We start from the raw sequence: 144,179 nt of genomic DNA, 5'->3' as shown, positions 1-144,179 counted from the left end.
TTGACGAGAATGACTCACAATGCGAAGAAATAGCTACAAACGTCTTTTAGTAACTGGAACCTGGAATGTATGAAGAATGAATCCAGGAAAATCAGAATCATAAAAAAACCCCCGAAATGGCATCATCTTAGGCATTGGTGAGTTGAAATGGATTGGTGTTGGGCCTTTTGAATAAAAAATAAAATACCATATGGTGAATTAAATCCCTTGAGGTAGTTTATTGTGCCAACCTGACTGATAAACACATGTGGGGTTAATTGAGGGGCGGAGGGATAAATGGTTCAGTTAGTTTCGCCTTTCAAGTTCTTGGGTCTCTTGTTTCTGATGGTTGACCAGGGTGCAGCTGCCTTAGCAGTTCCTTGTTTCAGCTGAAACGGCTTGCTTCCTGCAAGACATCCCTGAGGAGAAGCCACATGGATCTACCCCGATGCAGCCCTGGGTGCTGGAGCAGCCGTGTGGAGACCCCTGCCAGCGCTGAGATGCTTACACGTTCACTGACTTGGCTTTTCTCCTGCAGTCAGCATCGTTGCGTCTGTTTTGTGAGATGGAGGAGGACTTTGTGGATTGGTGTCGGACATATGGGTTAATGTTGGACTTGTGGGTTTGGGCAGCACTGGTTTGGGATGTTTTCTTGATGTGCACTTGACCTTTATATAAAAGGTTATATATAAAACTCTCTTATACATGTTTCTGTGGATTTGTTTCTCTAAAGTACCCAGACTAACACGCCCCTGGTGAATGCCCTCTGATCATGGACCAGGGCTATGAATAACCTTGCTAAAATGCAGAATGTATTTTGAATGTAGATTGCTGCAGATGAAGTTAGGTTAACATTTAGCGTCCTATCATTTGATCATCCTTATATTGGCCAATTTAATTAATTCTAGTTTTTAGCATTTTCTGCTCTTTTCTTTCTTCTTTTTTTGAAAAGTCATTTTATTGGGGACTCATAAAGCTCTTATCACAATCCATACATACATTAATTGTGTAAAGGACATTTGTAGATTCGTTGCCCTCATCATTCTCAAAACATTTACTCTTCACTCAAGCCCTTGGTATCAACTCCTCATTTTTCCCCTCCCCTCCCCGCTTCCCCCTCCTTCATGAACCCTTGATAATTTATAAATGATTCTCATTTTGTCATGTCTTACACTGTCCAATGTCTTCCTTCACCCACTTTTCTGTTGTCCATCCCCGAGGGAGGAGGTTTTATGTAGATCCTTGTAATCTGTTCCCCTTTCTATCCCACCCACACTCCCTCTAACCTCCCAGTATCGCCACTCTCACCACGGGTCCTGAAGGGGTCATCTGTCCTGGATTCCCTGTGTTTCCAGTTCCTATCTGTACCAGTGTATATCCTCTGGTCTAGCTGGATTTGTAAGGTAGAATTTGGGTCATGATAATGGGGGATGGAGTGGAGGAAGCATTTAGGAACTAGAGGAGAATTGTGTGTTTCATTGTTGCTACACTGCATGCTGACTGGCTCGTTTTCTGGCTCGTCTTCTGCTCTCTTTTCTAGTGAGGAATTTATCTGTTTTACTCTGTTATTCTTGTTAGTTTTGTCTTTGTTTGTTTGCTGGTGTTTAAATGTTTTTCTGTGTATGAAATCCAAGATAAGTAAATCTATACACAGTAACTGGATCAGTGCTTCCTTGGGGGGATGGCAGGGGAGGTTGGGGAAAAATGGGGAGCTAATAACACTGAGTACAAGAATGAGTAAAATGTTTTAAAATTGATTATGGTAGTGATTGTACAATTTCTCTTGATAGTATTGAAATATATTATATGTGAATTATCTGCCGATAAGACTTGGAGAAAAAAAGAAAATCATATGGTTTCTATGCTGGGAATTACAGATTCAAGAATGGTGGCGCATTGACCATAAAGAAGGACATTTCAAGGTCTGTCTTTACATATTAGCTACCTGTGATAGGATGCTGTTTACCTTCACACAAGGGACTCTAGTCAATACATCTAGAATTCAAAATTATGCACCAACCACTAAACTAGTGATGCAAAAACGGAAGAATCTACTGAGGTCTTTAGTATCAAATTGATCAAATGTGCAATCAAGATGTATCAGTAATTATTGGAATATGAATGAAATGTTGAAAACAAAGAGGAAGGTAGAGAAGTAAGAAAAATGGCCTTGGTGATAGAAACAAAACTAGAGATTTAATGATAAAATTTTGCAAAAACAGCTTCATTGCAGGTACCTTTTTTCAAAAATAAAAAAAAAGACATCTTGGCCTTCTCCAGAAAGAATACAGAGAAATCACATGGACTACATTGGTGGGAAGAGACAATGGAGAAGTTCGGCATCAGCAGCTGAAACCTGGTCAGGGGCTCAATCGCTCACATGTAAGCTTAGGGTGAAGCTGAAGAAAATGAAAACAAGCCCCCAAGAACCAAAATATGACTTTGGGTGTGTCCCACCATCGCAAGAACAGACATGACACACTGAATACCAATGACAGAAGACACGATGAGCTGCGGGAGAGCATCAAGACCATCTGCGTCTGGGCAAACTAGGGAAACAAATCACAAGATGGAGAGTAGGTGTTTGTTTGACCTCTCCCTCATGGTCGTTTTTCTTCTTCGTCTAGCCAGAGGTCAGATAAAGCCACATTGTTTGCTCAGTTGTTTTCTGGGAAATATCTGGGAAGTATGAAAATAGAAAGCTTGTAAGCCAACTTGCTTTCAGCCATTAAAATTTGATCTTTAGATGGGTTCAGGTCACACTTGCAAAGAAAGCTTTGGAAATATATGCCCCACCCAGTGCTTTGGAGTACTCAGGAACTGGTGGTCTTTGTCAGAAGCTGGGGGAAAAAATCTGGAACCATGAAGAAAACTCCTCTCTGGGACTGAATGTTAAAGGGAGCCTGTGGGGAGGCTGAGATGCTTGCTAAGTGACCACCTGGATCTACTTGTTGAGTGGAATTGGGAAAAATGCAGCAATAAAGAGACTCGTTGAATCTGGCCACTGACACCTGTGGACTTGGTTCACAGGGACTAGAGGAGAAAATGAGAGAAGGTTGTTTGGTCTGAAGTTCATGACCTAGCACAAGGGTGCTAGGCATGTTGAGAATTTGTAAGGAGTCTCTGATCTAAAGGCAAGGCAGTCAATGGGCATCCTGGTGAGGCTAAGTGAGGCAGACCACATTGAGTTGACCAGAATTCGACCGAAGGAAGAGAAGATTTTTGAGCCTGTGAACTGGTATATCTTGCTGCTGACTTTATGGATGGCCTGTCCTGATTTGACTTTGCTTATAGATTTGGACATCACAAGATTCCAACTGGAATGAAGATTCTTCACATCAAAGAATATGATTTTCTCTTCAGAGCACTGGGTTGAAGTAAGTGGGCAGAACAGAAATTGGATACCCAAAATGGTGGGGAGGGGATATAATGGCATGAAGTGGTTGGCTTATCAACTTTCCATAGGTGCTGGAATACAGTTATAGGATTATAGGATTGAGGTGTAGGTGTTACTTATCTGCAAATTGTTAGGCAGAGGATGTTGTTATTTTGTCACTTATAGAACATTATGTTTAAATGAGGATGGCACACATTGAATTGCATGCATTTTAGTTTTATCCTATTAGGTACAGATATGATTTTATTATTGTTTGTTTGAAAATTATAAATGGCTTAAGAGTTATGTGAAAATGTCAAATTGACAAGTGGTGGTCTGTGGTAGTTACATAATCTGGTGTCAATTTGAGACTTAAGAGTGAAGGTGGAGTTTACCCTGTCAATCAGGTTGCAGCTTAATGACTTCATTTAGAGGCGTTATGGAGATAAATAGCTTGCTGGAGGTGGGACACACACTCATTCCCTGCAAGACATTACTGAGGTCGAGCTTGATGGAGCTATGCTGATGCAACCAGACCTCTGGGAACTTGAGAAGCCACATTGAGACCCCTGCTTCTACTGCCACTGGATCCACAAGACTTTCCACCCCCTGGGCTGTGATCTTCCTGCATTTGGCATTATTGCATGGATGCATGTGTCACAAGCGGAATTTATGGAGTAGTATTGAACATATAGGCTATTATTGGACTTATGGACTTGATCTGGACTGAGTTGGGATGTTTTCTTAATATACAGTTACTCTTGTATCTAAAGCTCTTTCTTATACACATATGAATGTCTATGAATTTGTTTCTCTAGTCTACCCAGACTAATGCACCTGTCTCTGGAAAAGAACTTGGTAGAGAAGCAGTGAAAAAGAGGAAGGCAGTGAAATGAGAGAGGCTCTTGACAAGATGAATTGACACCTTGGGGTAACGATGGCGTCAAACATAAGAACAATTGTGAGGATGGTGCAGGACTGGAAAGTGTTTTGTTCTGTTATACACAGGCTCACTATGAATTGGAATGGACTCAATGGCACCTAACCACTTACAGCAATTTCTAGGAGTCTGTCTTCTCAGCTACCGAGATGTTGTTGACACTGTGGTCTCATATAACTGTGCACCAAGTAGGGCAGTGGACTCTAGGGTAATAGCTTTCATTTGTGTGCCATTCTGCCACTGTGCTGAAAGGTTATTTAAGGGATAGGCTCAGTCCTAAGTGGGTTTATTTTTTTTAAGATTTATTGAGATAAAATTCACATATCATACACTTTCATAGTTAAGCTGCTTTTAAAAAGAGTTGAATATATACCATCACAATCAGTTCTACTCCCTGTCTCTTCCTGCGTTCCTTATTTGCTTCCCAATTTCCCTACCCCACCCCCACCCCCATCCCTGATAACCCATTGCATCAGTTGTCTCTATGCATCCACTCCTTCTGTGCTTCATACTGGGATACCTAGTAGAAACAATAAAAAACAAAAACAAAATGAAACAGGAAGAAAAAGTAGTAATAATGTTACAATAAATATAAAAATAAAAACAGAGAGTAAGAAAGAGAAGACCACCAGCAATATTAAAAACCAAACAGTAAAACAGATTCTGTCTTGGAATAAGTGAGAAATATTTAAGCCTAGAGCAAATTCAGATTGAGTCAAGAGGGAGGTCAACTGACCAAGTATCATATTATACTGTAGTCCAATCCACCATAATCAAGTTGCCAATAATCTCTGTCTGATAGCCACGTTGTTCGCTTCCCTCACCTGTGGACAGAGCCTATCTACCAGAGGCTGAATCTGACTGGAGACTCTGCAGATGGATTTGGGGCTGCCACTGTCCTCCGCAGTCTTCCACAAATGAGGTGTTCACAATTTAAGCTTTGATACTTTTCCCTCCATCATATATGGACTTTGTTATTGTCATCGTCGATCACACAGTGGATATGCTTCTTCCATGGGGTATTAGTTGAGGCCTCACTTAGATGGCTGCTCACTTGAATTCAAGCCTCGAACACCCCAGACACTATTCCAAGTCCTAGGTTTAGAAAGTGTATCGAGACGATTTCTCCATTGGTCTAGTTTGTCTAGTCCTTTGTTGTTTTTAAAAATTTGAGATCTGATCCACATTTTCAGTCATTCTTTTGTAGCGTGTGCCAAGAGGGTTCACATTGCCTGGTCACCATTGCCAGATTACAGAAACCAAATGAATGTGAAAGATTCTAAGTTTTATTTTCACATGCATGGGAAAGAAGAATGGGAGCGGGGTGGGGGGAATCTTCCTGCAAATGCTGGTCTCCCGGCTCTTTCTTCTCACATGACATCTATACATGGGCTGAGTGAAACAGTATCCAGACAGACACGCATCTTGGAATGACAGGTGCAAGCTGGGAAAACGAAGTGTTGGTTTAAAAAAGATCTTAGGTTACAGAACTTCCATTACTTAGGGATGTAAATTTCAAGGAGACAGGCCGGGTATACAGGTCCTGGCCTGAGGGAAGGGAGGGAGGAAACCTGGACATTCTCACAGGATAGTCTGTGAGACAAGATACAGGGGTCTAGCTCAGGGGCACAGCTATGGAGGATTTCTAGCTTTCAATCTATACGAAGAATACAATTCTCCAAACTACATTATATTTCCATCATAAAATAATAGTCGATTAACTCTTCAGGTCACTCCCTATCATCTCTTACTCTTCATCTTAATTTCTCATATCTCTGAGATCTGTTTAGGATGGAAATATTTGCAATGGATGATCAGACGGAACTCAGTAGGAACTGAATTTATGTGAGAACTTTGTGAGAGATCTTGCACCTCACGGTCATAATCTTTAAAGTACTGAACACCTGAGTTTGAATACATCTTCCCTCAGATTATTGATTACACTATTATTAATCCTCTGACCACACCAGGTGATATACTTTTTCCTTGTGGCCTTAGCTGACACTTCATTTAGATGGCTGCTTGTCTTTGCATAATCCTTTAAGATCCCAGACACTATTCTTTCTGGGAACCAGGCACCATCTGAGCTCTTTGTCTCACTTTGTCATGCATTTACATCTTCAGCGATCAAGGCACCGGGGTTGAATATTGAGCAGGGCCACATTCATAAAAACAAATTGTTCTTAGATCAGGGCTTAGACCAAGTGTAAGTTCAAGATCTATTCACATGTCTAAGGCATACATATATTTATGGTCTGCTTTTCAGACAGCACTCATCAGTGTGAGAAATAGTATAAGGTCATTTTGAATTTTTAAGAACATTATTAACTTAGCCAATGGTATACCATCCAAATGTATGTGAAACTTTTTAGACAAAAACACAAGTTCACCTGTATAGATTTGGAAAAAAATGGCAAAAAAATGTTCAAGAAAAAAAAACCCAAACAAAGCAAAACAAAGGGCTAAACCACTTGCGTGCAGAACTAAGACATGTCACAGACAGCAAAGAACACAAAAATGGCAAGTGTCCGGTAGTCTCAAGTTGTCATTCATTGGGGAATATCAAAGCAATCGAGATCTGAACCAAAGTCTGAAGACTCCAAGTCTACAGCCTCGGGATAGTAGACCTCTGCTTCTTCTCATACTCCAGCGCTTCAGTTGGAAGTCCAAAGAAGTATTCCCATTTCTTTTTGTGAGGTGGGTTTAAGGCAAAATCCAGTTTACACAGTGAGGTTCTCAAAATGAGTCTCCTTGATGAGACCTGGCGGGGAGGGGGAGAAGGGAGCTGTATCCCCTACCACCCCTCAAAAAAACCAACAAGTTCCAAAATCCAGACAGTATACTGCATAAGGCCTAGATCACTAATAGGCAGGACACAAACTGAGTCATAAATGCACAGTTCGTAACATTATGCTAACAGAGTCTCTCACTGGGAGCTTATACAAACCAAGTGAAGCCTTTCTCTAAGGGCAGCTCTCTTCTGGAGTTCGGTTACTATCAAAAGAGCTGGAGTCGGCCCTTTCCTTTCTGGTCACGGATTTCTACACGTGCACTGTCCTAGATGAACACTGGCTCCAACTGAAGTGAGGGCCTCTGAAAAACTGGTTCCAGGAAGCAAAAATATGGGAGTGCAAAATGGGCCATAAGCACTAGACAAGTGGTTCTCAATGTGGGGGTCATGACCCCTTGGGGGGTGGGGGTGTCAAACAACTCTTTCACAGGGGTCGCCTAAGAATTTCTGATGGTCTTAGGAACCAAGACACCGCTCCTCTATCTGTCCCCAGGCGGATCTGCTCACATGCAGCTACACCCACATACGAGTACCCAGCATGATGACATCATCACGCCAACTCCATCACATACACCCTCTACAAATACAGGTGTGTGTGACAGGGTTGGTGCCATTATGTATTTATGCGGAACAGTTACACATGTATAGAGAGCAGCTGCTGTGTAGAGAGCAGCTATTCTGTTAAAAGCAGCTACTGTGTTGAAAGCAGCAGTATTAGAGGTAAAACAACACTTCGTGAATTATAATTACATATTGTTTTTGATTAATCACTATGCTTTAATTATGTTCAATTTGTAACAATGAAAACACATCCTGCATATCAGATATTTACATAGCGATTCATAACAGTAGCAAAATTACAGTTATAAAGTAGCAATGAAAATAATTTTATGGTTGGGGGGGTCACCACAACATGAGGAGCTGTATTAAAGGGTCGCGGCATCAGGAAGGTTGAGAACCACTGCACTAGACAGACACCTTATAACATTGCTTGAGAGACTACATTAAATGACTACATACCTGCCGTAAGCTCTAATGGGTAGTCTGATTTCACTTTCTGGACTCTATTTCTTCAAACAACCTACAACTGTCAACAGGGTACAATGCTCTCAGCCAAACACTCTCCTGGGTTCCCTGGGCTATCATAGGAACTCAAAATGACTTTCAAGCACCAATTTTGGGGGTATATTTTTATAATTCAAAGAAAAACTTAAAACATCATAGAGCAAATGTTCACATATGGATTATGTTAACTTCTAAGGATGCCAGAGACCAAATAGAGATACTAACAGTATAGGTGAAATGTTTGGAAAGAGAACAATAAGTTCCAACAGATGTGTGTTTATATTCAAACAACAGTGATACCAGCTACCAGCTATAAAGCTTCAGGTTCTGTATGAATAAGTAACAGCAGGGAACTTTACTGCTACTCTATTCACAACCCATAGCTCTAAGTTTACCAGCTTCTCTAACCATTATTTTAGGAATTTATTAAATCTGCCAATATAAGCTTTCAATCTGAAAGTCATTTTAAACTTACAAGTGAAACAATCAGAGAGAAGTGAGAAAAATTGTTACTTAGTATGGTAGTTGCATAATTTCATGTCAACTTGAAGATATATATAAAGGTGTAGGGGTAGAATCCAACATGTCAATCAGGTGACAGCCTGATGGTGCCTCCTTGTGGGCCTGGCTCTCTCATAAGGAGGGTCCTGGGAACCACGCTTTCTCTCTCTGCCGTCACCTTCCTGATGGCTGACCCTGAATGCTGCCAGAGCCCTGCTGTATGACCACTGCCATTGGATCTATGCACTTTTGCATCCACCAGCTTGTAAGATTTCTTCATTCTGCACCATTGCTTGTGACTGTGTGAGTCTGAAGAGGGATTTATAAATGAGTATCAGACTTATTGATGGACTTGAGTTGAACTGGGCTGGATGTTTTCTTGATATAGAATTACTTCTTGATATAGAGTGCTCTCTTATACATATATGAGTGTCTCTGGATTTGTTCCTCTAGTCAGCATGACCTAGCACACTTACAGACAGAGGATACCTTAAAATGCCCACGGTATTTCCACATGTAGAACTTAAAGAAACATTCAGTTTGGTTAGTAGCTATCTATTCTTGGCCATTTTTGGATCAGCTATAATTCACAATCTCATCACCTTCCAGAATCCCAGAAATCCTGATTTTGACTTGTGGGCTCCAGCTCAGAATATTATCCCTTTAAAAATTTTGTATTGGGGGCTCATCCAACTCTTATCACAATCCATCCACCCAACATTGTACCAAGTACATTTGTACATTTGTTGCCATCATCATTCTCAAAACATTTTCTTTCTACTTGAGCCCTTGGTATCAGCTCCTCATTTTTCTCCTCCTTCCCCACCCCCACTCCCTCATGAACCCTTGACAGTTTATAAATTATTATTATTTTGTCATGTCTTACACTGTCCTATGTCTCCCAGCACCCTCTTTTCTGCTGTCCGCTCCCAGGGAGTAGCCCTTTTAATTAGTCCAGTATAGTCTATTTTTCACTAGGAATCTTGGTTAAATACCTCAGTGGCTCCATAAATCAGAAGTTCATCTGTCATTGAAAGAGCCTGACATGGTCATGGTTATGTATAAAAATATACATAAGTGCATATACTCTTTAAAAGACATAAGTGAGGAACCCACAAACGAATTCAAACCAAAATCAATTAATAAAAGGAAACATCTCAAAATACCACATTCAAAAGTTTTAGATATAACCAAATTTCATTTACCAAACTTTTCTGTCATTATCTCTCAGTTGTATGATTGAGACATTGTTGGAGTGATCTAATTGCATTCTTTTCTCACATTACTTCCACTGGCCAAACACCCCTACTAGGATTAATTGCATAACTATTAGAACATAAACTCACTCATGCAATAATTTTGTGGTGATTCACAGTCTTTCATTATGTTAAGAATATATTTTTCATTTATTTCAAGAATAATCTAACTTAATACCACAGAGATTTTACATCTTTTTCTTGCCTCTTTTTTTAAAAATTTTTATATCCATGCAGCATTTACTTTCATTCAGTTTCTTCAGCTTATTTCATATCTTCAGATCAGCTTTTGCGATCTTTCACATCCTGGCAACAAGCACACATTCTGTTTTAAGGTAAGGCTACTTTATTTTTCTTTCTAACAAACAAACAAACAAACAAACAAACAATAAAATACAAGAACTTATTAATCATTCTGTCTTCTCTTCAGACCCTTAGTCCAGGCTATGTTAAGCTCCCTCAGTGGGTTTATCACTTTTAATATTACACTTTACTAACTGAAAGTTATACACACATTTCAATGCAAGGAAGACAAGCTAACCTGAAAGGCACCAAGTTAAAAGGCAGATCCCAATCAAGCCTATAGGCAAGCAGAAACTCCAAAGGAAACAAGCCAACAATCAAAACCAAATCTCATTATAAGGCATGCATAAGGTACACTTACTATTAGCACCCTGACAAAACAGCATGTCAAGTATTCACAATACTTTAACAGTCTTCGTGTACATTTTAATGAGCTCATGGGTGGAATAGTTTCAAGCTGTCCTCCAGGCCAATCTATAGAAATATTGGAGCATCAGCTCTTTCTGAGACCAGGTGGTTTGGTAAATCCAAGTCACCCTCCAAACTTGAACTCAGATCATTCAAATAATGAATTAGATTTCAAAACTAGTAATATAATTTGTTTCTTTGTGGACTGAAACTTAATTTATTATTAATATTAATAATTACATTTTCAGTCAGAGAGGTAAAATTTAAATCATATTTAACAATGAGTTCCTGTATATTTCTTATAATAACTCATTAGAGTTAGGAAAAGTGAACATACTACGTAGCAGATACAGATAGATAGTTCTATATATTTATTAACTGTATAATGTTAATTACATCAAATATTTATTAACCTAATTATAATAATAGAAAATCATTTAAAAGAGTTTAAGCTTTTAAATTTCTCTTTTTTATCTTTTTCCTTTCTATCCAGATTCAGCTTCCTTAGATTCCCCCAAATTTCTACATTTTGTCTTAAAATAAACTTGTTTATTAAGCTAACCCTAATTCACAGAGAGACTTTTTTTAAATTAGGGGCTCATACAACTCTTATCACAGTCCATACATACATCAATTGTATAAAGCACATGTGTACATTCATTGCCTTCATCATTCTCAAAATATTTGCTCTCCACTTAAGCCCCTGGCATCAGCTCCTCATTTTTCCCCTCCCTCCCCCTCCCCCACCCTCTTGAACACTTGATAATTTATAAATTATTATTTTGTCATATCTTGCCCAGTCTAATGTCTCCCTTCACCCACTTTTCTGTTGTCTATCCCCCAGGGAGGAGGCACATGCAGATCCCTGTAATCAGTTCCCCCTTTCCAACTCACTCTCCCTCTACCCTCCTAGTATGGCCACCCTCACCACTGGTCCTGAAGGGATCATCTGCCCTAGATTCCCTGTGTTTCCAGTTCCTATCTGTACCAGTGTACATCCTCTGGTCTAGCTAGACTTGAAAGGTAGAATTGGGATCATATAGTGGTGGTGGTGGTGAGGAAGCATTAGGAACTAGAGGAAAGTTGTGCTTTTCATCATTGCTACATCGCACCCTAATTGGCTCATCTCCTCCCTGAGACCCTTCTGTAAGGGGGTATCCAGTGGCCTACAAATGGGCTTTGGGTCTCTAACCCACACTCCCCCCCCCCCCTCATTCACTATGGATCCTTGCCCAGTTTTGGTATCAGAGTTATGCTAGCTTCATAGAAGGAGTTCGGGAGTTTGCCATCTTTTTCTATGTTCTAGAAGAGTTTGTGTTGGATTGGTGTTATTTCTTCCCTAAATGCTTGGTAGAATTCTCCAGTGAAGCCAGCTGATCCAGGGGATTTTTTGTTGGTAATTCCTTGATAACCTTGTCTATTTTTTCTATTGCTATGGGTCTGTTGAGATTCTTGATGTCCATCGAGGATAGTCTAGGGAGGGATTGTTTTTCCAAGAATTTGTCCATGTCTTCCAAATTTTTTAATTCATTGGAGTGCAATCCTTCATAGTACTGTGTAATTATCCTTTTGATTTCCTTAGGGTCTGTTGTAATGTCCCCTCTTTCATCCCTTATTCTTGCTATTGATATTTGTTCCCTCCTTTCTTTGGTTAGGTTTGCTAGCGGTCTGTCAATTCTGTTTATCCTTTCAAAGCTGACTCTGCTATAGTTGTAAATTTTGTGCCAGCACATCAATCATGAGTCTCTCTTCCTTTCTCAGGTGTGCATGTATTTCTTTGAAACTTCCTCTGATAACTGCCTTTGCTGTGTCTTATAAGTTTTGGTACGTCGTGCACTCATTCTCATTAGTTTCTAGGAATTTCCTAATTTAATCACAGAGAAACTTCTATGATAGAAGAGAAACCCATTTCCATGGTGTCTAAGATTATAAAATTCACCCTCCCTCTCCCTGCCCCCTTATTTCTTTTTCTAAACTGAGAAAGTGAAATGAGCCTGCCCAGTCTTAAAGTGAAGCTTAGACTGACCACCGGTGCTTTAAACAAAGGACCTCCCTTGAGAAACAAGCAAGCTAGGTTCTCTGTAACTAAACTTTCAACTGCAGGAGAAAAATCTGTCTAAAACAGTTATGCCACAGGTGCTTGGTACAGGGCTAGTCAGTCAGGTGAAAGAAACCTGCCCCCAAACAGATGGCTATCCCACAGATAAAACATCTCTCTTGCACGGCACAACCATTAAAGAATTGATAGCCCGAGGGCCATCAGACTCTAGGTGAAAGATACCTCTACCATATCAGTAGATACTAACTTAAGTCAGCACTCATGTTGACAGAAATAAATGAGCTCTTTTAGACAGATTGTCATGGCACAGGGGTGATGTCCCAGCTTCAGCTCGATGGGGGCCACAGGCACAGATGAGCTCTCTTAACTATATTGCCAATGGCACAGATGAAATCTCACAGCTTCAGCCCTCTATTTGCAACAGATTTGGGGCCTTTAGAGATACAGAAACACACTTACTGGGTACAGGAAGTGCACTTACTTAGAAGGGTACAAACCAGAAGCTGAGAAGAGTCCTGGGTGAAGGCTACTGGGAGTCACAACAGCAGCTGGAGCAGCTGGAAGTGTGCTGAAGGATCGAGAGCTCCTTGAAGATGGTAGAAGCCTTCTGAGGCCCTGTCCCAGGCTCTTTAGTCAAGGCAATTTGCAGGGGGCTCCAAGCCAGTCGACTGGGGTTTCTCAGCTTACCAGAAGGCTCCCACAAATGTCCTGGTTACCATTATACTGTGCGGTGGGCACCAAGAGGACCTGCATTACCTTATCACCATTGCCAGATTACAGAAAGCAGGTGAATTCAAAAGATTCTGCGTTTTAATTTCACATGTATGGGAAAGGTGGACGTGTTATCCTTCCTCCCAAAGCCAGTCTTCTCGTCTCGTTGTCCTCACGGGATGTGTACACACAGGCTGAGTGAAACGGTTTTCAGACAGACAGACAAGTTGGTTTAACAAAGATCTTATGTTACAAAAATTCCATTACTTTGGGACTCTAAATCTAGAGGACACAGTCTGATGTGCATGTCCTGACCCTTGGTGAGAGAGCCTGGACACTATCACAGGATACTCTATGAGACATGATAGGGGTCTACTCAAGGTCACAGCTATGGAGAATTTCTAGCTAAGTTACATCTAAACAAAGAATGCAATTCTCCCAACTACATTATATTTTCAGCATAAAATAATAGGTCACTCACTTTAGGTCACTCACTCCTTATCAGTTCTATCTGGGACATGTATTTTGATGCTGGTCAGAAGGGTTAGGGGAGATAACTGGTCATATCCTAGTTCTGGTTTCATATAAACTTGTTTATTCTCTGATCTTCTGGTTTCTACTTTTTGTTGTTTTTCCTAGTAAGTAGAGACACTAGTACAGTTGACCCTTGAACATTGGGGACTGGGAGCACCACCATCTTGAGCCGATGAAAATCTGTGTGTAGATTATAACAATGAGTTTGAAGAGCGTGTGCCTCCTGATACACAGATTCTTTTCTCGCAGTTGCTACTGCAGTGAGCTCAAGTGTTGGAGATTTGTTCAAAACACTGTTAATGAATTGCTCACATGGAGATGATCAGTGGCACAGACGGTTTCTAAGGGGGTTCTACGTTCCAGGCAACTTGTGTTAGTCTGGGTAGACTAGAGAAACAAAGCCATAGACAGCCATATGTATAAGAGAGAGCTTTATATCAAAGAGCAATTATACAGTAAGAAAACATTTCAGCTCAATCTAGATCAAGTCCATAAATAAGTCCGATATTACCTCGTGTGCCAAAACTAGTCCATAAATTTCTCTTTATACTCATGCAGCAATACAATGACACCGAATGCAAGAACATAACAGGCTAGTGGGTGGAAAGTTTTGTGGATCCAGTGGGGTGGAAGCATCTTAGTGCTGGCTTGGGTTTCTGTGTGGCTCCTGTAGTTCCAGGGCTCTGGCTACATCAGTGTAGCTCCATGTGGCTTGTCAGCAGGAAGACAAAGAAGAGAGTGTTTCTCACCTCCAGGGAGGAGTTCCCAGAATCCTCAGAAGAAGGCCATGCCCACACAGAGGCTTCTTTGGCTATGGCCTGATTGGCAGACTAGACTCCACCCCTTTGCAAGTTGACAGGAGGTTATGTAACTACCGCCATAGTCAACACTTGAGCTCACTGAAGTAGCAACAGGAAACAGAACCTGACGATGAGTGGGCCTTCCCAGTTCAAATCCACGTTGTTCAAGGGCAACTGTGGTTGGCCTTCTGGATGGCACCTCTCGTGCTTTCATGAACCCTGGCACTGCTCACTTTACTAAGATGCATGTCATAATTCTTGTCAACTGTGTTATGTCACGGGAGCCCTGCTGATGTAGTGAGTTCCAAATTGGGTTGCTAACCACAAGGTCAGAAGTTCCAACCAACCAGCTGCTTTATGGGAGCAAGGTGAGGCTTTCTATTCCTTTAAAGATGTACAGTCTCAGTCACCCATCGGGGCAGTTCTACTCTGTCCTATAGGGCTTCTATGAGTCATGGTTGACTCAATGGCAGTGAGTTGGTGTTTTTCTTTTTTATGTTAATTCAATTGACTGAATTATCTCATGAGATTATAGTCTTAAACTTCAAACTTAGTATAGTAATTTAAAAACGGTCTGATTATGTCTGAATAATATCAACATGCTTGCAGTCACACGTTTGTTTCTGCACATACCTTTGGTGGTTCAGGTAAGCAGTAGAGGGGTGATCGTAAGGTCTTTGATTCAAACCCACCAGCCTTTCAGTGAGAGAAAGTTGAAGCTATATGCTCTCATATAGATTTACGGTCTCAAAAAACCCTCCTAGGTTTGCTATGAGTCAGAATGGACTTGATGGCTGTGGGTGGAATAGATAATTCTAAGGAGCCCTGGTGGTGCTGTGGGTTAAACATGGGGCTACCAATGAAGAGGTTGGCACTTCAAACCCACAAGCTGCTCTAAGGAAGGAAGATGAGGCTGTCTTCTCCCAGAGAGCTTTACCGTCTCAGAAACCATATAGGGTTGCTACATGTCAGATTTTACATGGTGGCAGGAGGATGACAGATGCATTGATGGGCATAAGCCACTCTGCCTCTCCCTATCTATATATGTTCTCAGATGATTGTTGTTACTTTAGTTGTGCTGTGCTCACTACATCCTCAATTGGTGCCACTTACCAACAAAAATGCCTAGTTTCAATAAAACAACCATGAAGTATCACCTTGCATCAACAATGACAGCCCAATTAAAGAGAAACCGAACACATCAAATGCTGGAGAGGCTGGGGAATGATTAGAACTCCAATACACTGCTGGAGCATCTGTACGTTTGTACAGCCATTGTGGAAAGTGATATGGTGCTACCTCAAACTACTGGGAATAGACATTTCACACAATCGAGCAATATCTCTTCTGGGTACATAAATAAGATGTAGGAGTCATAATATGAACACACATATGTATTCCCATGTTAATTGTAGCACTAGTCACAATAGCTAGAAGTTAGAAACAACCTAAATGTCTTATCAGTAGAAGAATGCATAAAGACACCTTGGCATGTAGATACAATCAAACACTATGTATTGTTAAATAATGATGAGACCATAGAGTACTTCAGGCCATGGATGGACCTTTATGCTAAGTGAAGTTAGTCCACCACAAAAGGACAAATATTGTATCAGATCACTACTACAAGGATAAAAACAAGATAAAGACATGTTAGTCTGGGTACATTAGAGAAACAAATCCACAGAAACTCATGTATAAGAGAGTTTTATATAAAGGCTAAGTGCACATCAAGAAAACATCCCAACCCAGTGATGCCCCAGCCCACAAGCCCAACATTAACCCATATGTCCGACACCTATCCACAAAGTCCTCCTCCAACTCACAAGACAGACGCAACGATGCTGACTACAGGAGGAAAGTCGACTGAGTGAATGTTTAAGCATCTCAGCGCTGGCATGGGTTTCCACACGGGTGCTCCAGCACCCAGGGTTGCATTGGGGTAGGTCCATGTGGCTTCTTCTCAGGGATGTCTTGCAGGAAGTGAGCCTTTTAAGCTGAAGCAGGGAACTGGCTAAGGCAGCTGCACCCTGGTGCGACCATCACAAAGCAAGAGACCCAAGAACTCGAAAGGCAAGGCTCACTGAGCCATTTATCCCTCCACCCTTCAATTAACCCCACCTGTGTTTATCAGCCAGGTTGGCACAATAAACTAACTACCTCACATACCAATGGACCAGACTTTGGCGGTTCCCAAGGGAGATTGGACAAGGGTGGCCAGATGGAGTAACAGATTAGAAGGTTGTCAGGTGACTTGGGTGAAAGAGAGGATGAAGAAGACGGAGGAGAGAAACTAGGTGAAGGGGAGCGGGGTAGAATATGAGAGTGGGTGGAGGTTGCTGAGTGGTTTCAACAGCTGAATGCAGAGTTGATGATTTGAAATGTAAACCCTCACCTAATCAACAATTAAATAGTCATTTTATAAAAAGGACTATAAAGAAAACTAGTTTCTACCGTATAAAGCACACTTTCCTTACTCCCTTATGACATGCACCTATCTATTTGGTCTCTCTTAATGTTTCTATTCTTGTCTTATCAAAACAGAATTTTACTGTACTGCTACGAGGGTGCCAGTTTACACTGCATTGACCTATGGCACAGCAAACTTGCAGACAAGTTCTCTCAGTAATACCTTGGTCTCAGTGTTGGTAGGAAGCCTTAAGAGAAAAAACTGTGCTACGAGGAAAACATGATTTTGAGTTCAAGGCTAATATCAATTTTAAAAATAAAACTGAAGCAGGAATTTCCCCAAATCTATGAAGCATTCCAACAAGTTTATCAGAATGCTGACTCACATATAACCGTTTGTTGGATAGACAGCATTTTCAGACAAGTTGGGAAAACCTCAAAGATGAACAAAGGGAGGCAAGGCCATCAACCAATCCAGAGCAAAGAATGAAAAGGACCGTAGCTGAAGCCCAGGTACTTGTGGAAGAAGACAGCACAATTGCCCTTGGTTTGGTCGCTGCTGAAAGTGGGATCTCAGATTTTCAATTTTCAACAAACTTCTTGATCTCAGGAAGTTTTAGGCTCTCTGGATGCCAAACAGGTTACATAAAGACCGGTAAGCTCGCCGAGCTGATCTTTGCATCCGTCTTTTAAGCAAGTTCAAAGCTAATGAAGATGATTTTATGGAGTGAATCAGAACTGGGACAAGTCTTGGATTTACCAAGATGCAGAGAGCAAAGCCCAATCGAAACAATGGCTTCCAAGGAGATCTGCAGGGCCAGTTAAATGCAAGACAGGAAAGTCAGCACAGAAGTGTCTGGTAATTGTCTTTCTGGGATTCCAAGGCAGTTATATCGATAGATTTTTCTCAAAAGACACAGGACACAACAGAAAGCTTATTAGAAAGAAGTTTTAAGGAAATAGAAACTGAATTGGTGTAAAAAAGAGCAGAGCTGAGGAAGTCGTCCCTCCCCCATCCCCCAGCATTCATTCTTTGAGAGTAGCAAAGGCTGATCTTTGAGATTTCCATTGGGAAACTTTACAATGTCCGCCCTACAGATCAGATCTTACACCGTCAGATGTGGCTCTGTTCCCCCAAACTCCGAAAACATTGATCAGAAACACCGCGTGGGTCCCTCAACGGTGCCCCCACGGCCATTTTGAAGCTGGGTAAACTGAAGAGTGCAGAATTCTTTGGGGGAAGGTGTGGAGCAGTGCTTCTCAAACTTCCTAATTCCGAGACCTTTTCATACAGTTCCTCATGTTGTGGTGACCCCCCAACCATAACATTATTTTCGTTGCTACTTCATAACTGTAATTTTGCTACTGTTATGAATCATAATGTAAATATCTGATATGCAGGATGTAGTTTCATTGTTACAAATTGAACATAAAGCATAATGATTAATCACAAAAACAATATGTAAATATTGAAATATTTATTTCTAATTACAAATAAATGAAATTTTGTCTTGAAGCATGGTGTAGCATGGGTAACAATCTTCATGCTGGGTGCTTATATGTGGGCATATCTGCATGTGGGCAGACCCGCCTGGAGACAGAGGAGCGGTATCTTGGTTCCTAAGACCATCGGAAATATGTGTTTTCCAGGTGACCCCTATGAAAGCATCCTTCGAACTCCAAAGGGGTCGTGACCGACAGGTTGAGAACCACTGATTTAGAGAGAAGGAAAAAATGCCTTCGGAAGTGTATAGACCTCAACGGAAGGTATATTGACAAATAGCAGATTCAGATTTTTTTAATGCAGGTTTCTATGATTTTATAGCAATACTTTATGACTTGCCCTCATATATATTGCCATGGATGCTTCCGTTGTTTTAATTTATTTGCTATTTGAATAAATCAGGATTGAACACATATGTCATGTCTAGTCATATCTTTATCTTTAGATCTCAGGATTTTATTTTATCATTTTATTGGGGCTTATACAACTCTTCATACAATCCATACATACATCAATTGTGCAAAGCACACTTATACATTTGTTGCCGTCATCATTCTCAAAATTCGCCTTCCACTTGGGTTCCTGGAATCAGCACCTCATTTTCCTTTTTCCCTCCCCCTCCCTCATGAACCCTTAATAATTTATAAATTATTGTTTGATCTTAGCTTACACTGCTCGGCGTCTCCCTTCAGCCACTTTCCTGTTGCCCACCCCCCCCCCCCCCCCAAGAGCGGAAGGTCCTTAGGGGTTTTCCTCAGGGAGGAAACTGTTGGATAATAGGGCACTTCTATTTTTAGCTGTTTGAAACAGCACCATACCATTTTCTATCATAGTGGCACCATTTGACAGTCCTACTGGTCATCGATAAGGGTCCAAATGCCCCCAAATCCTTGCCAAAAAGGATTTCCTTGTTTGCTTGTTTTTAAGTTTTTGATTTGCATCTCTCTAATGGCTAATGAGTATGAACTTCTTTTTATATGCTTGTTGGCTGTTTTAATATCTTCTTTGGTGAAGGTTCTATTCATCAGAAAAATCAAAGGCGTGGCTGCTGCTTTCCTCACAGAAAGTCCCTGCTGCCAAGTCCCTTGGGGACTCGCCCTCCCACCACCCTGCTGTTTTTCTAGGCACATTTGGAACCCAAGCTGCAGACAAATGTATAAGAAGGCATCGTCCTTAATGATAAGCAAGCCTGGAGACCTGAAACCATGTGTCTACTTCGAAACTGCCAGACTGCCTTCCTCAACCTCTGCTCAGTAAATTTCCGCAGGCCATGATTGAGGTCGTCTGTTGCCTTTACTGTGCTCATAGGAATTGCTTGCTTGTCTGATACATGACTAAGGACATCAGAAGGACTGAGAGAGCGTGGTCACTGCTCCTTTTGCCTGGAGGAAGAATTGTCGGGTACCGTGTCCTTTAGGGTTTGAGAGGTTGGATGCTAAGTAGAGGTGACAGGTAGGGGCCGAGAAAGGGACTCCAGACAGGCTTATCATTTGGTGCAGGCAGTTGACATTGCTGGGTAATCCCAGCATGCATTTCTTTTTCTCTCGGGCACGGCTCCCCAATTTTGCTTCAGGGTAACATCCAGTGGTTGGATTCCGAGAGTTCACACTGATTCAGCAAAGCGGATAGTTTTTTTTTTCTAGTTTGTTGAACCGGGTGTTAAAATGCTACTTGTAATCAGAGTTCTTTCTAAGGTGGGATATTGACCAATGTGGAAATCACAAATTTCATTCCTTACTCGTTTTTAATGTTCATCTGTGCCACAGCACATTCTAAGCACCCATAGTAATGTTCATTCCATCCATAGGTATAAAAAATTAGATGGAACAATGCTTATATTTATTTATACATTTCATAAAACGTATCATACTTTGATGAAATACTACATTTTTATTCCCTTTTGTTTGTTACTTAATATATATAGTGGAAAGAGGAAAAAGTGCCAAAGAACCAGAAGATGACATGCTGTCATTCATTTAAGCTTATGTTATGCCGCAAATTCCTACAAGCGATTACAAGGAAATTATGCAGTCCCTGAGAGTGTTCAATGATTTAAAAAATGTTGTCAGAAAAATCGCTGTCAGCTCCGCAGAAGTAGAAAGGGACTGTTTAAAGGTGAACATAATATGTTCAAAGAAGAGAAGTCACCTGTTTCTAACATGTCAACACAGTGACTACTGTCTACTTAGCCTACCTCTAAAGGACTGGGATCCTATTCCTACAGTGAAAATACCGCTAAAGATGAGTCACGCAACTGATGATGCTCAGATAAAAGTGAAGAAAATTGCAAGCGAGGATGTCAATGGAGAAACAACATGGAAATATCTTAAATAGCAGTTTTATTATTCTTGGTGGGTTATTATTTAATATGTTTCCATTAATTTTTAAAACTATTATAACATAATCTAGTTTGTGTATCTCTTTGTTTTTATTTAAGTATTAACTAGATGAAATAATAAACTGCTTTTCAGTGTATATATCTTTTTTCTACATGAAATAGTCACAAGGGCAGCAAACTGGTTGTTAATTTATTTTCTTCCCTCCAGTTTTTTCAGCTGATTTTGGTGATTTCGCATGCAAGATGGAAGCTGCCAGAGCATTAGTTGCCTAAGCAGGATTCAAATCGAGTCACCAATTGAGAGAAAAATGGAAGGGAAATGGGTGATCTTAAATTAGATCAAGTAACACCTGAACATGGATAAGAACCTCCCGAATGGTTAAGACACTAGGCTGCTACCTCAAAGCTTGAAGGTTTGAGCCCAGCCGGAGGGCTCTCAGAAGATAGACTTGGCACCCAGCTTTCCCAAAGGAGCCACTGTAAACTCTATGGAACACAGCTCCACTCTGATACAGGTGAGGTGGCCATGGGTGGGGGCTGACTCTTTCTGGCTTAACCTATTTCAGCTGAGATTTTCCTCTCATTGTGACAAAAGCAGATCATCCCACAGTCATCTTTTATGGCTTAAATACAAGTTTTCAGGTAGCCCACCCACTTCCTGCCTCCCGCAATCCCTCCATCTTGCCACATTCTAGGCATGACGCTAGCCCCACCTCCCCAGTCATCACACAGCCACACTAGAAGAGTCTCTTTCAGAGGGGACAAGTCCAGATGGGGAAACTCAGGCCCGCTCATCCCACTGAGTAGCTGGGCAGTCAGAAGTATCAAGTGGGATACCCCATGGAACATTCTTGAAGCAGATCATGCCTCTATGAATATTTCCACCGAGGTGCCTTCCAATCCGTGAAACAACCCCGGGTTTAGGCAGTAGGAAGGTTCAAAAGTTTTCATAGACCTGTGATTCCTAGAACTTACGGTGCTCTTCATGAAATTTACACACGGGACCCGAGACTGAGGCAGCAGAGACAAAAGGGCATCTGACACTCCTTTCAGCCCATTACCTTGACATACACTCAACCTTGCAATTTAGGATTGGGAAAGGCTGTGTGGCAACAACACTGTGCTCCTAGATCCAGTTGTGCCTGAAGGCCCTAGATCTTGGCTTGTCTTGGATTTCTCCAAACTCAGTAAGTTCTCGTTTAGGTTTAAGTCAGACTGAGTTGGGATTGTTACTTGCAATCAAGAGAGTTTTGATTATATAGTGCCTTTAATCTCTGAGAGACTGTGTATCATGGGCAAAGAGAAGAGTTTTGTCCAGTTGGCCCTCAAATCCAGGGAGAGCACATACTGTACAGACCTTCCAATTACCTAGGTGGATTAGAATCCCCGGGAGTAATGTGAATGAAGGCTGACAGTGTGGGAACCTAGTAGAGGCCAGGGCAAGGTGCCCTTGGGAGGTTGGATGGTCTTCTTCTAAGAATGAGAGCTATAGGTGCCTCAGACGAACTTCATGATCATGGCCTGGGAACTTCATATAATGAAGATTTGGGGGGCCCACTTTATACCAACTGCATCAGAAACTCTGAGTGTGGAATGTATATTTTTACAAACACTTTAGGTGACCCTGCAGTCCCTGAGTTAGAGTCAACTTGATGGCAGTGATTTGGGTGTATTTTAAAAATTCGTTTTAGTGAGGTATAATGAACACATCATATAATTCGATAGTTCAGTCACATTAAGAAGGGTTGTGCCATCACCACAATCAGCTTTGGAATATTTCCTTCCTTCTTGTATCCATTGGCATCGATTTCCCATTTCTCCCACCCTCTCCTTCCATGCCCCAGGTTAATGCTTATTTCAGTTACTGTCCTCATAAATCCTAGCTTCTCTGTACGAAAAATTATGGAACAAAGACAAATAACAGAGAGAAAGCAAGTAAAAAGTAACAATGATCTTATAAAACAGTGCCAGACCTCAATCTAAGAAAAAAGAATCGATGCTCCCCTTGCATTGATATGACTGGTTTTGATCTGTTGGGCAGAGATCTGCACTTCCAAGAATTAATACAAGGATTTTTCACCTGAGACCAATCCCCATGCTCAGTGTAAACAGAGCATAATCCATTGGGAGATTGATTCATGTAGGGCAACAATTCGCAAGTTTCAGCTTAAGGTTGACCTGTACTCCCATAGACGCCTCATATTGACAGTGTCTTGAGTTCTGTCATTGGAAAAATTGTTGATGTTACCAATGCAATCGCCTTATACTCCAAGGGGATGATTGACAATGTTTTTCTTTGTCTCTTTTTGTTTGTTTTTCTGCCTTTTGTTTATTTGTTGTTGTTGATGATGATGATCTGGTGGGGTTTTGTTTTTGTCATAATATGACTGCCGAATTAAAACAGAGAGAGTCATTCGTAACCCAAGGACAAGCAAATGTCTTTTGGGCTCTCACTTAACTCTAGTCCCAATCCAAGAAGAGTTAGTTCTGATCACCTTCATGAAATGATCACTGAAGATAGGGTGCTACAGCAAAGTGTGGTGAAGAAAGCAGATGGTGCCCAGTTATCAATTGGAATAGCATCTGGGGTCTTAAATTCTTGTATTCAAACAAGCAGCCATCTAAGTGAGACATCAACTACATCCACATGGAAGAAGCACACCATCCTGTCTGATCCAAAGATCACAATAACAAAATCCAGAAGTAACAAAGGGAAAAGTATCAGAGCTTGAATTATGAACATCCAATTTGTATGTGGCTTTTCTGAACAGTGCGAGCCCAAAGCCCATCTGCAGAGTATCTCGTCAGATTAAGCCCTTGGCAGATCCCCTCTGGCCACAGGTGAGGTCCTTGAACAGCTTTACTATCAGACATAGAGTATTGTAAACTTGATGACGGTGGATCAAACATGATATAATGTGATACCTGGTCAGCAGACTTCCCGTTTGACCGAACTTGAATTTGTTCTAGGCTTATAAGTATTTCTTGCTTGCTCCACGACAAAAATTTCTTCCCTGGCTTTTAAAATATTGCCGGCGATCTTTGCTTCCTTACTCTTTATTTGTACTTATATCTTTATATTATTATTATTTTCTTCTTGCCATTTTTAATTTTGTTTATTATTGTTTCTGTTTGGTTTCCCAGTTTGTGAAGCACAGAAGGAGTGGATACATAGAGATGCTATAGTTTATCGGGGATGTGGAGGAGGGGTAGGACATGGGGAGGTTAAGGGGATGTGAGGGGCACACCATGAATTTGGGAGCAAGTAGGGAGCACTAGAACCGACTGTGATGATGTACATACAATTTGCTTTGTGGCAGTTACATAATCTCCTGTCAACTGGCAAAGGGGTGGAGTCTAGCCTGTCAATCAGACCATAGCCAATGAGGCCTCTGTGTGGGTATGGCCTTCTCCTGAGGATGCTGGGAACTCCAGTATTGCTCCCTGGAGGTGAGAAACACCCTCTGCTTGGTCTTCCTGCTGACAAGCCACATGGAGCTACCGATGCAGCCAGAGCCCTGGAGCTGGAGGAGCCATGTAGACTCACATCAGCGCTGAGATGCTTCCACCACCACTGGCTCTACAAGACTTTCCACCCACTGGCCTGTGATCTTCCTGCTTTTGGCATCATTGCATGTGTTGTGTGAGTCTGAAGAGGAATTTAGAGACTGGTATCAGACATATGGGCTAATATTAGACTTAAGGACTTGATCTGTACTATGCTGGAATATTTTCTTAATATACCATTACTCTTTGATATAAAGTTCTCTCTTATACACATATGAGAGTCTATGGATTTGTTTCTCTAGTCAACCCAGACTAACGCACACTTTAAACATGGGAATGTATGATATGTGAATACTATATCAAGCAAACTGCTTACAAAATAAAAGAAAGAAAAAAGACACCAAACTAGACCAATGGTTACCACGGGTGAAGGGGAAAGAATTGGTGCTTATAGGGTAATGAGTCTTTGTCAACTGTCGTGGAATAATTTGGAAAAGGATATCAATAATGGTTGTACAGCACAAAGAATATAATCAATGACACTGAATTATACAAGTAGAAGTTCTGGAATTTGAGAAAGTTCTGTTAAGTCTATTTTTTGCCACAATTAGAAAAAATTGCATGAATAACAATGAGTACAAGGAAGAAGAAAATAATATTCTAGAATGAATATGGTGACAATAGTACAACTCTTCTTGATATGATTGAATTATTGAATTGTATGACGTGCGGATGAAGTGCTAATAAAACTTACAAAAACCACAGTTATTGTCTTGAAACCCACAGAGGCAGTTCTATCCTGTCCTATAGGGTCCCTGTGCTTTGGAATCGATTAGATGGCAGTGTGCTTGGTTCTTTTGGAGTTGTAGGTCAAAGAGCAGAGCCTTCTTTGAGGAAGGTTATAGAAGAGGAAAGACTGCCTAGAGAAGTTTAAACACCTAGGTGGAGGATAATAAAAGGAAGCAATAGTTTCACATTTTGATTCTTTGAAATAAATATTTCTAAGACATTTTAAAGTAAGAAGAAAGCAAAGAATATTTTAAAATTAGGATAAATTGAAAGTGAGCCAAAGGGATATTTAATGGTTTTATATTACAGTCTAAGTATAGTTGCTAAGAGTCCCTTTGTCTGATATTAGGGCTGTCCCCACTCCTAGTCTGTGAGCAGTGGGAATTCATTAGTCAAGTACCCAATCCACATACGAACCCTGCAAATGGATTTGAGGTTTCTGTTATCATATGCAAACTGAATGTTTAGATATGGGTACCACTCCCTCCTCTGAGCTTAGATCTTACTGTTTCCAATCCTTGGATCATACATGTTGGTGTACTTCTTCTGTACAGACTTAGCTAACTCCTCAATAGATGGCTGCTGGTATTGAGACAAGTCTTTAAGACTCCTGATACTATGTTTTCCGATAGTCAGGCACCATCTGATTTCTTCACCACATTTTGCTACGGCACCCATATCTTCAGTGACCTCATGCAGGTGAGTACTGGGCAGGGTCATGTCACAAGAACTAAGTGCTCTTCTGGTAGGGCTACAATCAATTGAGAGCTCAGAAGCCATTCATAGAGCTATGGTTTCTGTGTTGCTCATTCACTTTTGATGACATTAAAAAAATAATAATTCTGTTGTAGTACAACACAGATCATCCCCCTGGGGTGGTGCACTTAAAAAAAAACTAAATGTTTGAATTTCAAGTCCACCCAGAGACACCTTGGAAGAAAGGGCTGATGAGCTTTCAACTCAGCCATTGAAAACCCTAAGGGGAATCATTTACTCTACACATGAAATCACCATGAATTGGAGCTGATTTGGTGGCACCTGGTGATGTAGTGGTTACTTGTTGGGCTGCTAACTTCAAGGTCAGCAGTTAGAAACCAGCAGCTGCTCCATGAAAGAAAAATGGAGCTTTCTACTCCTATTAAGAGGTACAGCCTCAGAAACTCACAGGGGAAGTTCAACCCTGTCCTATAAAGTCCCCAGGTCCACTTCCTGCTCTATAGGGGTGCTATGAGTTGGCATTGACTCGCTGGCGGTGAGTGGCGAGCATGGTAGGTCTCTGTTGTTGAGTGAAACTTGAGCACTCTGGCCGAGACACTTACATAAATTATGCTCAGGGTAAAGAGCGAATTATTTACTCTTGAGAACAGAGAGCTATGCTCTGAGCTCTCCAAATCTGTTCTCAAGAGTAAATAGTTTGCTCTCTGTCCTGAGAATACTTCACTTATTTAAATGTCTAATGTGGTGGCCCCATGACTCTTCCAATAAGACTACACTGAGCAACATGGCAAAACACAAGATGGCCACCACTTGTGAATCCTGCCAAGTCCTTTGCCTCCTCCTTTACTCCACCCTCGAGAAGATTCCTTGTGGTAGTCAGAAAGGCTGGCATGCGAAGAGGAGGACATGGTCCAGAGGATGTGAGTGTTGGCCAACTATTAAAAGTAAACATTAGCTTTGTGAGCTAGGATTATATGCCAACCAGATCCTCAACTACAACCCTGCCTTTCCCCCCTACCTTCAGTTTGATAACTTCTTGAATTAGGTAGGTTTGGTTATAAGGCAGTGGTTTAAAAGAATCTGGATTCCTTCTTCCTCTCACAGAGTCCAAAGTGAGTTGGCCTACTCTTCATCACATTGGTCTTCTGGGCAATGTCTCAGCACCCAGGTTGCTTCTGTCTTTCATCTTTGTCATCTTCATGCAAGGCTTCAGGGGCAAAGAGGAGAGGAAGAGTGTGCCCAAATCTCTCCAAAATCAAACTCGTTGCCATCTAGTTGATTTCTGCTCACGACCACCCCAGGTGTTATACTGTAAACTATGGCACTCTGACTGTTAAGAATTACAGTTTGAGGGTGTTTGGAAACTCACAGGGATTATTCTACCCTGACACAATGGCAGTGAATCTTTATGGAAACATATCACTCAGGATTTCTGGTATGGTAACTGAATGAGTTCAAATGAACTCAAGTAGTCAAGCATAAACCACTTGAAGCTACCCAGGGATTATGGCTGCTTCTTCTATGTCACTTCCACATGCTGCTCCATGACCAGGAGGAGCATCACAGCTCCATGGAGCTCCAGGGTGTGTGTGGGGGTGCGGGGAGCTGGCACATGTGAGGGGCGCCTGGTGATTGAAGTAACTTTGGCTGTGTACCTATAGGGATTTAGTAGTCACTCACCTTTCATTCAGTACTGAGGATTGAGAACTGAGCATCATTCTGAACATTGGCCTCACCACCGGGAACACGACTGACAAGGTCCCAGCCCTGTAGGAGCTCACAGGTTTGAGAAAGAAAGATCCAGCAGGCCCGCATCAAAGCCCCAGGCTGCTGCCTCAGTGCCCCCTTTTGTTAATAGCACCACCTTCCTTCCTGTCTCAGAATCTGAGTTGAGTCAGCTCTCCGCCCTTGATGGTTTATTCATCTGTGCAGAGAAGATGGCAATGGACTAACCCAAACCAGCTGCCAGAAAAGATGAAGGTGGCTCTTAGATTGGGGATGGCGACAAGTCACATAGTCAATGGCTAATGGAGCCAGAATTCATGCTCTGCTGGTCTTATTCCATTGACCAAGTCTTTTCAGTGACACCTTTCCTTGGCCCCTTTTCTCCCTGGGTGGGCAATATTCGATAGTCCAACCCCCTAGCCACAACCAAAACTTGTGGGTCTGACCTTGAGAAACGAGCCCCTTTGACAAGGAACTGACCCAGCACAGCCTGATGTCTGGGGCATCCTTGGGCCTGGCTCAGGTTGTTCTAGAAGGGCTACAGCAGTTGTTCTGCCACCAGTCCAAGCCTTATGGCTTAGTAACACCCCTATCCCATCTGTCCTTTCTCCAGACTGAGATGTGGTTGAAAAGCTTACCATGGGACCAGCCAGGCTACCACTAGCACCACCACCATTGGAAACCTGATCCGGAGTGGCTGATTAAAACCAGGCGGGGGTTTTAATCAGCCAGGGCCATGTGCTATTTAGCTAAAGATGAAAGTACAAATGATAAGCATCGTCTCAGAAAGGATGTTGTTAAAGAGCAGAACAGCAAGCGGCATCTTTTATCATCACAACTGCTCCATGCAGTAGCCCATCCCCAAACCCTCCTTCGAGGCTTAGAGCAACATCTGGACCCGGTCGCATTATGCGGAGCTTACAATGTCATTTGATGACGGCTCTTGAGCTTACGGCATGCTAACTTCTAAATATACAAATAATGCCTATTAATTATAGTTTTCAAGCTAGCAAAATGATCCTTAATCATCTCTTCTATTTTATTTGGAAATTGGGTTTCTTTCTTTTCATAATTCCTGCATGGGAAGCTGCCTGTTAGCGAGTCATATGTTGAATAGACGGTTGATAGGAAAGCCTTCTTGTCCTCCCTCTATCTCTGCCTTTGTGCTCCACATCTCTGCTGTGGGCCTTGGTGAGAGTTCAGTACTGTGGTGGGGGGGAGGCTGGGTCAGCAGTTATTCATTGAGTCTAGTCAGCCTGGACTGCAAATCTGAGTAATCTAGATCATTCGGAAGAGGGGCACGATTCAGGGAGACTGTTGTCAGTTTTCCACATCATTTCATACCCTCATCCTTACTGGGGAAAGTCAGAAACTTTGGAGAGCACTCTCCCAGCCCAAACCAACCCAAAGGCTGTCTAGTCATTCTGACTCACGCTGTCTCCATGCGTTACCGAGTAGAACTGTGCTACATGGGGAGTTGTTAGCTGTAATCTGCAGTAAGTGCCATTTAGCCTTCTTTCCAATAAGCTGCCAGGTGAACCTGAACTACCAAACTTCAGCCTAGTAGTAAAATGTAAGCTGTTTGTGCCATGCAGGGACCCTGTGGAATGAAAAGGTCTTAAGGCAGGAGTAAAAGATAACATCAAAGCCCCCTGCTTGGCCCCCTGGATGAAGTGTCTTGTCTTTTGTTGGAGGAATGACAGCTTTTAAGGCAGATCCAAGCAGAAATGTCTGCAAGGTAGTTGGAACGACTTCTCAGCAGCCTAGAGATGGTCGTTGAGGCCTTGATCATTGATGAGATTCAAGAAAGTCCCTAAGACCATGGCGAACATAAGGGAGCCAGGGCTGAAATCTAAACGAGGCCACCATCTAAAAAAGTACAAATGATGAGCATCGTCTCAGAAAGGGTGTTGTTAAAGAAAGAGCAGACAGTAGTGGCACCTCTGATCATTACATCTGCTCCAGGCAGTTTTATTTTGAGATCATTATGATTGACAGGAGATTGTAAAGACAGTAAAGAGATGTTCCACAAACCAGATTTCAATACCAGCATTTTAAGTAGATTAGGCAAATCAGACTGTTAAAAATGTTCTGGAGAAGTTGGAGACAATTCAACAGGTTCTAATGTAAGGGAAACGATTTCACTCAATATTACATTCGCGTCCAGTGAAAGTAGCTTAAATAAGAACTTGATTGCTTCTTCATAGAATAGTTCAAAAATAGGTGTCCAGGGCAGGATTAGAAGCCCCATTCCTTCAAGTTCTCAAGCACACAGCCCATTGGACCCCTGAACCATCTCTAGGGTGTTGTCTTGTCCTCATGGTCCAAGGTGGTAGCTGGACTTCCTGTTACCACCTCTCCTTTCCTGGTAGCAGAATGGAAGAAGGGATAGAGAGGAAGGAGAACTATGGGTAGAAACAACTTATCTTGTAAGGAACATTCCAAGAAGTTGTAATATGACTCTTCCATCGACCAGAATTTCATCACAAACCCATTTCTAGTTGCCAAGGAGTCTGGGAACTGTGGTTTTTATTTTTGAACTCAAAACCAGAGTCTCTCTTATCAAGGAAGAAATTCAGAATGGCTATAGGAGAGCAAGGAACAACTTGTGCACAGAATCCAAAGGTGGGCAGTTTCTAAAGGGGCTGTGAGCAGTCATGAATAACAGTCAGAACTCAAGAAAGGTGGTTGCCAGACTGGGTTTATGGACGAGGAAGTCATGGGTCAATCTCTAGGCACAGTGTCAATTACCTATCTCACCTTAGAACCATGGATCCTGAGCTCTCTGCTGTTTTGAGTTGACTTTTGTCAGGTGGGTGAGGCAGAAAGACAGAGGTGGCAGACATGAGGGATTGGGTGTGGAGTGTGGGAGATGTAGACCATAGGAGCAAGCTGGGTGTAGAGGTAAGAGAGTGAGGACAAGAGATGAGGCAGGAGAGCTGGCTTGTTGGGAAGATCTGAGGGGCTATTGGATGACAGTTAACAGCAGTGTTTGAGACTTCTGAGGTGGGGCATGTGAGGGTCACAGCGGAGCTCCAGAGGCACTGCTACAGAAGGAAAAAAATGGAGGTCCTTGAAAGACAGTGGTGGCAGGGGTGTGGAGCGGGGGTGGTGAAGGTAATTAAAAAATGGAAAGGTTATGACTCAGTGGGTCCTGAAGCCTCCAGGATGCTGGCAGGATGTTAGGTAGAGGCAGATGTTGAGTCCCCGCTCCCCCAAGTTTTCCTAGTTGCCTCCGACTGTCCTTCCCCTGCTGCCCAATACGTCACTCCTCTTTGTTTCCTAGTTTCCTGTTGATTCCCAGGAAAATGTCCAAATATCTCACCCCTTTTCTTCATTGGATCCTGGCATAGATTCAGGTGGTTTCAGGTATAAATAACTGAAAATCCAAATAGCAGATGCTGCCAGTGTCTTGCCCTGTTTTCATTTCTATACCTATCAGCCAAATCTCCAACTCCAAGCACCTGTGGCTCTTGCTACAGGCTCCCTGGCCACCCTGCCCAATGGCTGGCAGGAAGGGAGGATAAAGAACCCAGTCCCTTGCTCTATGGGTGGGGGGAAAACTTCCAGGGGGTATTCCACATGGCCCCTGAGGTCCTCAGGCAGAGCTAGTGTGGCTGACAGTTGCTTTCCTCCCCTGATTCATTCCCCTACCAGTGTTTCTTGACTTGCACACATCTCCGTATTTTAGGATCTTTGCCCGAGAAAGGTCAGACACCTAGAAAACAGACACAGGATGGTTGCCAGGTGCTGTACAGCCATAGCAAGGTGACATTGTCCAGAACTGAGATTTTCTCCATATCTGCGCTCTGTGATCCTCAGTGTTGGCCTCAACTTCAAGTTGGTACCCAGACAGCTGGCACCATGTCAGGCATCACACTGCGTCAAGACAACATCTTGCAAGGACCATTTCCCAAGAGGTCCCTCTACCAGTGCTCTAGGTCTCATTGGCTAGAAGAGGGTCACATTCCCTTTCTTGAACTAACCACTGGCAAAGGTAATGGTCTTGTCACAATGAGAGGTCTCCGTGTGGTGCTTTCCTGTGCTATCTAAAGACTTTCTTCCACTGAGGCCAGCTCTGTTTTCTTTTTTTTTTTTTTAATTTTAACAATTTATTGGGGCTCATACAATTCTTTTCACAGTTCATATATATATACATACATCAATTGTATAAAGCACATCTGTACAGTCTTTGCCCTAATCATTTTTTTCTCTTTTGCCAGCTCTGTTTTCAATGCCTCACATCCACTATTCACCCATTCATTCAGTCATCAAGCATATATTGAGGTTTACTAAGCTGCTGCCCTCCAGAAACTCAAAGGCAAGTTGCTTGGGGTAGGAGTAAGGAGACAAGAAAGCACACAGGGTTGAGAGTGGAGGGAGGATGAGGTGGATGAAGCACAACCCAGGGACCTGCCAATCTGTTTCATTTCTAGAATTTCCATTCTTCCCCTCTCAGCTGCCTGAACCAGCTCTGTGCTACAGAGTCAGTGTCTCTCCTCTAGGAAGCCTTGCCTGATTTCCCCAGCTCTCAAGCACCTTCCTGCTCTGTATTCCTTTGGGTCAACCAGGCCCTGAGTTAATCTGCCCTGGCTTATTCTGAAATGTCCTTGTGCCCATTTGCCTTATCTTCCCTCGTAGTGGGAAGGGACGATTCTCCCAGGCCCAGCCCCGACACCTACCTCACTTCTTTCTCCTTCCCATGTCTTGCACATAAATTTCTGATTTCATAAAAATCAATTTCTGTCCAGTTTTTGCTGGGCACATAAAAGACTGGCATCAATTAGCCTCCACACTCTCTCTCCCCCTTGCTCTTTTTCTTCCTCTTTTTCGGGAACCTCTTTGTAGAGAAAATCTCATATTTCAGCAATTTGCATTATCCACACACTCCGCTTTGAAGTTCTAAGTTAGGGTAAGAAAAGGACCCACTTATCTGCCCATAAAAAATGTTCAAAGCTTATAAATTCCCCGAAACAGATGTACATTATCATTGGATTTGCCTTTTTTTTTTTTTTTTTTTGGCTAGAGCATGCCTAATAGAGTTTCGGCTGCCCTGGGCCCCCTTCCTCCGCCCCTGTTAGCAACTTGTCTCCACAGAAGCCCGCTCCCCACCGGGCCAGACTGACTTCAAAGGTCTGTCAGAAGCATAGCACAACGCTGGAACATAGAGGCCTTTTAAATCGCCTGCATTGAAGTCAATATCGGCTTCCATTCTCTTCTTTCTCCCGGCAGAGAGTCAGCCATTGCTTTCCCACCTCCACTAGGGCCATTGCGGCAATTATAGACAGAAGGGGGAGACCTCTATTCCCTCTTTCTTGCTAACATGACGTTTTGCTCCCTCTCCAACTTAAGATCATGCTCCCACAGCAGAGACGGTATTGCTGATCCCAGGTATATACCAACCAGGGGACCCTTAGCACTTTTATGAGTAGGAAAGTTTGAGTCTGACTCACAGGGATAAACTGTTGGTGTGCAGAGTAAACTGTGTTCCATTGGGCTTTTAATGGCTGATCTTTCTAAAGTAGATTAGCAGGAATTTCTTCTAAGGGACACCTGAGTGGATTTGAACTTTCAACCTTTCAGTTAGCACGTAAGCCAGGGACTCCTAGAAAGTCAGTCACTTTCTTTCAGTGTCTACTGAAGCCCACTCTCGTGTCCTACCAGGAAAGCCTCTCCTGCAGGATACTATTTCTTCACTTCTTCCAAAACTTCATGTGTCTCTCAGTGGGATTCCCCACTATGCCCCCAGGCCCTGCCAGTCTGATCCCTAGGCATGTATCCTACACCCACACCTGCACCCCATGTCATCTGCACTCAATCACACAGCCTCTTTCAGCTTATTTAATATCTCCTCTCCCACCTCAGAGCACAGGTTGTTCCCTCTACCTTCTTACCTGGCTCTCTCCTCCCTGAGATCTCAGCCAGCATTGGCTTCCTACAGGGAGTACCTCCAACTCAATTTTGGCACTGGGGAGTGGTCAGGCCTTGGAGACAAGCTTGCAGTGACTAAGTTGCACAGCAAGACTGAGTGAGTTTTTCCCTCTACAGTGATGGAAGAAAGGGGCAGTAGGCGGGGTGGTGGAGAAGGAAAGGAAAAAAGGTCACAAGGAATATTCCACATGACTAGGATATTCCAGCCAGGATTTTCCGAGCCAAATCACAATCAGATGCTGCTTTTTGAAGAGAGAGGCAGAGGAAATCAATAAGGTGACCTCAGCTCATATGGCCAGGGGCACATCTCCTTCCATCTGGAAAGGATCTGGACCAGGGACCCAAGCTCCTCAAAGCCACAAGGGTCTCTTCTGGAAGCACACGGGCTGAGTCCAACTTGGTGCCCCTTTCTTGCGTGTCACCCAGAACATCCCTAGTTTTCAGTCTGTACAAGTACAGCTGTGTCTCCCTGGTGGCAGAATGAACATGCATGAGAGAAGTGATCCTGTGGGAGGAATGATGTACTGCCCACTTGTGTTTGTAAAGCCAATTAAGGAGAAATAATTGAATGCTGATAGCAGACCCCCCCACTTGCTCTGGCTTGGGGCAATTGGATGGAGGCACCAGCACCTACAAGGTGCTACAAGACTAATCTCTGGTGAACAACATAAGTGCTTTGGCAGAAACAGATGTTAATCAAATCATCAGAGATTTGTCATGTATATAAGTGCAAACGTGGTCCGTGCTCTGGAGGAGGGCGGGCAGGGCCCAAGGAAGGATGGGATACCATCTTGCTGTGGCTGGGAACTCAGACCAGGCTACAGTCCCGTCTCCTGGAGCCTCTCACTGTTCACATTTCCTGAGACTTGGCAGAGTGATGCTAGAGACAGGGCAGGGCTAGACTTTGACAATGCCCACAGACTCCTGGGAAGAGGTATTTGTAAGAATGTCAGTGAATATGCACAGAGCATACAGTAAATGATGAACAAGCGGTAAATAAGATAAATTTAGATTCCTGATAATCCTGGGGCCCTTGCCTCATCTTAGAAGCTGGGGAAGGACAGACTAGGTACAGGGCAGCCATCAGTTGTCCCAGTGGTTCTTGTCAGGGGAAGGCACTTCTGGGCATGGTTTTCACACTATTGGTACAAACTGCACGCCATCCTTTTAGGGCACAGAGTTGCTACCCCAAGGCGCAGTTTGCGAGAACTAGACATCTTATACAAATATAGAAATTAAGGGGCAGGTATAACTCAAGTTAACGGTGTACATCAGGTATATAAAGAATTGAGCGATCCCAGTAAACATGGAAGAGAGAAGCCAAAGACCAGGTGGAGTGGTCCTAAAGCACACAGGTGAATTGGCACAGCACTGCCAGGTAGGAGCAGGGCATCCATCATTGGTCAGGACTGCACCTAAGGCCTGTGATGTCAGATTCTCATAATAGCAACTGGCAGTTATTGAGGGTCTACCATATGCCAAGCAAGTCACCATTCCATCTCATGATGCCCTCATACATATCAGAGTAGAATTGAATTCCAGAGGGCTTTCAATGGCTGACTTTTAGGAAATAGATCACCACAATTTTTTACAAGGTGTTTCTGGGTGGGCTCAGTCCTCCAGCTTTTCAGTAAATAGTCCAGTACATGAACCAGTTATACTCTTCATCGGTTTCCTGAGAGGTCGGAGGTTTAAGGCCACCACCAAAAGGTGCCTTAGAAAAAAGAGCTGGTGATCTACTTAAAACAAAAACCCAGCCATTGGAGAGGCAGAGACAAGGTGGTATCCTGGTTATAAACTCTAGCTAAAATCTGTCCAACAGATCCCAGAAAAACTAACGGAAACAGAGAGACGTTAACCCCAACCTCTGAGCATCATAGAAGAGGATTGAATGCTAATTAGGAAAGGAGACCGAGTGAAAGTAGAAGAGAGGCAGAGCAGGGCCCCATGGTGCATCTGAACATGCAGGAGAAGCGGACTTTGCCGATCCCCACTGAGACAGAGACCCAGTGTGCCAGATACTAACTGAAGCAAGGTGAGTAAATACACACCGGGGCTGGGAGAGGAAAGTGCAGTAGAGTTGGGCAAGTATGTTGGTGTCTCAGGTGACTAGAGACAAGGAGGTATCCAGCGAAAAGGGCTGAAAGCCGTGCCCTATTAGAGCCCTAGTTGCTTGGGTTGAGGGCCGATTTGGAGGGGATGGCCTGCCGAGTGGCAACTGGAGACATTGGACTCCGGGACTCTCTTCTCGGAAGAACATGCAATAGAACTCAAACGATATATATAAAGGAGCTTCAAAGAATTCATAGAAAATAGAATTAAATAATAGAATTATAAGATAATAGAATTTTCCCACAAGCTGCTTTTGGTTTCCTCATTTATAAGGCTTTCCAAGGGCGGAAGTAAAACACACACATAATTGACGAAAGCATAGATGGTACCATAGAAGAGTTCAGGAAAGCAATGCAAGACGAAGACAACAACTTAACATACAGTTAGAAACTACACAAAGACAGCAATTGGAAACATTGGGGATTCACATTGACAGTTCAGAGATAGATAACGCATTAGCAGGACAAAAGGGTACAACTAATGAATTGAAGAATGGATCAGTAAATGAGTATTTGAAGTCCTACCCAGGGTAGAAAGACAAGAAAGGTAATAAAGGACTCTCACCTTGGTATGGAAGAAGTAAATCTATCTTTATTTGCTGATATGATCCTATACAAAGAAAAGAGATTCAGCAAGAAAACTACTGCAGCTAATTGTAATAATCAGCAAAGCAGCAAGGTACAAGATCAACATTCAAAACCAGTTGGATTTCTTTATACTAACGAAGAGAGCCCTGTAAAGAAAATAAGGACAATACCTTCTACAATAGCTCCAGAAGATAACACACATGAGAGTTAACCTAACAAGAGACACAAAAGACTCACACAACGAAGACTACAAAACACTACTACAAGAAACGAAAAGAGACCTACATACATGGAAGAGCATATAAAACTCATGGAAAGGAAAATTTAACCCTGTGAAAATGTCAGTATTAACCAGAGTAGCCTATAGATATAATCCCAATCCAGATACCATCCATATTCCTTAGAGAGATTGGAAACCTGATCACGAACTTATAATGGGAAGGAAAATGATTCCACTTAGACAAGCATGATGGAAGAACAACAAAAAAGGATGTCTCACACTTCCGGATTTGACACTGGAACTAAATCTACAGTAGAGCTACTATTGTCAAAACTGCCTGGTCCCGATACAAGGGAGTAGAAATGAGAACCCAGAAGCAAATTCATCCACGTAAGGAGGCTGACTCGACATTAAATTGGGAAAAGACAGTGTCTTCAACAAATGGTTCTGGAAAAACTGGATATCCACATCCAGGCAAATGAAGCAGGATCCATACCTCACACCAGATGAAAATATAAACTCAAGCTAGATCAAAAACCCAAACCGGGAAAGATCATCAAAGAAAAAGCAGGGGCAAACTTAGGGGCCCTAATTAAACTATCAAACATAACAAAAAATGTGCAGAGGAGAGAAAACAGAAGAGAACTTACAAACTTAGAAAGTTATTTAACAACCACACATCCAACAAAGTACTAAACTAAAAAAAAAATTAAAATATCATAAAAACGTGAAAAGGAAGCACAGCCCTAATGAAGTCAGGTGGGCTAAAACATTCCAAAAAGCTGCTGGGAAAGAGCCTACAGTGAACAATTCATTTGAATTTGAAAAAATGTCGAAATGAACTTGTCAAATACCAGTGAGAGCTAAGGAATACAACCATTGGTGCAATGAAGAACGTTGAAGAGGGCAAGAAGAAATGGCACTCTGCATTCATAATAAGCAGGTTAAAGAAAACTAAAGAGCGATAGAACGTTCAGGACATCAAAGACGTCGAGCAAAACATTAATCTTATCTGTGCACCTCTTGCAGGCAAACGAGAGCCATTGGAAGACACAATATTACAGAAATTATGAGAGGAAGTGGATGTGATGATGCTTCTTTAAAATCTTGTCTGAATGGTGCCCGGCTATCAAAAGAGATAGTGTCTGGGGTCTTAAAGGCTTGAAGGTGAACAAGCGGCCATCTAGCTCAGAAGCAAAAAAGCCCACATGGAAGAAGCACACCGGCCAGTGCGATCATGAGGTGCCAAGGGACCAGGTATAAGGCATCATGCAAAAAAAAGATGTAAGTGTGTGTATGTATGTGTATATATGTATATATATACCATATTAAATGAAGGGGGAAGTGCAGCGTAGAGACCCAAGGCCCAAGTGTCGGCCAATGGAGATCCCCTCATAGAGGGGTTTAGGAGAGGAGATGGGTTAATTAGGGTGTGAGGTAGTACCGATGAAGAACACAGTTTTCCCCCAGATCCTGGATGCTTCCTCCCCCCAACTACCATGATCCGAATTCTAGCTTGCAGGGCTAGATAGGACAGAGGCTGTACACTGGTACATATGAAGGCTGGAGGTACAGGGAATCCAGGGTGGATGATACCTTCAGGACCAAGGGTGTGAGGGACGATGCTGGGAGAGTGGAGGGTGAGTGGGTTGGAAAGGGGGAACTGATTACAAGGATCCACATGTGACCTCTTCCCTGGGAGAGGGACAGCAGAGAAGGGGGGAAGGGAGACTCCGGATAGGACAAGATATGACAAAATAACGATGTATAAATTACCAAGGGCAAATGACGGAGGGGGGAAACGGGAGGGAGGGGAAAAAAAAAAGAGGACCTGATGCAAGGGGCTTAAGTGGAGAGCAAATGCCTTGAGAATGATTGGGGCAGGGAATGTATGGATGTGCTTTATACAATTGATGTATGTATATGTATGGATTGTGATAAGAGTTGTATGAGTCCCTAATAAAATGTAAAAAAAGAAAAGAGGAGAAAAAAAGGATTAGGGCAAAGACTGTACAGATGTGCTTTATACAATTGATGTATGTATATGTATGAACTGTGATAAGAATTGTACGAGCCCCAATAAATTGTTAAAAAAAATCTTGTCTGTAACTATTTTTATACTTGCATTGGAAAACTTTCAAGACTTGGGACTTCTAAATGATTCGTTCATTTTTTACATAGTCACTCTGATGAAAGGTGATTTAAAATACCTCTCTTCAACATTGCTAGCTATAAAATATTAGATGCTACAGATGTTCATTGTATCTTAGTATTTAATCTTCTCTAGTAAGTGTTTAATCTTCACTAGTAAACATATTTACATAAATCATAAAAATTCTTTTTGTGAGTACAGAAGTCGGTTGTGGATATAAATGATTCATGTTTAAATAATGGCATGAAGCAACATTCACGTGATGACAAAAATTAATGGAGAATGATGTCTAAAATAAAATTTCCTTTGCAGTAAAAATAAGGAGGGGGGTGTCAGAAGACATGAACAGAGATATCTCACCAAAAGAGACATTCAGACAGCCAACAAGCACATAACGAAATGCTTGAAATCATGTCATTAGAGCAATGCCAATCTAAACCACGATGAGGTAACATCTCATTCCAATAACAATAGCAACATTCCACAAGGCAGAAAACAATAAAGGCTGGTGAGGGTGTGAAGAGATTTGAACTCTCGTGCACTGTCAGTGGTACTGTAATATTGTGTAACAACTGTGAACAATGGTATGGCACTACCTTAAAAGTTGGAAATACCATTTGATCCAGCAATACCACTACTAGGCATCCTAAAGAAAGAAGTGCCAGCACATGAGCAAATACATGCACAGCCAAGTTCATTGCATCATTATTCACAATGGCAAAGAGATGAAAGCAAGCCAAGTGTTCATCAACAGACGAATAGATAGACTTTGGTACACATACATTTTTCACATATACAATGAAATATTACATACTATTAATGACTAATGAAGAGTCAATGAAACACTTCATAATTGGATGACCTGGAAGACATTATGCTAAATGAAACAACTCAATCACAAATGATCAAATACTGTATCAGTTCACTCTTACAAAAAGTCAAGAAAATTTTTACACACAGGGGGGCAAAAAAAACCATGGTTATCTGGGGTGGGCGGAGAGGGGAGGAAAAGTCACTGGATAATAGGCACGGATCAATTTGAGTAACAGGAAAGGCAACCATACCGTGAGGAGGCGGTCAGCGCAATACCAGTAGAGAAAAGGAAAACTCAGAGAGGGGCACAGAGCCGTAAACAACAAAGATCGATGCTATCTCATAGACAACCCTATGTTAGCAGTAATAATAAGCATTGGCCTACAACTGGACATATAGACAGACAAGATAATTAAGCGTGAGTAGGTGAAAGGGACTACATTCATGACATATGGATCGGGCAGAGAGTTCTACTATATTTGTATGTGCTGCCCATTTATCTATGTGCATCAAAGAGCAGGACCGTGCTGCATTTCATGACATTGTGCATAGGTCACTCTGGGTTAAAGCTGGCCTGGTGGCACTTAATCGCACAAGACAAAAGAGCAAACAGGGGCAAAAGAATGTCGTCTTCTCAGCCATAATCAAACACCTGAAGAGAATGGGTCTTGGGACTATAGTTTAGGGGATGCAAAGATCACTGGACATACTTAGGTGAATATCAGCTGGGGTCTTTAAAGTATTGGAGTGGCCATCTAAAACGTAATGATTAATCTCTCCCCCTCAACAGCAAACAAGTAAGAAATTCAAAGACCCTTGGAAAACATTAATTCAAAGGACTAATTGGTCACACAAACAGCAGCTGCCACCAAGCTGAGACCAGAAAAACTAGATGGTACCCAGCTACCATTTACTGCCGACCACACTTAAAAGAATCACCATAGAGAAGTGGTTCTCAACCTGTGGGTCGCGACCTTTTTGGCGGTTGAAGAACCCTTTCAGAGGGGTCGCTTGATTTACAACAGAAGAAAAATTACAGCGATGAAGTAGCAATGAAAATAATTTTATAGTTGGGGGGTCACCACCACATGAGGAACTGTATTCAAGGGTCACGACATTATGTAGGTTGAGAACCACTGCACTAGAGGGTCTCAGATTGAGTGGGAGAAAAATATGCAACAAACCCCAAAGTAATAAAAATACCAGGCTTACTGGCTGCTGAAGCTAGGTGGAACCTTTGAGATTATGGCCCCTGGTCACCATGAGTTAAAACAGATTCAATGGCAACTGGTTTGCTTCGGGGCCCGTGTGCCAGACTCTTTTACTGAGCTCTTCATGCCTACCTGATCCGCATGAGAGTCTGGTGAGGTTGATGTTCTGATGAGTCCCATGTTACAGGAAGAAAACAACGGAGAGAGGTTGGTTCTCCACTCCAAGGTCACGTGGCTTAGAAGTAACGTCACTCATCACCAACCTTCCCAACTCCAACATCCAGACAGTCAACCGTGAGCTGTTTGGCTGTGTTCCCCTAATCCCTTCCCACAGACCTACATGCTGTGATCCTGCTCCTGGACTCCGTCACCTCTGCAGGAGCCACCCACCGAGAGGAAGGATGTGCATGATTCGGCACTCCTGGGCTACAGGATACAGAAGGACATCCTGAATTTGCAGGGACTTTGGGGGAAAGGGTCTAAGAGGAAGGAGACAGTCAGGGCAGCTACTGGGATTCTGCCTTGGCCTCTCTGAGAGCTCCTCCAGATGTGACCCTCTCCAAGCCCGCGTCTCCTGCCCCCACAATACCTGGGGATATCTTTTTGTCCAAGGGTTTCCATGTGTCTGTGCCTCCTTTTGTTTAAACCTCCAAAGACGCTGTATCTGAAGCACATCTAATGCGATAGAAAATATAACATTGCTCACTACAGATCAGGAAGTACACCAAGCAAGCTCCTGTTTACCTGGCCTACGACAGACACTACTCCTGCAGATCAAGAAGGGGTCTGCGGGTAGCCTGCACACAGGGATCACTGTGGAGGTGCCCTGGCTAGAGAACACGCCAGTCTCAATCTGATTCTCGTTTGCTGCCTGCACGTTTGTAATAATGGAGTCCTAGTAGTGCTGTGGGTTAAGCATCAGACCAAGGTCATTGGCTCCAACCCACCAACCCCTCCCTGGGAGAAAATGAGGTGGCCTGCTGCTGTCAAGATTCACAATCTGGAAAAGTTGACGTTGGGTTGATATCCATGGCAGTGGGTTTTGGGCTTGGTGGCATACAATGGTTTAAGTACTTGGCTGCTAATGGAAACACTGCTAGTTCAAGCTCACCTAGTGCCTCTACTAATGAGCGAGGAAAGACCTGCCAATCTGATCCTGTAATGATTACAGCCAAGGAAGCCCTGAGACAGCAGTGTTACCCTGTCATAGAGCTTCGGTGACACTCCTGGGTAACGTTGGACTGCTAGTCAGCTGTCCAGACCCAACCGGCTGCACTGCAAGAGTCTTGAGAAGCCTAGGAAACACTACACTTGGTTTTGACTGATTAGCAGTGGTTTTGCCTCCTGATGTGGACTACGTCCCTCAAAGGAGTCTTCTCAGGTCACCTTAGGGAAACACTGCTGGGTTCTTAAGCCGGGCTGCACAGGTAATTTACCTGGGGAGCTTGGAGCCTCTTTATTCTTGGGTTGCACTCCAGCACAGTGAGTCAGCATCATTAGAAGTGGGGTCCAGGCACTGATATATTTTTAAAGTTTAGCCAGGAGATTCGTAAGTAGTCAAAGAATGAGAAGTACCCATTATGAGCATCCCTCCCGCCATCCCCTCCCCCCAGGGCAGTGGGCCTCTGTTGTCTATGCCAAGGTCATCTCTAGGCGGAGGACTCTTATCTAGCTTATGGACCAGGAAGTACCAGGGCTCTTCGACCTGAGAAAAGGAAGCGAGTGGTGATGAGGCAAGTAGGCCAGCCTCTGTCCTTTTCATCCTAAGGTCACTTCCAATAGTGGAAACGCCGTCTCCCATCCATTCCGCCTCCTCATATTAAAAGAAGATACTGCCTCTAGAAAGCCCATGGACAGGGAAACACATGAATCAGTAAAACCACGCAAGCGCATGGGCCGCTATGAAAGAGTCCGTTCCGTCAGCCTGCTGGTCCAGGAGAGGTGACCAGACCACAAGCCACACCAGAGCCCCAAATGACGGGCACCACTGAGGAGTGATCAACCTTTCTCGATGAATGAAGAGGGCCATTGTTGTGGGCGGTCCTTTTTGTGCTGAGGCCCACTGAGCGCAGGTGATGGAGTACAGCTGCTCCCTCGGACCGGCTAGGCTGTGATCTCTCTGGCAGCAGATCCAAGCCTTTCTCCTGAGGACCACGCTTGCACTCCAACAGCCACTATTTCGGTTAGCCGCAGAGCTTTTAACCCTGTGTCCCCAGGATGCTTTGGTTCACTTGAAGATTCACAAAGTGGCCAAATCCCGTGGATTTGCTCTGCACTGCACAGCTCTCAAAGTCCCTGGTGGCACTGGTAGCTAACCACAGGCCAGCGGTTGGAAAGCACCAGCATCTCCCAGGGAGAAAGAGAAGACATTCTACTCCCATGGAATTACTGTCGTGGGAACCCACGGGAGCAGTTCTTCTCTGCCCTCTCCCCTCTGCGGTCACTCTGAATTGGAATTTATTCAACGGCAGTAAGTTTTTGAGTGTATAAAGCCATCCTGATGTTGGGAGAGGGGTCTGCTGGCCTTGTGAGGCAAAAAGGGCCTGACTGCTCCAGTAAAGTGGTGAGGGCGTTCACAAGCAACTCACTGAGTTCATTCCAGAGATCCCCTGGCACGTCCACGGGCCTCCCAAGGAGCCAGGGTATTAGTGGTGTCATCCGACAGAAAAGGCACAGGGAACCTTTCCCTCCTGCTGCCACCTCTACCCTTGCTTTCCCTCTGATCTAGTCATAAGTTGAGATTTAAATATTAAGGAAAAAAAGACAAAAAGGGCCCCCAAAAGAATGGCCATTTTCATTGCCAAAAAGTGTAACTGCCATGCCTGGGCTGGAAGTCAATAAGTCCCTAGGCTCCCCCTTGATCCCTAGAGATGAGAGCAGCCCTGACGACTGGGGCTCTCCCCTGTCCTTTGGGACATGCCACACCTCTGTGCCCAGGTGGCTCTGCAGTTCTGGGAGAAATGGGGCACCTCCAGACTGGCCAGCCAGCATGTTTGAGAATATATTCAGTCTGTAACTTTTTGAGGCTCCAGATGGATTTCAAACTCCCTGGCTGGTGCAAAGGGTTCACTCAAAGCTTGGTGGTCGAGTTGACCCAGAAGCACCAGGGCTGGTGATTTACTTTAAAAAGACCAGCCCCTTTAGCCCCGTGAAGCACATTTCTACTCATATAGCTGGGGTCATCGTGACTCAGTGTGGAAGAAACTCAAAGGCAACTGGCAGAGGTGGTTCAGTGGAGAGCGCAGGGTCCCGGGAAGGTAACAATGGCTCCTCTGACATCAATTCCGGGACAAATGTTGCCCAAGCCAGCCTGTAAGGTAGAATTCCACATCCAGGACAGTTGCCCGGGCCCCTGCCAGTGGGTACGAAAACGAGCCACGCAGGCCCCTCAGTGCAGCATGGCTAAGTACAGGACGGAATCCCCCTGCAGTAGGAGGCGGCGTAGCTGTCAGGGAAAGGAGCAGCGCTCCAGCACAGAGGGGAAGATCGCCAAACACAGAGGTCAGAGGGAAAGAGGGTGCAAGGACGTGTGCTACGCTACCTCTCATGGCAAGACAAAAGTGTGGAGTGAGAAGGAGATTAAACAGTCACTGAAGGGTTTTCTTACTTAAAAATAGATCTGGAATAAATAGTGCAAAATGTCAGCATTTTAAGATCTGGGTGGTGAGTTCAGTTGATATTGCGTAATTTTCTGTTGTAAACTATGTTGGAAATAGTTTTTTAGATTAAAAAAATTTAAGCGAGGAGAGAGGGGAAAAAAAAGAGGACCTGATGCAAAGGGCTTAAGTGGAGAGCAAATGCTTTGAGAATGATTGGGGCAGGGAATGTATGGATGTGCTTTATACAATTGATGTATGAATATGTATGGATTGTGATAAGAGTTGTATGAGTCCCTAATAAAATGTAAAAAAAAATTTAACCGAGAAGATGTTTTATCTAAAAGCATTTATTTTTCTCATGTTTTCATAGTACGCTTAGATATCCCTGGGCAAGGAAATGTGGTTTGCATTTGACTGATCACAGAGAAGGTGGTGGTTCAAACCCACCTCATGGCTCCCCAGAGAATCTTAGCCATCTGTCCTCTAAAAATCACAACCCAGACACCTCTGTGGAATTTGGTCTGGCTGTGCCACACTTGGGATGGACGTGAGCTGGCCTCGACTCCACAGTGACAGGTTTGAGGTTTGTATTTCACAGAGGAAACAGAGAGGTGGAGGGGTCAAGCCTTTCCCTTGAAGCCCAGAGTTGCTGACCTGGCTGCTGCAGGAGTGGGTCCGGACGTGAGCCCAGCCAGCAGAGCCCAAAGCTCCTGCTCACACCTATCACACTAGACTCAACAGTTTGGGAAAGACCCCAAAGGATGCTGGATAGGCGGGGATGGAGGAAAGCTGACTTTTATTGTCCTTTTGATTTTATTTGATGTCCTTGTGGTACTAGAATCTTTTACACGCTCATGGCCATGGACTCGATGCTGATTTGCAGCCATGATATGGGATGGAGTAAAATAGGTCCAGGAGGCTTCCTTCAAGGAAGTAGCCTGCTTCATCTGCCTCCCAAGGAGCAGCTGGGGTACAAACATTTCCACCAGCAGCCCGGGGCGGAACCCACTCCTTTTCATGTGTTCATACCAGCGGGTACCCGCCCCCCCCAAAAAAACCCCAGAATTTCTCCCCAAGCTATTAATTTTTTTAAAACAAAACAATCTTATCACCTTCGAGGTTCTCTCCACGACATTTAGTACTTTTGTCAAATCTGCGATTCCATTCTTGGCAGTATTTTTCAAACATCTGTTTGGGTGGCTGGCAGCACCTCCCTTGTTTTCTTCTTCACCTCTTCTACATCATCAAATCGCTGTCCTCTTGTGTCCCTCTTCATTTGCAGAAACAAAAAGAAGTCTCATGGTGTCAGGTCAGGTGAGTCAGGAGCACGGGGCAAGAGAGGCATGCTGTTTTTTGCCAAAAACTGGGGCACTGAGATGGCTGCGTGAGCAAATACATTGTTGTGGTGGCAAAACCAGTCTCCATCTGCCACAAATCAGGCCTTTTTTTTTTTGTCACACACTGTTATACAATCTTTTCAGTACCTTTAAGTAGAAAGCTTGAGTAATAGTCTGACCTGGTGGAATGAACTCTAAATGCACTAGCAAGTCAATACTTTTGCCTGTTCAGGAAGTTAACAGACGCCCAGAGTGAGGTTTGTCATCAATCAACGTTTTCTTTTTGAAACTAGAAAACCACTCATATACTTGAGTTTATCCCATAGCATTGTCCTTGTAAGCTGTGTTCAGCATCACAACCGTTTCTGCGGCATTTTTCCCAAGCAGGAAAGAAAATTTCACAGCCACATACACTTCTCTAGAATTGGCCATCAAAAAACCGAAGTTTGAGCAAAACTGCTTTTACTCAAACATTCAATGTGACCAGAGAGAACTTTCCCAGGCTACGCCACTGGGTGCACTAACTCAGAGTGGGTTACTCGATGCTTGCCTACCAGGAAAAACGCTTTCTCTGAAAGCTCCACCCAATGGAGCTTTTTCTTGGTTTATTTGGGCATCCCCCATCATATTCTACAAACTATGTAAATCCAAATTACCCAAAAGGTAATGACAATCTGACAGGCATGGCACTAAGGTGAGGGGTGGGGGCCCTCCTCTCAGAGACTAAGGAAATCCTCTCTTAGAAAGAATCCCTGGGAGTGTTGATGGTGGCAGCAATTGTGGGCCCAGGGTTAGGCTCAAGGTTGTCTGCTCAGTGCCCTTCTAAGTTTTTCTGGTACAGACCCTGCCCTCTTGTGTCAAGGGTAGACATGTGGTCCCAGATGGGCCATGAAGATTGGTCCAGGATCTAATCCTTGCCAGTCAGCATCCTTCTCTGACTAGAGCTAGCGAGAGGTCCTTCCTTTCGGCTGTGCCTCCAGAATGCCTGCAACAGCATCGGGCCGTGACAAAGCATGACAAACATACAGAGAAACCAACCCAACCCAAAACCTCACTGCCTTCAAGCCAATTCTGGCTCATACAGACCTTCTAGGGCAGGGTAAAAAGGCCCCTGTGAGTTTCCAGGACTATAACTCTTTACAAGAGTAGGAAGCCCAGTCTTTCTCCTGTGGAGCTGCTTGTGGTTTTGAACTACAGACCTTGTGGGCTACAGCCCAACTTGTAACCACTAAGCCACGAAGGCTCCTGCTACACCAAAGAGGGACAAAAACCAGTGCGTCTCCACTTCGTTAACATCCCTGATTTCTGTTGCCTGCTCCTGCTTTCCCTTAGGTTGGCACCCTTCAGTTTGAGTTGGATTCTGATTGGCCAAAGCCCAACCAGACAGAGGTCTCTGGTTAAGGTACTCATCTCTGACTTCTGCATCTACTGGGTGGTCCCAGCCGCTCTCTGAACTACCCCGAGCCTCACATGTGCTTCCTGAGCCCTCAGTGTCCTCTTCATAAGGCTGTTGTGAGACTAAATGACAGAATCCCGACCCAGGTACCTCAGTAGTGAACAAACCGAAGAAGGTGACAGTCGCTACGCTACCTTAAAAAACAACTCATTAGGGTTAGGTCTCCTGCCAAGGCCACGCCCCTGCAATGACCACACCCCAAGGGCCCCATCTGGGCAGCCTATGAGACTGGAGATTAAACCCACTGCCAGCAAAAACAAAAAACCCAACAACGCATTAATCACCTCACAATAAAACAGCAACTATGGAAAAGAGGATCCTGGATAACAAAGTAGCAGAAAGGAGTCATTTTTGGCTTTTCGGGTTTTCTGCAGATTAACTGTCTACCCTGGGAAGCTGTCTGAGTAGCCACATCAACACATTTCCCTGCCATCTGGCTCCCAGTGGCTTCAGCCAATGGTGCTTCTGCAGAATCCAGAAAGGGCAGCAGCTGATTTCTCTTTGACTACCTCTCTCAATGGAAGGTCACAGATGCTACAGAGGTCACCCCATCCTCGCTTACCTGCTGAGGGTGACTCCACACCTCACCCCCTCAGGCGTACACTCAGGACTGGCACGCTACAGGGTTAGCTGCCAAATAGTACAGCCTCTCAGACTGTACTCGTGCTCTGCAGACAGTCCCTCAATTAAACCCCAAACTCATCAAGCCTATAGAGAAACCAATCAAAACCAAACCCACTGCCGATCAATTCTGACTCAAAGCGACCCTATAGGGCAGCGGTTCTCAATGAGTGGGTCGTGACCCCTTTGGGGGTCAAACGACTCTTTCACTGGGGTCACCCGATTCATAACAGTAGCAAAATGACAGTGATGAAGTAGCAATGAAAATAGTTTTATGGTTGGGGGGGTCACCACAACACGAGGAACTGCATGAAAGGGTCGAGGCATTAGGATGGTTGAGAACCCCTGCTCTGGGAGAAGGTACCAGTGAGCCCCAACAGGAGCCACGAGGTTCACCTCTGGATTCAGAAAGCTCCGGGTGACGCCAATCACCAATTCCCCCATGCAAAAAGGGTGCCCGAGGGTGCATATTTATAGAGAGACACATAAAGCAAATGACAGCCTTCTACAGATACAAAACGTTCTGGTTAAGGACCATGTAGGTGGATATATATTTGCCAACCCTAAAGCATGAGGTTCCTTCAGCTGCATCCAGCAACGGAGCTTGGAAAACCACGCTTATGGACGTGGTTGGCGTTCTCTCCGACGGCTCCCAACATGAGAGGGCTCGTTTCTGAGCTGGCTGGAAGTAGGGATGGGAATCTTTCCAAAGAACAGAGGAGGGAAGGCAAGAAAAGAGGTGGATTTTCATGCCGTGTGACAGGAGAGACAGGGCTGGTGTGGGGTAAGAGTGCAATCCCTCTGGATAGAACTGCAAAGGTCTCCAGGTTAGGACAGAAAAACCTAACAGCCACGTGGGCATCCGCTTGCAGTCCTCACAAACCCTTCGCATTACTTTACAGCCAGGTAAGGGCAAAACCAACCCAGACTAATACTAAGAGGTAGCAGCTGTTTGTCTTCTCGGAAGTCCCAAGGGTCTCTGGGAGCCAGGTTAGGTACGTGTTCTTCTGGAACAGTGTTATAGGGGCAGGGTTCTAGCCAAGGCCTCATCCTGGGGCGTACAAAGGGTCTGGAGGACTCACCAGGACACCGAGAAGCCCCTGCCATGAACAGGAGGCTTCTTGAAACAGAGACATTTCTTGGGTCAATAATGCAGTCCCCACAACATATAAATAATAGTTCTGTGTTTCCATATATCTTCGATGTGGAGACAAGCAGAATATTACTGGAGTGACAATAGTTATTAATAACAATAATCATCACAATAACAATACGTGATAGAATAATAATGCTTGGGGGGATCAAGGGGCAGGACTTCCTTCATATGGTGGGGAGCAGGCAGCGGGGAAGGGGCTCTAGGTCTGGTAAAAGTGGTGGTAATGGTGATGGTGTTCGTGGTGGTGGTGGTGTTCATGTCTCTGGACTGCTTGCCCAGCTTGGGTCTCATATACCATCGCCGCAGGCAGCTCCCGTACATGCTCCCGCCCCACCGCTGCGTGGCCTGCCCCCAGCAGGGGCTGCAGGCCCCGGCACCCCTGCTGGCTCTCCTTGGCTCGGTGTTTGTGCTTTTTGTGCCCAAGGGGTGCCAGGGTGGGAAGGAAGGCCGGGCTGGTGATCAATCGGGTGGAGGGAGACACGGAGGAGCTATTGGGCACCAGGGTGGGTTTGTTCCTTGGCCCTCTGGCTGTAGAGCCCATGGCTGTGCTTTTGCCGTGGCCCTTGGAGAACCTCACAAAGTGCTTGTTCCCATCCTGAGTGCCCCGGAGCCGCTGCTGGACCTCTGAGACCTTGGAAAACGGGGCATCAAGGAAGAGGAAGGAGCCTGGATCCACGGTTTGGGCCTTTCGGTATGGGTCGTGCGTGGCTTCTGGCTCATGGGAGCAAGATCGAGTGGGGTTGGAGGCACGAGGGGTCAGTACGGACTTCTGGGCCATCGAAGGGGAGCCTAGGAACAAGGTCAACAAACATTTCACCGGGACTGATTAGGTGATGGTATCATACTCTACCCTCTAAATCACCCCACCCAGTTTTCGAAGCCTGGCCGAGGCCAGCTGTTCTTGACTGGTCAGTGCCTCTGAGGGCACCACTGGACAGGACACTTGAGTCTACTGAAGGAAGATCTAAATGCTAAGTCTCTAAATCATTCTCCTTTCGAGAGAGTGGGAAGAAACGAGTGAGAAACCTCAAAACTGCCTAGGTGTCTGGAACAAGAAATTGTGAGAGCAGAGCAGTCGCCCACGGAGAATTCGACAGATCCGAAGGAAGGATGGGAGGGGGCTGCAGGGAAAGAGCAATTGAGCTGCATCTCTAGGCCTACAGGTGGCGTGGAGCACTGCAGACACAACAGCCTACGCTTAAGGACGGGGCCACTAGAGGGCTGTGAAGCGAGGAGCCCTTGGCCACTATGAGGTTTTGTTTCACCTTTTGTACGTATTACTTCAATTTTTAAAATGCTTTTTTATGCTACCTCTTCCAAGAAGACTCTTCGACCTGTCCAGTAGTAGTGATGTGTCCCCTGCACCCCAGCAGTGACCACATAATATATCCTGGCTCCTCAATTAGCCACTGTCCTCACCCTCCCGGAGAAGGTACAAGAGCTGCCTTACCTGACACACACTGGGAGGTGTAGTTTTCTATCCCAGCGAGGTCTAAGTAGTGGTTTCTCCTTTCGATGTTCTCATCCATGCAGTGGCGGTCGCAGGCAGACTGCTCCAGGCGGCTGTGGCCTTGGGATCTACACATGAGAAGGGCGTGGACACTGGCCCCACCAGCTAGTGACAAGTCCCTCTGGACCCCCTTTCATTAATTTCCTCTGGGTCTTGACAAGAGGCCGGGGGAAGAGTAGCTATCTCTGCTTACTCTTGGGTTCCCCCCATCCCCAAATGGCAATAAGAAACCCTGCCTAGCCTTGCTGGGGTTGATGGCACAATTGCCACAAAGCAAGTGTGAAGGGTTTGTTACTGGTCTTCAAACCATGTGCCCACCACAGGTAAGCAGCCTCAACCCCAGTTGGGGTTCCCAGGGGAAATGAGCAGCCAGAGTCCCACAGATCATTGGCGTTAAGACCGGCCAAATCCATAGCTCACCCTAAAGCCCAGTGGGGTTTCCACTAATGCGTCTGGAAGGGAACAGAGATGCTGCTCATGGTTGGCCATTACACCCCTGCAGGGTACTGTGCTTACCATTCAAGGTCCTTTGGGTTCTATCAACTCCTACCTCCCTGCCTTACCACCACCCACCCCAACACACACACACACACACACACACACACACACACCTCTCCAGCATATCTAGATCCATGGGCAGCCCCCACCTGCTCATACCTGTTTTGACACCATGTCCCTGTTTGGGCCCCTCTTTTTCCCTGTGCTGATGCTTCTGAAATGCTAGTCACCCCTTACCATCAGCACGGTGGATGTCTCACACTATTTATCATTCACGGTCCTCGTGCTATCTATCGTTCACCTTTCCTTTCTTTCCTCCCCCAACTCCCACAAAGAAATAATAGCAAAAACTGGTACTGTTAGTGCAGCTTCATAACCCTTTATCTGAAATCCCAAAGACCTGAAAAACCACGTGATTTTTTTCATAGCACATTGGTGGCAAAGTTGGCACAAAACAGGTGCGGTGGTATCATTTTAGCTCACTTGGGGTGACTGTTATCTCACTCAGAAATATCAACGTGTCAGTGCGATGAGGTGATGTCCAAACCCCACATAGAGTATATGGGAAGTACACCAGGAGCCCCTTTCTAAAATGAAGAAAGCAAGCTCTGGATTCTGGTTTTTATCTGATGTCGTGCATTTTAGTTGCTTAGTTTTGTTCCGTTTCTTAAATAAGAGGTTGATTTGTGAGTCCTTGACTCTAAAATCATTAGCTCCTGGAGAGCTTCCTGCTCTGGAACCCCTCCCACCCCGGTGCACAGCTACTACCTCCACCCCTGCCCACCATACCTGAGTGGGGCTCGCTGCTTCTTCTCCCAACTTCGAAGCTCTTCGGTGGGCTTGGTCTCCACTCTGGGGCGTGAGTTCTGCCGGTCTGAGCCCCCCAAGAAGCCCCAAGATTACCCTGTAAACAGTTTGTTCTGGGCCCTGCTAGCTTCCTGGTCTTGCAAGATTTTCTTATCTGCCAGGCACTTGAAAAGTGGCCCACTGCAGCTTCACAATGGTGTGTTGGCCCAAGAGAGAAGCCTTATAGTTAGCTACCCACCTCCCTGGTTTCCTCCCCAAACTCCCCGGCTCCACTGCACCCCTTTACTGTAGCTCCATAGGTCTCCTGGCTGCCTGGCAGGTCCATCCCCCCACCCCCCACCCCCCGCATCTCAGATCCTACTTTATTCATAAAGCAGCTCCCCAAGGAAGCCCCGGAATGCCTTTGGCCCCTCCCAGGCAGGACTTTGATCCTCCCTGACAGTTAAATGGGATACCTGAGAGTCTGGTCATTGTCCCCACTTTCCCCCACGGTGGCCCCTCACCAGCAGGATTGAGAAGGACACACTTCTTGCTCTGGCTTCCATCCGGGGCGACTGTGAGCTTTACTCGCAGAGTCTTGCTTGATGTTGGGGAGTGGTTGACAGAAGCATCTACTACCTCATAGATGGTGTGCAGCAAGCTGGTGATATCCTGGATGGAGAGGGAAGCAGAAACGCAAGCATGGCCTCAGCAACAGTACATTCCAAACCCAGCGAGCTGAGGGAAGTGTTGAAATCATCTTCCTTCCCCAAAGCAGAATTGGAGGCAAGCACCGTACGTAGAAAGAGGTTCACTTGGGAGGGGATGTTAGAAAGCAGGGAAGTGAAAATAGGAATGCTCATCAAGAATGCATGTAATATGTACAAATGTGCTTGATACACTTGATGTATAGATTGTTACAAGAGCGGTAAGCGCCCTCAATAAAATGTTTAAAAACATGAAACAAAACCAACTAACCAAAAAAAATGTATGTAATCTTCTACCAAAAAATATATAGAAATATGTATTGACCAAATTTTATTCAGGGCTTCTCATTTACAAATGGAATTGAAGATAATATAACCTTCTCACAACTTACTCAAAGAAAGAGGGGAAGGGGGGCCAAAGGAGGCAGTGTTTGGGAAGCAATGGACTTCTGTTTATAGTGAGGGGAAATCCACACATTAAGGTTGATGTTACACAACCAATTAAGTTACACGATACCACTAGGCTGTGCACGTGAAAAATGTTTTCTTGGATTTGGGGGACATTCCAATCAGTCGAATAGTGTTTCTCACTATTTCAGTTGTATCTACTCATTGCCTAGTGACAGAGGCTTAAACACTAGCAAGCAGCCATCCAACGTGCAGTTGGTCTCCGTTCACCTGAAGCAACAGAGGGAAGAAAGTCAGGAAGCAGAGGAGGAAGTCCAGGTCCTATGTGGCTGATGGTCTCCGGGGACAACAGCCACGAGAGGAAAGACCTAGATGGTGCCTAGCTACCATTACTATATGCTTAGATCAGAGATTCTTCAGAAGAATCCTCATCAAAAGGGGGAAAATTCAGAACAGAATTTCAAATTCTCTGTGGAATCCAGACTTTCTGGAGCCTGTAAGACAGGATGAGCCTCTGAAATGACTACTATGAAATAATCTTTAAGCTTTAAGTCTTAAAGTAGAACTGTCTCCTGGAGTCTTTTTTGGGACACACACAAAGAGAATGTTTTCATTTGTGAAGGATGTCAATGTGGAACATTCGCTCTTTTGCAGAATTAGCTATGTAAGATCGCATTGACAACCGCAACTGGAAAGGTTGGATTGAAAGCTTAGGGGGCAGTGGGGTGAGGTAATAACAGGGAAAAGGATAGCAAGAATGATAATACAATTGGAAGAAGGTAACCAATGTCGCTGAATTACACGTGTAGAAATGGTATGGCTTGGCTATGTATATATTTATAAAACTTAAAAGAATAGTAAAATAATTCAATGTGTGACTTATTGCCTCGGGAACAGTGTGGAACACACTATGGAACTGCCTCCTCCTTTACTGGTGGAGGGCTGCCCACAGAACGGCTTTGTCTCCTGCACTTCCCTGCAAGGGTGGAGGGCGTGCCCAGGCACCAGGGAAAACCCTTATGGTGAACGCTCTCCATCCTGGAAACAAGTGAACTAAGGTATTATGAGAGATGGAATCAATGTCATCTGCACTGAGCATATTCTGAACCAAGGTGGAAAATAACATATGCTCCCGACAAATAAAATATACTGTGAGAACTTGACCAAATCATATTTCAACCACAAGAGGGTCTTCAACAAGGGTCTCTGGGATGCTGGCGTTGCCCTGCGGTGCCTCAGAGACTCTGGATTGAAGCGGGTGAGAAAACAAGCCTCTTCTCCCGGCAGCTGTTCTGGGAACTGCTAGGTGGTCAGAGAGGCTTGCTGCATTAAAGATGCTGGCAGCCTCGCGAGCCGATACATTCTAATTCCACAGATGCTCAGATACTAGCCAGTGCTTCTTCCTGCACACAGATAAACTTGACCAGTGGTGAGATTCAAATACTTTAAGAACCAGTTTTCTGCCCTAATGACAGCTTTTAAAAAAAAATCATTTTGTTGGGGCTCCTACAACTCTTATCACAATCCATACATACATACATTGTGTCAAGTACTTTTGCACATTTGTTTCCCTCGTCATTCCAGAAACACCTGCCCTCTACCTGAGCCCCTGGTATCCGCTCCTTACTTTTTCCCCTCTTTGCCCACTCCCCCTTCCCCCATGAGCACTTGATAATTTATAAATTATTATTGTTTTGTCATGTCTTACACCATCTGACACCTCCCTTCACCCATTTATCCGCTGTCCATCCCCCAGGGAGGAGGTTATATGTAACCTGTTCCCCCTTTCTACCCCACCTTCCCTCCACCTTCCTGGTATCGCCGCTCTCACCACGGGTCCTAAAGGAATCATTCGCCCTGGATTCCCTGTGTTTCCAGTTCCTATCTGTACCAGTGTACATGCTCTGATCCAGCCGGGTTTGTAAGGTAGAATTGGGATCATGATATTGGAGGCGGGGGGAGAGGAAGCATTTAAGAAGTAGAGGAAAATTGTATGTTTCATCATTGCTACACTGCACCCTGACTGGTTTGTCTCCTCCCCGTGGCCTTTCTGCAAGCTTTTAAGTATTTAAAAACAGATATAATGAAAGGTAATTTATTATTCCATATGGTTAATACTTAAATAAGAATAATTTTAAAGTACACAAAACTACATTGTTACAAGCAAGTTAAAATTATTACTGAAAAATATTAAATAATAAGTGATAAAGACAATAAAACTGCTAAGGTATTTCCATACGGCTTCTTGATTGGTGTCCTCACTTGCAGCATTCTTCACCTTTATCCACGCACCATCAGCTGTGGGGTCTATCCCGAACCGTCCTGCCACTGCGGGCGCAGGATTCTATTCTTTCGAAGGTAGGCCAGTTAGACAGCAGTTGATGTGTTTGAGATATTAGAAGCAGGCAACTTCTCTTCTTTGAAGGAAGCCTTTCCTGCTTCTGCTGAACTTACAACAATTTTTCTGACACTATTTTTAGCTCTTTGAATACTTGCTGGAATTACATAACTTACTCAAAGTATCTCGTGGCAATCTGGGGCATAACAAAAAGCGGTCCTATGACAGTGTGTCACTCTCTGGTTGTTTGGTATTTTCCCTCTTTGTGTGATATGTTTGTTTACTGAAGTAACAAACACAAGGGAATGAAAATGTGGTACTTCATCAGAAGGACAAGTTTTATGAAAGGAACAAAGAAACAGTACAAGCATAGTTCTGGCTAATTTTTCATCCCTGTGGGTGGAGTGAACATGACTATAGGGGCCTACAACATGCCATTGCACAGATGAACATTCAAAAAGAGCAAGGAATGTAGATTTGTGATTCCCGCAGTGGGCAGGTGCCCAGCTGCCCCCTTAGAGAGAATCTTGATTACATGTGTCATTTTAACAACCGGTTCACTAAAATCAACAAAAACTTGGTATCATAATCATTTATAAATTATCAAGGGTTCGTGAAGGAGGGAGGGTGGGGGAAGGAGAGGAAGATAATGAGGAGCTGATGCCAAGGGCTCAAGTAGAAAGAAAATGTTTTGAGAATGATGATGGCAACATATGAACAAATGTGCTTGACACATGGATGTATGTATGGATTGTGATAAGAGTTGTACGAGCCCCCAATAAAATAATTAAGAATAAATAATTAAAACAGAACTCGGTATCAATTCTGCTGAACTGGCGAGAACTTGCTGAATCCCATCAGATTTGCCCTCTTCCTTACCATCCTCAGTGCCATCTCAAGTCTCTTCCTCCTCAACAAAGGAGTTCCCCCAAACTTATTTGGTTCATGAACCCCTTTTCAGAAAACAATTACTCAGCACCCCTTTGCAATTAAAGTATTTCAAACTACACCCCATAATCCAGAATGTGGCCTAGCCACCTGCTTTTGCTGCCCCATGGGTTTTTCTTGGGCCCCCAGGGGGCAGTATCACCCACTTAGGGAACACCGCTTTAGATAGAGGACGCACTGCCAAGTGCTGACAAGACCAGGCAAGTCTGAGGATTGGTGTTAGAGATTCGATTAAGTTTCCCCAAAAGTTACATTGAAGATCTAGCCCCTGAACTTGTTCGGAAAGAAGGGTCTGCTTTTGCTATGCTAACAAGGTCATACTGGACTTGTTCTTAGGTGCCACGGAGTCAGTTCCGACCCATAGGGACCCATTCACAACAGAACAAAGCACTGCACCACCCTGTGCATCCTGCAATTGTTCCCATGCCCGAGCCTAGTGTTGCAGCCATTGTGTCAATCCATCTTCTTGGGAGACTTCCTCTTTTTCGCTGTCTGTCCACTTTACCAATCATGATGTCCTTCTCCAGGGACTGGTCTCCCCTGACAACATGGCCAAAGCATGTAAGATGAAGTCTTGCCAACCTTGCCTCTAAGGACCGCTCTGGCTCTACTTCTTCCAAGATAGATCTATTGGTTCTTCTAGCAATCCTTGGTACTTCTGATATTCTTTAGCACCACAATTCAAAGGTATCCATTCTTTTACAGTCTTCCTTATGCAACGAAAGCATGCTTCTGAGACGGTGGAAAATACCCTGGCACGAGCCAGGAGCACCTTCTTTCTCAACCTAACATCTTGGCTTTTCAATACTCTAAGGGGGTCTTGTAGGGTAGGTGCTAAACCTAATCTCTTTTGAATTCCCATCCAGACTATTTGAAGAACAGATGAGACACAGATGTGCACACACACTGAAGTGGCTGTGTGAAGAACGGGTAAAGGGATGCCAGGAAATCCCTGGAGCTATCCACACGGAGGGGCCCTCTCCTAGAGCAGATACCATCGGTTTAACTTGCAACCTCTCAAGCCATGAGATAAAAAATCTTGGTTCTTTAAAGTCAACCATTTTTGGTATTTCTGTTAAAGCAGCACTAGAGAACTAAGACAATGGGTGAGGAAGGGTGGGGACCACCTGGCAGTCCTTGCCCGGTTGCAACATGGACTAACAATCATCTCAAAGGAGACAAAAATCCAGAATCCCATGAAATCTTCTTGGGACAGTTTGAGACTGTGGGGCTGTCAGAGACTCAAGCTTCAGTTGCTTGTTTACCACTCCCTGGGAACCCGGCGGGAGATGCTTGCCTCTGGAGGACTCTCTGCTCCTACCTTATGCAAAGCTTATGGGGACAGCCATGTTTACGTGCTCTCTTATCATCCTGGGAAACCCTTGAAGGACACACTATTAGAGAGAGAAACGAGTCTGACAACACAGTCCACCAAGTGTCACATCCTGGGAAGACTTAGGATTGTGGCTGTTCATCTCACAAATGCTGGTTGAATCAAGGTCTAGGGGAAGGCATGCTTCAGTGATGGCAGCGTGAAGGTCAACTCCACTGGCTACACCGCACCTGGCACACATGAGTCAGAGCCCATACTACCCATTGCATGAATTTCTCTGAAGACTGAACGGGTAATTTTTCTTTTTCTTTTTTTTTCCTGAATTGAAACACTGGTTCCATTGCTGGCTCTGGGCTTGGCATGCTGTGGAAGGTGTGTGCCCATTCCCTGCTCACAGGAAGGTGTGGGTTCGCAGTCAGAAAACAGCAGGAAGCTGCATTTAAAGACAGATTTGAAGAGCGGCTTGGGGCCTATAAGCACCAGGCTGGGACTCTCCTGGACTTGAGGCCAACCTCCATGATCCTTGTGGAAGAAGAAAGAGTCCAGTGGGAACCTGCTGCCAGGCCAGGCTGGGGCACCTTCCTTTGAAATGGCCCCTGCCTTGTTTCCTCTGACTACCAAGAGGTTTCCAGGCAAGGTGTCTGCGCGGATTTCTGCAGGATCTCACAGGCAGGGAACAAACCAGTTTATCCTCAGTAGCTTCTGTACCAGAAAGGAATCCAGAAGGAGCTCGCTACCAGGCACTGCTGCTGCTTGTGTAAGGAGAGAGGGATGTGTGACCCCACACTGCTGTGGGCCCAGCCAGTCTGCCCAGAGCAGCCGTGGAGTTGACTGATAGAATTTTCCCCTCCATGTGGGAGATCTGGCTTTGACACCTGGTTGATGCACTTCATGTGCAGCCATCACTCCACCTGTTAGTGGAGGCCTCGATGTTGCTATGATGCTGAACCTGTTTCCATAGAGCTTCCCAACTAAGACGAACTAGGAAGAAAGGCCTGGACATCTACTGCCAAAAATCGACGAATAAAAACACTGGATCACAATGGTCCCATCCACAGCTGACCATAGTGACAGGGCAGGACGAGGACACGATGTTTCTTTTGGTTGTGCTTGAAGTTTGCCGAGAGGCTAGGCAACTGGATCGTAGCTCATAGCAACTAGAAAACCTGTGATGCGTTCTGTTAAGATGACAGTGTGACAGCTGCCCCTCAGGGCGGAGCAATGGCTCCTTGCTTCTGGAGCCACCACAACCCCTTGAACAGAGGGGGCACGCTTCTGCTAGCAGGTAAGCGCCTGTCAAGATCCCTAGGAGGGCTGGAAGGGCCCTGCTTTCTAGAGAGGAAAACAGAGACTCAGGACAGAGAAACCAGAGGGTGGTACAGAGGAGGTGCTCAGACAAGGTTAGATAAGTAAATATCCAAGACTGTTGCTGCCTACCCCAGGTTATAACTGCCCAATCTCCCTATCCACATCACTGCTGACATCTGGCATCCCTGAATGTTACCTAAACCACCACGCCCCACCTCCAGGGAGCAACCCCAAATCAAGATGGGTCTTCTCATTAGCAGTCCATTAGCAGTGGTTCTCAATATGTGGATCATGACCCCTTAGGGGGCCGAACAACCCTTTCATAAGGGTCACCATATTTCCCATGGTCTTAGGAACTAGACACCGCTCCTCTGTCCATCTCCATATCAATACGCCCACATACGAGTTCCCGACGTGATGACATCATCATGCCAACCCCATCAAATAAACCCCGTACAAATACAGGTGTATGTGACAGGGTGGGCACCATAATGTACTTATGGGAACCAATCACACAGGTGTAGAGGGCAGCTACTGTGTAGAGAACAGCTACTGTGTAGAAGCTGCTGTGTTGAAAGCAGTTGCTCTGTTAAAACACCTACTGTGTTGAAAGCAGCAGCCTTGGAGGTAAAACAACACTTCATGAATTATAATTACATATTGTTTTGTGATTCATCACTATGCTTTAATTATGTTAAATTTGTAACAATGAAAATATATCCTGCATATCAGATATTTACATTAGGATTCATAACAGTAGCAAAATTACACTTATGAAGTAGCAATGAAAATCATTTTATGGGGGGACTCCAGGAAGATGGCCACCAGATAGGTAGCTCATGCCCGGAGCTCCGAGGAGATCGAAAATAATTTTATGGTTGGGGGGTCACCACAACAAGAGGAACAGTATTAAAGGGTCACAGCATTAGGAAGGTTGTGAACCCCTGCATTAGAGCATCTGAAGCCCAGGGCAACAATGACTAGATTAAGCCAGGCATGTGATGCATCAGAGCTAATGAGCTTTGGTTCTGGAACTTCTGTGGACTCTCTCACTTGGAGGGTTTCTGAGAGAATGGGACACAGGTTCTAACTGTCAGCCGTCATCTGGCTCTCATCAAGGGTAAAAGAACACTGAGTACACCGTCTGGAAAGTCCTGAGTCTTGTGAAGCCCGTGCTCCAGATGGAATTCCAGCTACAAGAACCACGATATCCCAGGAAGAAGCAAGCTCGGGATTCTGTCCCTTACATCCCAAAGAGTTCCAAGGGAATAAAAGCCAGGCACAGCTTGCTCAAACACCCTTTAAGCCTCAGGCTGAGGGAAGGAGCCCTTTGTTGCTAGCTCTCTGCTCTGGCCACATAAAAGCCAACTTCTCTGGCACTAACCACTGAAAAGAAACACTCAGCCCTGAAGCTGGATAGGGAGGTAAGACTGAAGCTTCAGTGGCTCTCCCAGGACAGCCTTGGAGACCTCACATGGCTAGAGAGGACGCCAGGAGTGGGTCCAGCCAGGGTGACCCCATAAATTTGGATCTGCCACAGGCCACACGTCAGCAACAAAGACTGCCTGGGAAGAGAGGACATCAGGAAGGGGTGGGGGGAAAGAGACAAGGCAGTCATCAGATGATGCCCAGGGCATAGGGAACAGAATCAGGAGGGATACAACCAGACCACATCCCTGCATAAATTCACCCACCAATGGTCTCCAGCAGAGCCTGAAACCAAATCCAGGTGCCCAGGCAGCAGCTAGACCTGCGTGCTTCAGCTCGCTTACCCACGGAGCACCCCGGCTCCTCCAGGCTCTGTACACTTCACTTCTAAGCCCCCCAGTGGCTGCTCTAAATGACCTCTGCTTCCAGCCACCCCTGCAAGTCTCTGCTGTGCCAACGGTTTATTTCCTCTGTTGAACACACCCCAGCTTGGAGTTGCTCTTTGATTGTTTGGGCTTGTCTCCCTTATCAGACTGTCAAGAATCAAGAGGCTCAGAGTAGGTCAGCTGTGTCCCCCCACCCCCTCTGTGCCTTCCTTTCCAAGAGACTCAGGTATCAAGGACAGTGGGAGGACATATGAGGGGTATGGAAAGATGGAAGAGGGGGTCAGACACACAATAGCCAGAAGAGACAGGATTGTCAGGTGGTCATGAGCAGCAAGGCCAGAGGCCTTCAGCGACCTGCAGAGCAGGAAACAAGGGTGGGTGACTCTTATATCATGGGGGAGGAGCACTGCATGGCCTTTGTATGCCCCATCTCAACCCCACCAGTTTCTTCGAGGAATGGCTGAGATGGGAAATGGTCTGAGGGGGATCTGAGCCCCAGTCCTAGGGTTCAAGGACTCAACAAAGAAGGAAGGTGGGCAGGACAAGACTCCACTGAGACCAGGGTCTCTTCTCTCAGAAGGTCTCAGCTCTGAGTCTGCCTCTACTCTGGTGGAAGCAGTGAAGAGATCGTCCCAGAAGTCTACGGAATGGCCCTCTAGGTCCCCTTGAGGCTTCTAGCAGGCTTATACCCTCCATCTGCTGTCTTATCTACCCAGCCAATGACTGCCCCAGAGCCCTGGTGGCATATGCATTGGATTACTAACTGCAAGGTCAATGGTTTGAATCCACCTAGTCATGTTGAGGGAGAAAGATAAGGCTTTATACTCTGAGAAAGATTTAGAGTTCTTTCCATTCGGTCCTATAGGGTAACTGAGCTGGAATCACCTCAGGGGCAGTGGATTGTTGTCCTTGCGGGTAGGATGGGGACCAACTTGGAGGGATGGCAGTGGTGGCAGAGGTACCCAAGGAGTGTGCAGTCTGGTTCCTATACCCGAAGGTATGGTGAATGGTCACCAGCTGTTTAGACCCACTCACCTCTCTGGTGACCTTGCCATTGTTGTCAAAGTCATACAGCGTGAAGGTCCACTCCTGCCGCCTGTCCTCCTCCACAGACACGTCACACTGCAGTTCCTAGGACACAAACAGATGGATGGGTGTGGTCACCTACCTGCTGGGGCACTAGCTGACTAGGGGGTGGTCAGAATCTGGCCTCAGATAGGGGCCACCTCTCCTCCATCCCCTCCCCAGGTCTTCTGAAAGAGGGGCAGAGTAAGAAAGACAGGAGACCATAACAAGGTGAGGCCTGGCCTGGGGAGTGAAGCCCTCAGAGTGCAAGACACAGAGGAAGTGCTGAGAGGGATGCTGTGGTCTTCCAAATTTGAATTTGGACCAAAGAATGCCTGCTATTGGAAGCCAAGAAGGTGCAATTCTTGAAGTCCAAGCCAGACTTCCAATGGGCAGCAAGAGAGGATCGACATTGCAGGTAAAGCTCGTTTGTCAGTCCAGGGCCAGCCCCCACCCAGCCCTCACAGGTACATGACCCTGTGTCCGTGACTGCTCTTCTCGGTGCCTCAACGTCCTTGGTTTAATTTATGGAAACTGACAAGATCTGTCAGGCTGCTAGGGGGACTAAATGTCTCATCTCCTGTCCCCTCAACCAAGCTCCCTGCTCTACTCCCACTCCTCCCATCCCAAGGGCCGGACTTTCTGTCCAAGAGCAGCCTAAGGACCAAGGATTTAATGCCCTAGAGGCAATCCAGAATAAGTGAGGGACAGGAGTCAGGAGGGCAAGTGCCCCACTTCTCGTCCCTCTATGAGGCAGTCAACAACCATCCCTCAGGGCTTCTTGAAGGGCCCTCGGCGGGAATGAGCCCCCCTTGCCTGTGGTAGTGACCCCATTAGACCATACTTTACTGGTTTTCTTGGTCCCTTTCCTAGACCTTGTCCCCTGGCCCTTGTCTCAGGGTCTGCTTTGGGAAATTGGAAATGAGGAGTAGGTAGATTGGTTTGCTCAGGGTTTGGCACACAGCCAAGTTGAATTGTGGGTCGGAGTGGTTTTTGTCTTTGCTATAATGAGTATTCATATAATAGCCATCTTATTTCACTAGTCACAGTGACCATAGGGAACCTGATCTGGGAGAACGGTGCTATCATCAATGAAGGTATCATGCAAAGGCCACTTGAGAATCAGATAGAGAGTTCTAGAAGGCTTTACAAATAGCCTGCAAGATCCCTCAGGGTCAGTGAAGACAAGAACAGATGCTCCAGACCATTCAGTTCCAGGTCTTTCTCAGCTCGCTCCCCTTCATCTGCCCTGGAGCAGGTACTCCTGGGTTCAGTTCTCAAAGAAGGAAAGATGCCTGACCTGAGAATGCTCCTTGCCCCTTGTTTCTGAAGTCTGGACCTATTCCCCCCCGGCTATTCTGGACACATCACATGCCGAGTTCAAAGCCACGGTCCCTCAGCTGTAACATGACTTTCTAATACCTGCTGAGCGCCTGCTCTGCTCTGCTCTTGGAGACCCTTTCTACTGTGACATAATATGCAGGTGCCAGCCCTGCTCCCCTCTATCCTGAACAGTTACTGTTTCCCTCAATCTGGTGCCATCACTTGGGGCAGATCCCAAGATCCCTCTGGCTTTGTGGTCATGTGTGCAACAACTCTTACCACCCCCACCCCACTTGGACATGCTACATGCGTGGGCCTTCCTCAAGCAGAATTGTGGAGTTCCAGGTAGTCAGCTGGCACTCTATAGAAAGACCCTTCAGGCCCGGGAGTGAGCGGCCTCGTTCTGGGCTGTCCTATGGCTGCGGGGATCTGTCCCTAGACCTATAGGGAACTTATGGGCTCAAGATATGAAGGAAGGGGTTCCAGGAAGCAACTGGGAACCACAGCTCCTCATTTAGATGCTGGCTGGCCTATCACTCTCAGCTCAGGCATCCAGGGCCCTTGGTGACCATCTTGCCTCCCTCATTGCTGGGTTTCCTTGTGGCTCCCACGTGCATGGCAGCACTGCCATTCTTGCTCCTGCTGTCCCCTCTGGCTGAAGAGGTCTCCTTATCCTAAGAGTTCCCTGTGTATCACTTTCTCACAGCCACTACCGATACATACACACTCCCAACCTCTGCTTACAGCCACGGCCCCTTCCTCTGGGTGCTGCGTGGAGTGGTCTGGAAATGACAGCCCCCCCTGCTCCCCTCCAGATGGGACTCCCATAGTCTAGCACATGCTCAACCAATTGCACAGTTACCGAGCGGCCAATTCTCTCCTCTGCCCCTCAACACAGAGTGCACACCCTCCAGGAAGGAAAGGACTATGCCCGGTCCCCTGCTGCTGGGTCCCCTGGCATCCAGCGGCTAGTGGTTACCTCACTAGAAAGAAGAATCAAAGTGCTTGTTCACCCACCCAGGATTCTCATGACATCTGTCCTAGGATCGATTCACTGGCTATCCCCATCTCTCAGGGCGGCCATGGGAGGCAGCTGGCACAATGAGGGGCTGACTGAAGTAGCACAGTTAGCATTTAAACACAGACCCACTGACTCCAGAGCTAGTCTTCAGGGAAGAAAGAGGAGAGGCGAGGAGGAAAGGTAAAAGGTGGCAGGGAAGAGCCAGTGAGCTCCACCCAGGCATCTCTTGGCACCTGAACCTAAGGACACTTGCTACATAGAAGGGACTTAACACACTGTTGGGTTGGTGGAGTAGCAGTAGGACAGAATGGATAGCTTAAGCTCTGGGACACATGTCCTGGACTGCGTATATCCCGGCATCCGATGCCCTCTCTGGCTCCCTCTCCCTACATAGGAAAATGAGTGCAAATAGGGTTAGAGACCTGCCCCAGGCCTCCTTTCTCCTGATCACCCCACCCTTTCCTGGATTCCTAGAATAGCCTCCGGGGCTGGAAGGGCAGGTTTTACCCATGGAAGTCAAAAGTGAGGCTCAGAGAGGGAGGCCGTGGCACAGAGGGTTAGCAGCAGTGCAGGGAATTATTTAATAGGCACTTCGAGCCTCGGGCTCTGTAACTCCCACCCAATGACTTCTCCTGATGGGTTTGGGTAAGAGCAAGTAGGGGAAGATTAGGGTTCATTGTGACTGCCATCTGCTGAGATAAAAACAGTCATCTGCAGGGTGCGGGGTGGGGGGGGGGAAGGGGGAAGATCTTACTACCAGTAAGAGAAAAACCAGAAGGGGAGAGCATCCTTTGGGCCCCAAGATCCCCGTACATTGAACCACCTTGATCCAGAAGACAGCTTTGACCCCCAAGGCGCATCAACAGCAGAACCAGGAGCCAGAGCATAAAGCAGAGTAGTGGACTTCCCAGCCCAAAGAGCAAGGAAAGTCAAGTACTTTGGGCCAGGAGATGGACTTATGGAATGGGATGCTTGTGGGCACTTAACTGGGGAAGCTGAGCTTGCTGACTTACGGACTTGCAGCTGAGTGCCTTTGAATTGGGGCAAACAGTGGAGGGGCACACCCTTTGAACTTTTATTGGCAACCCTAAATGAGCTTTGTAACATTGCCCAAGCAAGGCGGGGGTCAGGCCAAGAAGCTGAGGGCCCGAAAGAGGGCTGCCTGAAGATACGGCAAAGGCGAAACAATCTTGAGCATTTGAGTTATAACCTGTTAACTTCCCTAATAATCTCCATCATTGTACGCATTGTCCGAGTTGTGTGACCATTGCAATGACTTACAGAACCCCTGAAAAGTCGAGAAACCTGTGGGAGACAGAGCAAGCGCCAAAGCTAGCATCACATTCCCTACTTACTCCCATGCCCTTCCCCTGGACCGCTGAGCTCAGCAGGATGCTCTGGACACCAACACACATGGACATGTCAGAGGGCTGTCGGAAGGTCCTTGTAGGCCTGTGCTAAGCCAGCGGAGGTGGAGTCTCTCACAGAAGGGCATTCACATCTGGCTAAGTCTCATCTCCCTCATCTCAAAGCACCACCCCACGGAGAGAAAACCAGGGCTCAGCACCGGGAAAGGAAGCTTACTTCAAACTTCAGCTGCTTCTTAGAGCCTGGACAAAGCTCACTCGCTTTCTCCATCCTCTTCTCATCTGCAATGACCGGCCTCTCGGTCTTCTCAGGCGGCAGGGCCACTGTGGGGGGCAAGTAAAAAGGAATGAGGAGGAGGTTGCTGTGCCTTATCGCATGACAGGAGAGCCCCTTAGCCCCGGGCCCAGTGGCCTGTGCAGCTGTGCTCCTCCATGGCTGTCTCCACGCCTGGTATGGCAGCCCTTCTCACCTGGGCACTGGGATCTGAACCTGCCTAGCTACTTTATTGGGGTCCAAATCTTGTCCTCTGGCCACCACAAGAATTCCACTCTTGGTACCCAATTCCCCGATCAGAGAGGCAACCATCAGTCCAGATGGTGCCCAGAGGCACACAGTCACCCAGAGCGATATCAGATCAAATGCCAAGCAGATGGGGGCCAAGGGCACTTTTTGGACTACATGGGAGAGCTTTGGAAGAAGGGACCATTTTCTTCAGAGTTCCACTGGCCTGTTAGACCAGAAGGGCCACCATCATGGGCTAACCAGGTCACAGGACAAACAGTGGGCACTGCTGTCACCATCATTGGAAAGTTGATAAAATAAGATATAGGACAGCTGGGTTCGTATCCTAACACAACGGCAGACTAGTTTAGACAGCCAGGAGCAAGGTGATCAACTTCTCTGGCTCTCAGTCCACTCATCTGAAAAATGCAAAGAGAAAGGTTCTCCCTTAAGAAACTGTTGGAAGGATGTAACTAGAAATGTGCCGACTTGGTTCAGCACTTGGCGAATGCTCAGTAAATGCTGGTAGCCTAAAGGACATAGACACGTTATCATCCCCATCTGAAAGCGCAGATCCAAATGACGCTCCCCATCCTGTAAGTTCCACCAAAGAAACCACAATGATATCACAGTCCACAACCTCCTCCGTGTACCGCCCCCCCACAAAAGGTAGGGGGGGGGAGCAGAAGAAGGTAAAGCAAAGCATTGCTCCATCTTCAAAGCAGATGCTTTCCTCCACAGAGATCCTGGCTGGAGACATAAGCCCTTCAGGATTAATGAAGCCAAACTTCAAGTTCAAAGGGAAGTTATCAGAAAACCACCCTTGGGTTCCACATTGCCTTTCAAGTTTCACTTGATAAAACCCAAAGGAAGGAAGCCTGTCCCCGCTCACACCTCTCAGGAGAGCATGCTCCCATCCCCCCATGCACAAGAGAGCCTGCTCCCTCTCAGGCCTTCCACGGCCTCCCTTCCTTTCTCCACACCCCGGGAGGTCGAAAGCATCTCCCTCATCCCCTTGCCCTCGCCATACACCTCAGACCAAGACCAGCAGGATCTGTGCTGCCTCTTCAACAGGGAGTCTGTCCTCCCACTCAGGAAACCAGGCAGACACTCACATTGCTTGGTCCTTGGTGAGCCTTCTGGGGCACCGCTCCCAGCACACAGATGGGCAGTGGGCTAGTGACTCCACCTGCTCTGAGACCCTGGGGGCCAGGAAAGATCATTCTTAGCTCCTCCGCTGTCCTCACCAAAAAAAAGGCTTTTTGTCCTCTTTCCCCTTTTTGTCTCAAGTGGCCAGAAGAGGGGGCATAGAACCATTAGGAACTTCATAAAAAGAGGCAGAGACTCAGCCACATCTAGGCCCTCCTTCTATAGCCACATTTGAACCCTCTACAACCAGAGTCAGACCACCACCTGCCCCAGCCATCCTTTGCCAGGATAAATCTCTCTCCATTCATCCGTCTTCAGACAGAAAAGCTCATCAGCAGTCAGGAGGGTGCAGGGCACATGGCAGGCTGCCCAGGGTACCCCTGTGAGGGAGTAACAGTGCTATGGACAGGCGTTGGAACCAAAGTTTGAACCCATTCTCTAGCCCTTACTTCTGCTCAGCCCAGCCATTTTCTGATAACAATTATTGCTCCTTCAATTGCAAGTCACAGTCACCAGCCGTGAAGGATGGTGAATCAAAGGAAGAAAGGAAAGCAGGAGAAAAGGTGGGAGACAAAGGGAAGGAGGGGAGAAGGGAAGGTGCAGGGGGTGGGGAGTGGTGGGGGGAGAGAAAAGCAAAGCCTGTCAGCTGCCTAGAAAGCAGCACTGGGAGATGAGGACAGGGCTGACAGACCACAACCCAGCAGCTAAAGGCAGCCTATAGTGCCTATAGGAAAGCCAGCTACACTCACACAAATCATCGACGACAGCTTTCACTCGACTGTGGTCCACAAAATATTACATGTTTATTATCTGGTCCTTTCACAGGAAAAAAACACATTGTGCCTTAGCTGAACACAATCTCCCCACCCGAAACAAACAGCCTTAAAACCAAACTCAGGGTGAAGGCTGTATTTCAACGGCCTCTCAGCTGCTCTACTGGAAATCTTCAGAGATACCCAACCTGCATAACAATTCCCAGTGGGTCTAGAAGAAAGAAAATGTCAATTCTGCTTCTTCAAAACACATGGCCAACTCGAGTGATTCTGGAGCTGCGACGTGCCCCCGCCTCCCATGGCGGCGAGAGAGAGCGCAGTATTTCCCAGACGATGCCTCTCCCATACTCGCTCCCAACCTGGCATCTCTCCACCCCTAGGGAGCGAGCGAGCGAGCGCCAGATTAAATGCATTACTTGACCATCTTTACCCAGCTTCCTTTGATGTTCCCTTCTCAAGCTTTGAAATACATTTTGGAGGGAGATCAAACAGCATAAAACAGAATTACTAATTAATTAAGCAAAGTTAAAACTTAAGCATTGTTTGTTGTGTTAGCCAAAAGCCTGAACAGAATGAACAGAACACCCTTTTTTCCTCTGCGGAGATCAAAGACAGGCTCTTTCTTCTCCCTTCCACAGTTAAATAAAAGAGGGAGGTGGCGGTGGTGGTGTGTGTGTGAGTGTGTCCGGGTGCCTCCTATAAAGTATGAGGAAATCCCTGAATAGTGTCTATGGTGGCGGTGGGGTGTGTGTGCATGCGTGTGTGTGTGTGTGTGTGTGTCTGGGTGCCTACTACAGAGCATCGGGAAAGACCTGGAGTGTCTCTTTTGGTAGAGATCTGGAGTCCCATCCTCAGGTCAGGGCTAAGGGGAGGCAACAGGACTCACTTGGGACTTCATGCTGGGAGAGCCATACTTGTTCTCATCTGGCAAATAGCACTGACCCAAGCAACAGGACGGCAAGGGCAGCCAGCCCAAGCGGCTGATAGCTGGCACCACCCAAACAGCAGGAAAAGAAAAAGGGCCGCAAAATAAAGCAGACCTGGCCTCCTGCCACCCACCCCTCTCTACAGCCTGCTACGGGGGTGGGGGGGGGGAGCGCCGCAGTCGGGAGTCAGGGACCTGAGTCCAACTCCAAGAGGCAATTGATGGGCATCACAGATTTATGTATCTCTTAGGACATTTCTAGCCAGATAGCAGTACAATGTCTTAAGAAGGGACATCTTTTCTAGGTTTGCACAATTGTCCTTCAGAAATAGCAGGATGCGGTCTACTCTCATTCCATCCAGCACTGCTTGCTGTACTGGCAGGGCTTTCTGATCACTCCACATGTGCCTGCCAGCCAATCTGTCCAGCCCAAAACTAGGTGATGCCAAAGTAATTTAGGCTTACGGTGGGCCCATGCGTTACAGCAGTAGAACTTCTCCAAGGGGTTTCCTTGGTTGTAATCTTATGGAAGGAGATTGCCAGGTCTTTCTTCCACAGTGCTGTTAGCTGGGTTCAAAGCATTGATGTTTATGTTAACAGTCTAATGTAAGCAGTTTGTACTACCCACAGACACACACATACCCACAGTTAAACGACAACTATTATTAAGCATCAGGACCCAACGCGTTACTTCTCCAGGGTTGCCCGTATTGCAAGCACATCCCAGACCCACTCAGAGCAGGCAGGAGAGCCACAGTAGGATAAGCCTGGTTGCCTAACTGACACACACAAGTTCTGGCTTGATTGAGGTTGGGAACTGGCATGGTACGAAGGGGTGGTTGAAAGGGGGTTGAGTCTATTCCTTGTCTCATACTTATGCTAAAATCCAAATCCTGGATGAGATCAACCAGTGATAGCCAATCTTAACAGAAAGGCCTGGTTGATGTTAAATTTTGGAAAAGACAGAAATTTGAAACACTATTATGACTAAATCAGCCCCACTGAGGACCAGAAATTACTAAAACTTCAATATGTGGCAGACCTCACTCTTAGCCCACTTACGTGGCAAATCCTTCTGAGTTGATAAAATTTAAGATTCAACAGAAAACAGAGAGCTTTCTTGCTGCCATTGGGACACTTGCCCTGACACATTCACAGTCATTTCTTAATGTGCACAAACAGATTATAGCCCTCTGACAGCCATTGTTTGATGAAATTTAATAGTCGCCTAAGTCAAATATAATTAGATAGGCAAATCTGCTGCCAGGAAAAAAGAGAATGATTCTCTATGTACATTCTGAGCCAAATGGTTTCCTGTATAATCTACACCAGGTTCTTCTTGGGGAACCGAGGGTCCTGGAAAAATGAAGGGATGCATCAGTTGCTTGTAAATGCAGGTACACATAAGTGGGCTGCTCTGAGGACGGTGGTGAAATTAGTAATTGTCGTGTACATTAAGGGAAGGATTATATATTTGTCTGTTACACACATTATTGCATGAGCTTCTCTGAACCATTAAACGAGGGCTACAGCACTATTCTCGTTTTATAACAGAGGAAATGACGCTTGCAAAGCAAAAGTGATTAAGCCATTTTCCTCTTTAACACTCTCCAGTTTCTGGCAAGTTGATTCCAACTCTTGCCAGAGTGGAACTGCGCTCCATACGGTTTTCAATAGCCGATTCTTTGGAACTGGTCACTAGGCCTTGCTTCCAAACCACTCCTGGGTGGACCCACACGGCCAATCTTCGGTTGAGCCCACTGACAATGAGCTCGACCTTTTAGAACGCACCCAAATCTGTTGCCACTGCGTTAAACAAAACTTACGGGACCCTCGTGGGTTATAGATGAAAATTGCTCCGTGGGTTATTTTCTGTTTGTTTGTTGCCGTTACAATCAGGTCTAGGACTGATGGCACAGATGACAACAGTATTTATGAAAGCAAATCACCAGGTTTGACCACAGGGTCGGATTCACACGGCTGATCATTTGGTAAACCGTCAGTCATGTTTACGTGACAAAAAACCTCACCGCCATTGAGGAAATTTCCACTGACAGCAATCCTATAAGGCAGAAGAAAACTACCTCTGTGGTTTTCCGAGGTGTACATCTTTATGCTACCACTCATATGACAGCTTGTGTTGTTGTGATGCTGGCAGCGATGTCACCGGTATTGCAAATACCAGCAGGGTCATCCAAAGTGAGCAGGTTTCGGCAGAGCTTCCAGACTAAGAACAGACTATGAAGAGAGAACAGGCTATCCACCTCAGTGGAATCAGAAGTGGAAACCCTTCTGAAAGACAGATAAACATTATCCGGTACTGAAAAGGTAGCCACTAGAAGCAGAACAGTCAGATATAACAGCAGAAGATGAGTTGCTCAGGTAGGAAAGCACTCAGAATATGACTGAGGAGCAGCTGCCTTCTCAAAGTAGGATCAACCAGAATAATGTGGAGAAAGTAAAGCCTTCAGGAGCTTCATTTGCTGGTGGGACACTTCTCCAAAAGAGAGGAAGACATGCCAACATCTGTTAATAATTAGAACTTGGAACGTGCAAGTATGAATGGAGGAGTATTGGAAGGCTTCAAAAGAAATGGAAAGCAGAAAGATTGATATCCTAGGCATTAGTCAGCTGACATGGATTGTACTTGGCAATTGAATTGGGGTTACTATGCCGGGAATGCCACAAACGAGAGGATTGGCATCACCTTCATTGTCAAAAAGGACATGACAAGAGCTATCCTGAAGGACAATGCTGTTGTGCCAGGATATTATCTATCCCTACACGTGGAAGTTAAGTCTTTACATCTCTTATTCAAATTGATGCACCAACCACTAAAGCTAGTGATGCAGAAATTGAAGAATTGTACCAAGTCTACAGTCTGAAATTGATCAAACATGCAACCCAGATGCATCGATAATTATTGGCGATTGGAATGCAAAAGTTGAAAACAAAGAAGAAATAGTAGTTGGGGGATACAGTCTAGGTGATAGAAATGAAGATGAAATCTTTTCAACAACACAAACAGTGACTACACGCATAAACGTCTCTAGATGGAATGCATAGAAATCAAATAGACTATATCAGTGAAAAAGATGATGGGGAAGCTCAATATCAAAAGCTAAAACTAAGTCTGGGACTTACTATGGAACTGATCATCAACTTTTCATATATTAAGTTCAGGGTGAAGATGAAGAAAATTAAAACAAGTCATGAAAGCCACAATAGGCCCTTGAGTCTATTCTACTTGAAGTTCAAGAACATTTCAAGAACAGATTTATTTTGAACATCAATGATGAAAGATGTGATGAACTATCGAGTATGATACACGGAGAAATCAGAAGGTCATTAGAAAGACAAAAACAAAGAAAAGATCAAAGTGGGTGTCAGAAGGGATTTTAAAACTTGCTCTTCATCATAGAGTAGCTAAGACAAATGAATGAAATGATGAAGTAAGGAGCAGAGGAGACAATCCCAAAGGGCAGCTCAAAAAGGCAACGTAAAATATTATAATAAAAAGTGGGAAGACCTGGAGTTAAAAAACCAAAAATGAAGAACATGCTCAGCATAGCTTAAACTGAAAGAACGGAGGAAAAAAACCCCAAGCCTCAAGTTACAACGTTGAAAGAATCTATGGGAAAAGCATTGAGTGCAGGAAGCATCACAAGAAGATAGAAAGATTACACAGTCGCTTGACTAAAAAGAACTTGACATTCAGCCATTTCAAGAAGTAGCGTCTGATCAAGAAGTTACTAGCAAACAAACAAACAAACAAAAATAAAAACGTACTCTAGGAATTTAAGGAACATCAATTGAATTGTTTCACAGGCTGATAAAGCATTGGAAGCACTCATCTACACTAATAAATATAGAAGACAGCTTACCTGGCCAACTTACTGAAAGAGATCCACGTGTATATTCATTCCAAAGAAAGGTGACCCAACAGAATGCGCAAATTATAGAATAATGTCACTGACAACAATATGCGAGTAAAGTGTTCCGTATATTGATAGGGAGTGGCCAGAGGTTCAGGTTAGATTCAGGAGAGAACATGGAACATAAAAAAAGCATTTGGTTGTGTGAATCATAACAAGCTATAGATGGTCTTGAGAAGAATGGAAATTCCTGAATACTTACTTGTGCTCATACAGAACATGCACACGGGTCAAGCGGCAATGCAAACAGAACCTGGGGATATTGAATAGTTTAAAATCAGAAAAGGTATGTGTCAGAGTTGTGTCTTCTCACCATACTTATTCAATCTGTATGCTGAGGAAATAATCAGAGAAGCTGATAATATGAAGAAGAATGCTGTATCAGGATTGGAAACAGGCTTATCAAGAACTTGCGATATGAAGATGAAACATCCTTGCTTGTTGAAAATGAGGAAGACTTGGAGCACCTCCTGATGAAGATCCGGAATTATAGCCTTCAGCATAGATTACAATTCAATATAAAGAAAACAAAATTCTCACAAGTGGACCGGTAGGTAACATCATGATAACCAGAGAAAAGATAGAAGGTGTGAAGGATTTTGTTTTGCTTGGCTCCACAATCAGTGCTCATGGAAACAGCAGACAAGCGATCAAATGCTGCCTGGCATTGGGTAAATCTGCTGCACAAGACATCTTAAAGTGTTGAAACGCTACTTTGAAGAGTAAGGTGTGCCTGACCCAAGCCATGGTATTTTCAATTGTCTCAAAGGCTTGTGAAAGCTGGGCATTGAATAAGGTAGACCAAAGAAAAATCGATGCATTTGAATTATGGTGCTGGTGAAGAATATTAAAAGTTTCATGGTTTATAAAAAACAAACAAATCTGTCTTGGAAGAATTCCAGTCATAACACTCCTTAAAGGTAGAAATGGCAAGACTTTGTCTTATGTCGTTTGGACATGTTACCAGGAGAGACCAGCCTCTGGAAAAGGCCATCATGCTTGGTAAAGTGGGGGAGCAGCAAAAAAGGAGACCTTTCGGCAAGATGGACTGACAAGGTGGCTGCCACATGGGCTCAAACATGACAAAGAGTGTAAGGCCATCCAAGAACCGGCAGGGGATCATTCTGTTGTACATACAGGGTCGCTAGGAGTGAACCGACTCAATGGAACCTAGCAACACCAAGTCATCTAGTGGTTTCGAACCGCTGGCATGATGGTGAGCAGCTCACACACCGCACGACCAAGGCACCTGAAAGTCTCTGAAAATCCCCCAGCAGCTCCCTTCTCAAGACTGAGCCCGAAGGCCTGCCTCCGCGTGGGTCACTGAAGCCAGCGACATCACTGGCCACTGGTGCTTCTGGACCCCATGTCTGTTTTCAAACTTCTCTCCATGTTTTGACCTTGCCCTGGTTTCACGCGGTTAGGCCCTCTCAGAATAGTCTGCCTGCCTCTCTAAGTCATGCTCCTCTTTCAGGTCTCCGCCGACAGGGAAGAAAGTCCTCTCCCTGAGAATGGTGAGATGTCTCTGATAAAACTACAAGAAACAAGCGTCCTACGGTCAGTTCTGATTTGTAGTGGACCCCACATGGCTCAGAATTGAGCTGTGCTTCGTAGAGCTCCCACTGGCTACGTGTTAGGAAGAAAATAGCCAGGCCTTTCTTCTGACGTGCCTCTAGGTGAACTCAAACAATTATCTTTTCCTTTAACAGTTGTGTCTCTACTAGTTGTACCTATGATTACTATTACTACCTACTTCATTGTTTGAATCTTTCCGAGGTAATTCCAACATCTAATACAGTGCCTGCTACATAATAAATTAAAAACTCACGTTTTTTCATTGATTTGACTTACGCAAACCCAAGACTATAAATCTTTATGAACCTAACAGCCTCACCTTTTTTCTTTGGAGTGGCCAGTGAGTTTGAACCATGTAACTCAGGGCTCTATTGTTACTACCAGGTACGTAGTAATAATGATTAAAAATTAAGCAATGGTAAGTATTGGAAGCAGGATTTTAACCCAGGGCTGAAACCAGAATGAAAGTGGCAGGGTCACAGCTCCTGGACACTGTCACATCATAATAGTTGACACCTGGTCCATTCCCATTCTTCTGGGAATAACACACTGGTTTTCTATTGAGGAGCCTCTCCTTCCCACTCTCAATCCATGAGGTTTAGGGAGGATGGATTGTAGCAGTCTTCAGACATGTCCCAAACCCTGGGCCTGAGCCAACTCAGTCCATCCTGATAGTCACTGTGGCTGGCCCTAGGCCAATGTTAAGGTGATTTTATTTTAAAGTGATATGAAGCTAAAGTCACTGTCTCTTTACATTCTGGCTTTTCTGTACTTCCTCTTGTGTCAGGCAGGGAACACAGATAATTCTAGGATTGTACTAAGGGGAAGATGAGTAAGGGATATATTCATTTAGGTTCAGTAGGATATAGGATGTTCACAGATATAACAGCATCAGCATACATTCTTTCTCTTAAAACAGACACACACACACACCCCGCCCCTAAATAGTATAAGCTTGCATCCACACTGGTCAGTAAAGAGAGTTAATCTGCAACAAATCCTAGGGCTTGGGAACACACTCTCTCCTCAGATGGCTGAGCTCACAGGATGTGCCAGCTGAGTGCTGGGTACCTGTGGTTGCCTCCTTAAAGGGTGAGATTATAGAGAATGGAAGATGGGTCGTGAGCGAGATGAAGAGCATGTGTGTACATGTGAGTGTGGTGTGGATGTGTGAGATTAGGTGTGTGTGCATGAGAAAGTAAGTGCGTACGTATGAAGTATATGTGTAAGTATGTATGAACGTGCGTTAGTAAGAGTGCGTACGTGAAGTTAAGTCAAAACCTGGAGCGCTGCTAACACTCCAGTTCGTACACGCACAAGGTTATTCCAAACGGGACGCACTGAAACATGGTCAGTGGAGGACTGCAGACATGGTCTCTCAGTCGCACACCTGTCGGCCTCGTTAGGGCGCCTTCAAACCAGGACAACAATCACAGCAGGGGCTTCGGAGGGAATTAAATTCAATTAAATTAAATTAAATTTAAGATAGAGCCAATTAAATTCAAGATAGAGAGGCCGGCTCAGAGGGTCATGGTACATGCTTTTTGGAATGCCAAATAGCTAATCTTGATAGTTTCTCAAAGGACATAAAATGAGCAGAGGGAATGACTATGAAAAAGTTTTTAAAACATGGTAAACAGAACTGGTGAGGACAAGGCCAAGAAAGTTGCGTGGAGTATTTTTTTTCCCCATCGGGAGAACGCACCTGCTCGTTCTTTACTAGTAGCAAGGGGAGCCCTGTGAGACTAGCCCTTTGGGAAATTTCACCTTACCTACCCTCCAGCCCTGGTCTCGTCTCTTCAGACTTCTTTTTGCTCTCAACGATCAAAGACCTTTGAAAAGAAGCATGCTTTGAGTCTCTTTCAGATGCCCAAACTACTGTTCAGTGTGGTGTGAGCTGAAAAGCACAGAATTCAAAGAAGCTTTAAAGAGACAGAAACACTGCTTTGCAAAGCATGTATAGACCTAAATGAAGGCATGTCAAGCATACACATGTGTTGTGTGTGAGAGAATATACATATGTGTGTGTGTCTATGTGTTGATGGTGTGGCTTGAACTGGATTTAGACAGCCATTTTAAGCAAGCTGTGCCCTGGGATTTTTCAATTCCATAGGCCAAAATTCAAAGCAAACCAAAACAGAAATCCACCGACTGAGGCTTCTCAAGGGTGGTTCCCGGCTTTACCTACCAGTGGAGATCCAGCCATTACAGACAAGAAATGACACTCAGGGTCTTCTCCTCCCCCCACCCCCAGCTCCTTTCCCCAGGCTACATTTTAATGTCAGCAGATTTTACTTAAGGATTAGTTGTAACTGATGGTAAAGGGAAAGAAGGAAGCCCCTTCCCCACCAAACATCACTCTGTTCTTTTTTTCTCATCAGAGCTCAAGGTTGATTGCCGCTGCGCATTGAGATTTGAATAGGTTTAAGAAGAAGCATCGGTTCAGGGAGGAAGAGGGGAAAAATAAAAAACACCACCATTGGCTAGCAATATCATGTCCCTTGCTCTCTTCCGCCATCCCCACCCAGGTTAAAACATGTGTGATGAAATTCAACTTTAATTCTGAGAGCCCCCAATGAAATGATTAAAAAAAAAATCTAACCCGAGCTACATGAAACTATGAAAGCCTCTCCAGCGTCTGACATAAGTCAGAATTTCCACTGTTCAAGCTGAGCTTTTATGAAGAACAGACTTGAGAGAAACTGCCTAGGTACCAAAGAGCACTGCTTGTTCTCTGTCACCATGCAGAACTCAGGCTTCTGGGGAACTGAAGCATAGCAGAGTCAGGGTTGACTGACACAGTCTGATTGGACAGACTGAACTGAGGGGAAAGAAGCCAGCGGGTGGGGCCTGTCTGTTCCCTCAGGCTGCTTCCTGCTGCTCTCCAGGGAACTCTAGCTCTTCTCATACTTCAAAGGAAGCAACCAGCAAGTCTGGGAGAAGTCTTGACTCTCCCAGTCCCCACCCCCTCTCTCTTTCTCTGGCCCACTAAACTCACACTCATGTACCTATGGACTCAGCGTATCCACATGGGGTCAACCCAACTGGGTGACATCTCAGACCCAACATGTCTGAAATCAGAGCCTTGGCTGTCACCTGACAAAACCTCAGAAATGCCATCATTTTAGTTTTACTTAGCTCCTTAAACCAGAAATCGAAGGCATCACCCATGATCCCTTTCTTTCCTTCATCCACCTCCTCAATCTCACCATCCTGTCACTGGGTGCCAGCGAGTCACCCCGGACTCATGGCAACCCCATGCCCCAAACACCGCCCAGTCTGTGTGCCACCCCTACGATGAATTGGGGATTGAACTGTGGTAATCCATAAGGTTTCGTGGTCTGATATTCAGGAATATATACGCAGACTTTTCTTCCTAATCTGAAGAAAGCTCCATTGAAGTCTATGTGGTACCACACATGGAGTCTTCATTGACCGGCAAGTGCATGCAATGCAGGGGCCGGGAATCAAGCCTAGGTCTCCTACATGAAAGACAAGAATCAAAAGTCTGTCACTGAATGACGGCTGTCCCTCCCCAGAGGCCAGACTAGTCCACTTCGCTTCGGCCCCACAGTGCCCACGCTGAGCCAGTGTCCGGCCCTCTGATTGCCAACGCCCCTCTTCTGGCTCTCACAGCTCTGCCTCCCGCCCACATGGTCCAGACATCGTAGAACACAATAGTCTTGTTAAATTGGAATCAGAGTCAGTGCTCATCGATCTAATACTCTCCGATGGTTTCTTTTCAAAAGTGCATGGTTGGACCTGGGCTGACACTTCCCCCTTGTCCCTAATGTCTGTTTTTTTTTGTTTTATTTGAATCACATCCACCTTCTTCATGTTCTTTCTCAAACACGAAGTTCCTTCCACCTTGATACGCTCACTTCTCCGGGCTGCCCTCCCTCGGTGGCCTCCCGTGGCTGGCTTCGTCCTGGAAGCTGCATCTCAGCTGAACTGCCACCTCCTCAGTAGGCTGACCTCTCTCGGGAACTGTGGAAACATGCCTGCTCGCTGGCGGGCTTACTATTTCCTCAGCACCGCCTATCTTGTGGGAGCAGCCTGAGAGCAGGGCCTCTATGTGCAACAAGAGTTCACGAGGAACACAAGAGTGGGGAGAGATTCTTGCCTCCGTTTGTGGGTGATTTTGGACACCCACAAACTTCTTTCTGAGGGGACCGAAGTCCTCCCGAGGAGAATAACTGCCTGGTTTTAGTGACTTCTGGGGGCCAACTTTCATTCTTATAGTATTCTTTGAGCACTTATAGCATGCCAGGCCCTGTGTGACAGGCATTTTGGGGTCGAAGGAACCATTTGGAGGTTCTACTGGGGCTACAGCAGTTTTAAAACTAGACGTTGTTTGATCTAGACCAGGTAAAAATACATATTAGTCTCTCTTGAAGAAAATTAAACCCTGCAGGGTAGCAATGATGAAACATACAACTGTCCTCTAGTTCTTAAATGCTCCCCCCCACTATCATGATCCCAAATCTACCTTACAAATTTGGCTAGACCAGAGGATGTACACTGGTACAGATAGAAATGGAAACACAGGGAATCCAGGATGGATGATCCCTTCAGGACCAGTGGTGTGAGTGGCAATCCTGGGAGGGTAGAGGGAAGGTGGGGTAGAAAGGGGGAACCGATTACAAGGATTTACATATAACCTCCTCCCTGGGGGATGGACAACAGAAAAGTGGGTGAAGGAAGACATCGGACAGGGTAACATATGACAAAATAATAATAATTTATAAATTATCAAGGGTTCAGGAGGTAGAGGGGAACAGGGAGGGGGGAAATGAGGAGCTGATATCAAGGGCTGAAGTAGAAAGCAAATGTTTTGAGACTGATGATGGCAACAAATGTACAAATGTGCTTGACACAATGGATGTATGTATGGATTGTGATAAGAATTATATGAACCCCCAATAAAATGATTTAAAAAAAATCAAACCCTAACAACTAACTGGAGTTCCCTGATACTGCAAATGGTTAATGGCTCAGATGCAAAATACAAAGTTGGATATTTGAGTCCACCCAGAGGCAAATCAAAAGGCAATCTTGGCTGTCAATGTCTGAAAAATGAGCCATTGAAACCCTGAGGAAGCATACGTCTCCCTTGGCACACCGCGTCACTACACTCTGGAGTTGACTCAACAGTGACAGGTGGTACATGAAATGATAAACAGCATGTCATCTTGCTGGGTTCTACAAGGGCCTGGCTTGTACCAGGGCTTCCATGAATTAACTTGCCAGTGCTGAGATGCTTCCACTGCCACTTGATCCACAAGACTTTCCACCCACCTGCCTGTGGTCTTCCTGCATTCAGCGTCATTGCATGTGTTCCATGAGTTGGAAGAGGAATGTACAGACCGGTATTGGACATATGAGCTAATATCAACTTATGGACTTGATCTGGACTGGGTTGGGATGTTTTTTTAAATACACAATTGCTCTTTTATATAAAGCCCTCTCTTACATATATATGGGTGTCATGGACTTGTTTTTCTAGTCAACCCTGACTAACACATACCTCATCGTATTCGCAATAATGCCAAGCAATGGACCACCCTGCCCAAATGAAGAAACTGACATGCAGAAATGTGAAATGACTTTTCCAAGGTCACATCATGAGTTCTGGTAAAGCCAGAGATTGAGATCTGACTTTACAACAAACAAAGCAAACACACTCACTGCCGCTGAGTGGATGCCAACTCAGTGACCCTGTGGGGCAGGGTAGAAGTGCCCCCCAGGAGTTTTCAGAGACTAAATGTCTGCAGGAGTGGAAACCCCAGTCTTTGTCCCGAGGAGAGGCTGGGAGTTTTACACTGCTGACCCTGCAGACTGCAACCCCACCCATCACCACTAAGCCACCAGTCAGGTAGGTGTTGAGCTGCTGACTTTTAAAGCCCATGCACATCCCCCGAGAGGTAGAAGACCCCAAGGACCCACAGGGGAGGCAGTTGGGACCGTACAGATTCTGAGAGTCCGTGAGCTCAGAGTGGGGCTGTTTAGCCCCAGGGCCTCAGTCCCACAAGTGATGCTTGGTGGAGTATGTCCTACTAGTTCCCTCGGGCTGGGGAACAAAGCTGAGCTACCAGCCCTGCAGTTCCACCCCAAGGTCAGGCCAGTGGCCAATAAAATCTGTTCAGCAGCAGTGCTGGGACCCTACGTGGAGGGCTCTCCTAACTCCAGTGGTTTGGGGAGCCTCCTGGAAAAAAGATCAGACCATCGGCATGGATTGGGTTCTGTCGAGTCTGCTTTCTTAGAGGATGTCAAGCAGGCTGCACACTGTCTACTATCCCCACCTTGAGTCCAGAGGTTGGGGGACAAGAATCAGATATTTAAGGGTGCTGGGGTACAGTGGGCAGTGGCCTACAGGCTGCACCATAGGAGTGAGCCCAGAGGCTGGTCCAGAGTAGGGACACACTACGTGGAGAGGCAGAGAGGGTCTCTTTCAATGGGGACTTTGCAATGAGAAACTGGGGAGGTGGGGGCAATAGCTAGAACCCACAATGGGTAAGGCGGATATCATCCGACTGGAGGCCTCCTGGGCTCACTCAGGGTGGCACAGGGCTGCCAAACATGCCTGGCACCAAATTCCACCTCAGGGCACAAGCCACCTCACTTCCACTGGGGAGGTGGGGTAGACAACAGGGTGCTGAAAATGAACATGGGGTCAACCACCCTTGCCTCCAGATGCCTGCATAGTAAGCAGAAGGAAGGCCCCACCGCTCCTCTGCTCCCTGTCCAAACTCCCTCCCACCCCCGCCGCAGCCAGCCAGCTCACTGAGCTTGTGGCTTTTGATGTTTACCTTATTTTTCCCACAGTTCAAAGGAAACTCTGCAGCCCCAACCCTTTCACAAAACCCAGCCTTAATCTCTCATCCCCTGCACTCTCGCAGCTGGCCCGTTAAGGTGGTTAAAATCGCTGGACTGGGGCCAGCTTTACGTAACAGCGCAGAAGCAAAAGTCATCCTCTCCCGGGATGCCTGAAAGACTTCTTTTTATCTCTGTGCTTCAGATGACCTTTGTTCTCCCTCAAACAGCCTTCCAGACAGTCAATGAACTTGGCCAACGGGAAGACAGGAGTTTCAGAATTTAGGTTCTTCTCCCTGGACCAGGAGCACACAGAGGTGTCTGCAGGTCCAGTGGCTCTTTAGGGCCAGAACTCAGCTGCCGCTTGTCCCATGAGACCCATCCTGGAGTGCATGGCCTTAGACGCCTATGCCAAGTGTCACTGGATCCAGAGGCCATCCACGGAATTTCAGAGGTTCCCCCAAGCAAGTCCAGGCACTTAGCTGGAATAAGCCAGAGAAGCCCCCCTATCTTCTTATTTTGTTTTTTATTAATTCTGTCATTTTTTATTTCACCAGGCACATAGGATCGTACACATATTGCCCACACTCTCGGAGTACAGCTCACAGTCTGACTCACCCCACTCCAGAGGGGGAGAGTTAGGCCCAGAGAGGAAAGGACTTGCCCCAAGATCACACAGCAAGATGGGGGAGGAGGCAGGTCTTTGGGCTTTTCGGCTAGCGCTACTCCTACTTCACTGAAACAAAGCTCATTCTCCAAACACAGAGAATCGTAAGAGTGACCTTCTCCTCTCTTTAGTAGGAAGTGGATTCTGTAGGTCGGTGATTTCATGTCCATTTGTAGATTTCAGGGTTAGCCACCAGGGAACTAAAAAAAAAATGAAGTTTTCTACTCTCACTAATAAATGATGGATAGAGGAAAGAATAAACTAAAATAAAACTGGACTCTGTTGAGTTGATTATAACTCATGGCAACAGGACAAAGTAGAACGGATCCACAGGATTTCCAGGTTTATATTCTTTAGAGTAGCAGACTGTGTATCTCTTCCCATGGAGTGGCTAGCAGATTAGAACCACTGGCCTTCTGGTTAGCTTCTGAGCTCTTACCCACTGCATCAGCAGGACTCCTTAGATGGAAATACAAATGGAACGATATAAAAATGATAATGGAAGACAGCTAATAGATTAAGGGGTGAGTAGATGGTTGGCTGATAAATGAGGGATTGGGGCTCGTTGGCTGAAGTAGAAAGAAGGGTGGATGATAGATGGAGCGAGGGATGAATAGATGAGAAGGTTGGATAGATGAGCCATAGATTTATGGAGGTGTGCATGGATGAGTGGGTGGGTGGGTAGGTGGACAGTGAATGGGTGATGGATGGACAAAAGAATGAATTGGCCGGTAAACCACTGTGTGAATGAGTACATGAAGAAATAGTGAAATGATGCCGAAGTTCATGAATGAATGTTGAGTCCCAGAGACGTGCAGCAGGTCTTTGTAGGCACCAATTCCTAGCATCTCTCTATAGAACCAAGGAAGACAGTTGAGGCTGAGGGGAGCCCAAGTAATGGTGGAAACCACAGCCACTTAAACCCTGAGTGCAAACATCAATTCTATAGGCAAACACACTCAGGAGACACCACACACGCTGTTTTTTGTAAGGCCTACTCATATTTGAGCAAGGGCTAGTCCACCGTGATATAATCCTTAAAGGAACCATAGGTCCCCAGCATGCTTCAAACTTCTAGGCAACTTGAAAATCTCTAAAACAAAGCTTCTCAAACACTGTGTATACAATCACTTGGACAGCTTGTTAGCATGTAGATTCCGACTCAGCAGTCTTGGGATGAAGAGTTTACATTTCTAAGCTAGGGACCCTTGGGAACTTTCTGACATTGTCTGATAGTCTCTAGCTGGTGTCACCGTCTCGCCCACGGGACTCAAGGGAGATCTTGACCTAAGACCCAAGCATCCTGTATCACTTCATTCAGGTCTGCCCAGTGGGGATTACTCACAGCCAGGATTACTACTGGATCCAGCTAGGGACCTCCTAAAGGGGGAAGGAACTGTTTAAACTCTGGGTGCCTATTTGACTGTGTGTGTAACCAATTTCTGCTTGTGGCAGTCTAGTCTGTGCGGCTCCACAGCGAGGAGGCCCTAAGCCACAGAGTCTGACTGGGTCCTAACCTGCAACCCCAAGGTCACAACTTACAGCACAATGCAGACTGGCCTCCTCTGTGGAAGCTGACCAGACATGGAGCTTATATAGCTACTCCTTAGCCAGGACGGACTTAAAGTTCTTAAGAGGGATGTGGTCAGACAGGTCTGTGTGCCCTCATTCAGAGGCACCTCCTTCTTTTATCTGCTGCGCCCCTGATCAGGGGTTCGACATGCACCATGGGTAATCACCAGTCCCAGCCTGCTAGACTGTGATCAAATATCTTGTCTTTAGACTATTATGATTTTATCCTTACCACCTTAGACTTTGTTTTTCATTGTTTTCTGTTGGATCTCCTGATACAAGGGGATATAGGGAATACAATGGTAGGGTGGGAGGTGATAGGGAGGGCTTTCTGGAGTAAATAATGAAGGTGGGAGGGGGCAGGGAGCACCAGAATGGATTGTGGTTGCATAACTCATCTGAAAAGTGATTTCAAGACCATGGTGGGGAGGATGCTCTAAAATTGATGCAGTAATGGCTGTTCAATTCTCCTTGAGATGAACGAACAATTAAATTCTGGAAGTATATTATATGTACATTATATGCCAATAAAACTGTTGAGAAAAAAGTGAAAAGTAAAAAAAAAACACAACTTGACAAAATCTCTTAGGATTGTGGTATAAAGTAGGAGCCCCTAATAAAATTTTATATATATATATATATATATATATATATATATATATATATATATATATATAAAGATTGTGGTATAAAACTAAAATCAGGATGACTCTTCAGTTGTGCCAGGTTGAATGGCCATCCTTTGGAGTTGATTGGCCCCCCAAAGGCACATATAGTCCAGGACATTTGGAATGTGGCCATGGGGAGCCCTGGTCACCCTGACCACTTACCCTATATAGATTTTTTGATTAAGTATAGCCTGTTCCTTACCTCCATGGGCCTGGCATCATTGCACTAGGCAGGAAAGGAGTCAGATTTTTGTTACTCAAAATGAAAGCCAAACTCCACAGACAGTCACTAAACTGTCCCTAAGGAAGAGCCGCACAACTTTCCACCACTGCCTGCAGCAGCCAGTCTCCTGGACACGCCACCACCCTCAGTCTCCCTGCTGCTCTGAGCACCAACTCTGGTGGCCGGCCCCAGTACTCCCCGCCCACCCAGCCATTCCCAGTTTGGCTGCAAGTCATCTTTGTTCCTCTACCTGAGTCCAGGAATCCACCTTAACCCGCCGGACAATTCCAGGTCCAAAAAACCTTGCCACTCCAACTGTACCCCGACAGGACAATGGTACCCAGACAGCCCCCATTTGGGGCCACTTTGGCATCTCTGACCTCCTCAACTGAAAAAATAAGCCCCCCTCTATGCAGAGAAGCCACAGGCTCTGATTAAATCTGTTGATTCATTGATCCATACCTATATTCCCACCTGGCATCACAGTACCAGCTTCTCGTCACTCCTTTTAATACCGAAGAAAGCAGGCACAGTGCCCGAGAGGCAGGAAAGTACCTACAAATACCTTCCCTCCAGGGGTCCCTTGATCCCACACAGTGGACACAGGCATTCCTGGATGCCTGGCCCAAATGGATCTTCCTTATTCTGGAGGGGCAGGCTGCTCTGACCAGCATTGGGTGGCCCTTTTGAAGGGGTTCTACTTCGCGAGGTGAAACCCCAAGTACATGTCTAAAGCAGCCACGGTACTGCAGGAATGCCCAGGAGAATACTGTGAGCGACTGTGTGAAGCACATTGCATCAACACCCCAGTAGCCCCTCGCAGCTAACAGAGTGTCACTCTAATCAGCCAGCCCATTTTTGCCTTTGAATGGAGGAACGGACCTCTAGAAGTAAGAGCCAACTGACATGGACTTCCTTACCCCAAGGGTAAAAACATGTGCCTACCTTGTTCAGAGAGGCCTTAAAATCAGACTTTGACAGCTTTCCCAGAAACAAGCTAAACTTCTTACTTTTCCAGTCTGTGGATGGTTTGCTCTTTGAGAGCGAAACCAAGGAAGACTGTTGGACAGGGACACTTGCGCTCCTGCAGCTCTTGGTATCATGGAAAAAGGCACACCTATGTCAGCAATGTGTTCAATACCTGGTGTTTTCACCTTGCAGAGGGATGTTGCTCGCTGGAACCTGAGAGAAAAGAGGTCATCTCCTCCATCCCTCCACCTTCCAGCGGGTTAAAACTTACACGAAGCCCACTGCCCTCAGAACCTAGGGAAAATTAAGTCCATGAACTGGACCCTGAAGGCAACAATGGGAAAGTTCTGCCAGGAAACTGGCCTCAAATGGCCCAAGGTTCCTCCTTATGTCCTTCTCTACACTCGGTGCACCCTGGGTCCCAGCGGATACTCGCCTTTGGAAAAAAGGTTTTGAAATAATATTTGGGATACCCCCACCCCTAGTAAGACAATTCAGGGGTGACCCCACTGCCATAGGACTGCAAGGCCTCAGCGAAGACCTCCAAGCCCTAGGAGCTGCCCTGAAAGACATCCACCATGCCATGCTAGTTAGGTGTCAGGGCCCCTTGGGAAATCCAGTCTATACTTTTCAGCATGGTGGCTCTTTGAAAAAAACAAACAAACAAGAAATAGGAAGCCTTAAAGCTGGCATGAGCTACACCCCATACCATAATATTGGTCATTCCGACTGCTGTTAAAGTTACAGGGCACGTGGATCCATCACACCCGAGTAAGAAGCTCATGCCCCGGATGCTCCTAGGTAGACCTCCAGCCAGATTCCTTCGAACCTGCTCAAACTGACACTGAGAGGAGAGCCGCCTGCTGGGAAAGACGACAGCCCTGTCCTAGGCACTGGACTGGAAGCTGACTAGTCTATGCACCACAGAAGCCTGAGGATCTGCGGAGACTGAGCCCCTCCTGAGCTGTGACCTGTGGAGCATGCCCTGCTGGGAAGCCTAGCTCTCATATTTGCCTTAGGACTGGCCATCCTGCCCCCGAAGAATGATTCATCTTTCAGCGAGCGCTCCTAGGGGACATCCATATTGTTGTTTAGCCCTCTTGGGACCTTTCATCTGCTTATAGTGCCCACAGCACCACAGCTGGTCCTTAACGGCACCATCTCGAGGGACCTTGTTGTCCTCGAGTTCCGTGCCTGCCTAGCACTCAACTGTGGCGATCTCACTGCCCAGTGGCTACTAGCTGCCTCCACGATGTATCTGTGCCCCAAACCTCAACGGGGACTGTGGTGGGTCCTGGAAAATGAGAATTGAGCTGTGGGCAAGGGACCTGTGTGTGGGTGCATCCTGGGATCTTTGTGCTCACTGGGGAGATGCCCTCTGGACCCCGAGATTAGCTGTCAGGGAATCAAGAACAAACGCCATGTGGTTAGGGGACAACAAGCTCCCAACTGTCAACCACAATAGCAAAGCAGCCCCCTTCATGTCCCTGGTACCTAATTTACACCAAGGGGGGGACCCTGAAAGTCTATAAGTAGCAAAAATAATGGGCATCAAAGGGGGGGGGGATGTAAGGAAAATCGTAATAGGGAATTTTACCCTTTGAAAAAGAAACCCAAGGCACTGCCTTCCCCCATATACTTCCTCATCCCAGGAGCGCACCCATCCCCCAGCCCAGTTCCTCTTACTGAGGACCCTGTGTCCCTGCCTGCACTAGAAATCGCTGCCTATTGTCCACGGTGCCCTTGCTCATGCAGATAACGAATAAAAGTTACGCCCCCAACCCCCACCCACGGACATTCAGGGCTTCAGAACACATTCAGCTTCTGGAACACTAGTTCCTCTGGGTACCAAATAATACATTTTTCCTCTTTCAAGTTCTCCAAGAGTGCTGTCTGGTCACTCCCAGTCACGGTTTTGCCGCTTTGCTGTTACAACACAACTTGTCCACGTCCTTACCGTTAATATAAAGAGGAACCAGGATGTGAAGGGGTGGGAGTGGGAGACTAGCTTAGAACCAACCCAAACTGACTTTCCCTCCCATTCCAGGTCCCACCCGCTCTCCTCACCCAGAGCCAGCCTTTCTCTTCAGTCGTATCTAAAGGTTTTCTAAAGGGACAAAAAGGCAGACTACACCCCTGCTCCTGTCACCTCACTGTTCAAGGGAGAGAGCTGGGGGCTTTACCTTCCAGTTGAAAGTCCTCTTCCTCCTCTTCACTGTGTGTTTCTCTGAGAACTGCACCCACAAAGTCCTAGAGTAAGACAACGCAGGCATTACCACACTGTCAGGGAGACAGGGAGGTAGCTTTGGGATATTAGAGGTGATGTCCCCTATCCCCTCACAGAAGGGTCACAAGAAAGGGATGAGCCAGCCCGGGCACCATATAGCACTGATGAAACACACAACATCCCTCTAGTTCTTCCTTGCATCCTCCCTTCCACTATCAGGACCCCAGTTCTACCTTTCAAATCCGGCTAGACCAGAGCATGTACACTGCACAGATAAGAAAGTTCTCAACACATGGAATCCAGGGCAGATGAATCCCTCAGGAACAGTCATGGGAGTCACAATACCATGAGGGTAGGGGAAGGTACCCTCATGGGGAGAAAAGGAAGACTGATTGCAACGATCGACGTATAACCTGCTGTCTCCCCACCCCCCGTGATGAACAAAAGAAACATAGGTGAAGAGAGATAGCAAGTAGTGTAAGATATGAAAACAACAATAATTTATCATTTATCAAGGGTTCATGAGGGTAGGGGAGGCGGAGAGAAAGAGGAGCTGATACCAAGGGCTCAAGTAGAAAGTAAATGTCTTGAAAATGATGATGGCAACATATGTACAAATGTGCTTGATACAATGGATGTCTGGATTGTTATAGGAGCATTAAGAACCCCCAATAAAATGATTTATTAAAATTTAAAAAGAAGCCATGTCCCCAGTTGCAAGGAAGCAAGCAGTGTTCTACATTTAGATCACCTGAGATGAAGTCAACTGCACAGAAAGGGTTAGCGATCACAGTGTTCCTTCAAACAATGTGTTCTCTGCCAACAGCCCTCCCTCAAATACTACATAGGACCATCCGCATCCCTTACAAATAAAGCCCCACCCTCTGTCCCAAAGATCAGAAAATGCCCTTTATCCATCTCCGTGAGCCAACTTGGACACAGGAGCCTCCCCTATGAGCCCCAAGAAGAGACCTAAATTTGGATCCGTCCTGCATCAGAGGGTCCGAGGTAGCTGTCTGGTACATTGATACAGAAGTGAGAAGGGCGTTGGTGCTTAACATAAAACCCAAACTCTTCAGCATTCAGGAACCCACATGCTATCCATCCACTGATATTCAAGTGAACCTCCCATCTTTTTTCAGTGCACACACGCCCCGGAAACCAGTCTGAGCTGGGCCCATGCTCTGCCTAGTCCCATGCTTGCATTAAAGACTGGCATCCCGTCCTACAAGGCAGGGCTTCTTACAAACAGCCTAGACAGGCTGCCACTCAGGTGCTGTCATGTTGGCAAGGGGAGGGAATTTGGTTGGTTCCACAGGCTGGTGAATTTCTATCTGAACCCTCCCCAGCAGGAAGGAGCCAGATGTAGACGTTAGACCAGGACTTATCCAACTCTGCTCTATGTCTACAGAAACCTTCTGTCAACAAGAATACTGCGATCAAGAAAAATTAGCTTAAACAAAGTTAAACAAGTTCCCTTATTGCAGGGGAAGTCTCTACTGGTAGAGGTTTGAGCCTGCCTAGAAATGTCTACAGAAGAAAGGTCTGGTGATCTGCTTTCTAAAAAGCAGCCATTGACAACCCTATGGAAGCAGTTCTACTCTGATGTGTTTGGCTCACCCTGAGACACAGCCAATGCAACAGCAATGTTTTGGGTTTTCTTGTTTTTTGTTTTGGTCTTACTGTAGGATTTATCCGGCCTATATTATGTTACCGACTCTCTAAGTGCTAAAGTAGGTTGCATTCCCCAAAATCTATTTACGCTATGTTGTTTGTTTTCCAAAAGCATCTCATGGAAGTTGTGTTCCAAATAACCTTATTCATTCGCTTCCCTCAAAGAAGACAAAATCATTTGTCTTGGTGGGGAAAGATGAGGTTGGGCAGTTGTTGGTGGTGGTGGTAACATAATCTGGTGTCAATTTGAGACTACTAAGAGTGAAGGGGTGGAGGATAGCCTGTCAATCAGGTCACAGCTGGATGACCTCATTTGGAGGAGCAATGGAGATAAATAACTCACTGGAGACCAGAGACACTCACTCCCTCTGAGACATTCCTGTTGACAAGCCACATGGAGCTAAGCTGAACGTAGCCAGGGTCCTGGAGCTGGAGGAGCCACCTGGAGACCCACATCAGTCAGAGATGCTTCCACCGCTACTGGATCCATAAAAACGCTTCCAACACACTGGCATGTGCTCTTTCCTCCTGCATTTGCTGTCATTGCATGAGCTGCACAAGCATGAAGAAGAATTTATAGACTGGTAACGGTCATGTAGCATAATAACGGATAGATGGCCATAACGTGGGCTGGGCTGGCATGATTTCTTAGTATACAATTCCTCTTTGATATAAAGCTCTCTCTTACATACGTATGAGTGTCTCCCTGGATTTGTTTCTCTAGTCTACCCAGACTAACACGGGTATGGGAGGGGGGGACCTCATGCCCATATTCTCTCTCGATGCTCAGAATGATGCTGCAATAGTACTTCTCCAACAACAAAAAAAAATCTCTAGCAATGAGGCCAAACTCTGCGCCATCTAAAACTTTTCTTTAAAAAAAAAGAGAACAGAAATTTTAAAAAAATTTCTCCTTGTGGGGGCAAAGTACAGCATTTCAGATTTTTAAAGAATTATCAGTGCAACTCTTGATGAAAAAGAAAAACAATGTTTTGCATAGTTGATATTACCACTGGACATAAGCAGAGGTAAGCGTTTTGTTTTTGTTTTTTAGGGCAAACAGCGAACCTTTACTGGATCAGGGTAAGTTTTATCCCTTCATTCACAACACTTTTTCAAAATGTTTGTAGTGTGGTTATTCAGACTCATGGTGTCCCAATTACCTCAGAACGAGGCTACTTTATTCCTCATCAGATGGCTACTCTCTCCGCCACTGACAATCACTATAATCACTGAGCATCTCCTAGATTTGTAAACTGGCTATGTGTGTAAACAGCATTGGAGTTGACAGGGGCACGGAGTGACAGTGACAGAAAGAGATGAACTCGGGCGGCATCATTACACAGTGGGAATGCCCAGCAGTTAATTAAATTTGGTCTCTCATGTCAGAGAAAATCGGATGCCACCTCTTCTGAAAGGCAGGCAGATAACAGTTCCTGACAGAGGCCAGCTACTGTTTTCAAGAACTGTTTTCAAAGCAAAACTTCCTCCCTCAGATCTTTGCATGCTGACCCTGGCCACCACCCTTTCTGCACCATGTAAGGCTAACAGCATTCACAGGACAGGCACTTCTGAGGTTTAGCATCTTCTTCACGACGCCATCAGAGGAGTTAAAGACTTAAAACATCACCAACCAGTAAGCCTTATATGCAAGCAACCCTGCTGTGTGTGCAAGGCACCACAGTCATGACATGTCAGTGCTCTCTGACATTTCATGACATTTCAGTGCTCTCTGAGGAGAACTGACTGCTAGGAAGACCAAGCTCTTAACACTCAAAGCAGAGTTCTGGTCAGTCCCGGGGCTGGCTTCTCACTGTGACACTGTGCACTGCTCTGTGTGACAAAGTCCTGCAATGGCCTGCCGGGCACTGTAGAGGGGAAGGGAATGCTCAGTGACAGTAAAATATATTCTGTCTACTGAGTCCAGAGTCTCAAGTCTAGAGTTATTAGCATGAGCTGTCCATCCAGACACAGGTTCAAATCTTGGCTCTATCATCGCCTATCATTGCCTTTATCCCTTGGTCCCTCAGGCGACTGACTCATCTGTAAAAAGGACATAGGAACCAATCACAACAACAATCCTAAAACAGCTAATATTGTGCATTCCATAGCATCATATTATTGTTGCCTCCCATCAAGCTTACCCCAGATTCATGATCCTACTGCGCACAACATCCCGGCCCCGTGCCATCCCCACGATCAACTATGGATTAGACCATTGTGATACACATGGTTGTCACTGCTGAGTTTGGGAAGTTGATCGTCAGGCCTTTCTTCCCAATCTGGCTTATTCTGGAAGCTCCACGGGAACCTGTTCAGCACAGCAACACTGACAAGTAGGTAGAGGGTGCAACTGGCCAGGAGTTAAATTCTACCACTGAGTCACTACTGTCCTTGCTAAGCACTCTCTATATAACTGAATATTGTTCTGTCGATAATCAACTAGACTGCAGTGGGCAAGTGCATGCATTTGTGTGTGTTTGTGTGTTTCTTTATATATGAATGCGCACATACATATATATTCATTCATATTAGTTTCTTCCAAAAGTTCATGGAAAAATTAAATGAAAAGATAAAGGAACTCTATAAAAGAACTATAGCATATATATATATATAATCTAGAAGTTTATGGAAAAATATAAATAATATATGAACATCTTAGATCATCCCTATAACCTTGTTTTTCTGTCTCAAAAGATGTAAATACTCATAAGAACAATTTGCTAAAGGTGTTAAGTGAAAGTTGTGACTGTTACCATCTCCCTCCCCCCCAAGGAAGTGCAGGGGCCATGAGAGACTGGAAGATGGTGCTAACGGCAATGGCTGTATTATCTGCCAAACCTGCATGGTGTGCGCATGCTTACAAGATCCCATAGACATGGGACTGCTAACAACCTTGTGTTATTGTGGGGAGAGACTCAAGAACCAAATGAACTGTCCTGAATCATTAATAAGCGAGGATCAGAGCCTCGGATCCAGTCAGGTCCTACAGATCCAGGGCTCCCAGAAGCATGAGGCAGTGTCCCAGAGTTCTGGCACTTTGCAGGGATGATGCTTAAAGAAGGGCAAGAAAAATATTCCAGCCAGCAACTCCAGTATGTGTGGAAGGTGGGTGGTGGTGGTGGTGGTGGGGTTGTGTGTGTGTGTGTGTGTGTGTGTGTGTGTGTGTGTGTGTCACCAAGTCCTCTTATTCTTTTAGTATTAATCCAAGATCCCACTGTGACTCCCCACTGGGTTTGGGCAGGTCCTGCTCTCAGACTAAGTTCTGACTGGAAACCCTACCCATTACGTCTAGGGCTGGATTCTCAGGCCATCATACAGGAAGACAGGAACTGCAGGGCACCTCAGGTCCCATGACAGGTCGGTCCCCTTGGGGAGCACAGGTTCTGGAGTTGATCATACCTTGGTTCAAATCTCACCTCTGCTGATACAAGCTATGCCATCTGGGTGAAAAACTTGGCTTCAACACACCTCAGTCTCCCTGTCTGTTTAGAGCAGTGGTTCTCAACCTTCCTGATGCTGCGACCGTTTAATACAGTTCCACATGTGGTGGTAACCCCAACCATACAATTATTTTCATTGCTACTTCACAACTGTAATGTTGCTACTGTTATGAATTATCATGTAAATATCTGATATGCAGGATATAATTTCATTGTTACAAGTTGAACATAATTAAAGTATAGTGATTAACCACAAACAATATGCAATTACATATTGTGAAATATTTATTTCTAATGACAAATAAGTGAAACTGTGTCTTAAAGCTTGGTGTAGCATGGGTAACAGTCTTCATGCCAGGTACTCATATGTGGGCATATCTGCATGTGGACGGACCTATTTGGAGATGGATAGAGGAGCAGTGTCTCAGTTCCTAAGACCATCAGGAAAATGTGTTTTCTGATGGTCTTAGGCGACCACAACCCACAGGTTGAGAACCTCTGGTTTACAGGGACTATAATTTGTAGGGTATAGTAAGGATTAAGTAAGCTATTGCCTATACAGAGACTCCGATGACTATTACTCCTACTTCTATTATGCAGCCTTCAGGTGGATTACAACACAATGTAAAGAAGACCCAAATCCTCAAGACTGGAGCATTATATAGCATCATGATAAATGGAGAAGAGGCTGAAGTTGTCATGGATTTTATCTTGCTCGGATCCACAATCAATGCTTATGGAAGCAGCTGGAAAGAGATCAAAGGACGAGATGCACCAAGCCCTGTGGACAATGTCCCTGCACGGAGCTGCTAAGGCACAGAGAGGACTGCATGTCAGACAGCAGCTCGAGACATGACAGAGCATAGGACAGAGAACAATACTGAGGACACACAGTGGGGAATGAGTCCCATCTGAACCCCCCCCCCACAGTAGAGCAAACCAAAAAGGGAACATAACAAATCAGCAATGGCCGCAAAGCAAAGCCACAAAGCCGCAAAGCCCCTGAAGAGCCCCCCAAATTGACTTCAGGCTAGGGAGGGGGCAGTTCCCGGAACCCCCCAGGACTGGTGGGGAGATAGTCTTTATAAAGGTCAGTGGACAGACCTGGAATTATGTGTGCTGTTTTCAAGGGTTTTTGTTAGTTTTTCTTATTTTCCCTCTTTTTAACTCAATGTTTTGTTTCTTTTTGTATTGTCTATGTTATTGTTGGTTTGCCTACCTATATAAGATAGGCATGGGAAGCAAGCCTGAGGAGAAAGCAATGGGACCGACAGTTCTGGAGGGACTGTTAGGGAGGAGGAGGTGGGGAAAGGGAGCGGTGAGCAAATCATGCCATAGACAGGGGAACAACTAGGGAATTAAAATCAACAGGGAGGATGTAGAGAGCCCAGTGGTGTTGGAGCAACAACAATCTAGCTGAGAGGAATTACTGAGAGGCAGAAGAAGGGTGAGCGTGATGGTGGAGCAGGAGGAAGGTAAAAGAAAACAGGAAAGATCTGGAAAGCAAAGTTATGGATAGAGGTATAAACATAAGTGTGTACATATGTAAATATAATATTTCATAGAAATAGTGGTATTGGCATATGTACATATATTTATATGACAATACATTGAGGCAGTGGACAGATTTTGGGCCTCTGCTCAAACCCTCCCTCAATGCAAGAATACTTTGTTCTAACAACTTGACATTCTGTGATGCTCACCTTCCCAACACGATCACTGAAGACAAATGGATACATACGCAAATGTGGTGAAGAAAGCTGATGGTGCCCAGCTATCAAAAGATAAAGCATCTGGGGTCTTAAAGGCTTGAAGTTAAACAAGTGGCCATCTAGCAGAGAAGCAACAAGCCCACATGGAAGAAGCACACCAGCCTGCACGATCCTGAGGTGTCAATGGGATCAGGTAACAGGTATCAGAAGACTCAAAACAAACAAACAAAATATATTGATGAGAATGAGGGTCGGAGCAGAGACCCAAAACGCATCTGTGGGCAATGGGTCACCCTCTCACAGAAGGGTCACAGGGAAGGGATGAGTCAACCAGGGCACAATACAGCATCGATGAAACACACAATATTCCTCTGGTTCCTTGAGGCTTCCTCACCCCCACTATCATGACCCCAGTCCTGCCTTTCAGTTCTGGCTAGACCGGAGCTTATATGATAAGAGCACATGACACAGAATCCAGGTCAGACAAACCTCTCAGGAACAGAAATGGGAGCAGCCCTACCAGGAGGGTAGGGGAAAGGTGAGGGCAGGAGGGGCAGAAGGGGGAACCGATCGCAATGATCGACACATAAACACATACACACGCACGTGTGCACACACGTACATACCCAGAGGAGGATAAACAATAGAAAGCATGGGGGAAAGGAGACAGTGGTCAGTGTATGATATGAAAATAATAATAATTTATAATTTATCAAGGGGTCATGAGGGTGGTGGGGGAGGGAGGGAAAAAGGGGAACTGAAACTAAGGGTTCAAATAGAAAATAAATGTTTAGAAAATAATGATGGCAACACATGTACAAATATGCTTGACATAGTTGATATATGGATTGTTATAAAAGCTGTAAGAGCCCCCAATAAAATGATCTATAAAGAAAAAGATGAGTTGTATTAGGTAAGTCTGCTGCACAAGAACCCTTTAGAGTACTGAAGTGCAAGGGCGTTTCTTTGAGGACTAAGGCTCATCTGACCCAAGCTATAGTCCATTCCTTCATATGCATGTGAAAGTTGGACATTGAATAAAGGAGACCAAAGAATGGGTGCATTTGAATTATGGCTCTGGAGAATAAAATTGAAAGTACCATGGACTGCTAAAAGGACAAACAGATCTGTCTTGGAAGGAATACGCTCAGAGTGCTCCTTAGAAGATGGAAAGACTCCATCTTACATGCTTTGGATGTACTGTCAGGAGAGACTGGTCCCTGGAGAAGGACGTCATGTTAGTTAGGGTGGAGGGGCAGCAAAGGAGAGGAAGGCCCTCCAGGAGATGGATCGACCCAGTGGCTGCCACGGTGGGCTCAGGCACAGGAGCAATTGGGAGCATGGTGCAGGATTGGGCAGAGTTTGGGTCCATTGTGCATAAAGTCACTCTGAGTTGGAACTGACTCCATGGCAACTACCAACAACAACATCTATGACCAAATGGCTACCAGGACATTCCTGGAAGACGCTTACTCACTCAGATCCAAGGTGTCCTTGCAGGTCACTAGAAAGAACCCCTATCCTGCCAGAGGAATTGTTTTCAGTGCCTTGCAAGTAATCATCATAGTAATCCTTAAAGGTAGTGCCATTTCTGTCCCCATTTCATAGATGAGAAAAATGAAGACATCTAGACATTAAGTGTCTTGCCCAATATCACATAGCTAATTAGTTCCAGAACCAGGAATGACTACATGTTAGACTTTAGAGTCCACATGTTTCACGGCTGTGCTATAAGAAGCATCCAAGTATGAGCATGACCTGCAGTGAGCTCCCTTCATGGTTTTATCTCTCTGGCACCTGAGACCTTCTCCCTGCTGGTTACTTTGCTTCAAGTTATGACCAGGGCCTTCCTGGATTCCTCACATCCTCCTTGGCCTGCCAAGTGACAGGCTACATGCTATCCAGCAGCTAGGCTGGGTGGAATTCAGACTAAAAGGATTAAGCACAATGGTTTCTGCCCAGGAGTCTGAACACTGCTCTCTCTGCTTGCCCTCAGAAGCCATCCTCTATCCCACAGGCAGAAAGGTGTGTTTCTCCAGTCTCCAGATGTGTGCCCAGTACCAGCCCAGAGTCCAGCGTCACAGGCCCAAAGCCTTATATAAGGCCCCGGGAACAAGAAAACCACATCAAAGCTGGGCCTTAGGGAGTGAGCTGGAATGACTGGGTTTTCCTCCTTGTGTTTAAGACTTCATATTACTGTATTTCATATCTTCCCCACCCACCTGTTTCAGCTGTTCTTTGCCATCTTTCTGTTGCTAAGAGTTAACAGATGTGGGTTCAAAGGAAACTCCTGGTGTTCACAGAACACAACACAACCGAGGGATCCCAAGAATGCATAGAACTGGGGCATGCCAAGAAGAACAGATGGAGAAGGGTAGGGCAGAGCACCCAGAGCCATCCCAGGCAATTCTTGACAAACTCCCATTCCAGCCTTGTGCATGTGCAGCCGGCCAGTTCCTAAAGAACGGGTGCCACTGTGGACCAGTGTCACAGAGAGTGAGTGTGATGCTACTTGTCCGTTTGAGATGGTGCTAGACACACACAGGAGTTCCTGAGTGGTACAGGTTAATGTGCTTGGCTGCTAACCAAATGGGGAGAGGTTCAAACACAACCAGAAGCACCTCAGAAGAATGGCCTGATCTACTTTTGAAAAAACAAATCACCCATAGCAAACCCTATCAGGCAGGTCAACTCTGATACCAATGGCGTCACCAGAAGTCAGATCTGCCCAATGGCAAATGGTTTAGGCATGGACCATGGAATCACCCGTATGATACTTGAAAATAGATACAGGAAAATACTTGAAAAGAGACAGCCATGGATACCTCCAAGGAGAGGAGGGAAAACAGGAAGGCGGAGTCAGTAGTCAGAACAGTTTTATTTTATAACAAGTGGCTATATTCATGCTACTTGGACTATTAAAACAGCTGGGTTCAACCCTCCTTCTCTCTAGAATGGTGCTCCCAGTCTCCTCACAAACAGAGCTTCTGGGGTTCCAAGCCATCGGTAGTCGTGCGGGAGCACACTTCGGCAGGGCGCTATCCAGGTAAAAATACAGTGGGGGAAAAATCCTTTCCTGGGTCTCTGTTTTCATGTGACTAACTTGCACATCTAACCTGTGGACCTCTGTTATCTCTGACCACATATCTCCTCCTCCTGTGGGCTTTCTGTGTCCCAGAGCCCGCTCCATCCATTAGGGTGGTCAACCAACAGTGCTGGCACTCACTAACCCCCATCTCACTTATATTAACGTACAAACCCATCAGACAAGTAACCATGGCCCCAGGGTCAGGGTGAATGAAGACAGGGCCCCAGCAGCAGTGAGCCGGAAGCCGGAGGCTCAGGATTCAGGGACAGGATCGGAGAGCCTCCTCCTCTAGTATTCAAGGAAAACAGGCTTGTTCCTCCTCCTAAGCATCATCAGAAACCAGACCACAAGGGAGAAGAAATGACATCTCCCCTGCAAAGAATGAAAATGTGGGCAGAGCCCTTGGTTACTCCTTGTGGACACCCAGCCTCCCTCGACCACAGTTCACCCAACGGTGGCCTGCTCTACAGATGCAGCTAGGACCATTGCAATTGGAATTATTCCCTGAGGTTTTTCATGAGAGCTGGCAGGGCGGTGTCTCAGTTTGTCTCTAGGTTCTGAACCAGCTCATTTAAAGAAAAAGCTCATATAGACTATGATGCAAGCCAGGGAAGACCTGCAACCACAATGACTGCTGTTAGGCACCACCAAGTTGATGTTCAACTCATAGCAATCCATGGGACAGAGGGACGAGGTGAGTTTAACTATCGCCTTTCCAGTTCACAGGGCTCCTTCCTGACATAGCTGCTATTACCAGGGGCCATGCAGTTGTTCCAAACTCTTAGTGACCTGATGTAACAGAATAAAACTACCCCATGGGGTTGCTGAGATTACTATTTCTAAAAGAGCAGATTACCAGATCTTAGGTACGCAATATCTACTGGGGAAAAAACTGAGGCAAACCCCACTCTCACTTGCCTTTTCTGAGGATGGGTTGGTTACAAAAGATGCTAAACCCCCCTTGTTGCTGATAACAATTCCGATAGGGCTTCTATGACTTGAAAGTAAAAGCTTACATTTCCACAGCCCCAGAATAAGACCTAACTACATTGAGTTGCAATCCACAACATCGGCAGTTTAAAACCAACAGCTGCTCCGCAAGAGAAATACGGGGCTTTCTATTCCTGTAAGGAGTTATCGCCTCAGAAACTCACAGGGGGCAGTCTACCCTATCCTCCAGCATCACTATGAGTCAGCATGAACTTGATGGCAGTGTGTTTAGTTTCGGACTTTAAGTTGCTGTGAAATTAATTTGTGTGTTAGTTAGTCTGAGTAGACTAGAGAAACAAATTGATAGACACATGTATCGGAAAGAGCTTTATATAAAGAGTATTTGTACATTAAGAAAACATCCCAGCCCAGTCCAGATCAAGTCCATAAGTCTGACATGAGCCCATATGTCCAATACAGTCTATAAAGCCCTCTTAAGACTCATGCAACACATGCAATGATGCTGAATGCAGGAAGATCAGAGGCCAGTGGGCGGAAAGTCTTGTGGATCCAGTGGCAGTGGAAACATCTCAAGGCTGGCAGTGGGTCTCTACGTGGCTCCTCCAGCTCCAGGACTCTAGAGTAGCTCCATGTGTTTTGTCAGCAGGAATGTCTCCCACGGAGTGAATGTGTCCCACCTTCAGTGTGTTATTTATCTATAGCGTGTCTCCAAATGAAGTCATCAAGCTGTGACCTCATTAACAGGCTAGATTCCACCCCTTCCTCAAGTTGACAGATTATGTACTTGCCACAACTTGACTCATGGCAATACCATGTGTGTCAGAATTTTGGGGAAGTAGAGTGCTAGGCAGCTCTTTTAAGGTGCCTTGGAGTGGAATTGAACCTCAACTGTTTGGTTAGTAGCTGAGCATGTTAACTATTTGTGCCACCCAGGAACTCCAGAAATCATACACAATCTTTAAAACCCAAATTCAAGACCTTCAGCCTAGCATGGAAGCCAGCGAAGGACAGAAGCATCTGTGGGCAGGTGTCCTGAGGCCACTTCAGCACCTTTTTTGTCACACACTGCTTAATTAACAGTCTGACCCGGTGGAACAAACTCCAAATGCACTACGAGTCAACATTTTTGTCCATTTGGGAAGTTGATGGATATCCAGAATGAGATTTATCATTAATAGACATTTCACCTTTTTTTTGAAAGGAGAAAACCACTCATACACTTGGGTTTTTCCCATAATGCTAACCTTTTAAGTTGTGTTTAACATCATAACAGTTTCTGTGGCATTTTTCCAGAGCAGGAACAAAATTTCACAGCCGCATGCTGTTCTTTTAAATCAGCCATTACAAAAATGAGGTTCAAGTGAAGTTGCTTTTACAAAAGAATTCACTGTGACCAGAGAGAACCTTCTTAGGTGACGCCACTGAGTGCACTAACTAGGAGCAACTTGCTCGATGCTTCCCTAGCAAGAAAAATGCGTGCTAAGAAAGCTCCACTCTGCCCGGTACAATTCTGGTTTGGGGGGATACCCCTCATATAATCAGTGTGCTCTTAATTATTACATTACTGATCTCTTCTGGGGGACACCTGACTCTTCTGCTTCCCAGATGCTACAGACTTTAGCTTGACCTGTCGCTGAGCTTGGTAAGTTGTTTACCAGGAAAGTGGAAAACCAACAGAGAGCAGGTTAAAGAAAGAAGAGAGAGGAACAATTTAAAGAGAAGCATGAAATAGTGTAACCACTTGGATAATGGCCAGGTTGTCCATTGTGAGTAGGATTGAGTGGAACTTCCAGGCAGGGCATAACAAGAGGAACTTCAGAGGAGGCACTCAACTCAATGAATATGTACTGGATGGCCCAAGGCAGCTCAACATTTATTAACTTAAAAAAACCACTGAATTATATTAAAGCAGAAAAGCAGTTGCCAAAGAAGAGAGGAAATTAGAATCTATTGGCTGAAATTATCTGCATGTGGCTGTATGGGTCAGCCAGGGGCGCGTCAGGAGAGATGGGCACCAAAATAATCCCAGGAGTAGTTCCTGTGTGCTGACTTCCGAATTCTCAGATTGTTTGCTATGATCATGCATCAGCCTATAAACAGGAATAGCAGAATATAACAAACAATATCAAAGGATGTTTGAACACACTTAAGCAAACAGAAGAGGGCAACTGCGTGAGTTCTAGAAGGTGTAACAGAGAAGTCTGCTACAAGGGTCCTGGAAAATCTTGTAACTTTCTACAACTGTCCAGTGAATATGGTGGTTTTCTGACCTCAACTGGGAGGGAACATGAAAGATTCTGGGTTGCTTTTATGCCAGACTCCATTCCTCCTTTCAATAGCCCTACAGTGCACTCAGGCCAAGAAGAGGCAAACAGGATTTCCACATTACGTGCCCAGATCCCTGCCAAGAACCTGTTTGCTTATCATTGCGCCCAGACTTGCATGCATAGGAAGCTGGAGGACAGGCAAGACAGTCTGTTGTGCCTATGTAATGCCAGGCTTTGAGTCCACAAATGAATATGTCAAACCTGGCTGTCACCAGATGGCTGCAGAGGGCAGCTCTTCCTTGCACATCACAATCTCAGCACAACAAATTCCACTGTTTCCATTAGCAGGAAACCAAAGATCTCAAAATAAGTTTGTGGGAATCTGGAAGGCAGTTGCTTGACCTATGACCAGTATCGGGGGCCCCGGCAGGCACAGAGTGACATACTTGGAAGTATAGGGACCAGCTACAGATGAGGCTGTGCTATGAAACTAGTCATAAAAATTCAAGCATCTTCTTATACATGGGAGTATGAAGCCATTCACCAGTGATATAGATATCCATCATATAGATATCTCATCAGTCATGTGACTCACCCCAAACCCTAAGAGGTCAGCAAGGGATAAACCAAACTCACTGCCATCAAGTCAAGCAACCCTATAGACAGGGTAGAAATGCCCCTCTGAGTTTTTCAAGACTGTAGTGAAAAATAATTACTAGAAAGCTTAATTTTTCTCCCAAGGAGCTGTTAGTGGGTTTGAACTACTGACCTTATGGCTAGCAGCCCAGCAAATAACCACTATCCCACCAGGTCCCAGCAGCAAGAGATCGAGATCACCCTTTTATAAAGGTGAAGCGATTGAGTCTGTGAAAGAGGAACAAAAATGAAGATGCAGTTGGGAGGGCCTCCTGTGTGCTCTTAGACTTGACTTGGCATGTTCTTTCCTGGGAACACAGGCAGACAACCCCTTGCAGCACGAGGTGAGGGTGATGCCCTTGCATCTTCTTATCACAGGTACCAGGATCAGACCAGAAACCTTGCTCCTAAGTCCAAACTCCTCTGAGAAGATCTCATCAGGAAAAAAAATGCCCATTCTCATGAAGAGATGACTAAAATATAGGTGCTATAACAAAGTGTGATAATAAAGAAACCAGATGGTGCCTGGCTATCAGAAAGACTAGTACCTTGGGTCTTAAAGGCTAATCTTAAAACAAGCATGCATCTAAGTGAGGCATCAACATAGAAGAAGCACACCAGCCTGTGTGATTCAATGACTGCAAGTAATATAATCCAAATATACAGGAGGGAATAATATCAGAGCTTAAATTGTGAATATTTGGTTTGCAGAAGGGTATGGATGACAGTGGAAGCCCAACATCCATTTGCAGGGTTCACACATGGATGGAGTCTCTGGCGAATCCCTTCAGATCCTAGTAGAAGGATGTAAATAGTCCTGCTACCAGACTGCATTGTAAAGTTGATTGTGGCAGACATAATTAGGTTAAAATGTAACGTTTTATCATTTGACACATGTTAAAGCTGCTTCCACTTTTTTAAATGTAAAAGGGAAATATGCATGTTTGAAGACCCTAGTGCAGTGGTTCTCAACCTGTGGGTCATGACCCCCTTGGGGGTTGAACAACCCTTTCACAAGGGTTGCCAAATTCATCACAGTAGCAAAATTACAGTCATAAAGTAACAACAAAAATAATTTTATGGTTGGGTGTCACCACAACATGAGGAACTGTATTAAAGGGTCTCAGCATTAGGAAGGTTGAGAACTACTACCTTAGTGAATCTCCTCTGACCATGCGCCTGTGGCTCAGTTCCGAGGAACTGCATGCTGATTTATCTGCCTACAGATCTCCTCAGTGCTCTCACCATTTCGAATTGAGGACTGTGAAGACCTGAAGGAGCCCTGATGGTGGAGCAGGAAGCTAGTTTGACTGGTAACCACAAGGTTGGCAGTTTGAAACCATAAGCTACTCTTCCGGAGAATGATGAGGTTTTCTGCTCTTAGAGAGATTTACTCTTAGAACCTCTCCTATAGTTTTGCTCTGAATTGGAATCCACTGAAAAATGGTAAGTTGACTTTTTTTGGTCTTGTTTTTTTAGTGCAGTGAGACACATTTAAAAAAATCAGCCAAAAAATAAACAGCAAAGCCTCCTTCTCCGTATCTTTGAAGTTCTGTGTTTTCCCCATGAGTTGACTAATCCATCCAAGGTGAGATGTCAAGACGGGACAATTGTGACATGAACCTTTGGGTGGGGAGATTGTGGGACAGGGGTAGAGCTTGTCCTTGGTAAGACCAAGACATGCTGGTAATATTCTTGGAGAGAGGAACTTCAAGGACAAAGGCTCAGGAGACCCAGCCCAGTGGCTTCTAGGCAGTGGCAGAACAGCAGCATCAGCATCAGCAGCAATGTGCTGGCTTCCAGAGAGCTTTCATTGATCTGGGGCCAGCATGGACTGGAATTGAGCAGGTTGCCTATTCTAGAAGCCAGCGCTGGCTCCCACTCAAAATGCAGGCCTGGCGTCTCCCTAAGGCTCAGCCAGTTCTAGCCTCAGTGGTGGCCAAGTCACTTCTCAGAGTGCAAACTGAGCAGGTGAAAAGAGTCTCTCCCAACTTTACTCGGACCAAGGCATCACATCCCACACACAGCCCTGGCTGTTACACTCATGAACCGTGTTCCTTTGGGCCTCTCACCCACTTCAATGAAAGCTCTTCCCCTCCCAAACAGCTCCTCTAGCCACATGGAAACTTCTTCCAACCTTATTTCTGAGTTCACCCACACCTGGAGTCTGAGGTCAGCAATATGGAGAAATGATTTACCAACCTAACTCCTGGTTCACACAGGATGGCATACTACTTTATTCTCTCAAGATCTCTCTCCTACATTGGCTCCTTTAATGGCTTCCTACCTCTGACCAGCTGGGCCCTGTTCACAGATTTTTAGGTGGGTTGCGGGTAGGGAGGTAGGGAGATAAATAGTCTTGGTTTTCCCATTTGCAGAATGGGAGGAGGCAGGTAAGAAGGGATCTCCAAAAGCTTTCCTAGTGCAATAATAGTCCATGATTCTGGCTACAACAGCCCATGAAAGGGTCCATTCAGCCTCCATCCTTCCTGTTGTCTTCAGGCCAACTCAAAGGGCCATCCAAGATAAACCAAACCAGTTGCCACCAAGTTGATCCAACTCCGTTGACGCTATGTGTTTCACAGTAGGACTGTGCTCCCATGGGTTTTCCAAGGCTGCCTGTCTGGAAGCAAACCTCGGGTCTTTCTTCCAAGACACCTCTGGGTAGACTCAGACGACTAACTTTTTTCATTTAGTAGCCAAGTGCATTCCATCTTTACACTATCATGGACTCCCATTAACCAGTCTCGGGAGGCAAAAGCATTTGAGGGAGAAGGAAGGGCATTTGAGCGATCTGAGTTTTTCCCTTAACCAGATTTTGGATCTGCCAAGTTCCCAGCTCTTCCAGTCCCAACATCCTTCCTGCCCCTGGGCATCACAAACATAAATGTTTGTGAAAAAAAATTAAAATAAAAGGTTATTTAATGTAAATTAAAAATACTTGTAAAACCCAGTCGTAGAGTGTGGGTGAGATGAGTTTGATTGCCAGCCAGTGTACCTCAAACACCAGTCAGTAGAGGTGTCTGTGTTGCTATGGTCCTGAGCAGATTTAAATTGAGCTTTTAGAGTAAGACAGATGAGAAAGAAAGGCCTGTACACCTACTTGTGAAAATCAACCAATGAAACCCTATGGGGGCGGGGGGGGAGTCTGATCTATAATCAATCATGTTGATGGCAAGGATTGAACAGAGTTTTGCTCCATTGTGCAATGGCAAATAACAACAGCAATAACATAAAATATTTCTGAACTCTTTAACGCTCATTGGTTTTAGTGGATAGAAACATATGAACATAGGTGGGGGGGTTTTCTATACAGTTTTATTGGCATATAATTCACATATTATACAATTCAATAATTCAATCACATCAAAAATTATACAATAATCACCACAATTACTTTTAGAACATTTTCTTCAATCTTGTACTAATTGCTATTAGCTCCCCATTTCCTCCCCAATCTCCCCTGCCAATCTACAAGGAAGCATTAATCCAGTTATTGTCTCTATAGATTTACCTACCTTGGATTTCATATACAGAAAAACATTTAAAAATAAGCAAACTACAATAACAGAAAACTACCATATATACTCGAGTATAAGCCAAGTTTTCCAGCACATTTTTAATGCAGTTTTTGTGGTAAAATTATTCAGGTCAGCTTATACTCAAGTATATATGGTAACAAGAATAAAAAAGTAAACATTAAAAACCAGAATCAGATCAGACAGGATTCACCAAGGGCTTAATCCACATGTATTTTCCCTTCACTTCAAGAAAAAAAAAAAACAACTTTAAAATGGGTCAAAAGGGAAATCAAATGATAAAATTCTGTCTGCCACAATTGACTTTATAATGCAGTCTGAAAATAGGGCTTATTCACATCCCTCAACTATGGTCAGAGGGGATTCACCTGAGACTTCATCCATGTAAGGACCCTGCAAATGGATTTTGGGTTTCCACTGTCATCCATACCCTTCTGCAAACCAAGTGTTCACAGTTTAAGCTCTGATATCACTCCCTCCTTTATATTTGGATATAGTTGTGGTAGTTACATAATCTGTTGTCAATTTGAGACTTATAAGTGAAGGGGTGGAGTTTACATGTCAATCAGGTCACAGCTTGATGACATCATTTGGAGGCCCTAAGGAGATAAATCGTTCACTGGAGGCGGATACTCACATACTCCCTGTGAGATATTTCTGACGAGAAGCCACATGAAGCTACCCTGATGCAGCCAAAGCCCTCGGAGCTGGAGGTGCCACTGGGAGACCCCTGCCAGCACTCAGATGCTCATAATGCCACTGGATCCACAAGACTTCCCACCCACTGCCCTGTGATCTTCCTGCATTTGGTGTCATTGCATGTGTTTCATGAGTCTGAAGAGGACTTTTTATACTGGTATTGGACATATGTGCTAATATCGGTCTTATGGACTTGATCTGGACTGGGCTGGGATGCTTTCTCAATATTCAATTGCTCTTGTATATAAAGCGCTTTCCTATACACATATGTGTATCTATTAATTTGTTTCTCTAGACAACCCAGACTAAAACAATATTCATATTATTAACAGTCCTTGGATCACACAGGCTGGTGTGCTTCTTCCAAAGCTGATGCCTCACTTAGATGACTGTTTACTTTAAGATTAGCCTTTAGGACCCAAGGCACTAGTCTTTCAGATAACTGGGCACCACCTGGTTTCTTCACCATACTTTCCTATAGCACCCACATCTTCAGGGATCTCCTCATGTGATTGAGCATCAAGCAGGGCCATGTTCCCTGAACTAATTGTTCTTAGATTGGGGCTAGAATTAAGTGTAAACGCCAAATCCATTCATGAATCTATAGTTTATATATGTCTCTGGTTCACCTTACAGACATCATTGTCAGTTTACATTCACAAACATTATCAATCATCCTTCTGGGGAATCACTTCCACTGCCATCAAGTCAATGTTGACTTACAGAGACCCGTTAAGGCAGGGTAGAACTGCCCTTAGGAGAAGCCAAGTCTGTAAATCTTTACAGGAGTAGAAAGCCTCATCCTCCCCCTGCGAGTTGGCTGGTATACTTTGTTTCTTCCACTGGGCATGCATTACATGTCTTATGTGAGATGATGATGTCTCATATTATCTGCACACACACCACCCACACAATGTGAGATGGTCAGGTTGGGGCCAATCACTTTGGAAAAGAAAATAGCAAGGCTGGACCTACACACAGGGTCACCAATAATACAAGGTTAAAAAGGGACTCAACAAAGGGATTCCCCCAAATTTCATTTGCCAGATGCTATCATACAGGAGCATGACTGTTCCGACTTGATCTACTACTTTCTAGAAGATGAGGTCTCCAGGTGATCTCACAAATTGTAGGATGGCACTAGCAAGACATTCCCTGACTCCCCCCGGCTTAAGAGTGCCTTTGGGCAGAGTGGTGTATGGCGATGCCAATAGAGTGAGCTGCCTGTCCGGGTCTTCCAGAGCAAGTACCAAGGGTGGCACTTGACTGAAAAGAAAAAGTAAACCCATGGGGGAAATGGTGGGCTTAAAACACTCAATTACACAACAAAGCAAACAAAGTTTAATGCTTACAAATAATGTCCAAAACAACAGGCATTTGGTGATGGGTTCTTGGGAGACCCATTACATTGTTCTTTCTACTTCAATGTATATTTGAAATTTTCTATAATAAATAGCTTTCAGAAGCAAATAAAAAGCCTTGCTTGAAAAAGCAGTGACTTGAGTTTGAGTCATCTTGGGAGAAACAGTCAAGTGCAAGGCTAGTTACTCACTGACTTTTCACAGTGACCATGAAATAGGCACTACTACTGTGCCTGTTCTACAGGAAAGTGACCAGAACACAAAGAACTTAGCAAAGTGGCAGCACCAGGGTACCATGTGCAAGGCTGTGCTTTAACAACGTGCAGAATTAGCGCTCGTTTCAGCCTAGAACAATCTCAGTCCAGTCAAGGACAGAAACAAGGAGGCAACGGACAAAAGCACACAGTCAGCACCATAGCGGTGAAACAAGTTTAAGAGTACAAGCAGTGATACGTTGATAACTATTATATCTGATTTTGTTCTAAACTTGTATCCTCAGCTCGCTTATGTAAATTGAACTTGACATTAATATTTCAATCAAGTGGATATGTATGCTGAGTGAAAATCAAATCAAACCAACTGCCACCGAGTTTATTCTGACTCACAGTGACCATATAAGAGAGAGTAGAACTGTCCCTTCGGGGTTCCATGGCTGTATGTCTTCACATGTGCAAACCCCGGAGAAGGCATCATCCTTGGTAAAGTAGAGGGAGAGTGAAACAGGAGACCCTCAACAGTGGCCCCAGTGATGGGCTCAAACCTACCAACAATTGTGAGGATGGCACAGGACTGGGCTAGTTTGTTTCTGCTGTACACAGGGTGGCTATGAGTCAGCACTGACTCGATGACATCCAACAACAACTTTACATAAACAGCTGGCTGCATCGCTCTCCTCAGCAGCACTGGCGGTTTCAATCAGCTGACCTTGCAGTTGGCAATCCTGTTTCAGCTGGGTCTGCCATAGCAGCTCTAAATTACTCCTAGAGCAGACTCCCTGGGACACAAGTTCATGATTCAGCTCTGGGCTTCGTCACATAACGGAACCACACAAGTCCAGAGTGCAGAGGAAAGTTCAGAGGCAATGCTGTCTCTCCCTGAGATTATGTGGCTTTTTCTGGATCTGTGAAGCTATAACAAGCTAAATCACTGCTTCAGACCCAGACACCAAAACACCGAAGCTACTTTGACATCCCAGAGCCTACTTTTTTTTTCCACTCTGAGCAACAAAATAGGTGTTGTTTGTCATCAAGTAGATTCCTGCTCACTGGGGCTGTGTGAATAGACAAAGTAAAATTGCCCCAAAGGGTTTCAAAGCTATAAATCATTACAGAGGCAGCCTGCCATTGTTCCTGCTGTGCAGGAAATAGAGAAGTTGGATTAACCCAGCTGGTCAGTTCAAACTGGCAACCAACCTATTGGCTACCAGTCGAGCGCTTTAAGCCTTAGCCACCAAGCCTAATCGCTCAACCAAGGTTCGTTATTACAAAGTTGTTCTCGGTCGATGGCATCAGGTAAGTTCCCACTCACAGCTAGTCCAAGTACAACAGGACAACGCAATTCTGTGCCCTGCTCACAATTGTTGTGCTTGAGTCCACTGCTACAACCACGGTGTAATCTATCTCCTTCTTGTCCCAGACCCTCTACTTCACCAAGCCAGACATCTTTCTTCAGGGACAAGTCCCTCCTGGTAACATGTCCGAAGCACATGAGATAGTCTTGCCATGCATGCTTCTTCGAGCAGTCTGGCTGCACTTCTAGGAAACCAAAGGAACATCTGTTTGTTCCTCCGGCAGTCCATGGTACTTTCGATATTCTTTGCCAACGCCATAGCTCAAATGCACCAATGCTTCGGCAGGCTTCCGTGTTCACTGTCCAGCTTTCAAATGCAATGGAGTGACTGAAAATACTATGACTTGGGTCAGGAGCACCTTAAGCCTCAAAGACACATCTCTGCTTTTCAATACTTTAAAGGGGTCCTTTGAAGAAGCTTTACCCAATGCAATATGTTGTTTTATTTCTTGAGTGCTGCTTCGATGAGTGTTTATTGTATAAAGTAATGTAAAACTCTTGAAAACTTCAATATTCTCTTCACGTATCCTAATGTTTATTAGTACAGCTGTGAGAATCTCTATATTCTTTATGTTGTGGTATAATCCACACTGAAAGATGAACTCCTTGCTTGATTTTATCAATAAGGCTCAGTGATCTCCGGGGTCTGATATAGTAGAGAAGATTCCAATTTCACAAAGGAGCCAGAACTGGTGGCTTGGTCTTTCTTCTCCACTCCAAGGGCAGAAAGGTGTTTCCTACACTAGCTAGGACAATGAAAGGGTCCATGTGTTCCCTTCCCCACTAAAGGCTAGCTATTGATAGCTAAAGCCCACTGAAGCCTAGGAAGGCTCCAGAGCCTGCAAAGACCCTTCCCAGATGGTGGAGCCTATTTCTAACGCCTGGTCCAAGCACATACCACATCCCAGATCCAAGACACATAGCTTATAGTGGTCCTTGTGTAATAGAGCTAACGAACTCCTGTCTGGATATGATACAATGGGGGACACCTGCCCAGTAAGAAGATGTCTCTATGCCTCAGTGTTCCCAACTTCTAAAACACAGAAAAAGCCCCCTAAGCACTCTCCAGGGGACCAATATCTTAATTAACCAGACCCCACTCACTAGCATCTTCAACTCATTGCAATGTTTGCTCTTCTTCGTAAAAGAGCAAGGTGAAAATAGAAACCCCTAATGGGAATTTATCTTTTAGAATGTTCTTCAGAGATAGGAGGCTGGCATATTGCCAGGAGACAGCATGGCCAAGGGATGGAGCCCAAAGGCCAGGTTCAAATCCCCGCCCCACAGGTAGATTGATTACTCTGTGCCTCAGATTCTGTGTGCAGAATCCAAAGACAATAATAGTACCTATTCAGTGGGTTTCTCATAAAATTCATATTTGAAATGTACTTACAAGATCAGTGCTCAATACATAGACACCACTGAATCTGATAACTTTTTAAAAATAGACAAAAACAAAGTCAAAATTCAAAAGAAAAATGGATTTGACTGAGCCTGTACATTAGCTAACACAAAGACTCAATGAAATAAAATGAAAAAAAATGCTCAGCATATCTGTGGCGCACATGTATCTTCTGATAAACATGACCTCTATTATTGTGAGTCCCCAGTTGGCACAAACAGCTATGTACCCGAAAGACACAGGTTGTCCATGAGTTGGAATCAACTTAATGCTTAGTAAGTTATCACCACTGGTGTTCCACTGCTAGAGTTTTATCATCATTATAAAATTCTGATTGGGGAGAAGAGGAGAAAAATCAGCACAGACCAGACTGGCCAGCCCAAGGTCCTGAGGTACAGAGAAGAGGGGATACGTGGGAGGAAGAGGGCAGGGCTGGGAAAGGAAGACAGGGGCTAGATAAAATCTTGGCAGCGGGATCTTGGAGAGCCAGCTCCCCAGGCCTTAGAAGTCAGGCTAGTCTTCAGTTCCCATCATTCCAGTCCCATGTCCCATTTGGGCCTGATGCTCAGGCTTTCAGATTGTTCTAGGGTCCAGGATGCGCTTTGTCTAGAAAGTAGCCCCATCTCAGACATGGGCCCATCCTTCTTTAGCTGCCGGAGATGACCTCTCCAGGAAGTGGACATAGCTCAGCTGCTGGGGAGACTTCTCCACTTCCACCAAGGCCCTTTGAGAAGAAAAACGATACTTGCCAGTGTCCTCGCCCCCAGGGAAGACCACATATTTGGTACAAATGCTAGTGATAGACTCCAGCCATACTCTAGGTTGCTTGGGAAGTTGGTCTGAATTAAGCAGGAATCATGTGGTCACAGTCTGAGTCTAATGACTTAATTTCCCAATCATCTCCTTTGCAGTCTTCTCAAGGAGCAGAATAAAATCACAAGGAAGGGCAAGTTTTGAAGGAAAGGAAACAAAAAACAAGCAAACCTTCATGTTCTTCAGAGCCACACCCCTTGAATCTGACCTAACTCTTTAGGGGAGCCAGAGAAATGCCTTTGCCTGAGACTCACATCAGTCCATCCAACCAGGAGGCTCCGAGAAGCCAGTTGTGTATGCCATGGCCTACGTCTGGAGCCCGCAACCTGGATGACTTGGACTTGGCACCAGGGTGCACAGTTGCTACAGAATAAGGGTAGGGTTGATATGCCCTGGTCTCCATAGTCAGGACCACCCTGGACAGAACAAACCAGTTGTTTATCCCTTAAGACCAAAGGAGAAAAAACAGCTACCTCCCGGTAGCTAATAGCTATTCATGTGCCTTAATGGCAATTATCCATTGCCATTAAGTCAATTCTGACTCATGGTGATGATATATGTTGCAGAGCAAAACTGTGTTCCACAGGGTTTTGTCAAGGTTCTGATCTTCCAGAATCAGGGGGGTGGGCCTTTCTTTCAAGGCTCCAATGGATAGGTTTGAGCCATCAGCCTTTCAATTAGTAATAGAGTACCTTATTGTTTGTACCACCGGGCATGCCATATTGGTGACCTAGGGTCACTTATAATTTGGCTGATAAATAAAGTAATTGCTAACATTCACCAACCCTTACCATAGGCTCTCAGTTGGAGCTGACCAGTGGTAGCTGGTACTAGTATTTTGTGCCAGGTATCATGCCAAGTCTTTTATATTTAGCCTTTTTTTTAACTTTAGCTGCATTTTTTTATATGACCCCAATTTTATAAAGGAGTGAACTGAGAACTAGGTTAAGCAATGCCCAAAATCACATCTGGAAAGTGGCAAAGGCCCCACTCTGGAGTCTGGGCAGGAAAAAGACCCCTCCCACCTCACTGTTGGTTGATTGCACAAATGATCCCAATCATATCTCCGTGAATCGACAATTTCATGGTGCCCTTGCACGATGACTTGGCTTAGCCAGGTGCCTAGCAATGGAATGCAAGCAGGGACTTGGTAAAGCCCTTGAGATTTCCATTTGCTCTGCTGGTCTTCTGCCACTGTGGAGAAATATCTTGGCTTGCCTGATGGCAGAATGTGCAAGGAGAGTCTACTTGTCTCAGTAGTCTATTCTAGACCAGGCAGCTCCCAGTTGACCTGCCAGTTGACCTCAGAAGCATGATCAAGGGCAGCCCCGATCAGCAGAGCCAGGCCCACTCAGATCAACAACACTGCCCAGTCAATCCTTGGATGAATGGGAAGTAGCTCGTTCTTAGTCTCTAGATTGGCGGTGCTTTCCTACCCAACAATAGTTAACTAATATACGAACTATATTGTTCATTCTATTTAACATAGGGGAAAAAACACCTGAGAATTAATAGGGTAAACTGTGATGCTACATTGGATGAAAAACCTGTTATAAGGACTTGCTGTAACTGAGGAATTGTCAGTGTTTGGAGTCTGAGTCCTAGAACTCTTAATCACTTCCACCTTCCGATCGAGCCATATCTGTGGTCCCCGCTCTAGTCACACCTGTGCACTGTGTTACTTGCAAAGAACCAATTTTTGCCTTGCTGCTTTTCTAGTATATACTTAAGGCAATGTTCTACCACGTAGCAGGAGGCATGGCACCTTTCTTCAATGCCACCGTAACATAAAGCTACGCCTCTGTTTTGGTTATCTATTGTTGAAACACAAACCACCCCATTATAACTTCTTATGGTTCAGTGGACTGGCAAGGCTCAGTTGGACAGCTCTATAGGTCTATAGCTACAGTCAGGTAGAAGGTGGGCTCAGACATTGGGAGCTTAATTGAACTGGCTAGACGGCAGGATCAGTGAGGACACTGGGGAGACTAGGCTCCTTTCCAACTATGTTCTGTCTCTTGGTCTTGCTCTCTTCATGTGGAGAAGGCATGTTTTACATGGCTTCTTCATGTGACCGTTTCACATGGGTTCTCTACGTGATCTCTATGTAGTTTCTCCAAATAGCTTTGCCGCATGATGTCACCAGCATAGTAGCTGCAATTCTCATATGATAGCTCAGGGTCCTTAAAGGAATGAAGGCAGAAGCTTCCAGCCTATGTCCCTTCTACTGGTTTCTACAGTTGCAAGGTCTGCCCTGATTTAAGGTAGGGAAATAGGCTCTACTTTCAATGGGACAGAAAACAAAGACACTGTAGTCATTTCAGCTTACCGCCCACTGGTGGCCCTCTCAGCCTTAAACTCTGTCCATCTTGCCCGGCTATCAAAAGAGATAGTGTCTGGGGTCTTCAAGGCTTGAAGATAAACAAGCGGCCATCTAGCTCAGAAGCAAAAAAGTCCACATGGAAGAAGCACACCAGCCAGTAGTGTGATCACGAGGTGCCAAAGGGACCAGGTATAAGGCATCATAAAAAAAAATAAATTATATATATATATATATATATACCACATTGAATGAAGGGGGAAGTGCAGAGTGGAGACCCAAGGCCCAAGTGTTGGCCACTGGAGATCCCCTCATAGAGGGGTTTAGGAGAGGAGATGGGTCAGTCAGGGTGCAAGGTAGTACCGACAAAGAGCACAGCTTTCCCCCAGATCCTGGATGCTTCCTCCCTCCAACTATCATGATCCGAATTCTACCTTGCAGGGCTGGATAGGGCAGAGGTTGTACACTGGTACATATGAGGGCTGGAGGCACAGGGACTCCAGGGTGGATGATACCTTCAGGATCAAGGGTGTGAGGGGCGATGCTGGGAGAGCGTAGGGTGAGTGGGTTGGAAAGGGGGAACTGATTACAGGGATCCACATGTGACCTCCTCCCTGGGAGAGGGACGGCAGGGAAGGGGGGGAAGGGAGACTCTGGATAGAGCAAGGTATGACAAAATAACGATATATAAATTACAAAGGGCACATGAGGGAGGGGGGAGCGGGGAGGGAGGGGAAAAAAAAAAGAGGACCTGATGCAAAGGGCTTAAGTGGACAGCAAATGCTTTGAGAATGATTGGGGCGGGGAATGTATGGATGAGCTTTATACAATTGATGTATGTATATGTATGGATTGTGATAAGAGTTGTATGAGCCCCTAATAAAATGTAAAAAAAGAAAAGGGAAGGAAAAAAAAGAAAGAAAAGAAAATGGTTAGGGCAAAGAATGTACAGATGTGCTTTATACAATTGATGTATGTATATGTATGGACTGTGATAAGAGTTGTACGAGCCCCTAATAAAACGTTTAAAAAAAAAACTCTGTCCATCTAAGGCCAGTGGCGGCACAGATCCTGACATGAAGCAATGGTAGACGTTATGCTCTCATCCTCACTTGACAGCAGGCCTGGGATGGGTTGGCAGTATATGCTTTTAATAACCAAATGGTAGGTTTCCTTCAGAACCACAGATGGATTCATGAATAAACACCACACCATATCAGCAGCCTTTGAACTCCAGAATTATTTTTAAGAAATCCAGATATCCCTTTAAGAATATATTTGTGGGTCAACAAACAAGCCTTGAACTATTTATAGGCTTTTCCATTTTTGTCAGTGACTTTCTTTTTATTGTTTTTTGTTGTTGCTGCTGCTGTTATTGTTTTGTTGACCTTGGCTTCCTTGGTTGTTTCATTTGGCTTTGCCTGGTTTTTGCGTTGATTAATGTCTCTGCAGGTCTATCTAGATAAGATAGGCGAGATAAATAATTCAGAGAGGAAAAGAACAGGACCAATGGTTCCGGGGGGATATGGGAGAAGGGAGGTGGGAGAAAGGAAGGGGGGGTGGGGACCAACCCAGGGACAGAGGAACAACAATTGTATTAAAATCAATGGAAAGAAGGACATGGGGTGCCTAGTGGGGCTTAATCAAGGGCAATGTAGCAGCGAGGAATAACTAAACCCAAATGAAAGCTGAACATGATGGTGGGACAGGAGGAAAGCAAAAGGAAATAGAGGCAAGAACCAGGAGACAAAGGACATTTATAGAGACCTAAATACATGCATGTACATATGTAAATATGTTATATATAACAAGAGGAAAATAGAACTATGCACTCATATATATGTTAAGAATTAAGATGGCAGATGGACCTTGGGCTTCGACTCCAGTACTCCCTCTATACAAGAACAGTTCATTCTAACAATCCAGCATTCCGTGATGCTCATCTTCCTGACACAATCGCCGAAAACAAAGTGGGTGCATAAGCAAATGTGGTGAAGAAAGCTGATAGTGCCCAGCTATCAAAAGATATACCATCTGGGGTCTTAAAGGCTTGAAGATAAACAAGCTGCCATCTAGCTGAGAAGCAACAAAGCCCACATGGAAGAAGCACACTAGCCTGTATGATGCTGAGATGTTGATGGGATCAGGTGTCAGGCATCTAAGACCCAGAACAAATTCATAACCAATGTGAATTGGGGTGGGGGTGGGGAAGGGCATGGAGTAGAGACCCAGTGCCCATCTGTAGACAATTGGACATCCCCTCACAGAGGGGTCACAGGGAAGGGATGAGCCAGTCAGGGTGCAGTATAGCACTGAAGAAACACACAACTCTTCTCTAGTTCTGTGGCGCTTCCTTCTCCCTACTATCATGACCTCAATTCTACCTTACAAATCAGATTAGACTAGAACATGCACACTGCTACAGACAGAGTGTGCAACACAGGGAATCCAGGATAGATAAATCTCCCAGGGCCAACAATGAGAGTAGAAATACCAGGAGGATTAGGAGAGGGTGGGGGAGAAAGGGAGAATTGATCACAAGGATCACCCTATAGCCCCCTCCCAGGGGGACGAACAATGGAAAAGTGGGTGAGGGGCGACAGAGGACAATGTAAGATATGAAAATAATAATCTAAAACTTATCAAGGGTTCACGAGGGAGGGAGGGAGATGGGGGGAGAAGAAATGGGGAGCTGATATCAGTGGCTCAAGTGGGAAGAGAATGCTTTGAAAATGATGGTGGTGGCATATGTGCAAATGTGCTTGACAACTGGATGAATGTATGGATTGTGATAAGAGATGCAAGAGCCCCCAATAAAAGTATTTTTTTAAAGAATATAATTACGGATGATCATCAAATGACCCCATTCCAACTGTTGTGCACACACAGAGATGTTCAGAAACGTAAGGTGGTCAGGTACTTTACAAAGACCTCATTCTGGAAGTGGGCATCTGTGAGCTGAAGGTTCCCTTGGGCCTTGGGGCGGGCAGTTCTCTCTCTGGGAAGAAAAGAAACTCAACTTGGCTGAGATTTTAGCAGAGGCCTGGGGGTCTGTTGTGTGGAGAGCCTTAATCATTTCACTACAAGGCATAATTAGCCTCTGGCTCCAAATTCATCTTCTCTGTGATAGTTAGGTTTCTTATGCCAACATGACACCTATAAGGTATGGGTGGAGTTTAGCCTGCCAATCAGATAGCAGCCAGGTGATGTTCCTTGCAGGTGTGGCCTAGACCTCACCTAAGACTCTGTGGAGGGCAGCCTCTGTCTCTCTTCTTGTTGTCTGGCCCATGTGCTGCCCGATCTAGCTGCTCCGCTTCATCACGTGTGCCATTAATTGGTGCCACTGCTCTGTCCTACCTTGCTGAGCCAAGCTCATGTTGGCTGATTCCACTCATCTCAACGAGCCATACCACCAGCCAGCCACCTGGCATCACCACCCCGTACGGCTCCTCTGTGACCTGCTGTGCCACATTGTACTATAGGCCTCGCTGTACCTGCTGCGTGGCTTCCTAGTCTCTGCTTCTTTGAGCCCAGTGGCTGTGTCAGCTGGAAAGACTTGCAGTATATTTACTCACCCACAACAGTGGGTCGGATGCAGCTTTCTGTACTGCTTTGTGCTCTGCTTTGCTGTTACCTTCCTTGTCACTATAGAAACTTAGCCACTCATATGTACTCATAGTATCCTGGTTTTGCTTCTCTTGAGAACCCTGTCTAATACGAGCTCTAATGGGTTACTTAGAAGAAGTATCCTTAAGTGAATTCAGCATTCCACTTTCTCAAGAACAGCTCTGAGAACTCAGCAACAAATGCTGCCATGAGGTCTGAGAGCAGTGACGGCTGCATAGGGACAGCATTGTATCTTGCTGTGAGAAAATACACTTTACTGCAGGCAGAGCTCAGGGAGACCTGTAGGGTAGTCATTCCTCCCCGCTCTTCCAACAACCATACCTTGTAACACATGGGACCTAGACACAAAATCCTTAAGCTTTCTGCACTTGACACCACGCTCTCTGCCTCTAGAAACCCCAGCCTGGCCCCCAAAATATGTGTTGTGTATAAACCCTAACCCTGTCGATGTAATGCCATTGAGGAGCAGGAGTTGCTTTGCTAAGTTCGTGAGAGAGACCACATCAGTGGAGGGTGTATCTTAAACCAAACATCTTTGTGACATAAAAGGAGCAGGTGGCCACAGAAAGAAACACAGACACAGGGAAAGACACATATGCAGAGCTGAAGATCACCAAGAACCCACGGAAGATAAATTGAAGGGGCAAGAAAGGTATCCCAGAGCCAACAGAGAGGGACTTCCACTAGAGATGACACCCTAAATTCACATTTCTAGGCCCCTAAAGGGTGACAGAGTAAAAGCCCCCATGGTAATCACCAACTTGTGGTCTGTCTGTCATAGCAACACTAAGTCACAACCCTTTCCAGGTTCAGGCAAACAGTAGTGATCCAGGGCACACATGTCCACACCACTCTGCTCTCCATAGGTCCCATTCCTCCAGCTCGGTAGGCACATAGTGACTCGGTGCCACTGAGAATTCGTGTGAATTTGACATCTCAAATGATGAGTCAGCAGAAGAAAAGTCCAAGCAAAGGCAAAGTCTGCATCTTTGGGTCCCCATAGCGATTAACCTTCCACCAAATTCCCTCCGATTACTGAACAAGGATATGAATAACCTTACCCACATGGTACAGCAAAAAGTGAATTAATACAGATATCAAAACTTCCTACCATCGAGTCAATGCTGACTCACAATGACCCTATAGGACCGGGTAGAGCTGCCCTCGTGAGTTTCTGAGACTGATTTTTAAGGAAATAGAAAGTCCTGTCTTTCTCCCAAGGAGTGGCTAGTGGTTTCAAACTGCCAACCTTAAGGTTAGCAGTCCAATCTGTAACCACTACACCACCAGGGCTCCTTAATACAGATGTAATTAGGTTAAAAGTTAACATCTTAACATTTATTTTCCCTTTGGGCCCATTTTTAATTTGTTCTAGTTTTTGTTTTCTGCTTTCTTTTGAACTGAGGTTTTCTGTGCTTTATTTTGTTATTGTTAATGTCTGTGTGCATGTGCGTGTATGTTTGTGTATGGGGGCGGGGGTGGAGGGACAGCATTGTATAGTTTTCTTTATATGAAATCCAAGAGAGGTAAATCTCTAGAGACAGTAACTAGATTAGTAGCTTTCTAGGGTTATGGCAGGGGAGGTTGCGGGGAGTTGGGGAGCTAATAATAAGTACAAAACTCAAGAAAATGGTCTAAAACTGATTGTGCTGATGATCCCCAACTCTTTTAGTATTTGTACAAGCAGCACACAGCAAGCTACTTTGTCTACATGAAGAAACACTCATTTTTTATAAAACATATAATCACCATGGTTTATCTTCAGTCACTTTTTTTTCTTATTAGAGAAATAGAAACATATCCAAGAAACAAAATATGCAAGAGCAGAGAGGAAGGGAAATGGAGAAAGTAGAAGGGTTAGGGGGCACAAGGAGACACAAGCCCTGCACCAGGGACAGCCAGCCTCAGCGTTAGTTAGCTCAGTGTGTTCAGGCTAAGAAGTCAATACTAGTGGTGCCAGCTTCTCCAGTTTTCAGAATCTGGATTTCTAAGTGACATCCTATCTTTAAAAGCTGGCTCTTTTTATTTCTTTTTTAATTGAGTGGGCTCAATAAAATAGCCTTGGAATTTGGATTTGAGTGCCCAATTTGCAACCTCATTTATCAGATGCTGCCACCTGCCCCGGGGTCTCCTCCTCTTCCGAGCTCTCAGTTTCTCCATCTGAAATGAGCTAGTTGGGCTGGTTACCAAACATGCAGGAAGGGGTGAGCCCAACCCACAGTGAGATTTCAGAGTGATTAACCAATCCATCCAGAGGATCTGTCAGGTATCATGATACCACCCCACGATGTTCCTCTACGAAAAAAGATAGCTGCTCAATCAAAAGACACACGACCAGAAGGCCCATCTTGGAGACTTGCGATGGAAAGCATGGCCGCCAGGGCAGAGACAACACAGCAGGGGGGCCCACAACCGAAGTGGTGCAACCTAAGCTTTTGTCCCATCCGCCAGCCCCATCTGCCTCCGGTATAATTTTATACCTGTCCCTCTTATCACTTTCTGTCTTGAACTAGTGTCTGGGCACAGAGCGCCTCCTTACTACACGCTCCTTCCTGAAGGTGGAGGCTGTGCCACCCACTCTCTGCAGGGAGCTGCCCATCACCACCTTGCACCTTCCCTCAAACCAAGTGCTGGGATCTCCTGAAACGGCTCAGGAGCGCCTCCATCTGAATCTAGCTCACGACATCCAGCTAAACTCACGGTCACTGAGTCTATACTGACTCATAGCAAGTCCTTCTGTGGGTTTCTGAGACCCTAAGTGTTTATAGGAGTAGAAAGCCCAGTCTGAGTCCTGGTGAATCTCTTTTCATGGCAACATTCCCCACAGCCTGGCCTCTATCTTCTCACTCCTAGTTAAACTTGTTCTGAGCAAGTTTCCTTGACTTCAAGCTAAAATCTGGGTTACTAAGGGGAGGGCAGTGGAGGAGAATCTAATAAATCTTAGAATACTCGTGGCTTGAGGGGGAAAAAAATCTTACATACTGGTGTCATGAAACAACTTTCCAGCTGTCTTTGAAGAGAGCAGGATTCAGAAGATACTATTGTATTCAAGATGTGTTAGATCAAACTGTGAGAGGCATAAGGGTTATGCTTGAAAGAATGCCCTTAGCCAATTCTGATAGTTAAAGGAAAAAGTTTCCGAAGTTTCCAGAAATTCCAAGGAGAGGAAGTTTCGTGCTCAGGGGTTCACAGACCATGGCCCCATGGGACAACTTGGTTTCATGTATTTAGTTTTGCTGTTCAAACTTCAGACTCTTTTCATTTTTACTGAGCTCAGAAGAAAAGAGAGAAGGAGCCATTTGTTCCCCAAGAGTCAGGGAAAATCCTAGAGTCTTCCACAGAGGGTCACTGCCGCAGATCACATGGGAGAAGGATCCCAATTCCTGCACATCCTCCCCCTGTCTGCTGGGGGCCAGGCCTGCAAACCCAGTGGCTAAAGAATTCCAACTGGGTGTGGAGTCCAGTCAGTGCAGCCATTAGGCTAGTGTTGAGCCTTGGGTCCCTAGAAGCCTTTCCAAGGACAAGACAAGACAGTCACTGCCATTGAGTCAATGGTGACTCATAGTTTCTGGGACTGTAACTGTTTACTGGAGCACAAAGCCCAGTCTTCCTCCCTCGGAGCTGCTGGTGGTTTCAAACTATTGACCATGAGAATCACAGCCCAACATGTAACCATTACACCACCAAGGAAGCTCACATTGAGTCCCTGGGTGAAGGGACTAAAGTGAGTCCTGGCACTTGGCATGCTGGGCTCTTGCCATGCTTGGCTTAGAGAGCATCTCTTGAAAATGTCAATCAAATGAAACAGGTCCTCCCAGGACACCTCAGCCCCAATCCCTGACTTCCTCAACATCACCATCAGTTGGGACAGGTGACTCATGCACCCAGTTATCACTCCCCAGTGCCTATCTCCAGGTGCTGTATGCCAGGTGTCTTCAGTAAGTGACGGAGGCAAGTGTAGTGCAGCCATTTTATAGGCGAGGAAAGTAGAGAATGAATAGACAGTCCTGAGTTTAAATTCCAGTGTTGTCATCATTTTGAGCCACTTGTAAAATTAGAGAATGCTTACTTCAAAAAGTCTTGATTTTTAAAAAAGCCTTAATAAAGTACAAATATAATTTTAAATTAGTATATATATAATATATATTAATAATAGAGAATTTGGGGCCATATCCAGGCACATATAGTCAACTTTAGAACTGCCCAGTACTCTTCCCCCAAACCCTGAAGCTAGTGTGGGCTCCCACCCTACCTCTCTCTCAATTCCTGTGATCAAGGAGACCCTGACAGACACCTACTGAGTCAGAATTGTCAGCAGTGGAGCTAATGCTATTTACTCAGTCAGCCAGCCCCCTAGGTTATTTGATGCATAAGAAGTAACCGTCCAGCAAGAAAACATGAGAGGGTTTAGACCAGTGGTTCTCAACCTGTTGGCTCGCAACCCCTTTGGGGGTCGAACGACCCTTTCACAGGGGTCCCCTAAGACCATCAGAGAATCCATATGTCTGATAGTCTTAGGAACTGAGACACCGCTCCTCTGTCATCTCCAGGCGGGTCCACCCACTTGCAGATACGCCCACATACGAGTTCCCGAAGACTTGAAGACTGTTACCCATGCTACACCATGCTTCAAGACAAAATTTCACTTATTTGTAATTAGAAAGACATATTTCACAACATATAATTACCATATTGTTTTGTGATGAATCACTATGCTTTAATTATGTTCAATTTGCAACAATGAAATTACATCCTGCATATCAGATATTTACATTACAATTCATAGCAGTAGCAAAATTATAGTTATGAAGTCGCAACAAAAATAGTTTTATGGCTGGGGGTCACCACCACATGAGGAACTGTGTGAAAGGGTCGCGGCATGAAGAAGGTGGAGAACCCTGGTTAGAAGCTGTGTACCAAGCAGGTGCTGATCTCCCTAGGAAGCTGTGCATCTGCACAGAGCCTCAGACTCCAAAGGGCTCTCGGGACTGAAACCATCTCCCAACCCGAAGACAGAGTCCGCCAGGGAAAGCTGTGTGAAGCAGGGGCCAGGGTGAATTTTGACTTGGCCCCAGAAAGCACCCTTTGGACACTTCCCCCAATAGCATCTGGCAGATCAGCCTTAGGCACAGCCCCGGGGCCCAGAAGGAAAGGGACCGTGCATCCTAGGCCAATTCCAGCATAGGGAGCGCTCCACAGCTATCCTCACACTGGAGTCACTACTGAGTTTACCCGACAACCAGATACGGTAAATGAGAGGCGTGCGTGCGTGCGTGCGTGCGTGCGCTGTGCTCATGGGGAGGGGGGAGGGGCAGTTTCTGGTAAGGAAGGAAATGACAGAAGAGTGTGAGGGAAGGGAAAGAGAGTTCCAAGAAAACTTTTCCTTATTGGAGCTCCTTCCAGACAATCCTGGAGGTAATATCTATTCATCACAATAGGAGTTTTTACAGAGCCTCTGGTTTACAGGCCACGTAGGTTCATAGGCATGAGTCTGCCGAATTCGTACAATTGTTCCCAGAAGGAGACCCAAATGGTGATCCCCTTTTATAGAGAGGGAAAGCCAGCTACGGCATCAAGGAAGGGTCGAGAAAGCTGTTCCCCCACACCCTGTCTTCCAGCCAGCCCTAAGGGACATGGGCTGAAGAAAAATCTCTGGTCAGTTCCAAAATATTCAAGACAGAAGCAACTTAAAAGTGCCTGAGTCCGAGCGCCACGGCCTCTCGCTGACTCTGATATCTAGATAAGATAGTCGGGGCCCAGAGGAGGAAGGGACTGGTCCATCGAATACAGCCTCATTTTCCTCCTGAGCAGCAATTGCGTGTGGGAACCACCAACCTTGCAGTTAGCAGTCCAAAGCCTACCCAATAGTGCCCCGGGGCCCCCTAGTACCCAGAACTCTTGCCTCTTCATACTGGCTACAAGGTTCTGTGTCCTTTATTTGGAATATCCCCATCACTTCTTTACTACTGGAATGATGCCCTTCTTCGTCTTTGGAACTGAAAGTCAGTGGTTCAAAACTACCAGCCACCCCTCCAGAGACAGATGAGGCTCTCTGCTCCTTAAAGCTTTAGAGGCTTAGAAGCTCCATATAATGAATTGGCTCCGTGGCAGTGAGTTGGGTTTGCTGTGGGTTTATGGCCTCCGCATAAAGTCCATGTGTACAATATGTAAGACGCGTTCAAGTCCAATCCCCCAGGTGATGGAAAGCACCCATCACTCAACCACAAGCCATATTGCCAGAGGGACTTCCCAAAATATTTACCAGAAGGCTCTAGGCACTAGGACTCCGTTCTGTAAACTTGGATGCCATTCCCAAACTGAAATGATGGATTTCACAAAGCTCAAGGTAAACACTCCCTCATATTCTCAATAAACACAAGTGAGACTGAGAAGGAAACATTTGAGCCCCCTCTACGCGGCGAACTTAAAAGGGAGGCCGGTCAGAAGCAAGCAGGGACCAATGACGCCACCGCCTTATCAGGCACATGGCTGCTCCTGACAAAAACAATATTTCTGGCAGGCAGACTTCTTCCACTGTGAAAGATAGAGAGAGAAAAAGAGGATGAAAGTCTTATTTTATAAAGGTCAAAACCATCCTCCTTGGGGAGAATCAAGCCAATTTTCCCCAGTAGAGAACAGACCCTTCCATGCCAAGAGCTCAAAGGAAGCCCATAAATCTCATACTTGTCCACACTGTCCCAATTTCAACTACCCAACTGAGTAATCTGACCCAAAGTCTCTACTGAAGGCTCAGTACAGACCCCCATTTGACCCCAATACAGAAACTTCCAGAAATAAGTAAAGAGTGCGTTCAGGCATGTTGGTGAAGAATGTCAGTACCGTGAACGGAGAAAGCAAGTACCCTAGGCATCGGTCTTGTTGTTGGTTGCTATTGAATCCATTCCAACTCACAGGGAGGACAGATGTGAGAGCAGAACTGCTCCAGGGGGGTTCAAACTTGCAACCTTGTGAAAGCAGCACATGAGGTTTATCTTCCCAAAAGTAACTGAGCGAGTTCGAACTGCGAACTGCCACCTTTCAGTACAGTTCAGACAAATATGGAACTGTTTGGGCCACCCACCCAGCGACTCCTGATGCTTGGCCTCCGTGATTGATTTCCTTCAATCATCACAACAAGCCCAAAAGGTGGGTATGGAAGTTGAGGCTGAGAGAAGGGAGTCTACAGGCGTAGATGGCTAAGCCAGCCCGACACCTTACTGGGCTGTACACTCTGTGTATCGCTCTCATTGGTTCCTCCTGCAGACCCTTGGTCCAAGTTAAAACCTAGCTCAAGCCACTGCCCCCCTTGTCTTTTCAGCACCTTTAGGTTTCCGTGTAAAATAGACCCAAACCTTCCACGGAGGGTTAAAAGCAAGCCTCTCCGCCTCTCTGAAAGAATAAGTGAATGTTCAGGATCTCCCCACCAGTTCAGGCCACCCATCTCCAACCTCAGAAACGCAAGACCAGTCTCTCCACCCGTCCATCCGAGCAGCAGGCTTCCTAGCATAATATTTTCCTCCCATAGAACGTGAGAATAAAGAGTCCTTCGCTCCTTTTCCTGAACTAACTGGCTCTCTCCATAAAGCAATCATCTGCCCGGTAAAAATATTTCTGCAAAGCTTGGTAACTTTTATGTAGTTCCTTTTCTGAAAGGGAAAAATCTTGGAGAGTAAAACATGGCAGGGGCAGACTTTGTGACCAGCTCGTCTCTACCCCAAACCATCCCTGCTCAACACTGTGAATAATTTGCTATTAACTACAGGGACTTTGTACATTAATACATTCAAAGTAAAGCACCCGTTTGCATTCCTACCCCAACAATGCCAGGCACCCCAAGCCTAGTGTCCAGTCAGACTGGCAGCAGAATCACTGGCTGGGATTCAGGGCCAGGAAAGGGCTCTCTGGAGACTGGGGACCTCCTCAAGTGGGCTTGAGTCACAAGTGAGCAGAGAGACAGTGCACTGTAAAATCTAAACACCAGGCGTCCTTTGATCAGAGTATAAAGGGACTCAGAACTCACACACAGGGACACCAAGATGTCTGGGTGTGGCAGTTACATAACATGTCAACTGGAGGAAAGGGTGGAGTCGGACCTGCCATGACCTCATTTGGAGACACTATGAAGATAGATAACTCGCTGAAAGCAGGGCACATACACTCTCTGCTTAAACATTCCTGATGACAAACCACATGGAGCTATGCAGAAGAAGCCAGAGCCCTGGTGCTGGAGAAGCCACATGGAGACCCACACCAGCCCAGAGATGCTTCCACTGCCACTGGATTCACAAGACTTTCCACCCATTGGTTGTGATCTTCCTGTATTCAGCATCATTACATGTGTTGCGTGGATCTATAAAGGAATTTACAGTTTCGGTATCGGACACATGGGCTAATATCAGACTTGATCTGGACTGGGCTAGGATGTTTTCTTAATAAAAAATTCCTCTTTATATAAAGCTCTTTATTTATACACATATGAATGTCTATGCATTTGTTTCTCTAGTCAACCCAGAATAACACACTGGGTAAGCCACCAAGACCTTGCCAGACCTCAGTTTCTCTATCTGTAAAAGGAGATGAATCACCCAAAGGGCCTCCAGAGAGCTGAGAGTTCTTAGCCACTGTGCTCCTCTGAGGAGCTGTTCCAGGCCCTGGGAGAGATGGGGAGAGACGGAGGTAGGTTTGTAGGAAATATGCCAGGGCACAGCAGCACACTTACTGAGAACACTTACTGGGCTATTGAGTGTGTTTACTGGATGCTTATTACATAATGCCAACCAGCGACATTCTTTTCCCCATACAACCAAAAACCAAGCCCACTGTTGGTGAGTCCATTGTGGCTCATAGAGACCCTATAAAGCATCAGTTCTCAAACTTATTTGACCCATTTCCCCCCCTTTTTAGAAAAAAAATTACTCAGTGCCCTCCTGGCAATGAAAGACTTTTGTACTATAGCCCATAATCCAGAGCAAAGTGTAGGTGTCTGCTTTTGCAGCCCCTCCCCCTGACCTTCCAGGACCCCCCAGGGGGTAGTATTGCCCGTTTTGGGAAACATTGCTAGAGTTTCTAAGGCTGTGACTTGTTTTCTTTTTAATTGGCATGTTCTTCAGATATTAAACAATTTAATCATTTGATCATATTAAGAAGATTTAGGTAATCATCAGCACAATCAATTACAGTACATCTCCCATTTTCATGTTGTTAGTTCTCCATTCTCCCTCATCCTCCCCTGCCATCCCCCTGTCCGTTTACTATCTCTACAGATCAATCTATCCTGGATTTCATATATAGGAAATCATACCAAAAACAAATAGGAAGCAAACAAACAAAACCCAACAGCAATGGCTAGACAAAACAGAGAAACATTTCCATCAAAGAGAAAGGAGAAAATATTAAAAACTGAAACAACTTTAAAATGGGTCAACAGGGGAAGATCAAATGATAAGGTATTACATTTTAATCTAACTACATAATCAACTTTATAATGTTCTCTGTCTCATAGCAAGGATATTCAGCTCTCTTGACGAGGGTCAGAGGGATTCACCGGAGAAGTACAAATGGATTCGGGGCTTGTATGGTCTTCCACTGCTTTCTGAAAGCTAGCTGTTCGCAATTTAAGCTCTGATAGCATTCCTCCTTTGGAATTGAGTTTTATTGTTCAAAATCCTTGGATCATACAGGCTGCGGTGTCTCTTCCATGTGGACTTAAGTTGATGCCTCACTTACGTGGCTGCTTCTTTGAAGGCAAGCCATTAAGACTCAGATGTTACTTTTTCTGAGAGCCCGGTACCATCTGGTTTCTTCACCGTACTTCGCTACAGCACCCACATCTTCAGGGATGAGGGCAAGCCTGAAGCAGGGCCATGCCATGAGTCACAGTGGTTCTTAGAACTGGTATTTCTCAGGGAGGTTTGAACTGCTGGCCTTTCAGGAGTCCAGCACAACCTACTTATATGATCCAGGAACTTGGCAAATCACAGAGCCCTATATAAGTACTGGCTGTTACAACTGCACCTTTGCCCCCTGCAACGACCCCACGCCACCACCATTTCTATTCTAAAATGGCCTCATCCCGCCCCAATAGTATGCTGTTATTGGTTTTGTTTGTTTGCTTGCCTCCCAGCAACCCAGAGCCAAGGGAATGAGTCCTCCCTCGTGAAACCCTGAAGGGTCTCGAGGTTTAAAAAGGCAAGAAAGCTCCAAATTGTGACACCGGGAAACCATGTCTGATCCATCCACCTAAAAGGAAGCTCACCATCCTTCCCTCACTGACTGTTGCCATGGCCAGCTGATCCTCCAGGCTGATTAAAAACAAAACAAACAAACAAAAACCCATGAAAGGCTCCAAGGAAAGTTTTAACCAGTTTTTCCTACCATTTACTACAAATAATTTCTTCAACCTCACAACCTCCTCCCTTCCTCCCCCTGCCCGCCCCCCAAGTGGGGTTTAGCACATTTTTTATCCTTAAAAATAGAACAGCCATGAATGCTCTTGGGACTCTTTCCCAGTCTCCTTACTCCACTAAGACAATTCTTTCCAAACTATGGCCAAGAGGATCTTAAGTGCAATGGATATCTTTCCGTTCCTTATTGTCATTCTGGACTATCCCTCTGAGAAACTATATCCTCTCGTGATGACGGCTTTGACTGATGCCATGGGGCCTGTATCCCAGGACTCAGACATGCAGAAGGGAAAAGCTCATTGAACAGACAGGAAAGAAATGACAAAAGTTGGTATCAGGATGAATCTGGGACTTACCCTTAAATGTAGAATATTAAAATAAGTAAGGAGAATAAATGCAAATTCAAGGCTTGAGTTGAAATAATGCAGGACGCTGGGGAAAATATCAAGCTGATGCAAGAAGCGTCAACATAAGATAGGAGTAATACACAGAATTACTATTGACCCCTTCCCCCCCAAAAAACAACAACTGGTTGGGATTCAACCATTTCAATAGGTAGCACATGATCAAGAACCAATGGTACTGAAAGACGATGTCCAAGCTGCACTGAAGGTATTAGTGAAAAAGAAGAATGCAGGAACTGATGGAGTACCGCTTGAAGTATCTCAACAAATGGATGCTGCACTGGAACCACTCACTAGCCTGTGGCAAGAAATGTGCATGAAAGCTACCTGCCCAACCTACTAGACGAGGTCCGTATTCATCTCTATTGACCGTGGCACGACAGTCAACTGTGTGAATCATAAAAACTATGGGAAACATTTGAAAGAATGGGGATTTCAGAACACTCAGTTGTACACGTGCTACACTTACCCACACGTAAGTCAGGAGGCAGTTGTTCAACTAGCACACGGGGATGCTGCAAGATTTAATATTGGGAAAGGTGTGTAAGGGCTGTATCTTTTCACCATACTTATTCGATCTGGATGCTGAACCTATAGGAAGTAGCCCTGGTGGTGCCATAGAGTAAATTTTGGAATGCTAACTACAAAGTGGGCAGTTCAAAACCACCAGCCAAGCCTCAGGATAAAGATGAGGCTACCTGATCCCATGACGATCTATACCCTTTGAGACCAATATAGGGTTGCTTTTTTGAGTTGGAAATGAATTGATGACATTGGGTTTAGCTTTGGTTTGGGGAGCCTGCAAGCACAGCACACTGAGACCGGAGGCCTAGGCCTAGGACTGGTTGGGTCTGTACTCCTTTTGACTTCCCAGGGCAGGAGAGCAAGGTTTCAATGTCCACTAAAAAGGCATCTTGGTTCCTCTTTTAAAATCAATTTAAATGACCTGGGGGAGAAAGTCAAGATTATTGTAGTTCAGGTCAAAAACTGCCCCATAATAAAGTTCCCTCTGGAAACCAGTCTAGGAGCAGGCACAACAACCCTAACTACCACCTCAACCCCCCTCAGCGGAGTCTCTAGAAGCCAACCCCTCTCTGTCAGGCACCTGCCAGCACATGTGGCTTTTTGAAATTAGAAAAAACATCCTCAGCCAGGACCCATTTGAAATCGCCTTCCGCTGTACTCTCCCTCGGTGTGCGTATATGTTCATCTTGCAAATAAGAGCTCTTTATAGTCTGCCCACCCTCTCCAGTTACCCAGCTCCGGACTGAGCCAGGGCAGCAAGCCAGCCAATCAACTCCAGCTGGACATCTCTTTATGCGCCTGAGGGATCCTCCACCCCCCACCCCCATCCTGCTAGAGAGGAGAGGCTCACAGACCTCAATAACCCTTCATGGAGGATGTGCAGTGGACAAGAACTCCAAATGGTCACAACATGTAACACTCTTTACACACACACACACCCTCTCTTTCAGCTACAGCATAGATTTCTGAACTTACAGCTTAAAGATTAGAGTCTGATATCAAGGCAGACTACTAGAAGTGGGCTGAAGACCTTCTATGCCGTCCATTTCTCTTATTATACCTTTCAACACCTGGCTACTTCCTACTTATTGTTTGAATCACAGTAACTTAAACATCACTCCCCAATCCTCCTTCTCAAAATTCCTACATCCTACCATGTCCCCTACAGTCACCCTAACATACCACACCTAAAGAGTTAACTGAATGATCATTAGCAAAATATCTCAAGAGGCTGCAGGAGGAGACACGCCTGCTTTATTTTACCTACCCTGCCACTCCAGGAGGTGGAAGCTATCAAATCTACCATTTTAAACGATCAAATTTCCATTTCACGGATTTGGAAACAGTATCAAAGATGAGTCTTCACTTGGTCCGAGACACCTTGACGGGGGAGAGGTGGGACTGGGATTTAGCACCAGGAAGTCTCATGCCAGAGCTCCAAACCAGTCTTCCGGTATCTACGATGCACCTATGCTGCTCCTCAATAGAAAGTGGTGTTTGGCTGCTTACTGAACAGCTGGCATTTTGAACCCGCCCAGATTCCAAAACCCAATGCAAATGCCAACTCACAGCGACTCCATAGACAGGGTAGACCTGCTCCTGTGAGTTTCTGAAACTGGAACTCTTTACTGGAGTAGCAAGACCCATCTTTGTCCCCTGTGAAGGCCTAGACAATCCTCCAAGGCATTTACACTGTGTCACACGTGAACACCATAAGACAAAAAGGCAACTCAATGGCACCTCAGAACAAAGCAAAAAACATTGGCAATCACAGCCAGGATCTAGAAGCCAAACCCGGCACACTGAATTGTTTTCCTCGGTCCATTAACATTTAAAAACTTGCACATAAAAATCCACATTGCTCAGTTCTCTTAATGATCAGACGATGCTGCAAGGGTGGAGCCACACTCCAACGTGACAATAGTTGACTTGGATGGAGTGGCGCTGCTCCCTTGAGACAGGAAGTGCGTGCTCTGCTCACCAATACACAAGAGCTCACTCCCTCCCACCTATTTCCAACTCAGGCTGCTGTGTTTCCTTGATATTACATCTTTGGTCCTAGTAGGTGTTTGGGTTTCAGTCTTCTCATCCTTCAAAGTCCCACTCACCTGCTGCCTCCTTCAAACGTCCTTCTCAGACTTCCATAGCCCGGTGCTCATACTCTAAAGACTAACTTTTAATGAGCACCTACCACGTGCTTGACAGTTGAAATTTTTTCCAATTCGCGTGTCTACAAGTACCTTATAGTGATTGGCAATGAAGACATGAAGGTGAATATTTAATTATTCATTTTCATCTCCTTTCCCCACCCAATCTCTGGGCTTCTTGCTGCTCCTCTGTACCCCTGGAAGCCAACCACCATGGACCAATTCACTGCGCTCTCCTATCCTCGGGCTTCCAGATTCAGCATCCGCAGAACACCGGGGGTGATAGTCATGGAGAGATTCGCTGTGGCTTCAGTCCAGCCACCTTCCTCCTCGGCTGCAGCTCATACAAGGGTCCACCAGCATGTGCTCCCTGACACATGAGTGGTAACAACTTCCCACTGTTGCTAGCCTCTAGGTGCTTCGATACCCTGTGCGGGTTCCAGTAAACCTGTCCATACCTCTGGACGTGTTTCCCTTCATTGGAGTCTCTTCATTTAAACTCGCTGGAGTAGATCTGCTTTGGGACTCAGGACGTCTGGCTTTTTAACCACCACCCAGTATTGTCTTGCATCCTAGTTTTACTTCCCCTGGTCCCTCATTCACCAGCAGTCTCCATAAGGGTCCCCTGGGGGCCCTCCAAGAACCAAGCACTGTGCTGGCCCAGAGAAGACATTCCAGAATCACTCCCTGATCCCATAGAACACAATTGCAGAAATGTTCTTTTTCCCTTCGAGTTTTGTTACAACCAAAGGCCCGTCCGCACACTCCCCCTTCGCCCACACTCCTCTGATCATGGAGTATAGCATCTCTGTCCTGCTAGCCCCTCACCTAGGGCCTCACTCTTGTCCTCGCTCTGGACAAGACCACGCTCCTTAAGAAGGCCCACCAGGCCCAAACTGTGACCCTTTTCCAGGGCGCAGAGGTTCCAAAGGAATCTCCGTCAGCAGCTCAGACAACTTGCAGGGCTTTCTCACAAGCTGCTTGCCCATCTACCCAAGCAATCACACCAGCAGTACGTTCTCCCTCCTAGTGTTCTTCACTACTAATACCCCTTCCCCATTCATCCTTGGGGGTTTCAGTGCAAACCCCATCTCCCCAGACCACCTCTGACCCTAGATCAGTTTGTACCCCCTGTTGGATGCTCTCAAGTTCCCCAAAGCAGTCTCTAATATTCTCTTAACATGATCTTCAATGCTTAGTATGTATATTTCTAAACTATGAGTCAATTTCAGTGAAAAGTTTAAAATAAGATATTACTAAATGAAGTTTAATATTTTTAAAGGTACTTTATCATGACAAAATAAGATTTAGTTTCATACAGACAAAAGTTAAGTACCAGGCAATCTAGCAATATAATCATACTTACAAATCATACATTATCTGAAAAAAGGATGATCAGCTAATTTGATACCACAAAAGCACTTGATAAAATTCAATACCTAATCTTGATTTTGAAAACCCCTAACAAGCTTCATAGGCACTAAGGAAAGCTTTCTTTCCGAAACAAACAGCAAACATCATACCTGGTGGTTACTGAATAGTCTATAAAACTCAAAATACAGACTGCCATTAGGTTGCACTAAATCACAGCTACTTTATAGGTAAAGTACAACTGCCTTTTTGGGTTTCTAAGACTAGTAGTCTTTATGGGAGCAGAGAGCTTTGTTTCTCTCCCACAGACAGGCTGATGGCTTTGAACTGTGATCTTTCAGTCACCAGTCTAACGCATCGCCCACGATGCCGACTTAGTCACTGTGCTTTGCATACTGTAGGCGCTCAAATATCTGTGGAGTGACTAAGCACAAAGCTAGGTCTGGACCCCAGTATATGCTCTCAAACCACGCAGTACTCCTCCTTCACGGCACATCTCGAAAGGGATATTGTTCATTTTCATTTTTAAATTAGTTATCTTCCCCAACTAGATGTTAAGCTCCATGAGAACAAAGCCCGTGCTCTATTCAGAGTAAATGGATGCCTAAAGGAGGCAGTGTTGGTGCCACAGATGCATTGAAGTCTTGAATAGAATGCATTCACCAGAAAGCGGCTTAATTAGTATGAATGATCTTATCCTACCGCTTCGCTAGAAAAAACCCAAAACCAGAAAGAGGAGAGTCCTCAGCTGGTGCTGTACCAATGGGAATCCCCCCAGTACCCTGGAGCGCTTTGGAAGGTGTAAGTCACATACAAGGCCACCACACACACCACTGTCCAAGTCCCTGAGCTAGTAAGAGGAGTCAATCCCAGATCAATTCTTGCAAACCCTCTAAAGCTTACAAACACACATATACCCTGGATACGCCCTGGTGGACAGAGCCATGCCAGCCAGTGTGTGCCGTGTGCTTTTCTGAGGCAGAGGATGACTTCAGTGAGGGAGGTGGGGGCAGGAGCAGGAGGGGGCAGGGGCGGGGGTGCATCTTCAGACTTTCCTTGCAAAGTCTCATGACTGCAACCCACATGGATAAACAACCCCCTCTACGTGCCTGGGGAGTTCTCAAATAGTTACTTCTGTGACTGGAAGTACTTGTGTGGAAAAGGCTGCCCACCACACCTGGCCTTGGCGGGAGCAGGAGCCTCACTCGGGCTGCCCTTTGGGCACGATCAGGCTTTTCCTCCGGCTCCTAAGGGACCTCAGTCCTTCTTCGTGTGGACAGTCTGAAGGCGACCATCAGGAAGCAGGCAGCTTCCCAGGAAAAAAACGAAGCAGGGGAACATCAAAGACCTCCCTCCAGGTTACACAACCAAGGCCTTCAGCTCTCCCTGGGGTTCCTTCCAGGCTATTCTGGATCGCTGCCCCCGTTCTCCTTCAGATGGCATGGCAGATACTTTGTTGGTGAGAGTCTGCAGTTTTTCCTTCCTCAGAAGAGAGGAGGAGCTAAGGAAAGTGGGAGGGAGCGGGGCGAAAAAAGGTCTCTGAGAAACAAGAGCCACAAAAAGAACATGTGTGAGGGAGAGAGAAAGCAGGTGGGGAGGCAGCCAGAAGGGCCTGCCCTGGAATCCAACAGGCAACCTAAAAATTGGAGAAGTTTCTAAACTGGAGCATGTTGTGAGTCCACAGCCTGGCAGTGAGGCTGAAATAAGAGGAACACTGGGGTGAAGAGGGCTCTAGGGCACTTGACCCACCGGGCCTCAGATCTCCCCCAGACAGCACTGGCCTAGGTCCTTGACCAGAAGGCCACTTCCTACATGGCCTGCTCTGACAGATCTGGTAAACAAAGGCAAAGAACCCTCTCCTCTTAGTCAACGGCTCACAACAACTCTGGAGCAGGCTGTCTTCTCTGGGATTGACCTGTCACTGCCTCTTGCCCCCAGGCCTTGAGGAGGCCCACTCTGCCCTTAAGCAGCTAATCTATCCCTCCTTCACTCCCCACTGCACCCTCCCTTGTCTCCTGGCCCTCCAGCAACCCTCCTCCTCCCACAGACTGGAAGGCTAGAAGCCCATTCAGACTGCTGGGAGAGTGCCCCCAAGTTTCTAAACATGAAGCTCCACACTCATCAGCTTCCAGGAGCATGCTGGGAGTATCACACTGACTGCCCACCCTGCCCTACACACCTGCTCACCGAGGCGAGTAGTTGAAATATGCCAAAAGAAGCTGCCTGCGCTTTGCAGGAAGACTGGGCACAGGGGACCCGATTCCAGGGGTCTGTCTACATACGACCTCCTCCCTGGGGGACAGACAACAGAAAAGTGAGTGAAGGGAGACGCCGGATGGGGCAAGATAGGACAAAATAATAACCTATAAATTATCAAGGTTCATGAGGGAGGGAGGAAGCAGGGAGGAAAGGGGGAAAATGAGGAGCTGATGCCAGGGGTGTAAGTGGAGAGCAAATATGTTTTGAGAATGATGAGGGCAATGAATATACAAATGTGCTTTACACAATGGATGGATGGATGGATGGATTTTGATAAGAGTTGTATGAGCCCCCAATAAAATGATTTAATAAAAAGACTGGGCACCAAGGAACACTTCCACGCTCTCAGCCTCCACTTCATCTGTGTCCAAAGGACTGTGTAGCCATTTAGAGTCCACTGACCTTTCTCCAACTCCTGGCCCAGGTTCTACATAGAGACCTCCTGGCAAACCCAATCACCAAATTTTCTATGAACAAGCAAAAGCCTGGAACTTCACATTGGTCATGCCTACACAACGTCATCCCCTCTTCCCACATATTCTTCCTCCTTATCTTCCATCTTTTGGTTCAAGACCGCTTCCACAGTCCTTTGATGTTCTAGCACACCTGACTCACCACCTTTGCACTACTTCTCACAAGCGTGGTTGGAGTTAGCTGTCATGGAGTCAGTGCCAACACAAGGCAGCCTCATGTGTGCACAGCAGAATTGCTTGGTAGTTTGCAAACTGTCATCGTTCAGAAGCAGGTCACCACACCTATCTTCCAAGGTGCCTCCGGTGGGTTCAATCCACCAATGCTCAGTTGCACAGTCTGCACCACTCAGTGTTTGTTAATGGACCTGTTTATAAACATTGTTGGTTTCTCCTTTCTTAGACTACAAGCTACTGGAAATCAGGGATCAGATCTCTTTCATTCTCTCCCATGTCCTCAGTGCCTGCCACAGCTAGGGAATTAATTTTAATAGTGGAATGGCTGTAGGTAAAGGGCCAACTCTACTCAGGACAGTAGGAACTTGAGAAAGAGAAAATTCTTAAGCAGGAATTAAAAAAGGAAAGTCAGCTGGGGAAGAAGATGTGGGGGAAAGGCATAAAGAATGGTCTCCTTGATCTATACATTCAGCAAATACATCATGGCTATCATTTGCCTTAGGGATACCACAGTGAAGAAGTTTAGCTCAGAAAGTAATTCTTGTATCATTCAATGGTCCAGCCTTGATGTTTTAAAAGCCTAAGGGGACAGTCTGATTCCTCGGTGATGCTTGAGCTTCCTGGTACAAGAAACTTCTTGAAAGGAAGACCACACTGTCATCCACATTCCATGCCTGTGTCTAACATCCTCACTAGGAGCGGGGATATAAAAGTTCCCCAAGCTCTAGGACTCTATATAAAATGTCGTCCCCTCCCAATTTATAGCTTCGTAGATTTACAAAAGCCTTATAGGATTTGACAGTAGATGGGTGATTCCTGAAATCTAGGGAATCAATAGAACGTGCCCGCAGGCCTCACTCAGGGAGAAGCAGCCCCCTTTTCAAAGAATAACGTCCTGCAGAGTGGACAAGAGACTCCTAGAAGCATCTACCAGAGACCACATCACAGAGATGAATGAAGGCACTCAGAAGAGGATGTGCGTGCCTTCCACCAACAAGGAACCCAGGCTTACTGGAAACCAGAAGCTCCGCCTGGCATTCTGCCCCATTTCAGCTTTCTCCATCTCTCCTTCCCAGTCCCCAGGGATAGAGCAAGGGACCAATAGGCAGAGGAGATACTCCAGGGTACCAATGAGAGAAGGCCTAAATGCCTCAACCTCAGGTGCTCCTCTAACCTCAAAGCAAGCCATCTTTTAATTCTGAAATACCAAATATCTAATTCATGCTTGCATCAAATGTCAAGTCTACCTCCAAGCACATAGCTTTGAAACCTCGTAAGGAGACCTAACACTTTCCATATGGTAAAGACATGGGGCCTTTTAACTGTGGCAACTGGTATCATTCAAGGGTAATCCCACTGGAATCCAGCACTGTGCCAGCAGTTGGACCAGCCTCCAACCTCATCACCTACCCTGCTAAGTCCACTGGGGCTCCAACTAAGCCTGCACCTTCCTACTCTTCCCCAAATATCAGATGTGCAGGGTACCCCACAATCAAGTTACCAAACTGCCTGGCAGCTGTCTTTAATCCAGAGACAGGTTTGCCTGGCCAAGGCTTTCAGCCTATTTCTTTGTGCAGCTCTTTTATAAAAGAAGAGGAGGGTCAGATTGGAGGGCGGTTGATGTAAATAATAGTTGTACCCATTCCTAAATGTGTATACATGCACATGTCGGTGCCCAATATGCTAACCAGTCCGTCCTTCACATTGTTATTTGTTTGTTTGTTTGTTTGTTTGTTTCACCCATCCTATTTTCCATGCCCTGCATTTCAATTGGTTTTCTTTCAAGACTGCCTGCTTCTGCTTCCTGTGTCCAATATTCTCTTTTATCTCAATGAGATACTTATGCTTATTTTTGCTTCTGATTCTGGTTAGTGTTCACTGTTGTCCGGCATATAAACTGTTCAGTTTATTGATTTCTATGTTGTTGCTAGGTGCTGTCAAGTTGGGTTCAACGCCCTGTGATAGAGCAGAACCGCCGTTTTCTAGGCTACGATCTTAAAGGAGCCAATCACATCAGTCTTGCTCCCACAGAGCAGCTGGGTGAGCACTGATGCCCAGCCTTGCAGTTAGAGGCAAGCACTTCACCAGTGGGCTGCTTTTGCCTGTTGGCGCACTCCCAGTCCTTACTACTGTTCCCCTAAGAGAGCTTGTTCCCCAGGAGTTCGTGTGTCCATGAGGAAAGGGCACAAGCCCAAGCTTCCCTCTGTGCCTGACCTGCTTAGACGCCCGCCCCTTCCTCTCCCCACCAATCCCTACCAGTCTCTGAGCAAACCTTCCAGCACCATTCTTTACAGGATTCCCCCCCCCCCAACAGTTTCGTTGGCACATAATTCACATATCATACATTTGAACAGTTCAATGGTTCCATCATATCAAGGGGAGGTGTGCAATCCCCACTATGTCTACCTTAGAACCTCCCCCTGCCCCCTCCCCATGGTCACAGTGCCTTCAAACTAAGCTGGGCAATCACTGTCAGCTCCAGTGCTTCCTCCTCCGCAGGTTTTAGTCTTTCTGAAGGGTTATCTAGCACAACCCTGCCAAGGATGCGAATGTTACTGTGCCCATTTTACAGAGAAGTGATTAAGGCATATCAAGGGGAAATGGCTGCCAGGGCAAAGGCTGCTCGCTCTTATTTTTGCATGCAGGAGGGTAGACCTTCATTTAATACTCCGGTGCTGACTACTGGGCAAGCTCTTCAGACCTGAGCGAAGAAGAAGGCAACAGGGCCACCTCCCACTTCCATTTGGCCCACAACCAGCTCAGCCCGAAGTGCTCACTACTGGTCCACATACCACTTCTCCAGAATGACCTAGCAGGACACAAGGCATTGTCACACACGGCTTCCTTTCGCCTAGGAAGTGCTCCAGAGAGGAAGAAAAGCACAGTCCACACCAGTCAGCTTGCAACTTTAATGGGTTTACAGGGAGGATTAAAATCATGTAAGTAAAGTATGCACACAGGCACTTAATAAATAGCAACAATTACTACCACTGGTGATTTAGTGGAATAATTCTACCTACCCTTCTGTGCAGGAGACCAGGTTCAATTCCTGGCCGATACACCTCGTGCACAGCTACCACCAGATTAGAATCTGTAAGTGGAGGCATGCGTGTTTCTCTGCGTTTGGTTTTTTTTTTTCTGATAAAAGAAACACAGGGCTATAAAGACAAAAAAATACCCCTACCGGTATATAGGAAATGGCCTCAGATTGCCCAGGCGTGCTGCCTGGCACCTTGAAAGACAGCATATAATACGTCAGCTCACCTGGACCACCTCCCAGATGAAACACAGGGCCAGGTTTGGGTGGTCTTGGGCTAGGGCTGTGGACCCTATAACAACGGCATTCTCTTGAAAACATAGCTTCTCCACTGAATTATAGCAGTAGAAGCCGTGGAATTGAAAAACTTCTTATTGTATATATTTTTGCCACAATTAGGAAACAAGTGCATGAATAACAATGAGCACAAGGGAAAAGAAAATGTTCCAGAATGCCTGTGGTGCCAATGGTACAACTCTTCTTGATATGACTGAATTATTGAGTTGTATGACATATGGAGGAAGCGCTAATAAAACTGTTAGAAAAAAGACATCGCTTCCTTATGCGTCCCGCCTGCCCCTCCCCTACCCCCCCACCCCCAATCCCAACATCTCTGATGTCTGGGTCCAGCCTCCAACTGCCCAACAAATGTCACACTAATGGCTCTGTGCCTCACATCTTCAAAAGTGCTTTGAACAAATATTAATGATCCCTCAGCATTTCCCTGAGAGAGGGAGGGGTGAGGGAAGCCGGGGACAAGCAAGCGTTAGCTCATGCTGTCCCCAGCTGGGGAAAGCAAGGCATCAACACTCTGTGACTTCATCAAAGCCACTGACTTAAATTGAACCCCTCCCTCCTTTCCCTCAATGGCAACTTTTACTGGCTCGCGTTCCTATTGTTGAGAACACTCTGCTTTAATTTAAAATGACAGACTCTTGTTCCCCTCTCCTTTTTCCCTTCTCTTTTCCATCCTCCCAAACTGGGTGCCAAGGTGACCCACCAAAAACATGCTGGTAACATTTGTTAGGGCTTTGAAGATAAAAGCCAATTGAAGTAAGCCCTCTCGTCCTTCAAGATCACCAACCCCCCCCGCCCCCCCCAGCATGGAGCAAGCTGCCTGACAGTTTAGGAAAGGAAAAAAAGAGAAGAGAGAAACGACTACAAATACTTGTCATGCTGAAAGAATACTTTGTAAAAAATAAACAGGCTGAAAACACCCAAAACTCGATTTCTGGAAATCCACTCAGTTGACCTTTGTCTTGAGCTGCAAATATATTTGTTCATCAAGGTAAACTGGATTATTTTCATCAGGTTTTAAATCAAGAAACGGACCAAAAACAGCAACTGTCAGGGGAAGATCTGTTGTAAAGGACCCCCAAGTTTTGATATTTACTGAGGGGACAGCAGTTCCAATTCTAACCCAACCAACAGATGGAGGAAAATTAAAAAGAGAAATGCCTTATACCGCACTGGAAGTGGCGAAAGAGAAAGGGGTTGATTGCCTACAGACACCAGAATCAACGTTATGCATAGCCCCGCCTCCCAATACTGGCCCCTGTAGCTGATCTGCACTCCGCCCAGGTCCCACTGTCCCAAATATATAGACACATCTGAAGCTCCACTCTGTCCTTCCTAAGCTCGTGATCAAGAACAAAGAACTAACCAGACCTGAGACGGAGTCTTTTCCTCCGTACAGTAAAAATCAAATGTCACATCAAAAAGTTGACTCATCCTTTGATTCTTGGCGTACTCAAGTTCCACGCAGACTGCCCCTGGCAGAGTGCTGGAGCTCACAGGGCATCAGTGAGCACCAGTCCCAGACCAGGAACTGGGGTTCTCTTACCCACCTGTCACTCTAATTCATTCTATTTCTCCCCAAGCAACAATTTGGGGCTTACTCATTTGTCCTATTCCTCCCCACGGAACACTCTAGGGACCCACTGAGCATAGGCTTAGGAGTGGAGCTCCAAGTCAAGCCTGAGTTTTGTCATCCAGATCATACTTTGCTCTCTAAATATCTACCTTTAAATTCTGCCCACAAAAACCAAGGTAGACGTCAGAGCACGTGGTCAGACCTCTGCAGCCCAGGACCTCCCACATCAGCTGCACCTGCACCAACTCTCCCCCTCGACTTTTACCCCAGGAGTCCTCAAGGCATGGGAGCACAGTGCCATGTGGGACAGGGGGCCTGGGCAGCTGGGAATATAGGTTTGGTCCCAGAAGCTGTGGCAGAAAGGGTGCTTAAAAATTAGTGGGCGGCTATGGAGACACAACTGAAGCAGGAAGGGATAGAAGGATGGGTTGGGGAATGGATCTTACCCTGGTAGTGCCAGCTAATCTTGGCTGTCTTGGTCCCACGCTCGAGCAGCGCTTCCTGCCCATCCACTCTTCGATGCCTTTCCGAGCCCAGGCAGCACTCACGGCAAAGCTGTCACCTGCCACAGGGAGGACAAGCGGCCGCTGGGTTTGGCCCCTGAGCAGAAAGTTACTGGGGAGGAGGGGTGAGGAAGACCCACAGAATAAAGCAAAGAAGTAGAAGGTAAGAGTTTCCAGAGCTGGGGCAGAAGCTGAGAACATGTGGGTTCAGAGGAAGCTCCAAGAGCAGGAACACAGAATGGGGGAGGACACAGGTAGCGGGGGGGGGGGGGGGGGAGGACAAAGGTAGGAGCGGAGGGGTGTGTGTGTGTGTGTGTCTGTCTGTCGGGGGTGAGGTGTCTCCAGGTTTAGGGGTTCAAAGACTGAACGCCAGAGGTCAAGACACGGACAGGGCTCAGGGTCAGGCTCTCCAAAGAAGAGATGGGAGATGAAAGGAGGCTTGGGGGAGGTCAGGGTCTTGAAAGGAGGAACCTGAGAGTCTGAAGAGGGAGCGTGCAGGGCATCCAAGGCAGAGGCGGGTAGAAGCCAGGACCCGGGAATGGGACCACAGGAACAGAGGAGGGAGTACACAGGAGCAGGATTCTGAGACGGGTGGCCGCCTTGGGGAGGTGGTAGCCCTAGTCATCAGATCCTCCGTAAAACGGCCACTCCACCCGCCCGCCCTTCCCCAGGCGCAGTGCCCAGCGCGCCGCCTACCTTCGGGGCTCTCCCTGAGCTTGCACCCTGCAGCGGCTGCAGGCAGTCACCGCCCGGGCACGGGACAGCGGGGGTCCAGAAAGAAAGGAGAGCGAGAGTTAGCACTGGAGGAGGTAAGGGTGGCGGGCGCCCCCCCCACCCCTCATCCCCACCACAGCGCGCACCGCAGGGACACTGACCCGGCTTGGAGTGAAGTTTTCCCATGCTGGGGGCGCGGCGGGCAGGGGTGCTCCTAAGCCATGAACCCGGCCTGGGGGCTCTGCGGCGCACTTGGCCTCACTCGCTCGCTGGCCCGCCCCAGCTGAATGGAACCTGAGCTGGTGCGGAAGCCTCCCGGCCGCTGGAGTGGGCCGAGCCCCCAGCCCGCTGTCGCCAGTGCCCAAGCCTCCGGGCGCGCCCATTGGCCAGGCGGTGCTTCAAAGGCGAGGCGGGCAAGGGAAGGGGGCGGGGCTGCTCCGGGATGGGGGCGGTGTACTGTTTTTCAAGCAGCTGCCAGCGCCCCTCCCCTCCCCACGTACAGGAATGTCGGCCGATTAGGGGGCGGGGGCGGGATGTTTAGGGACCCAGGTGTTATTGGAACAGAAGCTTTTATTCGGACACTCTTTGCTCTTGCCGGCACCAGAACGTCCGAGCCCCTTACTAACAGTGCTCTGTGCCTTCCCTGATTTCCAGTTTCCTGGAAGTGCCCAGGGCAGGACTCAAAGGCTCCAATGGAAAGGGAGAGGCAATGTGAGCTGTTTTGCCACTTCCCAGTCTTCCCAAGATCTGCTCGCAGGCCTGCCCTCTCTAGCTTTTGATTTGGAAGTCCAGAAGAAGCTACCACCGGGACCCCCTCCACCCTTCCACGCACCAGTGGCGCGCTCACGCCTGGTAGCAAGCTAGGTCTTTGATCTTCGTTAGTTTCCGCTCCCCTCTGTAGTTAACCAAACACAAGCACTTGTTTATTTGTTTTGTCTGGAGAGGTCTCTGAGGTGCAGACAACATCAAGGGGTTCCACCCCACCTTTGTGATTCTAGGAGAGAATACTTGGTCTGGGCATGGGGGACACCATGAGCCTATAAAGTTCAGTCCTGGTCCCAAGCAACCTGGATGTGGGAAAAGAAAAGTACAAGCTCTAAGTTAGGAGACACTTTGTCCTCTTTAAGTGAATGCTCTGTGAACCTCCGCCCTAGAATCTCTTAGGTAGATGTTCAATTCTGCCCTTTTTGCCTATTCCCACAGCATATATGCCTTTTAAAAGATTTTAGAAGTGAAATTAATTTTAATAATACAACATTCCAGATAGCCAATGTATCAAAGACCCTTGGTAGTACTGTGGTTTAAGCATTCATGTGCTGACTATAAGGTCAATGGTTCTAACCCACCAGTATCTCCACCAGAGAAAGATGTGCCAATCAGCTTCCATAAAGATTACAGCCTTGGCAGTCCAGGGGAGATCAGACCAAACCCAAGGAGGTACATGTTAATCCAACACAAAGAAGGGGAAAGGGGGGAAGAAGGAGGGAGAAAAGGGAGAGGGGAGAAGCTGAGGTGATGGCATGGGGGGGATGTGTTCGTCTGGGTACTTTAAAGAAACAAATCCACAGAAACTCATATGTATAAGAGAAAGTTTTATATAAAGGGTAAGTGCACATCAAGAAAACATCCCAACCCAGTGCTGCCCAAGCCCACAAGTCCAACATTAAACCATTAGCCCATCTACAAAGTCCTCCTCCATCTCACAAAACACACACTATGATGCCAACTGCAGGATGAAAGCCAAATCAGTGACCCTGTAAGCATCTCAGCACTGGCAGGGGTCTCCACATGGGTGCTCCAGCACCCAGGGTTGCATTGGGGTAGGTCCATGTGGCTTGCAGGATGTCTTGCAGGAAGTGATGTCTTGCAAAAAGTGAGCCTTGTCAGATGAAGCAGGAACTGGATACGGCAGCTGCACCCAGGTGCGACCATCACAAAGCAAGAGACCCAAGAACTCGAAAGCCAAGTCTCACGGAGTCATTTATCTCTCTGCCCTTCAATTAACCCCACATGTGTTTATCGGCCAGGTTAGCACAATAAACTTTAACTCAGGGGAGCTGGGCACTAACCCACCCAGGGGGAGAGTGTTGGTTATGTCTCCAGAGAATTGGGAAGGTGTGCATACAGACCCCACCACGGTGCACCAAACTGTGAGGGCAACGTAACCACATGGAGGAATACATGAAAAGATTGGGCTACAGGGCTGGCCCCAACCAGAGCCAAACTGGCCCCAACCTAGAAGTATGTGCTACAGAGAACAATACTGAAGCTTCAGGTGGGGAAAGGGGCCGGCATGCCACGCCCACACGGAAGCAAACCAAGAAGGAAAAAGAGAAAGAGACAGTCGGCCTAGACTACATATTGGCACACCAAACCCGGAGGATGATGTCCCTGCACGGAGCTGCTAAGGCACAGAGAGGACTGCAGGGCCGACAAAAACTCGTGACATGTTGCCCCCTCGGTGGAGCACACTGTGACAGAGGATCATAATGGGGACACACGGTGGGGAGGTAGTGTGGTCTGAACAGCCTACAGGACAAACCAAGAAGGGAGCTTAACAACTGGAGCAAAGCCAAACCACAAAGCCCCTAAAGAGGCCCCAAAATAGACTTCAGGCTAGGAGGGGCAGGTCTCCCCAGAACCCCCCAAGAACCAGCCAGGAGACAGCCATAAAGGTCAGTGGACAGACCTGAAATTATGTATGTTTTTTTCTCTTGTTTGTTCTTTTTTCCTTTTCTTTATTCAATATTTTGTTTTCGTATTGTCTGGTCTATGTCATTGTTAGTTTGCCCACCTGTATAAAACAGGTATGGGAAGCAAGCTTGGGGAGAAAGCCATGGGGCCAATATCCCTTGAGGGTCTTGGCGGGGAGAAGGTGGCGGGGGGAAGAGTGTGGTGAGGAAACGATGCCATAGACAGGGGGAAAACTAAGGAATTAAAACCAACAACAAGGAGGTTATGGAGATCCTCAACAAGGAGGTTGGAGCAATAGCAACCTAGCTGAGAGGAAGTACTAAGAGGTGGAAGTCGGGAGAACATGATGGTGGGGCAGGAGGAGGCAAAAGGAAACAGAGGAAGGCTCTAGGAAGTAAATCTATGGATAGAGGTATAAGCATAAGTGTGTACATATGTAAACACATTAATCCATAAAAATAGAAGTATTGGCCTCCGTACATATACTTAAATGGCAATACACTGAAGTTGTGGACAGACCTTGGGCCTCAGGTCATACCCTCCCTCAATACAAGAACACTTTGTTCTAACAAATTGGCATTTTGTGATGCCCAACCTCCATCCCTGGCACAATCGCTGAAGACAATATGGGTGCATAAGCAAATGTAAAGAAACTAGATGGTGCCTGGCTAGTAAAAGATATAGATTCTGGGGTCTTCAAGGCTTGAAGTTAAACAAGTGGGTATCCATCAATGTAGTAACAAGCCCACATGGAAGAAGCACACCAGCCAGTGTGATCATAGGGTGTCATCAGGACCGGGTAACAGGCATCAGAAGATCCATAACAAACAAACAAAAACATACTGTTGAGAATGAGGAGGTTGGAGCAGAGACCTGAAGCCCCTTGGGGTGGGCTATATATACAACCTTGTAATGGGTTTCCCTTTTCTCCCCCGCCCCCTCCCCACCTCGCCCTACCCCTCCCTTCCTGTTACCACTACTCCCACTAATGTACCTGAGGGCTTTATCTGTCCTGAATTCCATGTGTTGAGAGCTGTTATCTACCAATGGGTGTACTCCAGTGTAGCTGAATTTGTAAGATGGGACTAAAAGATGGTAGTGGAGGAAGAGGAAGCATTCAGGAGCTAGAGGGATGATGTGTGTTTCATTGGTACTATACTGCACCCTGGT

General features: G+C 45.7%; 1 protein-coding gene across 1 annotated transcript; it reads right to left on the bottom strand.

Annotated features, from left to right (window-relative positions):
• Positions 1-49,106: 49,106 nt before the first annotated feature.
• Positions 49,107-140,501, bottom strand: NKD1 (NKD inhibitor of Wnt signaling pathway 1). Its single transcript, XM_075537484.1, has 11 exons — positions 140,477-140,501; positions 140,298-140,333; positions 139,545-139,660; positions 138,159-138,170; positions 87,288-87,354; positions 65,551-65,657; positions 61,593-61,688; positions 52,226-52,373; positions 51,705-51,789; positions 50,358-50,485; positions 49,107-49,696 (listed from the first exon to the last, which is right to left on the bottom strand). Exons 1-11 carry the CDS (start codon positions 140,499-140,501, stop codon positions 49,107-49,109), a joined length of 1,410 nt encoding a protein of 469 aa, XP_075393599.1.
• Positions 140,502-144,179: the final 3,678 nt, after the last annotated feature.

This window comes from Tenrec ecaudatus, chromosome 18 (genome assembly GCF_050624435.1).
Source record: "Tenrec ecaudatus isolate mTenEca1 chromosome 18, mTenEca1.hap1, whole genome shotgun sequence".
Taxonomy (NCBI): Eukaryota; Metazoa; Chordata; class Mammalia; order Afrosoricida; family Tenrecidae; genus Tenrec; species Tenrec ecaudatus.
Note: the sequence above shows the minus strand (reverse complement) of the source record. Positions and strands in the feature narration are given on the sequence as shown.

Coding starts and splice junctions, on each gene's coding strand:
- NKD1 (XM_075537484.1), bottom strand. CDS start 140,501: ATGGGAAAACTTCACTCCAAGCCGG. Junction 52,374..61,592: donor ATGGCAAGGTCACCAGAGAG/GTGAGTGGGTCT, acceptor CTCTCCATCCAG/GATATCACCAGCTTGCTGCA. Junction 51,790..52,225: donor TGTCCTTCTCAATCCTGCTG/GTGAGGGGCCAC, acceptor TGGGGGGCTCAG/ACCGGCAGAACTCACGCCCC.